This window comes from Vigna unguiculata, chromosome 6, assembly GCF_037176805.1.
Source record: "Vigna unguiculata cultivar grain cowpea cultivar isolate G323 ecotype 2 chromosome 6, ASM3717680v1, whole genome shotgun sequence".
Lineage (NCBI taxonomy): Eukaryota > Viridiplantae > Streptophyta > Magnoliopsida > Fabales > Fabaceae > Vigna > Vigna unguiculata.
Window position 1 is genome coordinate 6,170,057 of NC_140797.1, and position 144,179 is coordinate 6,314,235.

Consider the following 144,179-nt stretch of genomic DNA (forward strand, 5'->3'; position numbering starts at 1 on the left):
AATCAGTGACCACGACGAAAGCGAAAGACTAGGCGACATTGGCTTTACGTTTTCTACAATGCAGTTCGTAGGATGGAAATGAAAAGTGTTTCAGGGTTTTAGTTTGGTCGCAGAGTATAAGCTTTTGTATTTAGTTTTTAGGGTGTCTTAGTTTGTATTTTTAGTTTTGGCGCAGTATATACTTTTCAATAAGATGGAAAAATTATTTTTTGGCATTTTTCAGAGTCTATAAATTTTTAGTTAAAATTAAAATTTCTTAATTTATTTTAAGCAACGTTTTAATATATTAGGCAACATTTTAGATAAATGTGGTATAAATTATCTACATCTTGAAAATAATTACCTTTGATACTCATTAAACTACGCTGATAAAAGTGTTCTTTTTTCCATGTTTAGGCAACACTTTTCTACCTGTAGACAAATTTAATGTTTCTTAAAGTAAAAAATGTTGTAGTAAACCTTCAATAATGTTTTTCTCTAGAAAACTTCTATTCACCGCATGTGATTCTTTTTGGGAGTAAAAGAAGTTTGTGTTTTTGGTGTATTATTGTGTTGATGGACATGTATTGGGTGGTATGGGCACCATGGAAGTGTAAGGGAAGCTATATTTTTTTTCTGCTAGAATTATGATAGGGTTAAAGATATGTGGCATTCTTTCTATGAGTGAATATTCAAATTTGATGGTTTAAGTGATATCTTTTAAGAAGACAAACTTTTGCACTATTCTGCTTGAATTTTGTGAAATAAAGATTGAGGAATGATGCATGAGGGAAGTTGGAATTAAATTGTGAGGCATATAGTTGCATTTAAGCTAGAAATTAATTGGGTTAATTTTGATTTATTTTTGGTGAAAGGTGTATGAAGCGAATATGTTTTTCTAAGGAGTGTAATTGTTTTGGATTCTTTTTGGTGTAGTAAAAGTTCAATAATAATAAAAGTTCATGAGGCCGTGTTAAGGAATGGTTAAGCTTAGTGCTTGACTGCATTGGTGGTGTTGTATTGGTGAAATCGGTGCACGAAATGGAAGTTTGGAAGGTAAGGATTAGAATATTGTGAAATTGTGTGTATGTTGAATGAATTTTAATGTTCCATGATGTTTGTGTGCCTTAAGATGACCAAATAATGTAAATACATTATTTTTCGTATTTCTAGGTGTGTTTGCGCCTCATTGGACACTAAGCAATGGTTCTAGGCATTTTTATGAGAGGTCTAGCGTTGAGTGTTGATTCTGGGTACTGAGCAACCTGCTTTACGAGATGTCTGGCGTTGAGTGCTGGCTTTTGGTGCTAGGCGTTACTTTTTTTCTAGTTTGCGCAGTTTTCTTTAAACTGAGTTTTCCAGTTCGTTAACTATTGGATTTGGCTGAAATTTTGACAATTGGTCCATAACATGTCGTTCCTTAGTTTGAATGGTGTGATCTTAGTTTGAAGGTATGTTGTTGGAGTTATATGTCACACATGATTTCTAGTTTTTCATGGTAGTATTGTGTTGGTATTTTGTTGTGAAAAATTGTGATAGGCTTAGTTTGTAGTCTATTGGATGTTGGGCATGATGAGGATTGTATGTTGTTAATGTGTTATGATACATGTGAGGATGATGCCTTGATGTGCCTGTGTGTTTATTGATCATGCAAGTGGATAATCATGTGATTGTTGATTAATGCCTGATCATGATGAGATAGTGTATACTTAGATATGAATGTTGTGAAAAGTATTTTTACAATTGTACCAAAGGTACACTTGGCTTGGGCTCTTGATAAGAGTAATGGGAAGTTGTACACATCGTCAAGGCTCGATATCAGTTGTGGGAAGTTGCAAACTTCACCAGGGCTCGATAAGATTAATGAGAAGTTGTAAACTTTGCAAGGGCTCAATAAGAGTAATGTAAAGCTGTATACTTCATTTGGGCTCTTGATATGAGTAATGAGAAGTTGTATACTTCATCGGGGCTTGCTATGAGAGTAATGGGAAGGGACATCTTTGGTAAATTGTGTATGAGATTTGGTTGGGTGGTTAATTATGAAAGTTGTATACTTCGTCAGGGCTCTTGATCTGAGTAATGGGAAGAGTTATACTTTGTCGGGGCTCGATGTGAGAGTAATGGGAAGTGACATCTTTGGTAAATTACGTGTGAGTTTTGGTTGAGTCGTTAATCATGTGATCATGTTTTTCGTTTAATATTACTTGGTGGTAATATGTTGTTGGGTACATGTTGTGATTTTTAGAACATGTGGTAGTTGATATCTCGAACGAGTGATGTTATATTATGATGATGTTAGGTGAGTTGTATATTGATATGCATTGTTATGTGGTATGTGACATGGTTAGATCACCATTGCATGTTTGTAGTTGTGATTTCCACCTACGATGATCATATAACTTAGGTTATACGGGAGTAGATGATGACGTAAATACAATTGAAGAAGCTTAGATGTGAGGAGCTCGTGGGAATGCTTTTGGGGACTTTCCTTTAAATTTTTGAAAATTTATTTTAAATAAATGTAATAATTAGTTGTTGCAAGTTTTGAACTTGAAGGATTTTTATTAAGACTTATGTTGATAGTTTAACTCAGTTGGTGGGTTGATCCACGTTTTGTTTTGAGGAATAAAGTTATTTCAGATTAATATTCCGACAAGTATTGTTTTGCACTAAAATTATTTGAAAAATTCCTATTTAATAGGATGGTATCATTGGTTGCGTTTTGAAGTTTGAAAAATTTACACGTGGCATCTCGAAAGGGATGATACAAGTACAAATCACTTAAAAACAAAAAAAAGGCAAATTATTGTTTCTGATATAGCGACGAGTGTAAGACTCGGGAAAATTAAATAATTAAATAAATATTTATTTGATATAAATGCAATTTGTCGCAACCTCCGAAAAAAATTGCGACGAGACGGTGAACATGAAAAAAACATCATTTTAAAATATAAATTTAATAAATGACAGTCGCCACCATAATTTTGGAAAACTATGGAAAACCTAAAAAAAAATGGTTTGCAAAATCGGATCAGGTTTGGGAGTTGGTTACGTGTGGAGAATGTATTAGCACCCCAAACGTCTGTCCTAAGACGGTTCCCTTTAATTAAGTGTGTGAAACCAATGTAGTTTTAAAATATTTGTTTTTTTCAAAAGTGAAACAAAACATCCTAATATGAATGAAGAAAACATTTTTTAAATTTTATATTTGGACACGACAAGGTGTTTGACCTTACTCCTATGTATTCTCATTCAAAATGGGAAATCGGGGTTACATAGATCTTATTTAAAAACAAATTATTATAAACTTCAATTTGATTAATCTTATTTTTTTTAAAATTTTAATGTATAAGTATTATTTATTAAGTGAATTCGAGAAATATTATTAAGCAAGTCCAAGACTAGACATGATGATTAAAATTTATTTAAGAAAAATATTAAATTATTAAGTAAGTCTGAGACTAAACATAATAATAAAAATTTATTTAAGAACAATAATTAATTATCAAGCAAGTCCGAGACTGGACATGATAATCAAACTTTATTTAAATAAATAATTAATTATCAAACAAGTTTAAGACTATACATGATTATCAAACTCGATTTAAGAGAAAAATTTAATTACCAAGCAAATCCGAGACTATAGATGATAATTAAAGTTTATTTAAGAAAAACATTTAATTATCAAGCAAGTCCGAGATTAGACATGACAATTAAAATATATTTTAAAAAAAATGTTTAATAATCAAAATAGGTCTGAGACTAGACATGATAATCAAATTTTATTTAAGAAAAACATTTATTATCAAGTAAGTCCGAGACTAGACATGATAATCAAACTTGATTTAAGAAAATGAGAATTATAATTATCAAATAAGTCCCAGACTTAACATGATAATCAATAATACCTAATATTAAAAATAATTATTTAAAAGAAAAAAAAAGAGTAAGAGGAAAATGAGAAAAATGAGAAGAGGAAAAGAGATGAAGAAGAAAAGGCAAAAGAGGAGATATTAAGAAAAGCCAAAGAAGAGAATGAGAGAAAAAAATTTGAAGAAAGAGAGAAACTAAGACAAGAGTAAGAGTTTGAAAGTCAATCCAAGGTGGTAAAGTTTAAGAGAAATTTAAAAGCAAAATGGGAAATTATGATTAGGGAAGTAGTCTTCCATCCTTCTACACTCCCTTCCATGAAAACCCAATTTCCAAAGGGAGTAATCCCATCTTTAATCTCTTCTTCCTTTTCCATTCCATCTTTTGTCTTGTTTCCCTCTCAACCATTTTGTTATCCATCTCATTCCATTATTTTACACTCCTCAACATATTTTGCTAATACACACTTTAACTTTAAAATTATTTTCAAAAATCACTTAATGTCAAAGTGTAAGACACTCTTTTTGTGAAGTGGTCCGAATATCACAAGTTTTCAAATTTAAAAGCTCATCTTCACACATTTTCTATCAATATCTACTACATGGTCTTTCTGATTTTATTAAAATTATGTTTGAACTATTTCAAATTATATTTTTGATCCTGGTGGAACCAAACTTCAATTGTTGTGGGCCTTGAAGAACCCTTTTGATATGAGGACAAATCTTCTTCAAAAGGGAGGGGATGATAAATCCACACCAAGGCCCAATCCATGACCCACATGCATCTGAAGCCCAAAGCCCACCAAGAGGCCCAATAACAAGAGGATGCATGATTGTAGAATTAGAATAGATTTTATTTTAGGCCACATTTTAGAATAAATGCTAAAGCACTTTGTTGTTTAGCCTTTAAATTGGGCCGAGATTAGCTTGGAGGCAAAGAGTGGAGATCACTTTTCATGGTGGTGCTAAAATTTGGAGCGCATTTTTTAGCTTGGAGGTTTGCTTGGTGCGCATGCTTTCCTTGGAACAAGGCAAAGAGAGTGTGAGTGTCCACATGTCTCTTGATCCCACTATCCTTTGCATCTCACGACCACAAATCCAGCTTCTCCTCTAAGATACATTTTCATTACATTTTATGTTGCATCTTCATTTCATTTGGCCAACCATGATTCCTATAAATGGGGTCATTCTATTCTTGTATTTGGTTACTTTTGAATGGTAATAGCCTTGTTGTTGATGGCACTCCACCCCTATTACCTCAAGAGTCACTTGCTAGACTAGTTTCTACTCTAAATTCCTCTAGCCCCCTTCCCTAGAATGGACCTCTATTCTAGGCTTCATCTCCATTCCATCTTCATTACTTCAAGGGCCTTCAAAGCTTGACTCCACTCATCCATTCTAACTCCATTTTCTCTGCAACCATGGACCTTGTCCTCTCCATTTTCATGTTTGAAGGTTCATCAAGTGGTATCTAGAGCCATACAAACCTTGGTGCATCCATACTTTTAGTTTAGGTAAGGTTCTTGGTCCATACTTGTGTTTGTCTTCAGTTTCCGTGTTGTTCTCTTCTTCTCCATTGTCTTGTTCAAATTTTTCTTGTTTCTATAGATCGTCATTGAGGCTACATGAATCTTGTTGATTCAAATTGTAGTACTCCTTGCTTCAATGGTGTAAATGTGTTTTTAGGATTCCATTTTCTTGTTTCCAACATTTATTCTTTGATTCCTTGTTGTTTTTCTTCATTTTAATTAGTGCATCTTTTATTTTTCAGTTCCTTATGTTGTGTTTTGTCTTAATTCATGTCTAAGCACTGTAATTCGTCTTCATTTTCTTTCATATTGTTGAATTCTGCACTTGCTTGATGAGAACCACGTCCTACATCACACAAAAAGAGCTATGAACTTCAAAGGATGCTTCTAGATGTATAAGGCAATGGTCTCAATATTTTTCTTCCATTTCACCGATTGGATTGTGTTTTTGAGTGTTTAAGATGTGCTTCTATGATTCATACTTGATTTTAGATCATAAAAACAAGTTCATTCATCTTGAATTTTCAAAGAACATCTTGCGATTTCCATGAGCAATTATGCTTCAATCTGTTTTTCAGTTTTCATTGCACACACACCTACTGTTTGAGATTTATCATGACTCACTGCATGGTCCAAATTTTATTATGGATTTTGGCTCATTTAGATAACATCAAGATGAAAAATACAAAAAAAAAAATCATTCAAAAATGTTGAGTACAAAAAAATGAAATATCCGAGAAGTTGAGGCAAATTTTCATGTTTTCTGACGTAGTGGTCTCGAGAATTCTCTGTTTTAGTGTTGTTTGGTGTGTTTTGTGCTGCTTTTAAGTGCTCTTTGTTTTTCTAATTGATTCCTTGATTGTGTACTCTATATTGCTTTGAGTTTGCCTTCATTAGAAGTGAAATTTATTTCCTCAATTTGGCACAAAATTGCAATGAGTATAGTGATTGTTTCTGAGCACTTTTTCTTCTCTGTTTTCAATTTTCTTCTTCTATTCTAGTGTTATTCTAGGTTCCTTTTGTTTGTGCTAGCCTTTATTTCTTGCCTTAATTTTTTGCTTTTCATTTCTTGGCTCTCTTTCTAGTCATGTTTCATTTTAATTCCACATGCTTTAGCTTCTTTAATTAGCTTTTCTTATTTTATTTCCTTGCTTCTTTCAAGCTTGTTAGCCTTGTGTTCATTTTGATATTGTGTAGATTAAGCTCTATGAATGATTTTCATTCTAGTGGTAGCATTTTAAGAGGTGAACTTTAAGGTAGACTTTAGTTTGCTTGATTCTTTAGTGATTCCTCCCTTTTACTTCCAAAATTATGTGAGCTTTGAGCCATATTTCATTGTGAGTATGAGTGCTAACATCTTGGATTGGTATAGTTTTTCTTTGCTATTTTTTTTGGAGCAGGTTTGGTGGTTGTTTTTCCTTAAAACCGAGACTATTTGTTGTTGTTTTTACACCTCAATTTGGTGGCCTAAGGTGCTTTACAAGTGCCTTACTTGGTGGTAATCTTTGTTCAATCAAAAGGAGGCTACAAGCCAAGCTATTAGCTCTCGAGTTTGTGCAAATTGGCAGCACATTGGTAGCACATTTTGGATTTGTATTGCTTGTTGTTTTAGTTTCAATTCCTTCTTCTTTTGGACATCTTATTTGGTACCATTTTGAAGCTTCCTTGTTTGAGAAATTGCATCTTTTGAGCATCAAATTTGAGACATTAAGTGGTTTTGAGGTTGCTTCATTTTGAGTACCAAATTAGAGCACCAAAAATTACTTTAAAGTTCTCAATTGTAACTTGTGGCATACTTAGGTGTCTTGGGGAGCCAAAGGTGTTCAATCCCATATGCTAAGTAGAGCCTTTTTCATACCAATAGTGCAACGTTTTAGTGGTAAGAGTGTTGAAAGTTCTAAGTTCTTTCTCCCCTTGTCTTAGGCCGCATAGTTATATTCATCTTTTCACATTGCATAGTGGCTTGATTTGTGAGACCAAAGTCTCTAAAATTTTGCCAATTTAGGGGTTTGTTTTTAGTGTTAATCTTTTTCCTTTCTTTGAGTCTTGTTTGCATGTTTTGTACTTAGTGCCTCAAGTGATTCTATTTACTTAGCACTTAGACAATTGTGTAATCCGTGAAACCTTTTGCAAGTGTATCTTGGCAAGGACTGACCTTGGTATTTAAGTAGTCTTAAAGATTCACCTCGCCTAACCTGGAGGTCCACTTGTGATTGATTTCCTCTTCCACACTTTTATCCAAGTTCTTAAGTTCATTCAATCACCATGAGTACATATTCTACATATATAGTCCTAGGTTGCATAGGCATAATAGTAATGAGTTGCATCATATCATTCATAGTGACATTCCATTCTTTGGGGAGGATATATGACCAATATCATTCAGAGATTGGATGTGGGATACAGAGAAGTTGGTGCAACCTTTGTTTTATAAATATAGTCAATCTGACATTCTTAGGCATGTTATTTCTAGATTTGTAGGACGTGCACGTGAGTGGTGGCATCAAAGGAAATCTAAAGTGGAGAATGGAAGAGAATCCGACATTAATACTTTTTATGAGTTGAAAGCATGCATGTGGAAAAAATTTATTCCCTCTTCATTTAGGATAACTTAAGAACAAAAGTCTAGGATAAAAAACTTCATTGACATAGGTGACGCATTCATCCAAAATCTTGCCAAGTTTTTTCGTCAAGAAAAAAATTTTAAAAACGCCTAGACTAGCTCTTGAGTAAGGAAAGAGAGATAGCACAACATAAGAGAGAGAAAGAAAAGCTTGAAAAGCTTAGAGCTTTTAAAAGGAAAAAGAAAAGAGAGCAAGAGGAAAATGAGAAAAATGAGAAGACGAAAAAAGATGAAGAAGAAAAGGCAAAAAATGAGATATTAAGAAAAGCCAAAGAAGAGAATGAGAGAAAAGAATTTGAAGAAAGAGAAACTAAGGCAAGAGCAAGAGTTTGAAAGTCAATCCAAGGTGGTAGAGTTTAAGAGAAATTTAAAAGCAAAAAGGGAAATCATGATTAGGGAAGTAGTCTTCCATCCTTCTACACTCCCTTCCATGAAGACCCAATTTCCAAAGGGAGTAATCCCATCTTTAATCTCTTCTTCACACATTTTCTATCAATATCTACTGCATGGTCTTTCTGATTTTATTGAAATTATGTTTGATGACTATTTCAAATATATTTTTGATCTTGGTGGAACCAAACTTCAATTGTTGTGGGCCTTGAAAAACCCTTTTTATCTGAGGACAGATGCTCTTCAATAGGGAAGGGATGATAAATCCACACCAAGGCCCAATCCATGACCCACATGCATCTCAAGCCCAAAGCCCACCAAGAGGCCCAATAACAAAAGGATGCATGATTAAACCATTAGAATAGATTTTATTTTGGGTCACATGTTAGGCCATGTTTTGTAGAATAAATGCTAAAGTACTTTGTTGTTTCGCCTTTAAATTGGGTCGAGATTAGCTTGGAGGCAAAGAGTGGAGATCACTTTTCATGTTGGTGCTAAAATTTGGAGTGCATTTTTGAGCTTGGAGCTTTGCTTGGTGCGCTTGCTTTCCTCGGAACAAGGCAAGTAGAGTGTGAGTGTCCACATGGCTCTTGATCCCACTCTGCTTTGCATCTCACGCCCACAAATAAAGCTTCTCCTCCAAGCTACATTTTCATTACATTTTATGTTGCATCTTCATTTCATATAGGGAGCCATGATTCCTATAAATTGGGTCATTCTACTCCTTTATTTGGTTACTTTTGAATGGTAATAGCCTTGTTGTTGAGAGCACTTCACTCCTATTACCGCAAAAGACACTTGCTAGACTAGTTTCTACTCTAAACTCCTCTAGCCCCCTTCCCTAGAATTGGCCTCTATTGTAGGCTTCATCTCCATTCCATCTTCATTGCTTCAAGGGCCTTCAAAACTTGACTTCACTATTCCATTTCAGCTCCATTTACGCTGCAACCATGGACCTTCTCCTCTCCATTTTCGTGTTTGAAGGTTCATCACAATGATTCAATGACAGCGACAGTTTCTGGTTCGTTCGGATGGCTCTCCCGCGAGGTTGTGCGTTATGGTAGATAAGGAGACTCGAAGGTAGAATAAAATTGGGAAAGAGGACTGTCCCTTCGTTGGGGTTTCCTTCTCGTGAGGATTTCAGAGAGTTGGTGATGATGGAGAGTGTTTTTGTGTTGGTTTTAGAGAATATGGAGGAATCGTGTGAAGAGGAAGAAGGAGACCCATGAAGCGTGGATTGGTATGGGTTATGCCGTGAGAGAGTTTTGAGTATATTTGGGTTTATATGCGTTCTGTTTTTTTTTTTTAGAATGATGAAGCGTCAGGTGTTAGGGAATTAGTTAGGTGTTGTGCGTAGTGTTAGTTAGTTAGTGGTTAGTTAGATTAGTTAGTGTACGTGGGTGAGCGTAGAGTTAGTGAGTGAATGTGGTGCTGGCTTGTGAGGTAATGTGTGAAGAGAGTGCAGTATGTGCAGTGAGGTTGTGAGTTGCTATATAAGAACAAGAGTGTGTGAGAGGTGCATGCATGGGTTAATGTGGTTGTGAAGAGAGTGTAGTGTGTGCAGAGGGTAGGGATGGCAACGGGGCGGGGCGGGGACGGGTTTCACTCTCCCATACCCATTCCCGTAAAAAAAATTCATCCCCATACCCATACCCAAACCCAACAGGTATCAAAGTTTTATCCCATCCCCATCCCCACCGGGTAACAGATATAATCTCGTACCCATACCCGTACCCGTTTCCATACTAACTTCAATATATATTTTATTTAATTTTTATAAAATAATAAAAAATTACGGTAAAGGAAACATAATATTATCAAATATTCAATATTAGAAGGATGGTTGTTTCTTTGATATCAAATACTTTGAAATAAATTATAATTGTTTACATTTTAGATTGGAATACCAAATAAAATTTCATGAGAACTAAAACATTTATTAAATTTGCAAACTGCAAACATTAATGAAACCTAGTTGATAAAATTTAAAAATATTTTTTTAAAAATTTAAAGGAAAACAAATATTCAAATCAAAGTATATTTTAAATGTTTGTTTACTTCAATTTTTTAAATTCTAATTAATCTCTTTTTTATACACTAATAAAAATGATAATATATCACTTAATCAAAATGACGCAAATAACAAATAATAAACATAATAAAACAAATTTAACATGATTATTGTATCTTTTGAACTCCAATATATGTTGGATGGTGATAAAAAAATATTCATGACAATTACATTAAATTTTGATATTGTAGTAAATAAAAGTTATTTATACAATTATAGTGAAAAATTACAGTATGATTGATATAATGAGTTAAAAAATAAAAATAATTAGATAAAATATACTGAAATAGTATTTTACATGATGAAAATAAACAACAAATAAAAATATTAAAAAATTAACGAATGTATGTCTTAGAAACAATTTGAGAAACAATTGAAAAAAATCACACAAAGGAAAACGAATGTATAATTAAGGGTATGATAAGATGAAAAATACCTTAGACATCTAAGAACACTTTTCAAATATCAACATATATACTCAATGGTTGAAAAATAATTGTTTTAGCGAAACAAAAGAGCTTTTCAAATGAAACAAAAATTAATAAAAATAAGTAAAGAATATTTTTTATATTACCTAGTAAATGAAAGATTTAGGCTATTAAACACTTAAATTGAGAGTATTGAACATACTCATGTGAAAAGAAAATATACAATAAATAAAAATATTAAAAAATAATAGAAATATTCAAATATGAGATATAAAAAATTTGTAATTGACATACATCATTTTAACATAATTACATAAATGTTATGATAAGATGAAAAATATATTGGAGATGCGAATGAGTTTCATGACAACCCAAATAATTAGAAGAAATAAAAAATTGAGAAATATATATATATATATATATATATATATATATATATATATATATATATATGGTTACTTAATTAATTGTGAATATGTTAATAATTTAAATGATGACGGAGATATGGCGGGGACGGGTATTATGGTGGGGATATGTACATACCCATAACCATCCCCATACCCAATTGAAAAAGTCGGGAATTTTCCATACCCATACCTAATCAATGCGGGGATTCCCCGTCAAAACGGGGACGAGTTCGAATAATACCCACGGGGACGGGTTTATTTGCCATCTCTAGCAGAGGGTTTGGTGCGGTGATGAGTGAATTTAAGTGAGGTGAGAGAAAAAGTGGGTGAATAGTGAAAGGAGGTGTGTGAGAAAGTGCCTTAGGTGTTCGTTGGGGCATTTTTTTTTTAAATGTTGTTAGTTTTTTTTTTTTCGGAAAAGAGGGGTAGGAATAGAAATGGGGTGTGAGGGAATAAAAAGTTAACATTTTTAACAAAAAATGGGCCAAAAAAAAGGTCCAAAAATATTTTCTTTTCTTAATTCCTCCTTAACTTTCTTTCAAATTTTTAAACATCTTCTTTATATATTTAATTCCACTTATTTTTAACCATTTTTTTATCATTCACTATTTACTATTTTTCTTTAAATTTTTTTGTGAAAACCAATTTATTTGTCCGGACAAAATCGAGTGTTAACACAATTGAAGGGATCTTTATAGTAATTAATGCGGAGAGTTATAACAAGGAACAATACTAGTTCAAGTGGTTGAGAGTACTTGTTTATATCGAAGGAACTTGGGTCCGAGTCTTGTATGTGCTATTAATTTATTAATTTTATTATTTAATTGTTTTCATGCATGCATGATTACAAGATACGAAATCATAAAGCCTTGTGTGAATAAAATGCCAAGAAACATGAATTGGTTTATTGGTTATGCATTTGCTTGGTAATTGTATGGAGGTGAGGCCAAAGTGAGTGCTAAGTGGTAAGAGTCAAAGGGGATCAATTATGTGCAAAGAGCAGTGTTAGGAGTGCAATTGGAGCGAGATTTCCAAGTAAGGGGAGTTGCACCTATGTGTATTTCACAAAGTATGTTTTGTGGTACATTGAATGCATGATAGCCTCTTCCACTTCCGTTTTGTGCTAAAAACCGTGTTTCTAGGTTTCTTCCCAGAAATCGCCTAACGGTGTTCTTGGGCCGCCAGGCGACACAAGCTATTTTGAACTTAGTTTTTGGGTTTTTCCAACAATCGCCTGTCGCCATTAGAGGCTCACTAGGCGGCGCGAGCAACATTGGTAGATTTTTGCGTTTGGTTGAGTTTTGTAGCATGTTTGGGTGTTGTAATCAATTCCTTATCTTAGAATGATCATCTCATGTTATAAATATTTGGAAATGCCTCTGTTGGATCTATATTGGTGAATTGATGATTGGACAAACATGAGGGTTAACTTTGGGGTTTGGGAATGAATTGGAAACGTGATGGCCATGTTGTAATTGTTATGCTATTATGTTTGTTTGTTTAATTGAACATGTAAGAATGGTGGAAATATAATTGAGGTGAATTGTGTGCAAAGGAATAAGGGGCTTATGCATGTGAGGGTTTTGTGGATTTTCTCGCATACGCAGGAAAATCTACGAATTTTTCCAGAAACTGATGCACCGCTTGGCAGTACATGCTCACCGTCAAGCGATAACCATTATCCAACAACCTTGGTTGGTGGGCTATTTTGGGTTTCGGGTTAGGGTTCTGTTATGCGTCACTTGGTTTACGCATGCATTAATATATGGACAAGTGTATTAAATTGTTGGGAATCCAATGCATATGATAAATTTGTGGGATGTGCTAAAATTGCATTGGCATGATTTATTGTAATATTGAAAATTGTGCAGATAAGGGTTACTAAATTATGACTATGTGAAAGTTCCATGCTCAACATGAATTCTGGTTTTGGGAGTAACTCTAATGCATAAAATGTCAAGATAAAATGGGCCTAAGTCAACCATCGAGAGACTAATGCGTTGTGTTGATGTTAAAGCTTGGGTTGACATGAGAGATTGGGTTAAAGGGAATAATTCTAGGAATTGTTTGAGGTACTTCTATGACATTGCATGAGTTCGATGGCATTATTGGTTCCTGGTTTGTGTTCCTAAAAAACATGATTAATATTGTACGGTTTGAGCATTGGCATGCTCTTATTTGTGAATGCATGTGTACATATACATGATAGTTGCATATGAGATTTGGGAGTGCATTGTTAAGTCAAGTTGAGATCATATTTTGAGTTTTGGATGTGTAACTTAACTGTTTGAGGTGTTAAAACCTGCCTTGAGGGTGATAAACTAACAATTGTCACGCCACTAGTATAGCGCCTGGCGACTCATAGTAGACCGTCAAGCGATAAGAAACACCAGGGAGGCCTTGTAGCATGTGGCGCTTGACAGTGAGCTGGGACCATTAGTTGGTTTGCAACATAATTTTGCCTAGCGGCACTTAGGTTGCACTAGGCGGTAGTGCATGGGCAGGGGGCTTTTGTGATGCGTTTTGCATGGTTTATTTTGTTGATCTTGTCTAGATATGGTTGGATAAATTACGAGCAGGAGGGTTCGTAATGGAGTTAGAAACACATGATTAATATAGACAGGGAGCTTCGTATTGGATGTATTCCTGTGTGGGGATACAAGCAGGGAGGTTCGTATGTTCCGTGCTCACACTTGAGGCTGCTATGAGCGGGGAGGTTCAGCAGGTGTTCACACGAGTTGGACTCCGAATGGGGAAGTTTGTAGAGTTGGACTACGCATGAAGAGGTTCGTAGAGTTGGACTATGAGCGGGGAGGTTCGTAGAGTTGGACCACGAGCGAACAGGTTCGTGGAAGCATATGGAATCCCTAAGACCAAGGTTGAGTATGTATTCATCTTATATAGGTTAGGTTGATGATATTGAGAGTTTTACACGACTTGTGGTAATGACTTTGGGTATAAGACATGCTGGGACCCATTTACGAGTGGTGAGTCGTAATGGATGTAAACACGTGGCGATCACGGGTAGTAGTCCGGTGACGTTGGAAATCTTGTGTGAGCATACGAGTGGGAGGCTCGTATTGGTTAGCTCCTCTTGATTGTCACTCACGGGTGGTAGGCCAATGATGTTGGGAATCCTGTGTGAGAATACAGATGCTTATTCGTATGGACTAGCTCCACTTGATTGTCACTTACGGGTGGTAGGCCGGTGATGTTGGGAATCCTGTGTGAGAATACAGATGGTGGTTCGTATTGGTTAGTTCCACTTGGTTGTTACGAATGGTGGTTAGTAACGTGATATTTCCACGCGTGTTAGTCTATGAGTGGTAGGCTCGTAGGGGTTAGACCACGAGTGGTAGGCTCATGGCAACATGTGTCATCTTAAGGTCATTGTCAAAGTGTGTAAAATCTAGATGAACATGGTGGAAAGCCATGATTGCTTGTGCATAAGGGTAAAAGTTCTCATAAGGAGTTTTAGGATAAGTTAAAATGCTTTGGGTGAGGGGTTGACGATAAAATTCTCTATGCAAGTGTAATTATACTGAGCTCACCCTTTTTGCTTGTGTTTAGCGATGATCGTGTAACTTGTTACATGGGAGCAGATAATGTTGCAAGTGACGGTGATGATGCATAGAGCCAGAGAAGGGCTAGCTTGGGAAATGTTTTAAAGACCATTTTATATATTTTGTAATCGGTTTAATTATGGTTTTGGAACTTTGGATTTTGTAATGTTTAAGGTTAAAGTATGAATTTGAATTGCGCACGAATAATAATGTTTTAACTTTCCCGCGCTTTGGGAAGAATATTTAATGCCGATTTATTTAAAATATTATTTTCTTTTATTAAATTAATAATATCTGCCTAGGATGTTACAACGAGCACCATTATAATGCCGTTGGGCGCTAGGTCACTGATTTGGTGTTGTCGGGCGCCACTTTTGGACTGCCAGACACTAGAAGTCAGTGTGTTCCAAGGGTTGGGCATCAAGCACCACCCAACTTTCTAGTATGCGTTCTCTTGGTAAAATGAAGATCCCCACTTCATTAACCATTGGATCGAGCTGAAATTTTGACAACTAATCCTGGACACGTGAATCTTCATTTTGATCGGTACAATATTTGTTTTGAAGTTTGTGGTTACATAAAGGATTTTCACATTTTTTATGTACTTTGTGTATGTATATGTTTGAGATGGAACTACTGATATGTGAATATGAAAATGAGGTAAAGAATGTATATGATAAAGTTATGTTTTGAACCTTTTTAGGGTATTTCCCAGGGAGGAAATCCCATTGGTAATGTGTTTTCATTAGGGTGTGCTTTGACAATTAGGACTGTTCCATTTTGTGAAGCTATCATGAACTTTACTAGCTATTCATACTCACGTAGAGGAGAATGGTTAGGTTGTTAGAGTGGCAGGAGGTTCTTTCACAAGGATGGTTCAATTATTCTTATGACTGTGAAAGAGATTAACCTATGAGTGGCAGCTTGGTTGAGCAGCTCGGTAGAGTAGGTTATATCATCACATGTGCATGACTTCACTAGTCTAACATAAAAGCACATATCTAAATAATATTGAGTCTAGAAGAGTTGGTTCATAATATGACATGTTGTGTGGATTCACTATATATTTTGAATTTGGAAAATTATATGCATATGGAATATTTATAATGCATTTGTATCATTTTATTCAATTAGCTTACCCTGCTTGTGTTCTTGTTTGTCTTTTGTTTTATTATTATTTTTTGCTATGATCACTAATGTGGTGTGAGCAAAGGATGATGCAGGTATTGATGCATCAAGGGATGTGAAGAGGCCTTTAGCTTGAGGGTTGGGTTTAATTGGTTAGTATATATGTACAATTTGATAGAAACCCTCAAGGATTTAACCTTTGCCTTGTGTTTGGATGAATAATTTCAACAATGCAAAGAAATTAAAATTCATTGTATTTGAATTGTTTGCAATTAAATTCCCTTCATTTTCTAAATAACTTGTTTGGATAAAAAAATTAAAATATCTTACATTTCAATTTTCATGTTTGGATAAGGCAATTGAACTTTTTATGAGATAAAATTTCATTTTAATAATATTTATTTTAGGCATAATTATGTCTTGAATCACTAATAAATTTGAAAACTTTCAATTAAGTTTCTAATAAATTTTTTCCTCTGTTGTGTCTTTAAAATTTTAAAAGTTTTCAATGGAGACCTTATAGAGTTAAGTGTGACGGTTAACTTTGTGATGTGACACTTACACTGTTACTCTTCATAAATTTCCTCACATAATATTTTGTTATAAGAGGCTTATGTACATACTCAACCCAAAAATATATTATTATTGCTAGGCCCAAAATGGCCCAATAAGCATGAGATCTAGGTGTGAGATTTATATGAAATATTAACACTCGTAAAATCAGTGAAAGATGAAATATTAACACCCCTATAAATACCCCAAATCACAAAGAGTAATCTAATTTGATACTCATTTTTAACTCTCATACTTGCAAAATACTCCTTATTGACTTAAGTGTTAGAGTACCTACAGGTAGACTTTTCCGTTTTCTGACAAATCAAAGCTTGCACCTGCTCCGGAGATTAGACTAATTTATCTTTTATCAACCAGATAAATTTTCAATAAGAATATTTATAGTTTTTGGTTATCAACTTAACTTTAGAAGATAACAAAAAGATTTAAAAAACTAATTCAAGTTCCAAATAATCTAATAAATAAAGTATAATAAATTTATCATTCAAATTATTTATATACACAAAAATAAAAGTACAATACAATATGTTATATAAGAGTAGATTTTGAATTGAGTCTCAATTCACTTATACTAAACTTATCACGTAACTCTTTAAGGTCCAATTTATGCTTGAGTCATACTACATCATGTAAATATCCTAATCTTTCAAGTTTGATGTTTAGAAATTAAATGAATATATATATATATATATATATATATATATATATATGCTTAAATAGTCATTTGGTCCTATTTTAGGATTTCTTTTCAATTTGGTCCTAAATTTCGCAAATTCCGTTCAATTCGGTCCTTTTCCTTAACTCCGTCAAAACAGTTAACAAAACAGTGTCTAGCGTGGACTCTTACTATGATGTGGTGCACTATTGAATAACGTGGTCGTTATTTTACTGTAGTGCCCTTTTTAATTTTAATTAGATGGGTTTAGGGTTAGAAATTGGTCAAAATTGGGTTTAGGGTTTCATTAAGAATTGAGGATTTTGTTCAATTGAAGATCTGAGGAGATTGTGCATTCGCTTTAGAAAGAGAATAGGGTGGATGACGGGAGAATTGTTAATGTGATGAAGGATTGACCCTAACCAAGGATGGAGGCATATGCTTAAGAAGACTAAGTATGTTTAGAAAGGAAGTTTACTAATCCTTTATCCATGTTTTTTGTTGTCATTATGTTTGAAATTTCCTAAGTTGACTTAGTTGAATCAAGCTTAGTTGACTTGTTGACCTTTGACTAGGTTTCACTTGTTGACTAGAGTTGACTTGACTTAAGCCAACATGCTAATCCCTATTCATGTGTTTTGTAGGTTTAAGTAAGGTTAATTATGGTGGATGATGTAGCACAACCCTAGTGGAGAAGAGGAGATGATATGGAGAAAAGGCAAAACGCATAAAGTAAAAGGCATAAAGCAAGTATACATATGTACCTTTGGTCTCCTTTGTTTTTAGCACACTTGGGCCACTTTTTGGAGACATATGAGACACCTTCATTGTCTCCTTTAGTGCTAGAACAAAATTAGCCTTGCACACACCATATTTAGCTCTTTTGTCTCTCATTTTTGTAACCCTACTTGACCTAGTTTGTACAAGCTAGGGTTAGGTTTTTGTAGAGAAATCCTTAGGTATCTTTTATTTTCATAGAGGCCCCTAAACTCTTCTATATAAGGGGTGCTCCTAGACATGTAAAAGGGTTGAACATTTTGAAGTAAAAACACTCTTGTGTCTCAACCATTTGTGAGAGTTTCCTCCTTAGGGAATGAATACTTTTAAGCCTTATCTTGCATAGCAAGTGGCAGAACACATCCATTCATCTTCAAGGTTGATATGGCTTCTAGCCTAGCCGTGTAGTGGCGTGCTTCTCACATTTTTAGCATTCCTTTCCTTTACATTTTATGCTTTCTTCTTCCTTCAATTATTCTCAATTTTCTATAGTTTATGTTCATTTTATTTCCTTTTTGTTTTGAATAAATCCATCATCTTCTTCTCTTGAGCTATATGAAAGGAACCTTCACATCTAGATAGCATGTTATCTTAATGTCCAGTGGGGATTTCACTTAGCTTTCTTAATCAACTCACACCATATTTAATAATCTTAAAAAGGAACAAGATAATCCTTCATCATTTGGTATCACAGCCTGGTTATCTTGAATATGGTGTTTTTCATGTGCTAACCTTGTCTTGTTGTAGCTATCTTGGAATGGTTCAAATCTACTTCCATGACACACAAAAACAGTGCTGGTAGAAAACATGACGATTTTAAAACATTAAACTGCACCAGCTCAATGGTCCAAAAATTACGTTTTTGGTGTCAAAAGAAATCTCTTTGAGTCTACTTTCTAGAAAAAAGAAAGAACCAATGCATTGGAATTCTGTGGAGAAAGTTATGATCAAATTAGTAACTAAAGGTCAGATTTGCCAAGAATACGTGAATCAACATTTTCAAGTTATGTTGTGGCAGTTTGGCTACGAGTTTTGCACCTCTTTAAGCTCCTAAATGTGGTTGGATAACATGTCTTTGGATACTTAGTTAGTGAGCCTCAAATCCATGAGTTTAAAATGCATGATAGCTACATGTTTGTGTCTTTGTGTATGTCATGTTGAGTCTTTAAATGTGCCTAACTTTTGCTTGAGTCATATGTCATATGTTAACTTGAAGTTTTCTTGTTCTTGTTTTTCCAAGTATTTGAATCTTGCATTCACTTTATGTCTTGCTTTATGTATGCTCCATGAAATTGATTTTGGCCTAAAACTTGAGGAACTAAGTGTCCAAGCCACCTAAAACTCTTTCTCACCATTTTATGAAACTAATTGTGGAAAGAAGAAAATTTTGCACCAATTTTTGCCTAAAAATCGAGAGCAATCGTGCTCCTTGCTTAACTAAAAGTGTGTTTTGCACTAGGTGTTATGCTACTAGTTTTTCATACTTGAGAATTGGGTGATATTGGCTAATTAGTTCCATGCTTTAACTTGGTTATGAACTTTCTTGGTGTATGCATAACTTGAGACTTGGTAGTGCATGTCAAGTATTTTCCATAGAGTCTTTAAACATGTGTTTTTCTTGTTTTTGTCTTGTTAAAGTTTTGTCACATAATTTTCCCATCTTAGAGTTTCGCTTTCCTTGTTTTTGTGCTTTTCTTGCTTGTCACCAGGTGTTCTTTATTTTGTCTTAGTAGTTTTCTTTTCTTGAAACTCTTGGGGTGTTGTGGCCGAGCCACTTGTCTTGCAATTGAATGGTTTTGAACAAGTTTTTAAAAGTGTTTTATTCACTCCTTTGATGGATTTTGAGTGCTACCCTTGCCTTGTTACTTTGGGAGTGTGATCTAAACACTTGGGTTGCATTTTGGGTTAGAATTGGTCTCGATTTTCATGTTGTCAAACCCCTAATCCATTTATTTTGTCTCGGCTTTAAGTGTTTTGTTGTAGGAATCATGGCAAGTTCATCAAATGCACCTACTCCAAACAAAAACAATACATTGATGAGATTGCTTTGGGATTTGAAGTTGTCTAGGAAGGAGTCCTTTGAACAATTGAAAAAAGACAAGGAGCAAAGTGACATAAGAATCCAAGAGCACATTCAAAGGCTTGAAGCTAGAGAGCAAGAAAGAGAGTCTAGGAAAAGAGGGCTTTCTAGGCGCAACCCATCACAAAAGAAGAAAACTCCAAAGATTCCTAAGTTCTATGGTGGAAGTAATAAAAAAATCTTCCTTGAATGGGAAGCTAAAGTTGAGAAAATTTTCAATGAAAATCATGTAAATGATCAAGCACAAGTTGATCTAGTAGTTTTAGGACTTTTGGAGTAATGCCAATACTTGGTGGCATAAAGTTTGTAAGAATTATGACCAAGGGCCACCCACGGCTTCTTGGATGGACATTAAAACTCTTATGCGCGTTATACTTATTCCTCCCTCTTATAGGAAGGAACTTCTTTTGAAGGTCTAAAGGCTTCACCAAGGTCCTATGAGTGTGAGTGAGTACTTTAAGGAATTAGAGTCTCAAATACGTAGGGTTGAAATAAAAGAAACTAACAAAGAGAAAATAAAAAGATTTGTAAGTGGTCTTAAGAGAGACATACAAGACAAAGTATAGTTGTATGAGTACTGTTGGTATCGCGCAGCGGAATGTTTAAGCGTTTGGACAAAAACCAAGAAGGGGTGAATTGGTTTTAAGTAATAAAATTAATATTTTAAAATTTTTCCAAAATTTTTTAAATTAAATATTAATTTCTTTAAACACAATAATAGATGAAATAAAGAGATAGAGAAGAAGATTGAACAAGAGTATTTATACTGGTTCAAATCAAAAGATCCTACGTCCAGTTGTTAATCTCTTCAACTAAAGAGATTAACTAAATCACTAACAAATATCAGATTATAAACAGATAATAAAAGAGTAAGGAAAGAAAACACCTCTCTTAAATAGACAAGAGATGAACACCTTTCTCTGAATCACACAGAGAACCTTGGTCTTAGCTTTCCTAGCAACAACAGCAACACTCAATCTCCTAGAATACCTCTTAGGAAAAGTTATCGCTCTACCCATACTAGGGTTTTTCAAAGCTTCTTTTAAGAAACTTAGATAACTCTCTTTGTAGTCACAACACTAGCACTCTAGCTTCTCAAAAAGGTAAGTTCGAAGTAACTCTGATGTTCCTTAAATAGGGGTTCCAAAAATTAAGTCAAAAACTGAACAGCCGCGGTCAAACTGACAAGGATAATCGATTATCACTAGTGATAATCGATTATTCCAGTGCATTTTCTGAAAACAAAGTTTTGAGCAGATAATCGATTATCAGAGGTGATAATCGATTATTCCAGTGCTTTCCTGAAAAAATTGACTCAGCTCAGGATAATCGATTATTCTAAGTGATAATCGATTATCACATTGATTTTTCGAGAAATATCAGATTTTTGATCTTTGCATGTTGATTCTAACTAATCTAATTACTATTTACAAGATAGCTTTAAACATTAAAATACATGTTCTTCAAATTGACTTCCAGATGACTTTTAGGCTTCTTTTATCATCATCAAAATCTTGCTTCAGCATTAGACTTGTATTTTCTTTTGCCAACAAGTACTCCATTGTTGAAAATGTTTTCACACTTGCCTTTGGGAATGAAATTCAATTGAAAAGAAAAAGAAGGGCAAAGAAGAATTACTCACCCAACCATTACTTAGTCACTCATGGAAGGGAAATGATAAAAAGAAACATGATAAATTCCCTTCTAACTCTCACCAAGAACCACCAAGTAAAAGTAAGTCCCTAAGTGATCACATTAACCATTCCACTTCTCCAAGATCAAGTTCCATTAAATGTTTTAAATGTTTGAGTAATAATCACATTGCTTTAAATTGCCCAACAAAGAGGACCATGATCTTAAAGAAGAGTAATGATGTTGAGAGTGAACACTCATCTCCCTATTCTCTTTCAAAAGAATCTTCTTCCTCTAGTAAAACTAAAATTTGTGAGAAAGATCCTATGTTATTAAAATGCATGATAGATCAAGATCAAAGTGAGCTTGAGCCAACTCAAAGAGAAAACATTTTTCAATCTAGATGCAAAATTAATAAATAGATTTGCTCTTTAATTATTGATGGAGGAAGTAGTACCAATGTAGCTAGCACAAGGTTGGTGGAAAAGTTTAGCTTAGAGACCATTCCTCATGCTAAGCCCTACAAACTTGCTTGGATAAGTAAAGAGGGAGAAATAGATGTTAATAAACAAGTCCTAATTAACTTCTTATAGGAAGCTACAAAGATGAGGTCTCATGTGATGTTGTTCCCATGGAAGTCACACATATCTTACTAGGTAGGCCATGTCAATTTGATAAACAAACTTTACATGAGGGTCATACCAACCAATACATTTTCTTCAAAAATGGGAAAAAGAACACTTTACTACCTCTATCACCTCAAGAAGTTAATAAGGATAGAATATAGTAAGAAAAGATAAAGAAGAAAAAGAAAAGGGGCAAGCTTTCACTAAGGTGTTACTTTCCTACAAAAAAAGTTTTCCAAAGCAAGATGTGTATCACCCTTCTTTCTCTTCCCAAGCCAAAAAAGAAGCCCCAAAGCACAAGCAAAAGAGGAAGAGTGATCTAGAAAAGAGGGATGGCCTAACCAAATCTAGGAGTAATACTCTTAGAAAGGATGGAACAAGAGCTCATAAAAGGGAGGCGCAAATCCTACCCTAAATCAAGTCAAGCTCCATCTACAAAGGCTTAAAGAATTTGTGGACAAATTCTCTCCAAGGAGGGGAGGATGATGAAGGATTGACCCCAACCAAGGAAGGAGGCACATGCTTAAGAAGACTAAGCATGTTTAGAAAGGAAGTTTACTAATCCTTCATCCATGTTTTTTATTATCATTATGTTTGAAATTCCCTAAGTTGACTTAGTTGAATAAAGCTTAGTTGACTTGTTGACCTTTGACTAGGTTTGACTTGTTGACTAGAGTTGACTTGACTTAAGCGAACATGCTAATCCTTATTTATGTGTTTTGTAGATTTAAGTAAGGTTAATTGTGGTGGATGATCTGGCGCAACCCTAGTGGAGAAGAGGACATGATATGGAGCATAGGTGGAGGTGAGAGAAAAGGCAAAAAGCATAAAGTAAAAGGGATAAAGCAAATGTACATGTGTACCTTTGGTCCCCTTTGTTTTTAGCACACTTGGGCCACTTTTTGGAGACATATAAGAATAAAGTTTTAGTTGCATAAATGTTCTGTGGATATTTTGAAGTGTGTTAGTTCAGTTGTAGCTAAGTTGAGCTCGTAGAGGTGTGGAAATAAATCGATTAAAGCTTCATGGCACCTTAAAGATAAATCCAAGAAAAGAAATTATCAAAATTACAAAAATCCAAGCCAAGCACTGCATGAAGAAGGCGAGAAAAGCTTGAAAAAGTAAAGAAGTTTGGCTAAGCCAAGAAAAGAGAAGAGGCAACAAAAAATGGACCTTGTAGTTTTCTCTATCCTTTTCCAAAAAAAGGCTTCGATAATTCATAAATATTTATGATAAAAGATAATTTGGAGAAAATATATCTTTAAATATCTTATTTGATATTTTTAAATAATTATCTTATTTAATTATATCATAAAATATCAAAAGATAAAAATTTCCCATTCTTTTTAAATATGGCAAGATCTTTTTAAATATTTTTAGATCCCCACAACAAACAGATATATCTTGAAGATATTGGATTATTTAAAAGGTAATGGGAGGAGATTGCGAATGATTTGAAAAATTAATGCAAATATTAGTTGGTGATAGTTTATCAAATATCTTTAAGTAATTAATCTATTTAATTATATCATAAATTATCGACCAACTACATTTGTCAAGTAGTTTTAAAATTGGCTATATCTCTCCAAATATTTTTAGATTTTCATAACGACTACAAAGATAAATTATGTTTATGATTATTTTAAAGATATTTGAGAGATTTTAGCAATAAAAAAGCCTAGTCCAAATCCTATATAATTAGACCAAAGGACAAGTGCAAAACTTCGAAGTTTAGGAACCCTTAGGGGCTAATTTCTTTCTATCTTTCCACCCTCTCTTCTTTTATTTTTATTTTGATTCCATAAAGTGCTAAGCTTTGAGAGTTTGTTCTTTTTATTATTGTTATGGTTTTCATTCATCTATGTCTTTTATCTTTCAATCATATAAAAAATAATGATTTTACATGGTAACTAATTAGCGAAGTGTTTAAATCTATATGCATGTTGATCATATGAGTCCATTGGCGGAAGAAGGTTATGACATAGGGGAGCCATGGCTCCCCCAACCATTTTTTTTTCCTTTTTTTTATTTATTTAAAAATAATATTTAATATTATTATTTTATTTATATTAATTGATTTTTATTTTATTTTAAATTTTACATATTTAAAAAAATATATTTATATATTATTATTTTATTTATATATTATTACTTTATTTATATATTATTACTTCATTTAATTTAATTTTATTTGGATTTTTTTTTAAATTTAAAAATCACGTTTTTTTTCTCTATTATAATTTCTTATACTTTTTTATTTGGTTTTTCTCTTCCGTGCTTCCATTTCTTTCTCTCATTTTATTTTTATCTCAATTTTCATCATCATTTCCTTATTATTTTCAAAATTAAATTGCATTACGACAAAATTGAAGAGTTAATGAACATTTTGGACTGAGCAATTTCTTCTTGTGAGTAAGTTCATTTTTTCCCTTCTTTTTTTTAAGCAATTTTGTTTTCCTCTTCTATGTGGCTTTTCTATGCTCTAGGCATATCTCTATCTGTTAGAGATCATAAAATCATGCTTTAATTGTTGATCAAACTCTTCTTTGTGTAGATAGAGCTATTTTAGGCTTTGAAGTTGTGTAAGAGAAGAGCAAGATTAGGAATCTACTCTAAGGTAAGGGAAGCTAATCATTTAGAAGTTATTAGTTTTCTTAAAATATTGAGTCTTGCTTTTAAGATTTAATTTGAGGTATTCATAATTTTATTTTATTTTTTGTAAAAGAATTGACAAATTTATATTAGAAAAAATATGATAAAGAGTAAAAGAATAGATTCTTTTTTCAAGAGGAAGACTTGTGATGAAGATGAAAAAAATGCATCTACATCGTCTAAAATCGAGAAACTTCATGATAATCCAAATATTGAAGAAAACGAAAAACAACTCTCTTTAAGGTTCCTAAAGTTACATATAATGAATTTGAAAATACTTTAGAACGTGATCTGGGGAAGCCTCTTCAAATCTGACAATACCCACCAAATCAAATTGATGAGGTACGAATGGCTTATCTAAAATGGGGTCCATATCAAATGCATCTAGAAAATTATCCGTTGTCTGGAAAGATGATCATCCAAGAAGATTTCAATACACATGGTTTAGCTTATTTGCTTCATGGTTAGAGTATTCACCATTAAAAGATGCTACATATTGCTTACCGTGCTATCTTTTTAGTAAAAAACCAAGCGGACGACCTGACTCAGTTGTTTTCATTGTTACATGTAATTGAGTTTATTTTTATTGAATTCTAATTGGCAATAAGTTGATTGTCGTTAACATGTTTTAACTTTTTGAATGTTTTTTTATAGGTTTTAAAAGTTGGAGGAGCATTTTGACTAAAGATAACTTTTGTTTTTTTTTTTATATATTATTGTTGATGATAAACTTTATATTACTCTTTCATATATATTATTGTTTGGATTATATTGTCATGAGTGCTTATTTTGAATAAAAAATGATGTAAGAAATTAATTTTTTTTAATTAAAAAAATAATTTATATATAACAAATATAATTTGCCCCCCCTAAAATTTTTGATCAAGTTCCACCACTGTATGAGTCCATGGGTTTTTCAATCTAATTTAGACTTTGATTTTATTTAGAAACTTTCATGTGATTAAATGAGTTTTTACCAATGAACAACAACTTTTTTTTTCTAAGTTTTCAAACAATGGATTTCACTTAAGTTTGGGTTTAAGCCATGGTACTCTTGGATTAGCTAAGAGTTTTCGCAATCAATCTTAGTTAGTATAATGTCTTTGATTTCCTAGTTAAGCTCATTTTACTGTGTAGTTACTGCTTAAGCTTGATTATGTTTTTCTGCTACGTTATTTCTAGTTTTATTTTTGTTATGTAGTTCCATAAATCTGTTGTTTTCCATTTCTCAAGCTTATTTAGTTTAAGTTTTCAGTTTATTTTTGTGGTTTACTGTTCTAGTTTAGTTCTCAAGCTAATTGTTTGATACTTTGTTTTGTATCGTCTAATGTAATCATTTTACAACTTCATTTTATAGTTTTCCTTTATTTGCCTCTTCAATTTAAATTTAGTCTTTACTTTTCTCTGTTTTTAAGTTGTTCAAATCTGCCAGCCTTTAAGTACAAAATAATAAATTTTAATCAATGAACTCATTGGATTTGTGTTGCTTGGATTGACCTATGTTGACCTTAGATTTTGTTTGATCAAGTTTGTGCGACCAAACTTGCATTATCAAAATGGCATCGTTGGTGAAGAAGACATGCCATTGAGTCTCTTTGATCGATTTTCTTTCTTTTCTTTGCTTATAATGTCTTTCCCTTTTTATAATCATTTTGCATATGGAAGTTATTCTGAGTTTAATCTTGCTCCACAAATTTTGACAAGCATTGCGATGAAAGGGAGTTGCAGTTTTCTTTGCCATATAATGAACAATCATTCCAACCATATTTTGATGAGCCTTTAGAGCCTTGTGAGGCACAATTTTTCCAACAACAACCCTAATTTTCTGAGCCATATTATAATCACTCTAATGAACCACATTTTGAATAACTTTTTGAACCATATTATAACAATTCTTTTGTCACATTTGCAGTCACAGGTGTAGTACAATGCGGGCCTCTTAGCTGAAGAGATCATAAGACAAATAACTGATAGATTGAGTCAGATGGTTGCACAAGTTGAACAGAATGTGGTGGCCACTGCTCAAGACCTTAAGACCCAAATTGGATAGCTAGCTATTGAGATGAATGAGTTGAAACAACAGGAATATGTGTAGTAGTTTGAAGAAAAGGACCTCCATGTGGAAAGTAAAGAGAAAAGGCATTTGGACCTATTGGAGCAACTTGAAAAACCTACAGAAATCATGCAACATGTCATTGAAGAAGAGGAGGAAGAATTGAAGTTGAAACCACTTCCAGAATTGAAAGAAGAAGAAAAACGACATGAATCTAAAAACAACGTAGGTATGGATTTTGATTTATCTAAGCTTTCAAAAAATTTTACTGCATGTGCTTGTGATTCTAGTTTCTACAACTATTTGTGTCATAAATGATTTTCCAATTTTTTATGCTGGTGATGTTGATGTTCATTATGATTTGAGCAATCTAATTCTGATTTTGTTGTTGCTAATGCTAGTCTTAAGGATTCAATTGTGGTTGTCGATGATCATGATTCTAAAGTTGTTGGTTCTGATTTTAAGGCTTATCTTGATCTAAATGAAACTTTTAATGTTGGTGCTAATTTTGTTCAAGCAATTCACACCAATCTTCATTTATAGCTGCTGATTTGAAGCCACTGTTGCTACTAGAAGCTGTCATAGATTCTACTATAGGGTTAATTGATGTTGCTTCATACGTGAAAACATCTTCACTAGATAAGGTGTTGCTGTAACGGCAATAGAGTGACTGGCAAAATCATCTTAGAAAAAGCATGGACGGATTGAGAAAAACTATTGAGCGTGAGAATGCAACACTTCAGAATCAACTTCCAACCTTTGTTTTCAATTTTAGAAGTAGAATGTTGTTATTTTCTTTAGTTTGTGTGATTTAAAATAGTAAATATAGTATAGTGAATAGCATAGTAGAAAATAGTTGTATTACATAAAAAGGAAAAAATTTGAATTTAGCTTGCTGTTTTAGTGTAGGTTAGTTTAGTTTTATTTCTTTCTTCATTAGTTTTCTAAACAAAGTTTTTTTCAATTCACATTTGTTGTTTTTAGTTTTTTTTTTAATTGATAGTTAGTTGTTTTGCTTTTCTTTTTTTTTGTGTTTCTAGTTTAAGCTACATTACTGTTTGGTATATTTTGTTGTAATTTTTTACCACTATTGATGGCAAACGCCATAACAATGGCCAAATGCATATATGTGGATGGACTTTATCTGTGGAAGGCGAGCTTCATCCATGGAAGGTGGATCCAAGCCTTTTTCTTTTGGGCATGTAGTGTAGGTTTCTAGGCCTAGAGGAGATGAGTCCTAAGGAAACACATAAGTTTAGTGTTTTACCTCAGCTTAGTGCGCAAGGTTGCTCCCAAGCCTCTCATTTGTGCACCACTTGTAGGAGAGATCTTGCCACATGGAAAATATTTCTAGAAGCTTGTGGGCCCCCTTAACAGGGGTGGTCTCCAAATTTCTCTTTCTTCTTTTTTGTGAGACACATGTTATTGCCACTCGACAAGGTACCATTGGCATATGTGTCTTCCTTGGTTTCCATGTTTGAAGAATTAGGATTTTTACTCTCCCTTTTGGAGACACCTCTAGCGTTTCCTTAGTTATAGATAGTGGTGATCCACCCATGTAAAAATCACTTTTGAGATTGGTAAAGTTATGCTGCTAAATTTGAGCCATACTAGTCCATGGTAAGGGATTTCTAGTTGTTTGGAAGGGGAACCCCTGCCATCTTGCTTGTAGACCCAATAAATCTTTCTTTTCACAAAGTGTATCTCGACCCTACGTTGGGTGTCAAAATGTTTAATGACTATTTCACAACAATCATTTCCCAGCAACTGTACTGGTACGTAGTAGTATCAACAAGTGTCGTATCCACAAGGATTTAGCAAGTATATTGGTAGTTTGATTTTTGGGTTTTTGGTTTTTATAAAGAGTGGAAGTAAAAATAGATAGTAGTTCATAGATAGATTGAGTGGAGTAGGGGCTATGAATTGATTTCATCTCATTTTCTTCTACTGCATTACTACCACCTTGTTTACTTATTATGCAAATCATTTAATGTCTTGGGAGTACTCTTTCTATGTACATCTAGGTTCATACTTGATACACTAGAACCTAAGGGCTCCAAACCTAGTGTGATTCCTCAACTCATGGTAGAACGAATCCTTACTTTAATGTGCATGACTCTGTCCTCCAGCATCCCCTCTGACTACTTAAATAAGCATCAATACAAGTATGATGATTTGATTGGACCACAGTTTGAGATCAGTTTCCCAACTCAATCTAAACTAGTTAAATAGATGAGTGATAAGTCATCATTAAGCATAAATCAAATCACAAACAATTGATCGAAAGCAAAGATAAATACCTAAGAAGTAGAAGTGAATAGAATCAGAATTGATCACATCAAACTTGGACACGAGGGAGTTCAACTACTCATAGAATATTACAATGCAATTCTAGCAATATCTACACATAAGGTTTACACTAAGAGCACCTCCCTCGTGCCTCACAAACCCCATTCTATCATAATGCTACATTTTTGGGTCTCCACTCAATGCTTCTAATGAGAACCCAAGGTCTTTATTTATAGAAATTTTTTGACAATGCTCAGTCCAACTTTTGGCACTCAACCATGCACCGCCTTAAGTGTTAAGCATATTTTCTTGTGTCTTAGCCATGCAACGCCTTAAGTGTTGAGCACATTCTCTTGTGGCTTAACCATGCACCACATTATGTAACATCCTGATCGGATATTACTATTTTAAAATAAAATAAACTATAATGATTAACAAAACGCATTTATTATTAATACTCGTTCCCAAAATGTAGAAAATTCAAAAACCGTTATGCACGCGCCATAATTCAAATTACATAAGGTTCAACATCTATTACAAAATTCATGATCTAGTAAAATAACTGTTTATAAAACTATTAAAATTCTCCATAAAAACTTCCCCAGCTAGCCCCTCTCCGGCTCTAAGCATCATCAGTTCCATCTGAAACATCGTCTGCTCTCGCACATCGAATGACACTTGCCACCACAAGCCACAACTTATGGTTCCACCATCTACAAGCCATAACTCATAGAAACACGTGTGGGAATATCATGTTACGGACCACACTTCGTAATGCCAAGTGGAGTTCCCAATAAGAACCACATTCATACTCTCGACACAAGATTAGCACATCATTGGCCACAACCTATGATTGCTCAATCAAGTGGAGACCCTCCGCACGAGCCACAACTCAAGGGATACCATTCTAAGCCACAACTTAAGGAAATTCACGTGTTTACCCTCCATCTCGAGCCACAACTCAAGGGATGTCATTCCGAGCCATAACTCAAGGAATGCTCCAACAAGTCTCTACCTTAAAGTCATCACCCTAGTCGTGTAAAGCTCTCAATCTCATAAAACTTGACCTATACTAGATCAGTACACACTAAACATGCTTTTAGGGATTCTAATGCTTTCACGAACCTATCCGCTCATGGTCCAACTCTACGAACTTGCCCGCTCGTAGTCCAACTCTATGGACCTCCCCGTCCATAGTCCAACAAGCGTGATCCATCTAGCAATGAACCTCCCTACTCGTAGCAACTCTCAAGTGTGAGCACAGAACATACGAACCTCCCCGATCGTATCCTTCCACGAGAGTATCATTAATCTGAACCTCCTCGCTCATATTAATCACACATTCCAACACCAATCACAAACCTACCCGCTCGTGATGGTTAAGCATATCCCAAACCAAAACCAACACAACAAGCCATGCAAAATGCATCATAACGCACCTTGCCACTTGTAGTATCGCCTAACACATCTTAAGTGTCGTTAGGCAAAAGTGCAGATCGCTTGGCGGTTCCACAACACCACCGGGCGCCATGATACACAAGGCTTCCCTGTTTTCTACAATCATTTGGTGGTTCACTCTGCACCGCCAAGCGCTACACTAATAATGTGACACTACTGATTTTAGGTATTCTAATTCAGTTCCTAGCATCCAACCATTAAATTCTTAAACATCAAGAAACTGAAATATGCATTCGTATACTTCATATACTTAAATTTACAACATCGCAGCTCATATGCAACATTCAAGTATAAGCACATCTCCATCCCTTTATAAATTCATTTATGCTCACATCTTAAATCAATGCCAACATTCAATTTGAACCCAAGAGTAAACCATTCTCATATGAAATTATGAAAAAAAATAAGGAAATAGACACATAACTCATTTATTTATACAAAACATAAGTCTTACCTCAATTAGTAGGTACAAGAACCCCCTTTTTACAAATTCCTTCTGTCAACATCAATACTTAGTCATTTAAACTCATATATACTCGAATTGATACAATTGCAAAATTACACCATCAAAGCTATATACTTATTCCGCATGCCCCTGCAATCCCATTACATTTAAAGCATGATTATCATGTTCCTAGACTTGCCTAAAACCCATCATGATCATGCAACACTTGGTCATAATGATATCATCAATAATGGCCTTTTTCACACACTTATAACATCATACATTCAAGCTAATATATATAGATTTATATATTCAACATGGCTCAACAAGTACTACCAAAAACATACTCATCAATCACACACACACACACACACGCACACACACACACACACAACACACACACACACACACACACACACACACACACACATATATATATATATATATATATATATATATATATACACACACACACACACACACACATTCACCAATCAAGGCCATACTAACATTTAAGCACACTTAAGCATCCACTACTAATCATACTCTTAGTGAATTCAAACCAACAATCATGAGTAACATATATCACTAGCTACAAACCACCCATTCACATCTCCACCGTTCAAAGTAAAGAAAAACATGTTTTAGATCACCTGTCAAAATTTTACCCAAATCAAACGGTTAACGAACCGAAATATGCAATTTTACAAAAATTGTGAATACAAGAAAAATTGGTGGCGTCCAACATCTAAAAGTAAAAAACCTAACGTCTAGCGATATAAAACTAGTGCCCGAAGGTCCCTGCTGCGCGAAAATATGAAAAACTATGTTTTTCTTGAAAAGATACCTATTCCTCGCATCCCAAGCATCCAAATACGTGATCCACTCATTCAATTGCTCGAAAATTCAATTAATCATGTGTCTAACATTCATACACACTCTATTAGGCTACATTCATACAATTTTAATCCCAACATTGGCACGAACATCATATTCTTGAAATCATCAATTCATCCAATTGCCTTAATCACGAGTTCACATCACACAATTTATATCTCACATTGTTAACCATGGTCCAAAGAATCTAGCGATCCCTAAAATCTCCAGAAAACCCACGAACATCAAAATAGTGCATCCTAACGCACATCGCCTGGCGGCAGTTCATCACCGCCAGGCAATTCAAAGCAGAAACCCATAAACTGGATAATTTCAACATGCGTCGCCTAATGGCTTTGAAGGCCTGCCAGACGATTTCTAGAATTTTCCAAAAACTTAACGAACTCTAGAAAAAGCGTGCACAATCATTCATAAAATTCACAATTATATAATTCAAACATAAAATGCAACCACAACTCCCCTAACCTGGATTCCCACTCCAAAAGTGCTCTTAGAATCCTTCCTTGCACCATAGTTGATCTCCCCTTTGATCTCCAGTACTCGTTCCAACCTTCTAAGACTCTCCCAAGTTATGTTTTTAGGGTTCTAAAACTCCCGCTTGGTAGCCACACGAAAATGCACCGTAACAAATTATTTCATGCCTCTTTGGTTTCTCTGACGGCTACTAGGGTTTCTAGGTTTTCCCTAACTTTGCAGAACCAAAAAATAATAATAAAACACAAATAAGTCAAGGCTAAATTGTGCTAGCAAAGATTCAAATCCATCACAACTCAATTACCAAACAATTGCACAACCATTCAACCAATTCATGTTTTGTGATAATTCTTAAACATCTAGGATTATATTATCACACGCCATGGTCAAACATATTATTAAAATAATTAAATTAACACGTTGATGGCACACGTTAGGGATTCCTGCCCTCACATTTATTAAATAGATATTTATTTATTTATTTAATTTTCTCGAGTCTTACACCTTAAGTGTTGAGCACGTTCTCTCGTGGCTCAACCATGCATCGCCTCCTTAAGTGTTGAGCACCATTTTGTTGTGGCTTAGCTCCAAAAGTCATATTCTAGATCCTTCCTTGATCGCCTTACTAGAGCTCAATCGTGAATTTTGTGGCTTAGTTACATCAGTTTTAATTTTTCGAGAAATTGCTGCAAAATCATAAAAAATTCATCAATTTCTTATTTTTCTTCTTTTTATTACCTCATTGTGTAATGCTAAGCTAAATTGGGTTGTTTACTTACAAAATATGAGCAATTAAAGCATGATAAATGTCAAATTTATATGGAAATTTTACGTATTCTAGACACTTATCAATGTTCATGTAGAGCCAAATATGTACTTAAAGATCTTCTCCAACTCTCCACGCGTACTCCAAACTCCAACCTCACATCTTTGTGTCGAGATGACCTAGGTTCTCGTCTCTCCAATACCGAATGGGGTGTGTCTGCAGAAGACACTCTAACGCTTTAAGTCATCCAAGTACGTGAGAGAGTATTAAAGGTTGTAATAATGGAACGCAATTAATTTATTTCGTGTATTGTGTTATTTATACAATGTTTATGGGTTATTACTTGGATAGGCTTGATCTACTTGGCTAATTACCTTGATTATAACTTTGCCTAATACTTGGCTGGTATGATGTATGATGTCGCTCTAACTAAATATATTTAGGTTAAGTATATCTCAACTCAGGTAGCCAAAATATGCTTTCGGACGTGTATGCACTAAAAAAATAATTATTTTTAGTGGGGGTTATATTTGGCGTTTCTAGAGGTTTTAACCCCTACTAATGGCTTTACCAAAAATTTGCAATTCCCCTAGAAGAGTTAGCGTTGCTAACAAATTACCGGAGTTTTTAGCAACCCTTGGAAAAACACAACTTACTTAGGGTTTTTGAAACCCCCACTAATGCTTGGGGTTTTTTGAAACCCCCACTAATGCCTGGGGTTTTTTGAAACCCCCGCTATTGTCTGAGGTTTTTTTAAACCCTCACTACTGCCTGAGATTTTTTTAAACCCCCACTATTGCCTTCACGTGAACAGTATTATACTTTTTTAGATTGTCTAAACATTTCATAATAAGATTTTATTAAACCGAACATTATTGTACCAAAGTTTGTTTCATTAATTTCGTAATCTTTATTGTTTCTAATTATTTCAAAAAGTTGAAACATTCACGAAAAAGTACTTTTAAAGAAAAATTACTGAAACATTATTAGATAACCCTCTAAAAATGGTACCAAACACTTCAATGCCATCAAAACACTTACATTTACAAATTAAACATGTTCCAATCAAGATGGAAGACTTAACCCTAATGCAAAACAAGAAAGAAATAAATTGTTTACATTACAACAAAATTATTTATACAAATTAATCCAATTTGGTTCCAATGTTTCTAACCTCTCTTCTACAAGTAAGAAGAATCCATATTTACAAAATAAAGACATGATGCACAGTGATCTTACTTTGACTTTAAATCATTCATGGAAATAGTTCATGCCCCTGCCAACAACAAATTTTCAAGATAACTTACATAAATCATCTAGTAGAATTTCCAATAAACTTGTAATCAATTAGTACACTGTAAATTTAGAAAGCTAAGAAAAAGACTTTAGGAGCCTTTTAGAAATCAACCACCGTAAAAGAGACAATAAAAGTAAGAAAAGGGCATGACTGTTTTCAAAGAACCGTGTAGTTCCTTGAAATGGTTACTTGCTTAGCTACATTTAGAGCAAAACGTAGAATTTTATATAGGGACAAACACCCTTTTCTTTTGTAGATAGCTTGCCAAATCACCCTGGAAAAACAAAGTTGATATAATCAAAGAAAAGTGAGTTATATACAATGATACGAGAAGCTTACTCTCTGAGGATAAAGAGGGAAAAAAGGATAAGCTTATCTTAGCTTGTTACTCAGGCTCAATCATCATAGGTACATTTTGGGTTACAACTCCAACAAATTAGACCAAATTGAGATGCCGTACCCTTTCTAATAATGTGAGCTCATGTTTGAAAGCATTTCTAAGTGAATTATTGATATTGTGAAAAATTAGAGCCAAGATTGAGTAAGAAAGTACAGAAAAAAAATAGTAATTCGGGTCATCTTTGAGACCAAAAATCAAAGTGAAAAGTAGTGACATATGCAGTCAGACAGGATTCGTATAATTGTCCTTGTCAAGTATCTTCAATGCAACCTTTGTGCCATTTAGCTACTGTGAGAAAAGAAGTCCCACATCGATGGGAACTTACTTTGGGGCTTACTTTTAATGTTATAAAAGGAGTCCAGTGTTTCCTTAGGAAATCGTCCCAAAAGTCTCTCCCTTTCTATTCCTTTTACTTTACTTGCTTGAGAGAAGAATTAAGAGAGAATATTAGTTTCTCCTTTAAGAGAGAAGGTTAGTTTCTCCTTTAAGGTTCTCCTTGTATTAGTTTCTCCTATTTCCAAGAGAGGGGTTGTCATTGTTTTCTCCTTGGATTAGAGAGAATGATATGTAATTTTTCCTTTCCTTGAATAAATTATATTTGTTGCCTATTATCTATTTTTGTTCCTTTATTTTCATCTTGTATTTTAGTTGTGAGTACTTGTGCTGGTACTCTGATACCCAACAGCTACTTGATATGTTCCCTGCAAATAAACGGATCAAGCAATAGTGAAGAACTATACAAACAAGTTTAAGACACATCATTGTTTAGCTTTATAAATGTCAGAAGTTCATAGCTCCGTGAACTCGATCACACAACACAAAGCATCATTAGGTACCAACAATTAAAAATGAAAGATCGGGGAAAAAGAATAAAAAATCATATCTCTAAGCTTTTGATCCAAGTCGTGCATAGATTCAAATAAGAAGAACAATATAGCGATAACACCATACCTATAAAAATGAATTTGCAAACCAAAACCACTAAGCTTTTGTTTAGTGGTAACATGAGTCCCAATATTAATAGCAACAACCAGTGATGCTTAAATATAACATGATATTAATCTATAGATAGTCAAAGAAGGGAAAAAAGATTTTGGTTCCAAACCTGGCTAAGAAAACAAATATAACTTGATGTCTGGGTTTTTCTACTTGAGAAATTTTCCAGCCCCTATTATTGATCCTCTAGTTCCTATCCCTACAACCAAAGCATCAATTTTCTCTTTCGAGTCTCTACAGATCTTAGGGTTCATTGTCTCATAATGAATCTACATGCAGAAAATGAAAATGTTTTAGAATATCTTATAATTAACATGACAATTCGCAAACTAAATTTGATATAAACAGATATAATAAAAACCAGCTTTGTATCCCTCTACTACCTCAACCAATTGCAAGGAAATTTACCTAAAGTTAATTATATTTCAGTAAAAAAATTACCTGAATTAGCTAAAATATAAGCAATAAAATAGATATCATATTTAAGGGCATTACCTTGCAAGTAACATGAGCCAAACTCCCAAAAAGACTAGCGACCATTAAGTGTGCTGCTTTTAGGTCTTTACAATTTTGGAATTTTGGGACTACAATGTATTAAAAAATAAATGTTGGCGTAGGAATTAAACTATAAAGATATAAAGTATGCATGAAATCTAATTAAATATTGTTAGCAGTATATATCTCTCAAAGTGGAAACAGACCCATGGTGTGTGTGAGTAAATTCAAAACATATACGAGGCAACAATAATGTAGAAGACCTATATATAGTTAATTATTACTAGTATTATAATAATAATAATAATAATAATTTTATTATTATAATAATAATAATAATTATTATTATTATTATAATGTGGAAGACACAACAATGTGAACAATAAGTTGACACACGATCATCATAAAGAGCTTTTGACCTTAAATTATATTATAAGCACACTTAGCATCGATTGAATGCTTAATTTAAAGACTTACAATTTAATCTAATTTCATGCTACTTGTAATACAAATATAATTGATAAAGCAGCTTCTCAAAACAATTAAAAAATCATTAGGTAAATGTATATTGTACCCATAACCCTCTGTTCATAATTTGAATGGCCATAGATTGATTCATGCACGGGAAAAATTGACTTGTAACTCTTCTAAAATAAATTTGGCTTATGAACAAAACTAAATGTAATGGTTTTCATTTTTCTTCTTTCTTGTAGCAAAGTTGCTTGGTCCAATTTTTATTGACATTCTTTTTGTCTTGTAGAAAAAGAAAATTCAACATATATTTGTGTTAGTATAGAAACCGAACACTGCTAGTAACATAACATGTACTTAAAAAATTCAGAAACTATATTGCTTCCTCTATTTCACAAAAAACAAATATACCTTGATGACAACTCTTTTGACTCATTGCAAACCTCAGTCACAACAACATCTGTGAGAAAAAACCATCCTCAACTCAATCATATTTTATCATATACCAGAAAATAAGAAAAAGTATGACATCAAAATTCTCACCTCTAGTTGTAATTAGAAACAATTAATAGCAAGATAATGCCTAGTCACCTAATTATGCTATTATACAAGTACCCAAACCTGATTGGGAACATGATTAGGAACTTATTCCTGAAACCTATTATGTTGCACCATATAAAATGAATCAAGTGCATATAGCTTTGTCCAAAGGTCCAAAATCAAGTAGCAGGTTTAAGATACCTTCCAGAGTTGAATGTGAATCAAGTGGCAGGTTTAAGATACCTTATAAAGTGCAAACTATAAAATGAAATCAATGCATATAGCTATGCCCAAATTAAATGATCCAAAATTTTCATTTTCATGCTCTAATTCCAAAAACAGAACAAAAAATGCATTTACATAAGAAAGAAGAAGACACAGATGAACCATGAAAGCGCACACAATTAAAATTGAAGCGGCCATGAACATGCGAAGGAGCTCCGAACTAGCGAACTAACCACGAACCACCAAAGCAACAGCGAACCCATGACACAGAGACCAGAGGCACCAAACGTGCAAAGTAGTTGGTCTCAAGGGCATTATAGATCTTGAAGGAAAATGCACCACTTGAGAACAAGTCTCTACAAAAACAAGCACCTCATTGAGAGCTCGAGAGTTGGACAGAGAAGTGATCCAAGACGTGAGAATTTGGGAAAGTGAAAAATAATTTTTAAAAAATCAAAGAAGACAAAGGAAAACCATAACCAATTGGAAGTGCAATTTGAATAACGATATGGAGCTTCAATTTTTTTTTTCGCAGATTGTAAGATAAAGAATTCAAGAGAGATATATTGATATTTTAGGGCACATTTGCGAAATGAAGATTTGAAGAGATAGACCGATATTCTAAGAGGTTAAAATACTTCGTTGGTCTTCGTTTTTGTAACAAAATCTCAACTTGGTCCTCATGTTTTTATTAGTCTCAATTATGTCCTCATTTTTGTAAATTAGTATCAATTAGGTTCTTTCCGTTAATAGAGAACTAATACGGTTAAGTAGGTGCCACGTGTCAGCTCCTCGTTTTTTTTGAATTTTTTGAATTTTTTTGAATTTTTTTTTAAATTTTTTTTAAAAAATATTTATGCCACATGTCAGGTTTGTAGTGTGCCACGTGTCAATTTAATATGGTGACACGTGTCAAATTATTGTATGAATCTCAATTTGGTCCTCATATTTGTTAATTTGATTTGATTTCAATCCCAATTTTATTTTAAAAGTTTAACTTTCATGTGTTCCAAATTTAGAACAAATTTAATTTTTTTATAAATGTAATGATGATACTTTTATTATAAGTGATATTTCTATTACATATTTTTAACAATATTTAATTTATTTAAATTTATATTTTACATTCAACTTTATTTAAATTTTAGTTTAAAATTATAAATATATAGATTAATAAATTTATATTCGAAATATTTGTATAACATTCTATATCAACAATATTTAAGAATTGGCTTAAAAATAACAATTTTATAAATTCAAATGTAAAATTTTAAAATAATTTTATAAAAAATTAAAATAAATATATTTAAAATTTTAATATTAAATAAAATTAATATTATTAAAATATTTAATAAAATATCAATTTTAATAAAAATAATCATAACATTATATAAAAGTAAAATTTGGTCTAAATTTGGTGTGCCTGAAATTGAAAATTTTAAAAAAAATTTGGGACTCAAATCAAATCAAATTAACAAATATGATGACCAAATTGAGATTCATAAATAATTTGACACGTGTCACCATATTAGATTGACACGTGACACACTACAGACGTGACACGTGACATAAATATTTAAAAAAAATAAAAAAAAATAAAAAAAAGAGAAGTTGACACGTGGCACCTACTTAACGGTGGTAGTTCTCTACTAACGAAAAAAACTTAATTGATACTAATTAACAAAAATGAGGATTTAATTAAGACTAATAAAAATACGAAGATCAAATTGAGATTTTGCTACAAAAATAAATACTAACAAAGTATTTTAACCTATTTTAATATAGTAATAGATGAGTTCAAGTGAAATGAGAAAACAGAAAAGATGAAAAATAAGAAAAAAAGAGAAGGTGAAAGATGGAAACCAAAATACGATAAATTTTGAAAATAGAGGGAGTGTGAGAAGGTTGAAAAGCAAAATACGACAAATTTTATTGCGGTTTATTGAACAACCGTTGCCACTTGTCAGGAGTTTCGAAAACCCTCCTGCACTTCTATTTCTCAGTGAAGGTTATTATAACCTCCGCTAAAGAACACGAACGAAAATTAAAATTTTTTAGTGATGGTACCCCATTATTATTATTATTATTATTATTATTATTATTATTATTATTGGTTATTATTAGTTATTATTAGTTATTATTAGTTATTATTATTATTATTATTATTATTATTATTATTATTATTATTATTATTATTATTATTATCGGTTATTGTTCTTGTTGCATGCACAACATAAGTAAAAGACAAATTAACCGAAAGTTGTCTTGAATGTAGTAAAAACGAGTGCAATATTAAATTAACGTAACAGTAGCATAACCGGTAGCATCAATTGAATTCATCAACATGTGAGTAACTGAAATAATTAAGAAAACTTAAATCACCAGGACACAGCTAACCAAATAACAATTACTGCACTAATAAAAAATATAACATTTCATAATAAAAGTTTGATGAGGTAGCATTGCTATTTAACCATTATTACCAATCAAATTAAGTTAGCTATTATTATAATTAAAATAATTAGGACAAATGTTATTTTTAGTTCTTTTTATTTTAATGTTTTAGTATATTAAGTCTTAAAAATATTAGATGTTTTATGTTTTTTTAAAGTTTATTTTAGTTCTTTTTTACAGCAATGTTAATTAAATAGGTTAGATTGATCTGTCTGACAGGTTATTTAACGTTTTTTATTTTTAGAAAGAAAAAAAAACAATTTAGTTTTTTTTTTTTTTATAAAAAACGTTAATCTATATTAGATGGATATATTTATTAACTAATTCATTTCACGTTTTTACTAAAAAGATTAAAAATATTTTTAAGAACATTAATTAAGATATGGGCATGTTTATTCATTTATTAGTCCATATTTTACAAGATAAAAAGATCAGTTATTAACTCTGGGTATATTTCACATAATAAGTCTAATAACGTTTATTATGAATTAATCGTATTATTAATTGGACTTAAGTGTCATTTTATTAGTCTGTTAATTAACGCCACCAACTAATGCCAAACTCTTAAATTATTAATGACTTTGATGAACAATTTTGTAGTCAATAACTCCTAATTTAACTCTATCTGTTACTATTTCAGCATCATATGCAGCTTCAAAAGAAAACATATATTCATAAAATATAAGAGGTTAATTTTAAGAGAAAAATCATCTAAACTGGGATTTAATCTTTTAATGATGGAAGAGAAGAGTGGAAATGATGATTGTTGATATGGAGGGAAAAGAAAGAGGAAACTGCAAGGGTCAAACATTGTCCAACTTTGTCGAACTTTAATTCATATTGATTTTTGTAAAGAGCATTAAGTCAAAAAGAAGGGTCATAATACAATGACTTTAATGAGTATCCAAAGCTTGTGAGGCACAACAGAAACAGAAGCATTTTAATTAACACTGCTGCTCCACCACCCCAGCACTTAAAACATTAAGATCACAACCTAATTACATCCCAAACAATCCAAACCAGATATAAGAATTAGGTGGATGAAAAAAACATTGGCAACAAAATATATATGTATATATGATGATGATCATGCTTATATTTCAAAAGCTTGAGCACTTGATAGAACCCATGGCTATGTCAATCTCAATTAGGTTTTCCTCCTCATTGAACTCTGCCAACAATTCCATGAGGGTCTCATGAGCTGATAATTCCCTCTTCTTCTGTTGCAAAGTGCAGAAGTTGGAGTCTGGTCTCTGATTATGCCCCACAAAGTGTCCACTTGGAAGTGAAATCTCTATGAGGCTGTCTTCATCAGAAATTGTCCCATCTGAGCAATCGGGCGTGTGATCTGCATCACTAACATCATCACTTTCCTTCACATGTCTCACAGTTTCATGGTTGTGCATTCGGGTTGGGACAACATTTTCTCTTCCATGCTTCCACATGAAGACAATAGTTGAGCAAAGCAGTGTTAGAGATGTGAAGATGAGAGACAAGAATATTACTCCAACCAGTCTGTAACTGGAAAAAAGCAGCAAAAGTGCAAGGGGAGCCATCCTCCATGACCGTGTTAGCTTCCTCAATATGCAAAAACATGAAAGCAAATGCATTTCGTATGCTACTTTGCTTTTCCACCACCCCATCAGAGGACAAAAAGCATATAAATCAATCGATGAATGAATAAATAAATAAATAAATAAATAGTTAGTCAAATAATACAAGAGGAATGAAAAACCCTGGCATTTAGTTCAGTGATTCAGATGCCTCTTTCTTGAGATTAAGACTGATAAGTAACAGAAAGAGAAATTCACTTACCCATTCACCAAGGGTTAAAGGTTTTGAAGACGAAGTTTGAGTTGTTCACATCCTAAGCAAAATTAAAAAACAAAAAACAAAAGTATAAAACTAGATTTCAAAAACAGAAGGAAAAGATGAAACTAAACAATTGTTTTTATTATCTTTCACAAGGCCTAGTACTGGCAAGTGGCTTACCTTAATGTAGATTTACAGTTCCCGAGTTCTGCTCAGAATTAAAAAAACCAACAACAGTTAAGTGGCTTACCCTATCACTTATTCTCTTCAATATTTGATCCAATTAGACTCAGAATTTTATTATTTAATCACTGTTTAAAGGCTAGAAATAAGAGAAGCCATGTGCAGATATCTGAGCTCACCACATGGCATTTCCTCTCCAAATCCGATGCCATAATTTTTTATGTAAAGTAAAAAGATGTTCCCTATATAAAAAACAAAATTACCCTAAGGGACTAGGGTTCTTCATCTATCAATAATTCAACCTACAATTTTTGTCCTTACCAAAAAAATTAACTATAAAAGTAACTGTTATTGTATTTGTAAATCTGCTACAATTCAATTTTATTTATTTGTAAGTGAGAATACAAACCAATTGGATTGGGTGAATTGTATTATTCATTAATCTATTTGGGTGTTTCATGCAAAATAGCATTGCTCATAAATTATGTATTAAAAATGTGAATCAAATACTCTATTAATGTATCACAACTTGATTAAACCTGAAATATCAAAAGTCTTCTTCATTAAGATCCATCACAACATGTCTTTAAGGGTTGAGGCACCTCTAAAGTGCCTCTTTATATATATTTATAATATTTGCTGATTAAAAAAGAAAAAAACTATCACAGCATATCTTATAGTAAACAATAAATTGTTACACTTCTAAATTTCATTTTTTATTTTTGGAGCTTTACTTTGAACCTCTCTTTTTCTTCTTAATCTTGACTTAAATTTTCTAGGTCCAGCATGAATAAAATTTGACTATTCTAGAAATTGGAATGTCAACAAGTTTTAAAAGCCTACTACACATTTGGCAGTTGTTTTTCTTAAAAGGATAAATTATAGTCATAAAGTTTTTGGATAAGAAATTGATCAAAACCAAATGTTTCTAATAAGACTCCACCAAGGGAACTGTGGAACGACTTTAGCTACTTTTGCAGAAATAAAAATTGCTGAATTTAAAATGTTGCAATCCTTTTATATATTTTATACATTCTTTTTAAATTGGTTTTAATCAAAGTTCTTTATCAGCATATTATAATGAGATTTGACGTCACTCACCGACACAAACTATGATACTCCATAAGGTTAAGGTTGGTGGATATATTTACTAAATAGTTTATTTTTTCAAAACATAATTATCAAAGTATAATTTTAATTATGGGTTTAAAAAATAATATTCTATAAGGACGGTACTTCAACGACTTAGAAAAAATAATAATTATTTCTAAAATAATGCTAACGTAAAAAATTAATATATTTTAGTCCTCCATAAAAAAAAAATCCCGAAAGATCAATAATATTCTGAGAGATACAACTCTGTTAATTAAGAGATATTTTTCTCTTATATAAAGTCACCGTATAAGATGCACATATATTGTTTAATATCCTTTTCTTTCTTTTATTATTGTAACTATAATTATGATGTGCTTTCTGGGCCTGACAAATAAACTCGCGCTCCATGAGTATTAGTATTGTTCTAATATGTGTTTGTTTTGATAAGAAATTTTCGCATTGATTGAGTATGAGTATGGAGAATATCTGACTTTTTCAATTGGGTATGTAGATAGAGATGATGATATAGATGTACATATTTGTCTCATGAGTGTCCCCATACCTACCATAATACTTATCCCGCCATATCCCTGCATTAGTGTAGAAAGGGTATTTGACGACGGTTATTTTTACTATTTTGTCCCAAATTGAGGCCATATGATGGTCTTTTGGCACCGATTTTTTGAGAACCGAGGCATAAAAGCATTTTTTTTGCTTCGGATGTATGGTGAATCAAGGCATAAAAATTAGCAAGAATTGCAAAAATGTCATTGCGTATTATATGCTACGTTTCTTGGATAACCAAGACATATAAGGCGAGTTAAAAACACAAAACACAAATTTGCAATAGTATTGTCTCTGTTTATTTCTTCTAATTGTTTGGCTTGTCATAAAATTCATTCGTATCTCGAAGATATTTTTCTTCCTAGCACAACATTTATGCAATTATATTCACCTTCAAATGATTTATTTCATTTAAATATTTTTTATTTCTCACATTTAAATATTTCTACTCTCTTTTAAAAATTATAATTCTTTTTTAAAAATTATAATGTTTAACACTATTATACCTACCCAACCTAATAGATGATGCTAAGCTATGGGGCCGAATTAGCCTCATTACAAAAAAAAAAAAAGCAGCAAAATAATCTTAGATATACCTATCAAAGGAAATATTCACATATTAATGGTAGCTATGACAAATCTCGACAGCTTAATTAGGAATTGACATTCCTCAATACCAAATATTAAGGTATTTGCTATATCAAGTAAGGTGTCATTTTATTATTATTATTGCTTATTTGAGGTAAGTTATTATTTTACTGATATTGTTTGATACATTGCTTATTTTACCACATGGATCTGAGGCCCAAAAAGCTCTATAAATACATTTAGTATTGTTCAAGGAATACACACTCATTCACCTATGTTTCCACCCTCAAAAGCACTTCATCAAGGTCTATCAAAGCCATCAAGATCTTGCCACTTATCCAAGGCTCCCCTCAAGTTCTAAGTAAGAACATTTGGGACCCACCATGAGGCCCTAGTAAAACTTTGCCCTTGCCTTACACTTCTATGGTCACTGCTTTGAGCCAAGCTCAACTCTTGCATGAGATAATCCGATGACAACCCACAAGGTCAAACTCAAAATCTGATGCAATGAAAACTAGCAAGAGCACGAACGCCATGACAACGAGATTGTTGCAATGCAGACACAATAACAGGTCGGTCTCAAAATGTTGAACCAAAAGCTAGTTGATCTAAAGGGTGGAAGACCTCCCCTTAATCTCGTCTAGACTGGAGGACCCTTCTACCCATTGTATGCACCTAACACTCGACGTTCAACGATGAATCACCCTCTTGTAGGCGACACAATAGAGGTCGATCTTGGACACCTCGGAGAATACCCTGGGCGAGGGTTCGCACCACTCCTAGACGAGAAGAAGCCCGAAACCCCGACAAGAATCTCCTCGAACTTTCCTTGAAAATGTATAAGCTAACAACAATTGGTATATGATCATCCAAGCCATGTGATATATGTAGGATGAATTGGATGGAGAGGACCATATCTTTGATAAGTGTTTAATTTGAAACATGTAAATTGAGATCATATCTTAGTGCCAAAATAACTTGCAATTTAACATGGAATCATAATATAACTTTTATATTGATTGTCCTGTAGAATCGCTTTTATTAAATAAGAATTTAGCATTTAACTAGCTAGTATGATGGGTCTATCCTCATCAGGGTACGTAACGGGGAAATTGATCGCTAATGAACAGAGGACTTGACATCGGATGTGCTATCCACTAAAAAAATAGGCACAAAACTCTTACTAAAAGAATACATTTATTTTCCGCACATTTCATGGGTCATTGTCTAGTTATTTCTTAATGAGTCAAGGAGAAAGGGAAGAAAGATGTACAAAAATAGCCAGCTTTATATTCATTACATTACGTTTGATTATGTTTGCAGAACTCCTTTTTTCACAAGCATGTCATAGACTCTATCAACCTTGCTTGGCTCTACCTTAAAGAGTTTATGTGCATCAGATTTCTTGGTCACACTTCCCTTCGAAATTTCTAAGGAAATGGTCTGCTTCATGTTGAGATAGTGTGACGGCAGTATTCTGATCTCATTGCAAAGTTTTATTTCCTGCACGTTAATCATTTTCAGAAAATCAATAAGATGGAACACTCCTTTCCGACATAGAATGACAAAGCCATCTACCTCATCCAATAGACTAGAGATGCGATGAGCCTAAGGAGGGTCCGACTGGCCCGTTGTACCCTTTTGGAGGTCTATACTAAGGGTGTTCCTTCCTGCACCTTTTTTTTTTCTTCGTGCACTCCAAAAAAGTTATAATTTCCAAACTACCTCTTATTAAAATTGCAATAAAAGTCACTACTCCTTATTTGTATTATTTTTCGGATTGGAAATTTAAAAAAATTTCCGAATTTGAAAAATGCTTTTTCAGAACACTCAATCGGAAATATATTTTAGTTGAATGTTCCAAAATATATTTTCGAATATGAAAATATCTTTTCGAACACCCAATCCAAATTGTGTTTTAAAATTGTATTATAGAATAGTTATTCCAGAAAAAAATATCTTCCAAAACACTCAATCCAAAATGTAAAATATTTTTCCAAAATGAATATTCTGAAAGATGTTTCTAAATTTGGAAATAATTTCCGGATTGGGTGTTCTGAAATCAAAAACCACACCCCAGCCTCTTCTAGCACCATTTTTCTTCTCCCCCAAAATTCCTTCTCCTCCACCGTTTTCACACGTTTTTCTTTATTTGCATCCCCAATAAAAAATGATGTCCAGGGTTAGATTATTAGTATGTGTCCATCATGACAATGGCATCTATTTGAAGTTTTTCGAATACGCACTTTGTCGCTTGTTGACATGTGTATTGAGGAAAGTGGGATGAGTCCAACAAAAACACCACCCACGAAAAAAATGAAAAAAATGGAAAAGCACGTTCCTCGAAGCTGGACCCTCCAAAAAGTTTTATGTTAACCTATAATTTTGATACCATTTTCATTCTTTATCAGAACTTTCTATACTCCTGATATTTTTCTCCATAATTTCCATCTAACAGATTTTAGAAAGTTCGTAATTTTAGTCAAATTCCTGGAAGATTAAAATTGTAAAATTTATAAAATATGAAAACTAAAATGATGAAAAAATAGAGAACAAAATAACATATAAAAAATTAAAAGGGATCAAAGTTACAGTTCAGTCAAAATTGTAAAAATAAAAGCCATAGAAAGAGAGAATTCTCACCGATTCAGATAGAAATTCAGCTCCTGCAAATCCACTAATATCCCATTCTTCTAGCGACTTTGTGATGGCTTGTATGGCGGAATCAGCAAATAGTGCTGCAGTCCCCTTTTGAAGACCCCGTGGGCTACTGTCAAGTTCTCCTTTGAGATTATTTGGCCTCTGTAATGTGTTGGCACTGGTTCCAATCTGACCACTTTCTTTACAGGAACTTGATTCAGCTTCCTTTGTCCTCTTTTGCTCGATAAAGCGATAACCATCACCAGCAGTTACACAGCCAGCAATTCGAGCTTCCTACATGATATTTCAAATAGAAATGTACAACACTTTTAGTCTTAAACCTAACAGACTTTGCTAAAATTAGTATAATTTGATCATGGCTATAGATAAAGTAAAATGATATCTATGCTTGTAAAAATGCTTTCATTCAAATTCATTTTTGGGATACAGCAATAGAAAAGAAAGTAACTACTATATCTATAGATAAAGGGTGGTGACATCATCATATTGTGTAAAAGAATGTAATACCTGTAAATCTTGTATTCTTCTGACAAGTCTGAGTTCTTCAATAATATTTTTTAGAAAATCCTGATGTTGTTCTTTTGAGTGAAACCGCATGAAGACCTTGTAATGCTGACATATTTGAAGCTCTTCAGGCAAGAGAGATTTCTCAAAAGGATCAGGATAAAGTAACTCCCTTTCAAGTACAAAATGCTTTCTTCGCTTCCGCTCATTTAACCTATACAAAGTATCATATACTTATGCAGGGTTGTTTAAAAACTGCAGTTCAGTTAAACCAAATCAATGTTTTCAGCAATCATATTTTATTAATTCCATATTTAGCATATTACAATTAAAGTGTAACAAAATTATTCCTAAATCATTCGGATCTAATTATATTTGTTGAATCATAGGAATTTGATTATATCCTTGATCTAATTACATTAAGTGTTTTTATTCTATATGAAGAGCTTGTGCTCTCCATGACAATGGAGAGATAAACCCATTTTTGTTAAGGTTAGATGTAACCACTAAACTCTTGTGTAATTGCAAATGTTTTGAATATATATATATATATATATATATATATATATGATGTATTCATAGCAATAAAGATCATTCTATTATAACTTAATATTTTAGATGTGATAACTCAATCTATACTCTCATAGGCTTATACTACCTTAGGATTTTCGTCTCTTTTATTCTTAGATTAGTTTTTGCACATTTTAGGAAATTTAGGACCTAAATTTAAAATAGTGTAAAAGTTGAATTTTGATGCTGAAAATTGCATTCTAGCAGCTCTAACCTTTGCTGACTATATTGCTTATAACATTGTCCACAGATTTTCAATTGAGCTGAGGTTTGTTGTGTTGGATTCTAGACTCAAAGAGCTTTAATTCGAGTAATAGAACATAATTTTTGGAGCTCTGGTCTAGTTGCAGTTCACGTTGGAAGTTGGAGGCAGTTGGAAGGGACAAAGACAACTTAAGCTTTTCTTTGAAAGCTGGTGCAATTAGCAAAGTTGGTGCAATTAGTAAAATTGGGCTACACAAGGGATAACCCAAGGAGGCTGAGCTAGGGCAGTGCACTCATACCAAGTCAGCAGACAAAACAGAATCACAATCCTCAATTTGCAGTAGTAGCATACACTCGCACAAGAAGAAAAAAAAGCTCGTATCAGCACTTTTTGGTACTTATAAAGTCTGCTGTTTTTGTTGGAAGCACCGGTTGTATTGAGGGATAGAGGATAAAGAAAAGAGTTTTTCTAGGGAGTATTGTATTTTCAGAACGTTAGAACGGACAGTGTCGGTGCTGTGTTTTTCAAGAGCTCCATGGTGTTTTTCAAGGGCTATCAATGTACTTAAGTTGATTTTTTTGGTTAGATTGAAGTTTTTTAAGAAAACTCTCATATGTTAATGTTTTTCTTGGTTTAATATTGAATGTATGTTCATTTTAGCTCAATGTTTAACTTGTTACTCTAAGATTATGCAAATTGAAAATCTTCATTAATGTTCTCATTTATGTGATGTTTATTCTTCTAGTGGCTTGTGTTCCATTTCAGCTTGTTACTAATTCTGTCCATATGAAGTCGATGTTGCATCTTTTAGACCCGCTGTCCACTTTGTTTCTTAGATAACCAGAAGAGAAGAGAGAAGAAGAGAAATGAACATAATGATTTTATTGAGAATGAAAAAACTATTTTGTATCGTGTACTCTTAGAGTATTTATAGGTAAGTGGTTCTGTAACCACACCTTTACATCTGTCAACAAATCTAAACATATTACAGTATAAAACATATAGCTGTACAAAATATAGTGTTTTATTCTAATTCTCTAATAGTCCCCCTCAAACTTAAGTTGAAGATTTTTCAACAGAAAAATGCTTCACATTAAGTTTGGTGCGAAGAACAGCAAAGCGTGTAGAAGATAGGGCCTTCGTGAACACATCAGCCCACTGATCAAGAGCTGGAACATGAGAAACAATCAATTGTTGAGCTAGGATCTTCTCTCGGACGAAAAAAAACATCAATCTCCATGTGTTTAATTAGATTGTGAAAAACAGGATTGTTTGCTATAGCCACTACACTATGATTGTCACATAATAGTTGAGCTAGGATCTTCCGCCGTCGTTCGCCGCCGTCACCGTCACTAGAGCTCCAGTTTCGATCGACGACCACACAGTTGTTATCGTCTCAGCCAGGCGACTCATACGCTTTTGGTTTCATGGTAATCAGAGGTCCCACACGTTGCCCAACTGTTTATGCCGTCGTCCGCTACCGCCGTGAGTGGCGGCACGTGCGACATTGTTTCTGACGCCAATCACCATCGCTGCAGTCGCCTTATACTCGGCTTTCCAAATCTGGGCTTCGTGTTTCCATTGGCGCACTTTCAATTTTTAGGGTTTCTCTCTCCTTCATTGCGTCTTCCGCTGCTGCTTCATCCACTTTCGTCGCCTCCATGTTTGATTCGTCCTTTTTTCCTCCAAATGTCAATGTGCACTTGCCCATTGATAAGTTAGATGGCAAGAATTATTCAACTTGGGCGTCCGACGTTAAATTTTGGATGTGCCTTGTTAACCTTCCGTTGTTCCACCTGTCCATGCCAATGATTCCTCTGTTTTGGTATCTCAACGTGATGATCGCCACCGCTCACGGAAGCCAGAAAAAGGCGTCACAAGTGTGACCATTGCGGCAAGTTCAGCCACAAAATCCATCAATGTTATGCCTTACATGATCCTCCTCCTTGACCTGCTGTTGTTGCTCACACTAATCCTCCGTCACAACCATCTACTACAGATCCTCCTTCATTTGTTTCCGCACACGACAAATATGCTATCATCAATGAATTTCTCAAATGGAGTGAGGATCGTAAGCTTTCTAGTTCCACGACTTCTGTTGCCCACACAGGTACATCTTTTGCTAGTCTGACTAAATCTTCGTCTGTTTGTTCTTGGGCGTTCGACTCAGGTGCCACTGATCACATTACTGGTAACAAATCTCTATTTTCCTCTTTGTCCTCTTCGGATAATTTACCCTCTGTTACAATGGCTAATGGGTCTCGTGTTTTAGCTCATGGTGTTGGGACTATCGATCTTTTTCCTTTTTTATCCATTGATAATGTTCTTTATGTCCTTGGGTTTCCTTTTAACTTATTATCTCTTGATTGTGTTATTTCCTTTACTCAATCTTCTGTTTGTTTACAGGATAGGGGTTCGAGAAAGATGATTGGCACTGGATGTGAGTCTCATGGTCTTTATCATCTCCGCCATTCTTCTTCTTCATGCTCAGTTAGGCCATCCTAGTCTTGCCAAGTTGCAACAACTTGTTCCTGGCTTGTCCAAATTGTCCAAGTTAGTGTGTGAGTCGTGTCAGTTAGGCAAGCATAGTCGTAGTTCCTTTTCTCGTAGTGTCGCACACAGTGCTTCGTCACCTTTTGCTTTAGTTCACTCTGACATTTGGGGACCTAGTTGTGTTGCATCTAGTCTAGGTTTTCAATACTTTGTTACTTCTATTGATGATTATTCACGGTGTACTTGGTTATTTTTAATGAAGAGTTGTTCTGAATTACTTCATATCTTTCAATTTTCTTTTAATGAAATTCAAACTCAATTTGGTGTTCCTATTCAAATTTTGCGAAGTGATAATGATCGTGAATATCATTCCAATTTTGTTAAACAATTTATGGCTTCGCGTGACATTTTGCATCAAACTTGTGCATATACACCTCAACAAAATGGGGTGGCTGAACGGAAAAATAGACATCTTATTGAAATCGCTCGCACTCTTTTAATTCATGGTGAGGTTCCTCAGTCTTTTTGGGGAGATGCTATTCTTACTATCTGTTATCTTATTAATAGCATACCTTCTTCAGTTTTAAATAATAAAATATCTCGTTCCACTTAATTTCCTCATGAACCTCTTCATCCCTTATCTCTCAAGGTTTTTGGGTCTACATGTTTTGTGCACAATTTTAATCCTGTGCTTGATAAATTGTCTCCTCGATCACACAAATGTCTTTTTTTAAGGTTTCCGCGATCCATAAAAGGATACAAGTGTTTTTCTCCTTCTCTAACCGCTATATTGTTTGAGCAGATATCACCTTCAATGAGTCTTTTACTGAAAAAGTTCTTCTCATTCCATTGAGTCTCCATCTAATAACGTCAATTTTCATAGTCCTATCAATATTTCTATGATCTGTGATCTTCCAAGTGTGCCTTGTACACTGTCGATTTCTGCTCCACCACTTCTTCAAGTTTATAGTCGCTGTCATCGCCCTCAACAACCAACGAGTGACTTGCCACAAGTGCCAACTACTGTGTCTCCTCCGGATTCGACAACGGAGTCTCCCCTTCCACCGAGCAACCTTCCAATTGCCCTCAGAAAAGGTATTCATTCTACACGTAATCCCTCTCCTCATTATATTGCTTTAAGTTACCATAGATTGTCTTCACCTTCTTATTCCTGTCTTTCGTTTATTTCTTCTATGACCATTCAAAAATTTGTTTGTGATGCCTTAGCCCATCCTGGTTGGCGTCAGGCCATGCTCGATGAACTGAGTGCTCTTCATAATAGTGGAACTTGGGAACTTGTCCCATTACTGTTTGGGAAATTTGATGTTGGTTATAGGTGGGTTTTTGCTATTAAATTTGATTATCTCAAAGCACGTCTTGTGGCCAAAGGTTACATCCAAATATTTGGGTTGGATTATGGTGATACTTTTTCTCTAGTGTCGAAGATGGCTTTTGTTTGTTTACTACGGCTCTTCAAAAGTGGCCTCTTTATCAACTAGATGTTAAAAACGCATTCCTTAATGGCGATTTGCAAAAAGAGATTTATATGGAGCAACCTCTTGGATTTGTTGCTCAGGGGGAGTCTTCTAGGTTGGTATGTCGTCTTCGCAAATCTTTATATGGCCTAAAAGAGTGTCCAAGGGCTTGTGTTGGAAAATTTAGCAATGTTGTTCAACAATTTGATATGATTAGGTGTGAGGTAGATTATTCAGTTTTTTATCTTCACTCAACTGTTGGATGTGTCTACTTAATCGTGTATGTTGATGACATCATTCTTACCGGTAATGATAACCATGGCATCTCTCAAATGAAACATCTTTGTGATTATTTTCAGACCAACGATCTTGGAAAACTTAGATATTTCTTGGGTATTGAGGTGACTTAATCCGACAAAGATGGTATTGTTATTTCTCATAGGAAGTATGCACTGGATATTTTGGAAGCAACTGGGTTGATGAATTCAAAATCTGTTGACATACCCATGAATCGCAATACTAAACTTCTACCAAATCAAGGAAAGCCTATGTCAGATCCCGGACAATATAGAAGATTAGTTGGAAAATTGAATTATCTTACAGTTACTACTCCTGACATTTCCTTTGCAGTCAGTGTGGTAAGCCAATTTCGTAATTCTTCGTGCGAAGATCATTGAAATGCAGTCATTCGTATACTGAAGTACATTAAAGAATCTCCTGGAAAAGGGTTGTTATATGGTTCCAATAATCATACAAGAGTTGTTTGTTATTTAGATGCTGATTGGGCAGGATCTCCTTCTGATAGAAGGTCTACATTCGGATATCGTGTCTCCATTGGAGGTAACTTGATCTATTGGGAAAGCAAGAAATAAAGTGTTGTGGCAAGGTCTAATGCAGAAGCAGAATATAGAGCCATGGCTTCAGCCACTTGTGAACTTGTTTGGCTTAAGGAGTTGCTCAAAATGGTAATCAAATTACACTCATATGTGACAATCAAATTGCTCTTCATATTAGTTCAAATCTTGTCTTTCATGAGAGGACTAAACACATTGAGATTTACTGTCATTTCATTCAAGAAAAGATTATGTCTGGAGACATCAAGACTGAATTTGTTAACTCAAGTTATCAGTTAGCAGATATTTTTACTAAGTCTTTACAAGAACCGAGAATTGATTATATTTGTAACAAACTTAGTACATACGATTTGTATGCACCAGCTTGAGGGGAGTGTTAAGATATCATTAATATCTTATTTTCTATTTCTATTGTGATTCTTCTTCATATGTATTTTGGGCTTAGCCCATATTTTCTTTATTATAAATACAGCCCCTATGTGTATTTTTTACACAAGAGAGATTAATCTCAAACCCTATTTTCTCTATATTATATAAGGACAATGTCTTCCTTCTATCCGTTTGTTCCTTTTCCTTCTAGTCTTCTTAGTCGGGTGTATGGATGTGTTGCATTTGTCCATATTCATAGTCCTAGATCCTAGAGTTTTTAAATATGTTAAATATAGTGAAAAACTATGTATGGGATTATCATGTTAAGAAACGGACTTTAAGTCTAATTTAATCTCATAAAATCAACTTTTAAGGTGAGCTTTGCATCTCTTATATATTGTAAATTAGCTTTATCTCTAGTCAATTTGTGACTTCCAACACACCTCTCACACACTGATGCATATACATCTTAGAATGTAGGACTAAACATTAATAGGTGATCTAATAGCGGCCCGATAATGGGAACAATTGACCCAACAAACATCAAACTTTTCTACAATAGTGAAAACTAGGTACATGGTTGATTCTTCTTGTGTAGCAAAAACACATAGGGTAATATATTTATAATAATGAAAATATGGACTAAGCCCATGTAGACATAATATTGTAACTAACATAAGATATTGTAACTAACAATATCTAACATCTTGAAAATAGAACTTGTTAATTATTATCTTTGCAATCATTTTTGCTAAAAATAAATCAATGCACATTCAGGAAATTTCCTAAGTGAGATGAGATTTCATTCATATTCCTAAAAACGAATAACTAAGCAAGAAATAGATAAAGTAGAAACCAATGAAGATGCAATATTCAACTCATGATTAGGTAATCTTGAGGTAAAGATTAGACACTATTTTGGATGCTAAACAATCTTCAAATTTGCACAAATAGAATTATGTCACGATCCTCTTTATAAACAAATAGTTTTATTCTAATAGAAAAGAAAGTAAAATATAGGAATAATTTAATAATTACATAGAATTGACAATTAGAATTTCTTCCAAGAGAATTTCAAAGACAATGGGACAGTTTAAGAATAATTTAATAAAACCTACATGGTTTTGCTTTATACAAAAAGGTGAGAAGTTTTCTTTCTTTGGAAAAAAAAAAAAACAGTAGGTACTCGGACGTACCTTTTCGAATAGATATGGAGCACGTGAAGTTTCATTTGATGTTCAGCTTCGGTATCAGTGTTCTTAAATTCCATATCAGCCAACACTTGCTCAGCATCATTGTCGTATTCAACATCAAATTCCTCTCTCTTAAAACTGTATCCACTCAACTCTGTGATAGAAAGCATGTCTTCCCCTGATAATTTAGGTTTCTTCTCTCCAATGCTCCGAGACTCTCCTAAATAAAATACTTTCCACATATTAATGAAAAATTATATTTCTTAATTTCCCATCTGAGCAAGAAGCTGACAACACAAACTATTTCTTTGAAACTATGAAACATTTACATATCATATGTCATAAGTACTTGAAGTATGTAGGTTAAGATGTATTCATGGATTACTATTAGTTGGCTTCGTATTGAAAATGCCTATGTCAAAAAGAACATTGGTGAGAGATTAGATCCAAACAGAATTTGGTTAATACAATATCTGTCACAAACAGTTAATTGAGTAACACCAGTAATACGTTATACACAGAATACATAGTCACATGCATATCATTTGTTATGCATTAAATAGTTCTCAATTTACTAGTGATAAAATTGTGATTGTTATTGTATTTTTTGTCATATCATAATTGAATTTGGTATATGTTTGAAATACGGGTGTGTATTGCACATTTACTCTACATGGATTTATTGGAAATAAACATAGATTTGTTTGTAAGAAATCCCAAAATTTAAGGGACTGGGATTAAGAGTTTATTTGGTAGATTTGCTCCAAGATTTAGAGTCTTTATGTTTGGAGATTTATTTCCTTTATTTCAGGAGGATTTCGTTTTTCCTTTGAAAACCAATGTATTGTTTACGTTTTAGACCACGAAAAGTAATTCCATAATTATTGCTTACTGCCTACACAATTTTTCACAAGGAGTGTTAAAAGCGTGATTGTTCTTGTATTGTACAGCTTTCATATACCTAGCCTTAGGGTTAAGCGTTCTAGGATCTAACTTTCCTTTTTGTTGTACTCTTTTATTTTCAACACACAGACAACATACATATATATAAATACAATATACATCAACTGAACAAAACTACTCACTGATTTTTTTATCATATCTAAATTCAAGTACTAGCAATGCAAATTGTATCATTCAATGTGGTTGTCTACGCATGTAACCGGGTGTCAATTATCAAGGTATTTAATCCTCCAAGTCTATACAATAGATAGACCAAGTGGTTAATTAAAGGAGTGAGATGAGCCGCAAGACACTAGAACATACTAGAGATAATCTATTGATGCAACACTAACAAACTCTTCGTAGACAAACCCATACACCTACCTAACCAAACCCCATATTTCGTTGGAGATCCCATATCAACTAGGAATAAAGTCAGATTATAATATATAAGTGAGGACAAATTTCATCTTACAATCCGATTTTGAAGAGTTGAGTTACACATAATCCCACTTACTAAAATGGAAACAGAGTCATTCAAAACTTATGGTAGTCAAATTCTTCAGGGCTGTTATGCAACCATATTGGCCTTGTTAGAATATAATTAGCGGTTATAAATTTCTAGGAAATCAACCGTTAAATAATCTCGTAAATTAAAGTGATTGATTCTATATTATTATGAGCCTTTATTTGATTCTATTCAATAGTATAAATACATATTGTATGGTTTGCATTATTGGCCTTTTTTTTTTTCAGGTCAACAGTACCCGCAGCCACTGTGTGCCCCTTTGCTCTTTCACCGAGCTCTTTTTCCTCTGGTGCCCTGCTGCTGCGATTAAGAACGTCTTCCTTCGGCAACCACCACGCTTTGTTCTTTGTTCCGATCTGCCACTACACGTGCGGCCTCTTCTCGACGTGTCCGTCTCATGTGCATGTCTCTGCTTGTTTTTTTTTCTCACTGTTGTGGCACAACCCACTTGCCGGCACACCCTCTACCTTCTTCCACACACCCAGGTGGCCCGTTTTTAGCCCATTTCAGGTACTTTTCTCATGGCTTTCGAAAGCTCACAATCAAGTACCCCATCTACAGTTACTTTTACCAATGTTCCGATGATTCCATGTGAAAAATTGATCAGGACGAGCAACTATGGCTCTTGGGCTACTGCTGTCCACCTATGGTTTCAAGGTCAAGGTCGTGCCGACCACTTGACCAAACAGGCAAAAGACATTCCAAGTAATTATTGTTAGATTTTCTTTGATATTATTAAGATATTGATAACCACAATATCAAACAATATCTTCTATTTAATCTTTTTATTTTCAGTTACTCTTTTTACTTGTACCTCTCTCTATTATAAATAGATTATCCTATGTGTGGTTTATACACAAGGGAGATTAATCTCAATCCCTAATTTCTTTATTCTCAACATGGTATCTAGAGCTTAAGGTTTTTTTTTTTTTGCTACTGCTGCCTCTGCCTCTGCCGCCACCGCCGCTGCTGCCACCAGAGCCGTCGGCGCCACTGTCGATGCCGCCCGTCGGAGACGTCACCGGAGATGCTGCCAGAGCCGCCGTCGGAGCCGCCACCACCGTCACCGTCGAGTCGTCATCGTCGGAGTGTTAGTTCCGACCGGCGACCATAAAGTTCTAATCGTCCCTCACGCGCCATTCGAAGTCGCGTCTCTTCCAGTTCCTCCATGGCGTCTTCCGCTGCCTCTTTCAGTTCTGAAATCTCTTCTGTTTCATCCGATATACTTGTTATGTTCAACAAATTTCTCAAATGGTATAAGGATCAACAGTTTTCTAGTTCCACTACATCTGTTGCTCACACAGGTACATCTATTGTTGGTCTGACTCAATCTTCTTCTCCTGGTCCTTGGGTTTTTGATTTAGGAGCCACTGATCATATTACTGGTAACAAATCTTTATTCTCTTCTTTATCCTCTACTAATCCTTTACCTTCTGTTACACTGGATGATGGTTCTAAAGTCTCATCTCATGGTGTTGGCACTGTTAAACTTTTTCCTTCTTTAACCATTGATAATGTTCTTTATGTCCCTAGGTCTCCTTTTAACCTCTTGTCCATCAGTCGCCTAACTCGTTCTCTTGATTGTGTTGTTTCTTTTACCAACAATTCTGTCTGTTTACAGGACCGGAGTTCGAAACAGGTGATTGGTACAGGATATGAGTCTCATGGTCTTTATCATCTCCGTCCCTCTACACACGTTGGTGCAGTTATGGAGTCTCCCTCTCTTATTCATGCTCAATTAGGTCATCCAAGCCTTGCCAAGTTACAACAGCTTGTCCCTGCCTTGTCCAAGTTGTCTTGTTTGGATTGTGAGTCGTGTCAATTAGGCAAGCATACTCGTACTTCTTTTCCTCGTAGTGTCACATGTGATGCTTCGTCCCCTTTTGCCTTGGTTCACTCTGACATTTGGGGTCCTAGCCGTGATACTTTAGGTTTTCAATACTTTGTTACTTTCATTGATGATTATTCCAGATGCACTTGGTTATTTTTAATGAAACATCGTTCAGAATTATTTCATATCTTTCAATCTTTTTTTAATGAAATTAAAACTCAGTTCGGTGTTTCTATTAGAGTTTTGCGTAGTGATAATGGTCGTGAATATCTTTCTCATTCTTTCAAACAATTTATGGCTTCTCACGGCATTCTGCATCAATCTTCTTGTGCTTATACCCCTCAACAAAATGGTGTCGCTGAACGTAAAAATAGACATCTTATGGAAACCACTCGCACTCTTTTAATTCATGGCGAGGTTCCTGAACATTTCTGGGGTGATGTCATTCTTACTGCCTGTTATCTCATTAATCGTATGCCTTCTTCGGTTTTAAAGAATAACATACCTCATTCCATTTTATTCCCTCATGAACCTCTTCATCCCTTACCTTTAAGAGTTTTCGAGTCTACATGTTTTCTTCATAATTTTAGTTCTGGTCTTGACAAGCTTTCTCCTAGATCACATAAGTGTGTTTTCTTAGGGTTCACAAGATCACAAAGAGGATACAAATGTTTTTCTCCTTTTCTTAACCGTTATTTTGTGTCTGTAGATGTGACCTTTAATGAGTTCTCCCTTTATTTTAAGAGTCAATCTTCACCTCTGACTCCATCCAATCCTGACAACTCTTCTAATACCTTTAATGTTCCTATTGTTTGTGACCCTCTTACCGTGTCTTCTTCACCCTCGGTTCCTGCTCCACAGGCACCTGCTCCTCCAAAGCCTCTTCAGGTTTATAGTCGCCGTATTCGATCACAACCACCACCATGTGACTCCACTCCAGTGCCAACTACTCTGTCTCCTCCGGCTCTGACACCTAAGTCTGACCTTCCCATTGCCCTCCGAAAAGGTATGCGTTCTACCCGTAATCCCTCTCCCCATTATATTGCTTTGAGTTATCATCGATTGTCATTACTTTTTTATACATGTCTTTCCTCTCTTTCTTCTGTGACCATTCCAAAAACTGTTTGTGACGCTTTAGCCCATCCTGGTTGGCGTCAGGCCATGACAGATGAATTAAGTGCTCTTCATAACAGTAGAACTTGGGAACTGGTCCCGGTGCCATCTGGGAAATCTGTTGTTGGTTGCAAGTGGGTGTTTGCTATCAAAGTTGGACCTGATGGTACTATTGATCGCCTCAAAGCTCGTCTTGTGGCCAAAGGTTATACTCAAATTTTTGGATTAGATTATAAGATACTTTTTCTCCCGTGGCAAAAATGGTTTTTGTTCGTTTATTTATCGCCATGGCTGCTCTTCAACAATGGCCTCTTTATCAACTAGATGTTAAAAATGCTTTCCTCAATGGTGATTTGCAAGAAGAAATCTATATGGAGCAACCTCCTGGATTTGTTGCTCAGGGGGAGTCTTCTGGGATGGTATGTCGTCTTCGCAAATCCTATATGGCCTAAAACAATCTCCTAGGACTTGGTTTGGAAAGTTTAGCAATGTTGTTCAGCAATTTGGTATGACTCGGTTTGAAGCAGATCATTTTGTCTTTTATCAACACTCGAGTGTTGGATGTGTTTACTAGATAGTATATGTTGATGACATCGTTCTTATAGGGAGTAACAACCATGACATATCTCAGTTGAAACAACATATTTGTCACCATTTTCAGACCAAAGATCTTGGCAAACTCAGATATTTATTGGGTATTGAGGTGGCACAGTCTAATGATGGAATTGTTATATCTCAGAGAAAGTATGCCATGGATATTCTGGAGGAATTCCAATGATCTTCGCATGGAGAATTAAGAAATTGGCTTACCACACTGAGTGCAAAGGAAATGTCAGGACGAGTAACAGTAAGATAATTCAATTTCCCAACCAATCTTCTATACTGCTTAGGATCAGATATAGGCTCCCCTTGATTTGGTAGAAGTTTAGTACCATTTTCAGACCAAAGATCTTGGCAAACTCATATTTCTTGGGTATTGAGGTGGCACAGTCTAATGATGGTATTGTTATATCTCAGAGAAAGTATGCCATGGATATTCTGGAGGAAACTGGGTTGATGAGTTCAAAGTCTGTTGATATACCCATGGATCCCAATACTAAACTTCTACCAAATCAGGGGGAGCCTATATTTGATCCTGAGCAATATAGAAGATTAGTTGGGAAATTGAATTATCTTACCGTTACTCGTCCTAACATTTCCTTTGCAGTCAGTGTGGTAAGCCAATTTCTTAATTCCTCATGTGAAGATCATTGGAATGCAGTCATTCATATCTTGACGTATATTAAAAGATCTCCTGGAAAAGGATTGTTATATGGTTCTAATAACCATACAAGAGTTGTTTGCTATTCAGATGCTAATTGGGCAGGATCTCCTTCTGATAGAAGATCTACATCTGGGTATTGTGTCTCCATTGGTGGTAACTTGATCTCGTGGAAAAGTAAGAAACAGAGTGTCGTAGCAAGATCTAGGGCAGAAGTAGAATATAGAGTTATGGCCTCAGCTGCCTGTGAACTTGTTTGGCTCAAGCAATTGCTTCAAGAGTTACAATTTGGAGATGTTATGCAAATGACACTTGTGTGTGACAATCAGGCTGCTCTTCATATTAGCTCTAATTCTGTCTTTCATGAGAGGACCAAACACATTGAGATTGATTGTCATTTCGTTCGGGAAAAGGTTATGTCTGGAGACATCAAGACTGAGTTTGTTAACTCAAGTGATCAGTTAGCAGATATTTTTACTAAATCTTTACGGGGGCCTAGAATTGATTATATTTGTAACAAGCTTGGCACATACGATTTGTATGCTCCAGCTTGAGGGGGAGGTGTTAGATATTCTTTGATATTATTAAGATATTGTTAGATATTGATAACCACAATATAAAACAATATCTTCTATTTAATCTTTTTATTTTCAGTTACTCTTTTTACTTGTACCTCTCTCTATTATAAATAGATTATCCTATGTGTGGTTTATACACAAGGGAGATTAATCTCAATCCCTAATTTCTTTATTCTCAACAATTATCAAGCCCAATGGATACAAATTGATGCATCCTTGTGTAGCATTCTTTGGTTCTGAATACCACGCTTTTACTACCTGTTATGATGTTTGGAACAAAGCCAAGAGAGTATACTCCAATGATGTTCATTGCCTTTACAATGTTGTCTCCAACCTTATCATTGTGAAGCTTGAAAATAATGATATACAGACATATCTTGGTGAGCTCGATCACTTAATTGCTGATTTTGAATTGCTCATGCCTTTCACTAATGATGCAGTCAAACATGCTGAACAACGTGGCAAGTTTTTATGGTTCTTGCACTAGTTGGACTTCCTACTGAGTTTGATTCTATCTTCAATCAAATCTTATCTGGCACGGTTGTTCCATCTTATGACACCGTTAGTGAATAGTTACTTCGCCTCTCAGTTCGTCACATGTTTGGTCATTCTCCCGTACCTCCAACCAATTCCTCTGCTTTTTACTCCCAATCTTCCTACTAGGGTGGGCGAGGACATCCTCACTGCAATTTTTGTCAACGATATGGCCATACTGAGGCAGAATGTCGTACAAAGGCACGACTGTTAGTATTATAGTGCTTGATTTAGTCCCACATCGCTTAAAATTGTGAGATGTGGTTCTCTATTTTACTATATAAGAGACCCTATGTAATGTTTGAGATACACCAGAAATAAAAATACTCCCTAGTGTAGTCGTGGACCTAGGCATACACATTGTAAGCCGAACCACGTTAAATTCTTGTGTCATTTATTTTTCTCTCCTTATTCTTTCCTTTATTGCCTTGTTCCTAACAATTGGTATCAAGAGCCATTTTTTTTAATATGCTTTGTGGTTGCAGCATTGTTTGATCTTCCACATCAGAAAAGATTTGGTTTCTTTTTCTTCTTCGGAATCTTAGTTTAGAGAAGTAGTGGGAGCTTTGGTCAAAAGCAGCATGAGCTTTCGTCAAAAGAAGCAAGAGCAATGTCATTGGAAGAAGGGAAGGTGAGGATTGAGAAGTTTGATGGCAGTGACTTCGGGTTCTGGAAGATGCAGATAGAGGACTACCTGTATCAGAAGAAGTTGTATCTACCCTTAATAGGGCAGAATGGCGTAGCCAAAATGGGATTTGTTAGATCGGCAGACACTCAGTGTGATCCGGTTGACATTAGCCAAAAATGTTGCGTTCAACATCATGAACGAGAACACAACCGTAGATTTGATGAAGGCGTTGTCAAATATGTATGAGAAGTCATCTGCAACCAATAAAGTGTATTTGATTCGCAGACTAGTCAACCTAAGAATGGGTGAAGGTAACTCGATTACTAATCATATTAGTGAATTTAATACAGTTATTGCACGGTTGACATCGGTGCAGATAACATTTGATGATGAGGTGAAAGCATTAATTTTATTATCATCTCTTCCGGAAAGTTGGAGTGCAACTGTTACAGCAGTTAGTAATTCTGCAAGTAATAATAAGTTGAAGCTTGATAACATCCGTGACTTGATCTTAAGCGAAGATGTTCGCAGGAAAAGTTCAAGGGAATCTTTCAATTCTAGTTTTGGTTCAACATTGAGTACTGAAACTAGAGGAAGAAGTAGCTAGAAAGGTCGTAATCAAGGCCGAGGCAGATCAAAGTACAGAAGGAGATCACAACCAAAATTCTGGAATGATATTACTTGTTGAAATTGTTAGAAAAGGGGTTACTTTACAAATCAATGTAGGGCTCCAAGGAAGCACAACAACAAGAAACAAGATGATGATCAATCAGCAAATGCAACAACTGATGAAATTAAAGATTCACTATTAGGTTAAAATACTCCGTTGGTCTTCGTTTTTGTAGCAAAATCTCAATTTGGTCCTCGTATTTTTATTAGTCTCAATTAGGTCCTCATTTTTGTAAATTAGTATCAATTAGGTCCTTTCCGTTAGTAGAGAACTAACACCGTTAAGTAGGTGCCACGTGTCAGCTTCTCATTTTTTTGAATTTTTTGAATTTTTTTTTATTTTTTTTTAATTTTTTTAAAATTTTTTTAAAAATTTTTTAAAAAATATTTATGCCACGTGTCACTTCTGTAATGTGTCACGTGTCAATCTAATATGGTGACACGTGTCAAATTAATGTATGAAACTCAATTTGGTCCTCATATTTGTTAATTTGATTTGATTTCAGTCCCAAATTTTTTTAAAATAATTTTAATTTCATATGCTCCAAATTTAGAACAAATTTTATTTTTTTATAAATGTAATGATGATACTTTTATTACAAGTGATATTTCTATTACATATTTTTAACAACATTTAATTTATTTAAATTTATATTTTACATTAAACTTTATTTAAATTTTATTTTAAAATTATAAATATATAAATTAATAAATTTATATTCGAAATATTTGTATAATATTCAATATCAACAATATTTTAGAGTTGGCTTAAAAATAACAATTTTATAAATTCAAATTTAAAATTTTAAAATAATTTTATAAAAAATTAAAATAAATATATTTAAAATTTTAATATTATATATAATTAATATTATTAAAATATTTAATAAAAATATCAATTTTAATAAAAATAATCATAACATTATATAAAAGTAAAATTTGGTATAAATTTGAATTGCCCGAAATTGAAATTTTTTTAAAAAAGTTGGGACTCAAATCAAATCAATTTAACAAATATGAGGACCAAATTGAGATTCATACATTAATTTGACACGTGTCACCATATTAGATTGACACGTGGCACATTACAGAAGTGACACGTGGCATAAATATTTTTTAAAAAAAAATTTAAAAAATTTAAAAAAAAATTCAAAAAATTCAAAAAAAAAATTCAAAAATTCAAAAAAACGAGGAATTGACACGTGGCACCTACTTAACGGTGTTAGTTCTCTACTAACGGAAATGACATATTAATACTGATTTACAAAAATGAGGACCTAATTGAGACTAATAAAAATATGAGGACCAAATTGAGATTCTGCAACAAAAACGAGGACCAACGGAGTATTTTAACCTGCACTATTATGTAGTTTAGATAGTTCTATTGACTCATGGATTATGGACTCAGATGCGTCAACTGATGTATTTTCTGTGTTTAAAAGGTGGAAAGAAACAAGGATCTCTTTACATGATTGCAGATGAGGATATGATATCAGTTGCAGAAGTTGGCAACAATTCCTCTTTGTGGCATCAGAGGGTTGGGCATATGAGTGAGAAAGGAATGAAGCTCATGGTCTCAAAAGGTAAAATACCTAACTTGAAGCATGTTGACGTTGGACCTTGCGAACATTGTATCTTTGGAAAGCAAAAAAATGTTAGCTTCTCCAAAACAAGTAAGTCGTCTAAAGTTGAAAGACTAGAACTAGTGCATACAGATGTTTGGGGGCCAGCTCTAGTGAAATTGATGCAGACCGCCACCAACAAATAATATACAGATAGAAAAAAACTAGGTAAAGGTGGAATAGATACGGTAATAGTATTATTTATCTCTGAAATCGACAAAAAAGATGTAGTAGAAAGGATATGTCTTTCTAATACCCCAAAGCACAGCTCCTTGCAGAGTAGCATAACAACTACTCGGTCCAACCATAACACCTTTTTTTCCTCCCCCCACTACTCTCGTACCTCCTTAATAAAAGGGATTCTATTCTCTCTCTATAACTAATTCTTTTTGCCAGCTCATTTTTTTCCTTTTCTTTTGTAAACAATCCACTCTTTGGGCTTTGTGGCTGCTTCTTGGACAATCCTTTCTTCCGGCCCAATGCTTACTACTCGATCCCCATCATTGGCCCCTCCATTAATAGTAATCTTGTCCTCAAGATTCAAATGAGGAAATTGGCTACGTATGACCACAACATCTTCCCAAGTGGCTTCTTCAATTGGTTTTGCAGCCCACTGTATCAACCACTGTTTTACTTGTTCACCCTTTTTAACCACTACTCGCGAAGCCAACACTGTGATTGGAACCCATGTGTCAACACAATCTCCTCCCAAGCCTGTAGGTAATTCAGACTGCACTTGGTAGTTTCCTATCGCCTTTTTTAGCAAAGACACATGAAACACAGGGTGAATTCTAGCTGTCTCCGGTAACTTCAAGCGGTAAGCTACAGTTCCCACGCGACCAATAATTTCAAAAGGCCCATAATACCTTGCAGACAATTTGGCATTAATTCTGGATAGGACAATTTTTTGTCTGTGAGGTCTCAATTTCAAAAACACCCAATCTCCTATGTCGAAATTGCGTTCTTTCCTTTTAAGGTCAGCCTGATTTTTCATACGCTCCTGAGCCCTCTGTAAATGGTGTTTGAGCTGTTTCAAAGCCCCATCTCTGTCTAAAATCTCCCGTTGAACAACTTCCACTCGTATTTCCCCTTGAGATCCCCGTATTAACGATGGGGGCTTCCTGCCATACACCACTTCAAAAGGAGTGGTTTGTGTGGACTCATGGAATGTAGTATTGTACCAATACTCCGCCCAAGGTAGCCAATGACACCATTCTTTAGGTTGATCAGTCACAAAACAACGCAGGTATGTCTCGAGGCAGCGATTGATGACTTCCGTTTGACCATCCGATTGTGGGTGATAAGTTGTTCCCATGTTTAGAGTCGTGCCCTGCAACCTGAAAAACTCTTTCCAGAATTGACTCATAAAAATGGGATCTCTGTCGCTCACAATTGAGATAGGAACACCATGTAACCTCACTATTTTTTTCACAAACACCTCAGCCAAAGTTTTTGCAGTATAAGGGTGTTTTAACGGAATAAAATGAGCATATTTAGATAGTCTGTCCACTATGACAAATATAGCTTCATACCCTTTGAATTTTGGCAGCCCCGTGATGAAATCCATCAAAATATCATCCCATACTCGCGCCGGAATGGGTAGTGGTTGCAAGAGCCCTCATGGGGACGTCGCAAGATACTTCTGCCTTTGGCACGTATCACAAGAGCGCACATACTCTTGAACTCTTCTTTTCATGCCTCTCCAGTACAAATTAGCTGCCATCCTTCGTATGTTCTATAATACCCCGAATGTCCGCCTTGAGGGGTTGAATGGTATTCTTCCAATAACTTTGGGATCCAAGCAGAATTTTCGGAAAGCACCAATCTGCCCTTGTAGAAAAGAGCCCCTTGTCTATACTCAAATCTCGCCGCCTCCTTTTCTCCCATATTGATCTGGTCAATAACTTCCTTAAGCTTAATATCATTGTGGACTTCCGAAAGGACAGTATGGCAATCCAACCACATTGGAAAATGTGTTAACACTCGCAATTCTCCCTCGTCTATCTTCCGAGATAAAGCATCCGCCCCTTTGTTTTCACTTCCCGGTTTATAAATAATGTCAAAGTTGTATCCTAACAATTTAGCCATCCAATTTTGTTGACTCCCTGTGATGACCTTTTGCTGCAATAATTGTTTCAAACTTTTATGATCTGTAGTGACCAAAAATTTTCTGCCCAACAAGTAAGGACGCCAATGATTTATAGCCAAAGCAATTGCCATCAACTCTTTCTCATAAGCTGATTTGCTCAGATTTCTTGTTCCCAAAGCCTTGCTGAAAAAAGCTATTGGGTGTTTATTTTGCATGAGTATGGCTCCGATCCCCAACCCCGATGCATCACACTCCACCACGAATTCTTCTGCAAAGTTAGGCAAGGCCAATAGCGGAGCTGAGGTTACCCTCTTCTTGAGTTCTTCAAAAGCCATTTGTGCCTCCGCGGTCCACTTAAAAGCATCCTTTTTTGTAAGGTCTGTTAAAGGTTTCGCCACCTTCCCATAATCTTGAATAAATTTCCTATAATATCCAGTCAGCCCAAGGAACCCCCTAACTCCTTTAACACTCTTAGGAACCGGCCAATCAACAACTCCCTGCACCTTTGCTGGATCGACTGCCACTCCTTCTCCAGAGACAATATGGCCAAGGTATTCCACACATCTTTGAGCAAACCAACATTTTTTCTGATTTGCAAAAAACGTATGTTGCTCCAACACCGACAACACCTCTTGTAAGTGTTTCAAGTGATCAATCCAGTTTGGACTATAGACTAAAATATCGTCAAAAAAGACCAACACATACCGTCTAAGCTTCCCCCGGAACACCTCATTCATCAAAGCCTGAAATGTCGATGGGGCATTCATTAGGCCAAAAGGCATTACAAGATACTCATAATGTCCTTCATGGGTCCGAAAAGCGGTCTTGTGGATATCCTCTTCTCGCATCCGCACTTGATGGTACCCCGATTTCAAGTCTAATTTCGTAAAGAATTTGGCCCCATGGAGCTCATCCAATAATTCTTCTATCACTGGAATTGGGAATTTATCAGGTATAGTTGCTTTATTCAGTGCCCTATAATCAACACACATGCGCCAAGATTGATCCTTCTTGCGAACAAGAATGACCGGGCTGGAAAAAGCACTATTGCTATGCCTTATAACTCCATTATCCAATAAATCCTTGACCTGCCTTTCTATCTCATCCTTCTGGTAGTGTGCATAACGATAAGGACGAACATTCACTGGACCTTGTCCTTGAAACAAGTTTATACAATGTGACTTGGCGCGTATGGGTGGAAGCCCCTTTTTCTCTTGGAACACTTGCACAAATATATCCAAGATGGCATCGATTTCTTCTCGTTGTTGATCATTAAGATGGCTTAATCGATCTTCTTCTTCCTTTGGGCGACGAATATCAAGGCGCATCATGAGCCCATCCACCTGCCTTGAATTGCTACCAACCAAGCCATGCAGTGCTGTTTAAGAGGTCCAATGTTCCCAAATTCCGCGTAGAAGTACTGCAGTACCTTGAACATTTATTTTCATGGTCTGTAGCTTCCAATCCACCACCATTTCTCCTAGAGAAGTCAACCACGCAATCCCCAACACCATATCAATGTCTTGTAGATCAAATGAAAAAGCATCCAAGACACACTGCAACCTACCCAACTCCATCGGGAGATTACGACATATGCCGCTTGTGTCAGCACGATGGTCGTCGCCCATCAAAATGCGCATGCTAGGCGTGGGCTCCTTCTTCCACCCCATTGACTGCACTAATTTTCTTGAGATAAAGTTGTGTGTTGCGCCGCTATCCACCAAAACGCAGACTCAAATCCCGTGAATCCTTCCCTCGAGTTTCATGGTTTGTGGTTGTTCCCCCTGCCGCTGCGAAAGGCATTGTAAACTGAGGGTACTGCATTCACCATCATACGGGTCTGCGGCAGCCTCTTTGCCCTTCTGCAACTCTGGGTCATCCTCACTATCGTCCAACTCATCTGCTAACATAATCTTTAAATGTTTGTCAGGGCAAATATGTTGCGGACTGTACACACCGCCGCACTTAAAACACAAGCTTTTTTGTCTTCGTTCTAACAAGTCCCCATAGGATAAATGCTTGACCCCTCTATCGCATGGGCCATTCTTGGGTCGGTCAAACGTTTCGTTTTTTGAGTTGGGCCCAAGTCCACTTATATCTCCAACGGACCCATAATGCTTGACACCTCTATCACTGGTATGTGAAGGTTTGTTAGGAAATGTGAAATTAGACCTCATAGTGGCGTGGGACCCACCACGTGAGGCAATTCTCCCATGTGTAGGGTTGACATTGTCCTTTCCCTGCAATTCTGCATCCACCGCCCTCGTTACATTCATGAGACGAGCCCTCGACAACGTGCCCAAAGCATGTAAACTGCGTACCTTCCTCCTTATGTCTTCCTTTAATCCATGCAGAAAATAGGCAAAATATTGTTGTTCAGGAATTTTGGGTATTTCAGCTGTCAAAAATTCAAAATCCTGAATATATTGTTCAACGTCATTTGTTTGTCGTAAAGCCGTGACCTGGTCATAAGCATTCCCTTCACCTAATCCGCCATATCTATCCAACAAGGCTTGTTTGAATTGATCCCACGATAAATCTTCTTCCTCATTTATCAATGAATTAAAGAAGTGGATGGTTCCTCTCTCCATACATAGATGCGCCAAATGGAGGCGAACTTCATCGGTAGTCTCTTGCATTTGAAAGTAAACTTCCGCTCTAGTTATACACCCTGCAAGATCCTCTCCCATGAACATGGGAAGTTCCACTTTCTTGACAGATTGTCGAAATTCATCCAGTGAAGCACCCTATAACTTCTTTGGGCCTCGACCACTGCTACCCATTGTGTGCATCGATGATTTGGTTCCACCGTCTGGGGTTTTATCCATCTTCGGGATAAGGTTCCCCGAATTCTCGCTGTCAGTTCGCCATGACCCACCCACATTTTTGGAAAGGATTTCCAACAACCTTGACTGATTGTCAGCATTCTCTACCCGTAAAGTCTCCATTGCCTTGTGATTCTCGAGCGCCTGAAGACGCATAGCATCCATGAAATATTTCAGGTTGGTCATTTCTTTTTCCAACATATCTAAACGTGAATCCATGGCTATTCCCGTTTCCGGTGGCTCCGACGTTGAATCGCTGTCATCTACGGTCTGTTTCTTGCCGGTCTTCTTCCTCGGGGGCATCCACAGGGCAGGTCGGACCACTGATGCAGACCGCCACCAACAAATAATATAAAGATAGAAAAAAACTAGGTAAAGGTGGAATAGATACGGTAATAGTATTATTTATCGCTGAAATCGACAAAAAAGATGTAGTAGAAAGGATACGTCTTTCTAATACCCCAGAGCACAGCTCCTTGCAGAGTAGCATAACAACTACTCGGTCCAACCATAACACCTTTTTTTCCTCCCCCCACTACTCTCGTACCTCCTTAATAAAGGGATTCTATTCTCTCTCTATAACTAATTCTTTTTGCCAGCTCATTTTTTTCCTTTTCTTTTGTAAACAATCCACTCTTTGGGCTTTGTGGCTGCTTCTTGGACAATCCTTTCTTCCGGCCCAATGCTTACTACTTGATCCCCATCAGAAATCCCTTGGAGGTTCACAGTATTACGTAACCTTCATTGATGACTCTACAAGAAAGGTATGGGTTTATTTTCTTAAAAATAAATCTGATGTATTTTCTGTGTTTAAAAGGTGGAAAAAGGAGGTTGAGACTCAAACATGTTTAAAGATTAAAAGTTTGAAGTCTGATAATGGTGGAGAATATGACAGTAGTCAATTCAAAGAGTTTTGTTCAAAGAACGGGATCAGAATGATCAAGACGGTTCCAAGAACACCAGAGCAAAATGGTGTGACAGAAAGAATGAACAGAACCTTAAATGAGAGCAAGATGTATGAGAATCCAGTCAGGATTACCCAAGGTATTTTGGGCAGACGCAATAAGCACAACAGCCTATCTCATAAACAAAGGACCATCAGTTCCTTTAGGCTATTAGTTACCGGAAGAAGTATGGTCTGGAAATGAGGTAAACCTTTCACATTGAAAGTATTTTGTTGTGCTTCATATATTTTGTTGAACTCTAATAGTAGAGATAAATTGGACCTTAAGACAAAGCGATGCTATTTCATTGGTTATGGATCTGACATGTATGGCTACAGGTTTTGGGATGACCAAAATAAGAAAATTATCAGAAGTAGAAATGTTACTGTTAATGAAAACATGTTCTATAAAAACAGGACTGCCGAATTTGCAAATGCAAATAAACAGTTAGAGCAGGTATCATAGAAGAAATTTAAAAATGTGATGTAGTCAACAGAAGGCAGAATACAGATGTAGAGTTTGAGTCTGAGTCTGGGTCAGAACATGAACAAAGAGTAGAGTCAGTAACTCCTGAAATACCGATTAGAAGATATAGCATAATAGTTGTAGCACCAGAAAGGTACTCTCCTTCATTGCATTACTTGTTGTTGACTGATGCTGGTGAGCTAGAGCATTTTGCTGAGGCTATGCAGGGAGATGAATCTATTAAGTGGGAGCTAGCAATAGAAGATGAGATAAAGTCTCTTTAGAAGAATAAGACATGGTCTTTAACCAAGCTTCCAGAAGGAAAGAAGGTTTTGCAAAACAGGTGGGTCTATTGGTAAAAAAAAACTGATGGCAACAAATGATATAAGACTAGACTCGTAGTGAAAGGGTTCCAACAGAGACAAGGAATTGACTTCACAGAAATTTTCTCTCCTGTCGTCAACATGACTACCATCAATATTATCTTGAGTATAGTAGCTATAGAAAATCTTCATATGGAGCAGTTAGATGTGAAAATTACATTCCTACATGGGGATCTTGAGGAAGAAATCTTTATGGCACAACCAAAAGGTTTTGAAGTACAAGGCAAAGAGAATCTTGTATGCAAGCTTCATAAAAGTTTGTATAGATTGAAACAAACACCGAGACAGTGGTACAAGAAGTTTAATGAGTTTACGAGAACTCAGGATTTCACAGAAGTGAAGAAGATCATTGTTGTTACGTGAAGAAATACGTTTACAGTTATATCATTCTTGCCTTGTATGTTGACGACATGTTGATTGTTGGTGCTAATATGATGGAAATTGACAGGTTGAAGACACAATTCTCAGGAAATTTTGAAATGAATGATTTTGGTTCAGCCAAGCAAATTCTTGGTTTGAGAATCTCCAGGGATAGATCCGAAGATATGTCGTCTTCGCAAATATTTATATGCCCTAAAAGAGTGTCCAAGGGCTTGTGTTGGAAAATTTAGCAATGTTGTTCAACAATTTGATATGACTCGGTGTGAGGTAGATTATTCAGTTTTTTATCTTCACTCAAGTGCTGGATGTGTCTGCTTAATAGTGTATGTTGATGACATCATTCTTACCGGTAGTGATAACCATGGCATCTCTCAGATGAAACATCTTTGTGATTATTTTCAGACCAACGATCTTGGAAAACTTAGATATTTCTTGGGTATTGAGGTGGCACAGTCCGACAAAGATGGTATTGTTATATCTCAAAGAAACTATGCCATAGATATTTTGGAGAAAACTGGGTTGGTGAGTTCAAAGTTTGTTGATACACCCATGGATCACAATACTAAACTTCAACCAAATCAGGGGGAGCCTATATTTGATCATGAGCAATATAGAAGATTAGTTGGGAAATTGAATTATCTTACCGTTACTCGTCCTAACATTTCCTTTGCAGTCAGTGTGGTAAGCCAATTTCTTAATTTCTCATGTGAAGATCATTGGAATGCAGTCATTCATATCTTGACGTATATTAAAAGATCTCCTGGAAAAGGATTGTTATATGGTTCTAATAACCATACAAGAGTTGTTTGCTATTCAGATGCTAATTGGGCAGGATCTCCTTCTGATAGAAGATCTACATTTGGGTATTGTGTCTCCATTGGTGGTAACTTGATCTCGTGGAAAAGTAAGAAACAGAGTGTCGTAGCAAGATCTAGGGCAGAAGTAGAATATAGAGTTATGGCCTCAACTGCCTGTGAACTTGTTTGCCTTAGGCAATTGCTTAGAGAGTTACAATTTGGAGATGTTACTCAAATGACACTTGTGTGTGACAATCAGGCTGCTCTTCATATTAGCTCTAATCCTGTCTTTCATGAGAGGACCAAACACATTGAGATTGATTGTCATTTCTTTCAAGAAAAGATTATGTCTGGAGACATCAAGACTGAGTTTGTTAACTCAAGTGATCTGTTAGCAGATATTTTTACTAAGTCTTTACGGGCCTAAAATTGATTATGTTCGTAACAAGCTTGGCACATACGATTTGTATGCTCCAGCTTGAGGGGGAGTGTTAGATATTGTTTGATAATATTAAGATATTGTTAGATATTGTTAATCACAATATCAAACAATATCTTCTATTTACTCTATTTTTTTTTTCAATTGCTCTTTTAATTGTACATCTCTCTATTATAAATAAATTAACCTATGTGTGGTTTATACACAAGGGAGATTAATCTCAAACCCTATTCTCTTTCTTCTCAACATAAGATATTTATATGGAGCAACCTCCTGGATTTGTAGCTCAAGGGGAGTCTTCAGGAATTGTATATCGTGTTCGCAAATATTTATATGGCCTAAAATAGTCTCCTAGGGCCTAATTTGAAAAATTTAACAGCGTTGCTCAACAATTTGGCATGACTTGAAGTGAGGTCGATCATTCAGTTTTCTATCATCACTCAAGTATTGACACACCCATAGATCCTAATACCAGGCTCCTACCAAATCAGGCGGAGCGTATTTCAGATCCTAAGCAATATAGAAGATTGATTGGAAAATTAAATTACCTTATAGTCACTCGTCCTTACATTTCCTTTGCAATAAGTGAGGTGAGCCAATTTCTAAATTCTCAATGTCAAGATCATTGGAATGTAGTCATCTTATATTAAAGTACAATAAATAATCTACTGAAAAAGGTTTGTTATATGGTTTCAATAATCATACAAGAATTGTTTGCTATTCAAATGTTGATAAAAGATCTACTTTCGGGTATTGTGTCTCCATTGGTGGTAACTTGATTTCTTGGAAAAGCAAGAAACAAAGTGTTATGGCGAAATCTATTGCAGAAGCAGAGTATAGAGCTATGGCCTCAGCCACTTATAAACTTGTTTAGCTTAAGCAATTGTTCAGAGAGTTACAACTTCGAGATGTCACTCAAATTACACTTATACGTAATAATCAAGTCGCACTTCATGTCAGTTCTAACCCTATTTTTCATGAGAGGACCAAACACGTTGAGATTAACTGTCATTTCATTCGAGAAAAGATTGTATCTAGAGACATCAAGATTGAGTTTGTTGAATCAAATGATCAGTTAGCAGATATTTTCACTAACTCTTGAAGGGAGCCGAGAATTAATTATATTTGTAACACGCTTTAGTACATATGACTTATATGCACCATCTTAAGGGGGAGTTTTTCCCAATATTTAATAGTGTGAAAAGAAGTGTTAAAAACATATAAACCAGGCTCTTCAGCTAACAACTTTAACTTTCAAGGCCAAAGCAATGTTGTGGGTGTATAAAATTTTACTATCCCATAGTCTAGTGAGGTTAGAACTTGCTGAGAAATTATATCAAACCCCTAATTAGGGATGTGAAATATTTTCATATTGGTTGAGAGTTTGGTAACATCAAATTGGTTCTAGAGTAAATCAACCCTTAAATAATGTACAATTTATTCTAATAACAAAAGCTCCTGATTTTTTTTATCTATATAATTATCACCCAATGCACAAATTATAGTAGAATAATATTTTAAAAAAATTGATCTTTAAATATACTTTTAAAATATGAAGTCCAAACTAGGGATTTGGAGGTAGTCATTCAAAATTTCTAAACTAGCGAATGTTTACATTCAGTCAAGAGCAATAAACATATCAAAAGAAATACTAACTCAACAAAAAATGAAGTGCAGTATTTCACACAGCATCCGAAAACATACCTTCAACCTTGACATCATCATTACTTTGGCTCAAGTAGGAAGAGTTCTTAACTGTACTTGAGCAAGATTTTCCACATGTTGAACCCATATCATGCATATAAATTATACCAATAAAAATTTCAGTACAAAATAATAAAAACAGACTTTTATCACACTATATGATAGTACCTGAGGTTAATCTGGAGATTTCTAGATTATTGATTTCTACCTTCTTTGTTTCTTCATAACTGAGATGTTGCACCAAAGAATTGGCAGATTCATAAATGATTGATTCAAATAATCACATTTAAAAGGGTGAATTGTACCTTACTACATCAGAGAAGGGAGCTTCTTCTTTCAGCATAAGCTCAGCAGTTAGAGAAAATTCTGCAAGAATAACATGTAATGGGTTTTAAAATGTAGAACAATAATAGGGACTTGAGTATTATGGGAGTGCCTATGTCCCACATTAATATGAGATGCTTAGTAGAGGATGTAAGTATCTGCTTCTCTCCCAAAACAACTAGCTTTTAAGGGGTGTATTCCCTTAGTGCTTGGATGTTTATAAAAGAACTTAATGTTTAAAAATGACCAAATACATGTAATAGACATCATCTTGTTAGAGATTCCACATCAACCTAATCAAATTATAATATGTAAGTAAATACAAATCTCACTTTACTAAGTGAGTATTGTGAGTTTGAGTTAAGGTTAATATATACTTTCTAAGATATGTAACACCTCAAAAAATTGGTGTCACATAGTCCTGTTAGCATAACCGGCAGGTCGTCTAACAAGACATGAACACTAAAGTCCTCTACTAGTACCATGGCCTCTACTAGTTCCCTTCTACATAGGACAGCAATGATCTTGTTTACAATCCTCACAAACAAAACTCCCAAATTGAGAATTTCAAGCCCAAAATCTGGATTTTTTGGCAGTCCAATAGCTCAAAGTGCACTCAAAACAAAAAATCTATCACAATGGAAGGAATCATATGGTGATGAACATCGAAAATTACAAACATTTGCAATTAGAGTATTGAGTTTGCCTTGTAGTTCATCCATATGTGAGCATAACTGGAGTGCTTTTGTAAAGGGTAAGAATTCCTATTCATGACAGTGATTTTATAATTATTTTTTAGAGGCTACTATAAGGTGTTAATTAATTTTGTAATTATTTAGATCCACACCAAAAAAAGGAATCGTCTATAGCAAAAGACCATGAATAACGTGGTGTTTGTAATGGCTAATTCAAGATTGACGAAGAAGAAGGATGTTAGGAAAGCACTACAACATGGATGATCTGACTTCTGACGATGAATGGACTATGGAGGAAATTGAAGCAAGTTCAAGTTTAGATGATTCATATGAAGACATCTTAGTTGAAGTTAGAGAAAATGAAGATGCTAGCAAAGGTGGTGTTACCTATGGATGATTTGGAGGTTCCTCCAATTTTACCAACTTCTAGTAATGCATTTAATATCTTAATAGAAACAAACTAATCAAGTTCTGCATGCAAAATCTCAAAACATTATGACTTTTAGTTATCGAGAAACAAACCTTTTTTGGCTTCATGACCCTTAACCATGGCAAACAATTCATCCCTGCTCTTTCCCATAACATGAGACAAATCCTGGGTGCGCATATGAACAATTACATTATGCATTCAAATGATAGTTGCATGAATAATTTCGTGACATAGTTCTCAAGTTGTCTTACCGGGAGAGGAAAACATGGTGAATTCATATATACAACATTATAGTGGTCAATACACTGAGATTTGCTTTTAGTTCCAACATATTCTGCGACTTCATTCCAATTCCCAAATCCATACATCTCAATAGCCTATGAGAAAAATACATTTAGAAACATAATTTTACATAACATGCGATATGTAATAAAAAGACAAAAATCATTTAGGATACAGTTTAACGTTAAGAAAAAGAAACAAGGAGTCTTCCCCGTACTCAAATCTCATACCTCTAGAAGTAAGATCTCTTCATCTGCATTCCAATCTGGACATATAAGTGGAAAAGATAGATTATCCTGTACCGAAAAGAAAATAATGTAAAATTTGACATTGGATGCACATATGTTGTGTTAGAATTATTACTTCTATGTAGTATCATTAAGCCTATGTATAGGGTGTAGAGTGTGGGAAACCTCCTACTGCTGTATCTAGTTCTGCACCTAGGGTCCTAATTGTAGTCTCTTAGTCTTCTATGTTGATGAAGGATTGACCCCAACTAAGGATGGAGGCACATGCTTAAAAAAGACTAAGCATGTTTAGAGAGGAAGTTCACTAATCCTTCATCTCTTTCATTTGTGTTTGTTATTTTTGATTCCCTAAGTTGACTTAGTTGAATCAACTTTAGTTGACTTGTTGACCTTTGACTAGGTTTAACTTGTTGAATATAGTTGACTTTACTTAAGCCAACATGGTAATCTATGTTTATTTGCTTTGTAGGTTAATTAGGAGTAAGAAAGCAATGTTAGGTGGCGCATGGTGAATGGGGAGCATAAATGATGTGGAGGAGAGAGTAAAGCAAAGGCATAAAGCATAAAGTAAAAGGCATAAAACAAGTGTACCTATGTACCTTTGGTCTCCTTTGTTTTTAGCACACTTTGGCCACTTTTTGGAGACATATGAGACACATTCTTTGTCTCCTTTTGTGGTAGAACGAAATTAGCCTTGCACACACAATAGTTAGCTCTTTTGTCTCTCATTTTTTGTAACCTTATTTGATGTAGTTTCTAGAAGCTAGGGTTAGGTTTTTGTAGAGACATCATGAGGTATCTTTTATTTGCTTAGAGACCCCTAAACTCTTCTATATAAGGGGTGCTCCTAGACATGTAAAAGGGTTGTTGAACATTTTGAAGTAAAAAACACTCTTGTGTCTCAACCATTTGTGAGAGTTTCCTCCCTAGGGAGTGAATACTTTTAAGCCTTATCTTGCATAGCAAGTGGCGGCACACATCCACTCATCTTCAAGGTTGCCATGGCTTCTAGCCTAGCCTTGTAGTGGCGTGCTTCTCACATTTTTACCATTTCTTTCCATTCCATTTTATGTTTCCTTCTTCCTTAATTGTTCTAGGTTTTCTATGGTTTATGTGCTTTCCATTTCCTTTTTGTTTTGAAGAAATCCATCATCTTCTTCTCATGAGCTTTGTGAAAGAAACCTTCACATCTAGATAGCATGCTATCTTAATGTCTAGTGGAAATTTTCAAAAAGCTTTCTTAAACAACTTTACCATATTCATAACTCTAAAAAGAAACAAGATAATCCTTCATCATTTGGTATCTAGAGCTTAGGTTATCTTGAATATGGTGTTTTTAATGTACTAACCTTGTCTTGTTGTAGCTATCTTAGTATGGTTCAAATCCACTTCCATGACACATAAAAACAGTGTTGGCAAAAAAAAAGTGACGATTTTAAAACATTAAACTGCACCAACTCAGCGGTCCAAAAATTATGTTTTCGGTGTCCAAAGAAAGCTCTTTGAGTCTAGTTTCCAGAAAAAAAAAAAGAACCAACGCATTTGGAGTTCTGCGGAGAAAGTTATGATCAAATTAGTGAGCAAAGGTCAGATCTACCAAGAATATGTGAATCAGCGTTTTCAGGTTCTATTGTGGCAGTTTGGCTAAGGTTTTTGCACCTCTTTAAGCTCCTAAATGTGGTTGGATAACATGTCTTTGGATGCTTAGTCTTTGAGCCTCAAATCCATGAGTTTAAATGCATGATAGCTACATGTTTGTGTCTTTGTGTATGTCATGTTGAATCTTTAAATGTGCCTAACTTTTGCTTGAGTCATATGTCATATGTTAACTTGAAGTTGTCTTGTTCTTGTGTTTCCAAGTATTTAAATGTTGCTTTCACTTTATGTCTTGCTTGATGTATACTCCATGAAATTGATTTTGGCCTAAATCTTGAGGAACTAAGTGTCCAAGCTACCTAAAACTCTTTCTCACCATTTTATAAAACTAGTTGTAAAAGAAGAAAATTTTGCACCAATTTTTGCCTAAAAAACGAGAGCAACCTTGCTCCTTGGTGAACTAAAAGTGTGTTTTTCACTAGGTGTTACGCTACTAGTTTTCATACTTGAGAATTGGGTGATATTGTCTAATTAGTTTCATACTTTAACTTGGTTATGATCTTTCTTGGTGTATGCATGATTTAAGACCCGAAGATGCTTGTCAAGTACTTTCTTGGTTATGATTTGTTGTAGGAATCATGACAAGTTCATCAAATGCACCTACTCTAAACAAAAACAATACATTGATGAGAGTGTTTCGGGATTTAGAGTTGTCTAGGAAGGAGTCCTTTGAACAATGAGAAAAGAAAAGGAGCAAAGTGACCTAAGAATCCAAGAGCACATTCAAAGGCTTGAAGCTAAAGAGCAAGAAAGAGAGACTAGGAAAAGACGGCATTCTAGGTGCAACCCATCACAAGAGAAGCAAACTCCAAAGATTCCTAAGTTCTATGGTGGAAGTGATCAAAAAATCTTCCTTGATTAGAAAGCTAAGGTTGATCAAATTTTCAATGAAAATCATGTAAAGGATCAAGCACAAGTTGATCTAGTAGTTTTAGGATTTTTGGAGTATGCCAATACTTGGTGGCATAAAGTTTGTAAGAATTATGACCAAGGGCCAACAGCGGCTTCTTGGATGGACATTAAAACTCTTATGCGCGCTAGATTTGTTCCTCCCTCCTATAGGAAGGAACTTCTTTTGAAGCTCTAAAGGCTTCACCAAGGTTCTATGAGTGTGAGTGAGTACTTTAAAGAATTAGAGTCTCAAATGCATAGGGTTGAAATAAAAGAAACTAACAAAGAGAAAATAAAAAGATTTGTGAGTGGTCTTAGGAGAGACATACAAGACCAAGTAGAGTTGTATGAGTACTCCACTCTTGAAAATGTTTTCACACTTGCCCTTAGGATTGAAATTCAATTGAAAAGAAAAAGAAGGGCAAGGAAGAGTTACTCACCCAACCACTACTTTAGTCACTCATGGAAGGGAAAGGATAAAAAGAAACATGATAAGTTCCCTTCTAACTCTCATCAAGAACCACCAAGTAAAAGTAAGTCACAAATCACATTCACCATTCCACTTCTTCAAGATCAAGTTCCATTAAATGTTTTAAATGTTTGGGTTATAATTGTTGGGTTTTTTTAATAAACATAAATATATTAGCCGTTGGGTGGTTAATGTACTAGTCGTTGGATAGTTAATGCACTAGCTGTTGGGTAGTTAATGTACTAGTCGTTTATAGTCGTTGGGAGTACAACGGACGAAAATTGTAAGCCTATAAATTGTATTGTTGATGGCATGAATAAACACAATGCAAAGTGAATAAGTTTTCCATTCTAGAGCCTCTTTCTCCTAACAATAATCACATTGCTTTAAATTGCCCAACCAAGAGGACCGTGATCTTAAAGAAGAGTAATGATGTTGAAAGTGAACACTCATCTCCCCTTTCTCTTTCAAAAGAATCTTCTTCCTCTAGCAAAACTAAAATTTTTTAGAAAGACCCTATGTTATTAAGGTGCATGATATGTCAAGATCAAAGTGAGCTTGAGCCAACTCAAAGAAAAAACATTTTTCAATCTAGATGCAAAATTAACAAACGGGTTTGCTCTCTAATTATTGATGGAGGAAGTAGTACCAATGTAGCTAGCACAAGGTTGGTGGAAAAGCTTAGCTTAGAGACCATTCTTTATGCTAAGCCCTACAAGCTTGCTTGGATAAGTAAAGAGGGAGAGGTCTTGTAAGGAGGGGGAGGTCCCTAAACCTCTCCGGTTTTTGGTTATTGAAATAATACACATGTTATCTCTTCCTTTTCCTTACTGTTTTATTGGATACTATCATCTTCGAATAAATAAAAAACAAAAATAATAGGGTATAATTGATTGTACATTAGCTTAAGTGTCGTGGCTTCTGTTGTGAGTAATAGATTAGTCTCTGCAGACTGTAATTAGTTATGTCAGCAGCAGTTTGTTAACAAAGCAGTCATGTCAGGTATTATAGTTTACTTTTCTGATATAATAACTGTCAACTCTGTTACTAGCAGTTGTAACTGCTTCTAATCTCCGTACCACATGTACCTGTTGAGATATTCAGAAAATCGATGACAGAAGAACTCTTTAGTTCTTAGTTTCTCGAATTTTAGAATTCACAGCCAATATCTTAGTAAAATATGAAGATGCAAATTATGTTACAGTAGTACCATAAATATGGAAAGGAACAATGTGAAGAAGTTTACCATAACCCGATACGGATGATTGCTTTTGTGGGGTGTCACCTCAGCACCAACAGAGAAGCACTCTATGCAGAGGTCAAAATCTTGACAGACAGCACACTTGATGCGAATCCTCCCCGAAATATCTTTGTTACAATAATTACAGTGATAAAGAGATACCTTGCTATTAGTTATACCTTGGCCTACCACATTTAGAAAAAGGTGTTAAAGAATATGCTAATGGACCTTTTGGAAAGAAGGGCACCCATGTGATGTGATCATAACAAAATCACCTGTAGGTAAAGTTTCTGAAGCAGCCCTTTTTCTCTTTAACCTAAGAAAGCAATGAAAAAAACATTACAACAAAAAATATGTAGCACCTAGTAGGAAGCATTCAAGAAGAATTTCAATGTATCCATGGGCATGCCCACAAACAAAAATCTACATTCTAGGACCAAAAATAGTATACATTTATCTTTTAAGTCAGCAAAAAAATAAACTGACAATGTGTAGAACTTCCAGTTTTTTCCTCATTTCCATCAACCTGAAAACAAGCATCTTATTGACAAAAGCTTTTATAGATTCCCTTTCATTCAAAATCTTGACCCTGTGCCCATGTATGTCTCACAGCTGATGCCCAAACATACTACAAATCCATGTTTCCTCAACATTTTAAATTACGATCATAGATACTACTAAATCTCTTCCTTACATTTATGTTTGCCAGTATATTCACTTTGATTAATAAATATAGTGTGTAGTCACTCCAAACTCAAATCTTGATCCCGGTACACCCAAATCCTCTTCATCACCAATTAAACAATACACTGTCTATATTGTTAGAACATGAAATGATACCTCCTACGTCCAGTCAATCAAGTCTGTGAAAAACTCGAAACCCTCGATTAATTTAAGTTGACCATCGAACTTAAAGCTTGACTAATTTCATGGTACCAAATTCCACACATCAAAATTGAAACAAAAGAAAAAAGCACGAGTATAGCATTAAAAAGAGTTGCAAAGCACGTTCCATAACACGACATTGTAAACCCTGTCTTTGTAAATAATTTCCCTTGTCACCAAGCTTGATTAATTTCACAGTGAGGAAGTTGGAAACGCGAAAATGGAAACAAAAGCGTAGTAATCGAAAAAGGAAAGCAACCTGTGGTTAGGATCATCGTCGGCGGGGCCCGACGCCGACGCAGCACGGCAGCGACCCATTTCTTGACGCCACTTACTGCCGCTAAAAGGAATGGTGCTCCGATACGGAAGAAAATAGGTGAAATTTTGAAAAAAAGGTTGAAGGAATAAAAGAAATACAGAATAAATAAATGAAAATAACTTAAAAACCAGAATACGGAGGTCATTTTTTTTTTCTTTTTAATGTTCTTTTCTCTTGTATCTTCTAGGCTTACTTAATAATTTAATCTTCTAATTTATTAGTTTCATTCACTATGGTTTTCTTATTATTATTCGATTCAATTTAATTTTTTAATTTTTTAAAAAATTTAATTTGATCCTCTTATTATTTTTTATTTAATTTAATCCTTCTATTTTTTTTTAAACAATCCAATTTTGTTTTTCTTTATTTCAAACAAAATTAGTAATTAAGCTTTATTACACCTTAGGTGGAGTGATTTAGATATATACGAGACAGATATTTATCCAACGAGTATAGTACATATATTTATCGAACAAGTAAGGTACAGAGAAACTACTAATCGTACCCTACTGGTTTCATTGACATCCTTGATTAAATTATTTGCTTTTGTTAATTTCAAAACTTTTAATCAAGGGATAGTCTGGTGATTCTAGATTATAATTAAACTCTTAAGTCTGAATAGATTATCATGCATCAAATCTTTGGATTGGATTCAAGCAACTTGAACAAGACTCTCGGCGTGTTTGGAAACACTTTGAGAAAATTGATTCTATTTGATGTGGGAAAATCAATTTTTGTTGATGAAGAAGCTAGAAAGAGTTGCTTCTTTGTGAATTTTCTATCTACAAATGATTTTAGAATTTGATTTTGGGTGCCTCTTGTAAGATCTACTTGAAAAATTTAAATAATTATTTAATAAATGTGGGTAATGAAAAACTTTATGACATTTAATGTGAGGAGTTATGATAACTACAATTCCAGAGGATTATTGGGATGTGTGGCGCTTGGTGGTGAGGTTCGTTATGCCAAGCGATGTAACTCAATTTCAGTATCAGTTTTGGAGATGTAAACTTGAAGTTTAAATTATGTTTATTAGGACTCGTTAAAATATGTTTTAATTTTTCCATATTTTGGAAAAATCATTATAATAAATGTAATTTTGATTTTATATCTTATTTTTTTTTATTTTAAATTAGTAATATCCACTCGAGATGTTACGTCTCTAAATAATTTATTAGCATGAATTAATTTTAGAAATTGATTTCGGATGTTTTCGAAGTGAAACCAAACATATTAAAAAATAAAAGAAAACCAAAAGGAATCTTCAAATATCTTGTTGCACAATTAACCTTAGTATTTTTGTTCAAGAAACGAAAACATTTCAAGTTGAAGAACCACTATAATGATGACAAGCTGAGAATTAAAAACCACAAGTAGAGATAACCTAGTCACCTGAACAACCGAAAAGCAAAGTTCAATATCTCTATTAACTAACGAAGTAGAATATGTCTATTTGTTAGTTGCTTGCAAATCTTAAATGAAAACAAAACCAACTAAAAGATTATAGAAATTCGAGAGTAACGTTCTTATACTGTTTGATAGGGTGAGCAATTTTGAAGAGTCCATAAATAATATTTTTTCTAATAAATAGATGTTGGTTCTTCCGAAAAAAACAATAAGCCCGTAATTAGAGATGTGGAAAACTTTCTAAGCCTTCAAAATTCTCTGAAATACTTGATACTTAAAGTTTCTTAATGTCGGCATTAAATTGAATAAATAAATGAATGGCAACAACAACAAAATAATTAAACCAACTCACAATTAAAAAATAGTAAAAACATTGAGCAAATATTTAAAAAACATCATTTGGGTAGCATGACATGGGCTATGGGGTCTCTCGTTGTCTTCCATTTCTTGAACTGTTTAGAAGCAGCTTTCAGTGCTCTTGCCCATCGCTGGATCAAACCAAAAACGCAAATTATTTCCAATAGATAATGACATTCAACATTTTGCCCCATTCATCCCCAAAATTCTCAACAGTTGTATGAAAAAGTGTATGGAAAATAATTTCATAACAGAAGGTTTGTGAATTTTTTCACATGTTTATTCAGAATTTCAGATTTCTCAACATAAAGGATAAAAAAAAATCAATTTCCATAAAACATTACGATGAAATTAAAAATGCCAGAAACCCAGATAAATTATCAGTTCAACTTTTATATACCTTGGACGACTTTTACTCCTTATTTAGCTTGCAACTCATCTAATTTTAGGTGCAACATTAAGTAACAAAACGAGTACAAAAAAACTAAGATAAAGCATGAACAACCAAAGCTTACGAAGCGGAACGGCAGTTTGAAAATTCCATGATTGTTTACAAAGAAAAATACCAATTTCCTCAAACCGAAAGTAAAATGTAACAGAAACAAAAGTCACCTTGTTCATGATGGGGTTGCAAGCACCTTTGAAGGGTGTTGGTGAGAAATCAGAAGACAGCTTCTTGTTCTTGCTCTTGCCATGTTTGTTGATGAAATGAACGTTGAGATTGAACTTTTTCCTAAGCTTTGAACCCATCTTCTTGACACTGCACCTTGCTCCCAAACCCATCTCATAAGAAAGCTTCTTTGGAGTTATGAGATCCAAATTCATTGGACTGCAGGGTGTGGGAAGCAAAGGGGACCATATTGTGCTCTGAGAGTAATCAAAGTCATAGGCAGAGTTATCCGGAAACTTGCACAGAAGCTCAATTGACATCTTTGGCACCAAATACTCCACCACTTTTGTAGTTTTCAACACCACTGCTTGTTCCTCTTCCTCTTCTTCTTGAGCTTTCTCTTTCACCGATCTTCTTCGAGATTCCATTGCAAAACACAAATGGGTATGTGAATTTTCTTTGCGCCCAACACCAATTTGGAAGCTTTCTGAAGTTGGGTAAAGGGAAAAAGGAAGAGAGAGAAACACCCACAACGACACGCAAAGTAACCGTTGTGAATTGTAATGTCTGTCGTGTCCCGAAACAACACTATTCAAGAACATTCACGTGATTTCCATTGTTTTACCCCAGTACTATTGCGTCCTCACGTAACAAAAATAAAAGAATACATAACGCCATAATAAATAAACCACCTATATCTTTTATACCCATAAAAAAATTAAGGATTTGGACGTTTGACTTGGTTTTCGTTTTAAAATTATTAAATTTAAAATGCTAAAATGACCGGATTATATCGAATAAACCACCGTTTTTGTCCTAAACTACTAGTTTTGTTTGTTTAAACTTTTTTCGAAGAAAAATGTTTTATTAATGGTTCTTCCCAGGAGATGGAACCTAGTTGGACGAAACGTTTGGAAATAGTGAAATCTCTTTTTTTTTTTTTTTTTTCAGTTTTTCACTCTTTGGTAATGTGATTAAACTTCAATGTTAAAATTTGAAATAGAATGAAGATTTATTATGCCAATACGGTTGACAAAAGCAGAAGACAAACTTAAAGTTAAAACAATATTTTGATGATGACAAAGAATCTGAAAGTTAATTGGAAGACAATCTAAAAATAAGTGTTTTTATGTTTAAAATTATCTTGTAAATAAGTTAAAGTAACTTTGATAGACTTAGAATCAATAACATACTTTTAAACCTTTGGACTCTCTTATTTTTGTAAAATTCGTTGTGATAATCGATTATCACTTAGGATAATCGATTATTTTAAGTTATGCTAATTTTTTTAAAAAACTCACTGGAATAATCGATTATAACTCCGGATAATCGATTATCTGTTTAAACTTTTGTTTTTATAAAACGCACTAGAATAATCGATTATGATAAGTGATAATCGATTATCCCTAGCAGTTTTAGACTTGGCTTTTTAGCTTCTTCACTCAGATTTCGAATGGCTTTATAGAACCCATTTTTCATTTGTAAAAACTACCTTTTTGAGAGTTAGAGTTCTAGTGCTGTGTTTGTAAAGAGTTCTCTAAGTTTTCTTAAAAGAGCTTTGAAAAGCCTAGTGTGAATGGAGCGATAACTTTTCCTAAGAGGGGTTTCTGGGAGATTGGGTGTGGTTGTTGTTCCTAGGAAAGCTGGTCAAGTTCTCTGTGTGATTCAAAGGAAGTTTACTTTCATCTCTTGTGTCTTCAAGAGAGGTGTTTTCTTTTCCTTATTCTCTTTAATCTGATTGTACTCTGATCTTTATAGTGTTTAAGTTAATCTCTTTGTTTAAAGAAATTACCAACTGGACGTAGGATCTTTTTATCTGAACCAATATAAATATTTGTGTTGAATCCTCTTCCCCATCTCTTTAATTTATCTATTGTTGCATTTAAAGGAACTACCCTTGTGTTTGGATGAGGCATTTCAATAATGCTTAGAAATTGAAATGCTTTGCATTTGAATTGCTTGCAATTAAATTTCCTTCATTTTCTAAATAACTTGTTTGGATAAAGAAATTAAAATACCTTACATTTCAATTTCTTGTTTGGAAAAAACAATTGAATTTCTTGTGAGATAAAATTTAATTTTTACAATATTTATTTTAGGCTTAACTATGTTTTAAGTTCATGATAAATTTGGAAACGGGTTCGACGACCCAAATGGATTGAGCTGACCCACCCGAATACCCAATCGAATTGGTCTGACCCAACGCCCAGGCGGGTCGGGCCGGCCAGAAAACCCAGACAGGTTGGGTCGACCCGATGATCTAGACAAGCCTGACGGCCCATACCTGCCAGTCATGCTTGTCAAGTTCATCAACCTGGCCCGGCACGACCCGACCTAACTCGGCCCGTCTAGGTCATTGGCCCGGCTTGGCCCCAATAGGTCGTCAAATCGACTCAATTGTCGGGCCCGTTTGTGTCATCGGGCACACCCGACAAGTTTATGTCGATGGGCAGACCCAACTTGGCAAGGTCGTTGGACTCGTCTAGGTCGTCGGGGTCGTCGTGCCAGTTGGGCCTGACTAGGTCATCTGGTCAGTTAGGCTTGTTGGATCAACGGGTCAATCAAGTCATTGGGCCTGCCTGACACGTCTGGGTCATCAGGCCCGCCCGACACCTCTAGGTCGTTATGCTTGCCCGACACCTCTAGGTCGTCATGCCTGCCCGACACCTCTAGGTCGTATGGCCCTCCAAACTCATGTGGGTCATCAAACCCACTGACTCGTCTTGGTTGTTAGGTCATTTTCACCTGTCTATGTCTTCGAGCCCACCCGACTCATCTAGGTCGTCAGTCCCATTTGGGTCATCGGACCCGCTGACCCGTTTGTGTCATCGGGCCAACCTGGTTCGTCTAGGTCGTTGGGCCAACTTGACACATCTTATTCGTCAGGCCCGCCCGAACGGTGTGGGTTGTCAAGCTTGACCGACCTGTTTGAGTTGTCAAGCCCGCTTGACCCGTATGTGTCATCAGGTCACCCGGTCTGTCTAGGTCATTGGGCCCGTCTGATCCATCCGGGTTGTTGGGCCTGCTCGACCCGTTTGTGTTGTCAAGTCGATTCGATCCGTCTGGATCGTATGGGAAGCCCAGCCTGTGAGGTTGAGTGAGAAGAATTTCAAATTCTAACTTTTTTGAGGGTATTTGAATTTCTTCTAATTTAGCTAATTGAAATACTTCAAAAGAATGCATGCATTTTAAATGCTTTTTAATTTCTCTATCCAAACAAAGCATTTCATTACAAAGAATTTTAAATTCTTCAAATAAATGAATTACCCTCTTGAATTGCCTCGTCCAAACGCACCCTAAGGGTTTAATTTAAACGGTAAAATTTGAAAAAAATTTAAAAGTATTAATTTTATTAATAAACTAATTCACCCCTCTTTTGGTTTTTGTCCATTAACAAATTATTCCGCTTCTTAATTTCAACAATTTGTATCAGAGCTTACTTTGATAATTTTTCAAAAATTTTCAAAAATGGTTAGACAAAATCAAACTTTTGTTGGGGTGTGTCTATCAATAAACATTTTCTTTCTATTGGTGAAAATTACCCCTTCTCAAAAGTTAGGATGCAAATATTTTTGGAATCTGTTGATAGGGGTATTTGGAATGTTGTTATAAATGGTCCATTTGTTCATATTAATGTTGTTGATGATGTGCAGGAACCAAAGCCATTTTCGTAATGGACTACGAATGAAAATCGACGGGCTCAATATGATGTCAAAGTTAGAAACATAATTTCATTTGCTTTGACCCTTGATGAATTTTACAGGATTTTTGTTTGCACCAGTGCATGTGAGATGTGGGAAATTTGCGAGTGATCATGAAGGAACATACGATGTAAAAAGGGCATGTAAGAACTCCTTGATCCAAGATTACAAAAATGTTTTGTATGCAACAAGGAGAAACCATCTACGATGTGCAAAAGCGATTCACACGCATCGTCAATCATCTCACGGGTTTAGGTAAAACTTTTGACACTGATGAGTTAAATATAAAAATTATAAAATCATTGAACAAGACTTAGCAGCAAAAGGTGACAACCATCACAGAGTCACAAAATCTTGCAACGATGTCCATGACGACTCTATTTGGAAAATTAAGGGAGCACGAGGTTGAAGTGGGTAGCTTAAATGAAGAAGAAGACCTTGAAAGGAAGAAGAACATTGCTTTCAAAACCAAGATCGTCAAAGGCAAAAAGCACAAAGAAGAAGAAGATTCTGATGATGATGATGAGAAATTGAGTCTATTGATCAAGAAATTTACAAAGTTCATGAAGGCCAAAGGTAAAAGTCAATTCAAGAGCAATAAGAAGGAGAATCAAGGATCATCCTCAAATTTCAAATTCTATGGATATGGAGAAACTGGACATGTCAAGGCAGATTTCCCACATTCAAAGAAAAGTAAAGAAAGGAAGGGCAACAAATTTTTCAAGAAAAGGCATACGTACCATGGGAGGATAATACCTCAAGTACATCAAGCTTTAGTGGTTCTGATCAAGAAGAAGCAAAATTTTGCTTGATGGTTGATCATGATCTTTCTAACAGTGAGGCAAGTTCTACTTGCAATGAAAATGATTATGATGCATTTCAACAACTGTTTGTTAAATCTAGTAAATTAGATATTGCTCACAGGAATAAAATCCGATTTTAAAGAGTTACAAAATAAATTTGAAAAATCTCTTAAAGGAGAAGAAATTTAAAAAAATAAAATTTCAATTTTAGAAAACAATGAAATTGAAATTGTTGAATGTGGTTCCTGTAAAAGTTATATGTTTGATATAAATATTTTAGAAAAACAACTTGAAAATACGTTAGAAAATAAAATTTTTGAAAAGCCTACTTTTAAGAAAAAGAATCCAAATAGAAACAGATATGCTCCTAATAATAATAATAATAATAATAATAATAATAATAATGATTATAAAAGAACTCGCAGAGTATGGGTAGAAAAAGGAACTGCTTACTCAATGAATACATGTGTTGCTACTTGTTTTTATTGCATGAAAAAGGGTCATACTTCAAATAAGTGAAATATCAAGCATTTTGGTGTTCCAAATGGAAAGTATATAAAAGGAAAGATACTTGCAATTGGTAATGTTGGTGGACAAGATACCTTGGAGATCAAGGATATGTTATTTGTGGAAGGATTAAAGCACAATACTATGTGATAAAAGACTCAAAGTCATATTTGAGAGTGACTACTGCACCATTCATCAAAAGGACTTTAAGGAAGTCACCTTAAAAGGTATGAGACATAATAAAATTTACTTGATAGATCTTAATAATGCATCATCCAGTAAGATAACTTGTAGACACTAAGCATTAATTAGCTGATATTTTTACCAAACCTTTAGCCAAAGACAAATTTTATGAACTTAGGAGAGATTTGGGAATACTAGAAGTGTCATAAAAGTGCAAAAACTTAAATTTCTCAAATTCCGAAAAATGTGTCAATAATTGATTATCACCAAAGATAATCAATTATCAGCTTTCATAAAAAATTCTAAGTCCTACTAGAATAATCTATTATCAAGTAGGATAATTGATTATCTCGACCTCTGTCCAAAATTACAAAATCTCTCTAGAATAATCGATTATCACTTAAGATAATCGATTATCTGTTTATGATAATATGTGTTTCTCAACAGTTTTGAAACAATAATTGATTATCTCCTTTAGATAGTCGATTATCTCAAGTCGTTAGGCAAAAAATTTTAGAAAACAAGCCATTGTAATGGCTAGATTTGCATTGAAATTTTTAAATATGACCGTTGGAGACTTTTTCCTATAAATCCTGGCCAAATTTTTCACTTACAAACATCAAATTTTGAGAACCCTATTTTTTCTCTCAAAAACCTCCAAACCTCCTTTCTCCAAAACGTTGCTAAGATTAAATGGATGAAGAATCACGAGTAAAATTCCTACCAGTGAAAGAACTACCTCATGTCCAACTCAACCTCCCACACGAAATGCTTCAATTGAGGGGTGGGTTTTTAGATGAAGAGCGAAGATCAAAGTTTATCACTTTCTGGAATGACAAGCCTCTCATCACCCCCAAATTTATTAAATCCCAATGGTTTATCAACTATGGATTTAGAATTCCTGCTCTTCTCACTAAACAAGTAGTGAAGTTTTTTGCAAAAATGTAGGGGCATCTATCCTGATTTAGTTTGAGTTTTCTACTAAAACTATAAATTCAGAGATGGAGTTGGTTTCACAAAGGTAAAGGGAGTGGATATCATTTTGGATGATTATATCTGGGAAAATGTTGCTAAGTTTCCCATTCATTACGACACCTCTCCAATTCTAACTGTAGGAATTGAAGGGTTTAACATAATCTTTGCCTATAGGTCTTTCCACTGGAAACCTAATGAAGAGATAGGCAAAAAATTGTTGACAGGACATCTAAAAGTGGATGAGCGACTTTTGCATTATCTCATTGTCTGGATTTTATGTCCTCGAGGCACAAATCATGCTCAATGTAGTGAAGCTGACCTCATTATAATCTATGCTTTGCTGAATTACATTCTTATCAACTGGCCAAGTGTCATCCTAGACATAATGCTTAGAGCAAAGCGAATCCCTTAGTATCCATTACCATACTCCTTGCTTATCTATCACATCTGTGAGTACAAAGGTGTCAACACATCTAATGAAAAATTTCATCGCACCACTGATGCAAACAAAATTTTAGAAAACTAATTGAAACAAATGAAGTTTATGCCACAATCTGAAAATGAAGATGAAGAAAATCCTCCCACTGATCTTGTCCCTCATGTTAACACCAATATTGGTTCCTCTAGTGGGGCTGGTGGCTTATCCTCTTCTTTAGAGGAAAACATTATAAACATGAACCAAATACTTGAATAATTTTTTCTTCTCTCAATTGCCCAACATGAAGAGATTAATGGCTTAATTAGAGGGCTTGATTTTAGGATCTCAAATCTAGAAAATTGATTTGATGAAGAATTTACTCATGAAAATAATGAAGATGATGACATGAGTACAAAACTTTAGGGGAGTGTACCAATGTTATTTAACTGCTTTAAATATATTAATAAATGTAATTGTTTGATCTTAAATCAAAAAGCTATTTGTTCCTTTATGATTGTCTAATTGAGGGGAGTTTTTCTCATAACAAATTTTTTTTTTCTAATGATCAAAACAAGGGGAGAAAAGTTTAAACACGGTGAAATTTAACCATTATATTTGTAAGACTTCTGATGTAGGACATTACAGATACTTTAAACATATTATTTTGATCATCATCAAAAAGAGGGAGATTGTTCGCAAAAGCATAAGACAAGCTTAAAGTTAAAACATGATTTTGATGATGACAAAGAATATCAAAGCCAATTGGAAGACAATATGAAGACAAGTGTTTTAATGTTTAAAGTTATCTTGTAAATAAGTCAAAGTAGCTTATATAGACTTAAAATCAGCAACATACTCTTAAACCTTTTGGACTCTCTTATTTTTGTAAAATTTGCTGTGATAATCGATTATCACTTTGGATAATCGATTATCCTAAGCTAAGCTAACATTTTTCATAAACCCACTAGAATAATCGATTATCTCCATGGATAATCGATTATCTATTCAAAATTTTGTTTATGTAAAATGCACTAGAATAATCGACTATCATAGAACTCATTTTTGTTTATTATACTTGGCTTTTCAACTTCTTAACTCAGGTTTCAAATGGCTTTAAATAAAACTCATTTTTCATTTGTAAAACTACCTTTTTGAGAGCCAAAGTTCTAGTGCTATGTTTGTGAAGAGTTCTCTGAGTTTTCTTAAAAGATCTTTGAAAAGCGTAGTGTGAGTGGAGCGATAACTTTTTCTAAGAGGGGTTTTTGTGAGATTGGGTGTTGTTGTTGTTGCTAGGAAACCTAGTCAAGTTCTTTGTGTTATTCATAGGAAGTTTACTTTCATCTCTTGTGTCTTCAAGAGAGGTGTTTTCTTTTCCTTATTCTCTTTAATCTAATTGTACTCTGATCTTTATAGTGTTTATGTTAATCTCTTTATTAAAGAGATTAACAATTGGACGTAGGATATTTTGATCTGAATCAATATAAATATCTATGTTGAATCCTCTTCCATATCTCTTTAATTTATCTTTATTTGCGTTTAAAGGATCTAAGGGTTGATTTAAATGGTAAAATTTGGAAAAATTTTAAAAGTTTCAATTTTATTAATAAACCAATTTACCCTCCCTCTTGGTTTTTTTCCATTAACAAATTATTCTGCTGCTTAATTTCAACAAAGACTTTTCTCATTTGATTCTATTCAGGGAAGAGTACGATCTTTTCTAAAAATTTGATTATTCCTGTAACATAAACAAAGAAATCAAGAGAAGAACACAAAAATAAGACAAGGATGGAGATGCCACAATCTAGCAGATTGATGAGTCCATAAAGATTCTCCACAAAGATCTCAAACTTTTATAAGAACTAGGGTTCTACGATAAAAACCAAAAGAATCATCTCTTCAAGAAATATACACATAATGACTATCAAAAGTATTTACATTTGTTTTGGTTGCTTATATATATATAGACCACAAGTTTTTAAGCAACCTAGAAACCCGAAAGAAAATCCAAGAACACTCGAACACAAAAATAACATGTAAAACACAGTCTGCAAAAGCTCGCTATCTCCTTCTACTTGAAACTCGCTATCTCCTTACCTCCATTCCTTCGCTCTCTTGTGCTTCAACATTCTTTCTCTTCTCCTGCACGTCACGGTCGCTCTCCCTTCCTTCGTGTTGGTTCTTGTTTGGTCTTGCCGTCGTTAGCCTCATCGTCGTTGGTCTCTTTATCGTTGGTGTCAACATCGTCGGAAGACTATCGCGCCACACCTGTGTCTTGTCGTCGCTCAATCGCACCACACTTGTCTCTCACCGTTGCAACAATCACACCTCATTATTCTTCCATTTTCTCGCCTCACTCGCGTTCCCCCTAGTAATATCACTATTCTTTTCTTCACAGTAAACGTGTTTGTCGTGTTTGCTTAATTGATGATAGAAATTACACAAAGCAATTGCCACCAATATGCCCATTACGTTGCGTCTTTTGTTTAGCGTTTTACTATTTAGTTGATTTTCAGATTGTAAGAAAGTCAAGAATAATGTTTGTTGTTGATTTTCAATCAGAGGTGTGATTCAATGTTGGAAGTAGAGAAAACAATTTGTTATCATTTTAAGGAGCCAAAATTGGCTTCTAAAAAGGCAATTTGGGTAGAAATGGTTTCTTAAATTTGGGATCAAGTGGTAGTTTAGGAATGGACCTTTTGAAGAAAGACTTTAGTTTTAAGAATTCCTCAGACTCAATGGTAGGAATAGGCTTTTTCACAATAAATGGTTTAGGAATTAGCTTAACAAATGGTTTTGAAACATGTTTAATAACAAGAATTAGCTTAACAAATGGTTTTGGAATAGGTTTAAGAATAAGAATTAGCTTAACAAATAGTTTTGGAACATGTTTAAGAATAGGAATTGTCTTAACAAATGGTTTTGTAATGGGTTTAAGAATAGGAATTGACTTAACAATGGGAATTAGCTTTGGTTGTGGCTTAACAAGTGGAATAGAAATAGGCTTAACAACAAGGATTATCTTTGGTGTTGGCTTAGCTTTGGAAATAGGTTTTGGGAAAAAAACTTCGAATTTTTCTTATTCACTGGGAATTAGCTTAATATCTAGAATTGGTTTTGGTAAAAAAGAATGTCCATCCCTACAAATTGTCTCATAGAGGTTATGTTAAATTGGAATAGAAGATGATGAAATAGGCATCCACCTCTAATTCCAGGGGACCTCATATATGACTATGCACTTGTCTTCCTTGCCATGCTAAATTGAAGATAGCTCGCAAAAAAACCATCAAGGGATTACGTATGTGTAGAAACAGAAAGCGTAGCTAGACGTATTGTAAGTAGCTCAAAATAATTTATATCTGGATGTGTATTAAGATATTTTTTTAATCTTAACTTTAAAATTTTGTGTTGGCAATTTCCATTAGTCTTCCAAAGCATCTTGGATGTATTTGTGGTGTTAGGAAAAATGTAGGCATCCATCAATTGTTTGGTCCTCCATCTGTATGACCTGGGAAATTAAATATAAATAAATATTTAATTATAAATAATTAGGGATGGGAGATACATTTATAGGAATTAAATGGGCTAATCATAACAAGGTACAATGATAGCTCAAGTGGTTGAGCGTGTTGAGTGGTGTTAAGAGGTCTTAGGTTTGAATCTTGCATATGTCATTAGTGTGTTATTGATTTTATTGTATTTTTGCAAGTATGCATAAACATGTGGTGAGCCCTTGTATTGGTTTATGTGCATGAAATAACATGAAACATGTATTGGTTGGATGGTTGTGTATATGCTTAATAGTTGGGTGGATGAGAGTTCGAACCTTGCCTAGTGTTAAATAGTTCTTAATTTCATGTGGCATTATTTTTGTCAAGTTGTGGATAACCTAGAAACCCTAACTGATTTCAAGTAAGCTAGAGAGGTAGAGGTAGTGAAATTAATCGGACAGAAACTCCCAAGTAATGGCAATTAAACTTTATTTTCGTTGTTTTTATTTATTAAATTAATTTTAGGACTGAAAAGTAAGAACAAGAGTGAATTAGGGAGAAGAAGAGGCACTTGTGATACAGTTGAGCGAGGGGATGGTTTTAATGCACAAAACCTGACCTGAGAAGAGTACTGGGCTAAAGAGAGTTTTGTCATTAAAGGCAAAAGGAAGCCACTTACTAATCAAGAAGGATCACTTTAGGAGCACTTTTGGAACAAGAATTCTAGATAAGGGGAGTTGTATCTATTTGTTTAAATTCGTGCTTGATGTATTCCGTAATGAGTTAAAACATGAGTGCCTTTTCTCTTTCCATTTTTCACTATTTCTGCATTTTCTGGGTTTCTGCCTATAATCCTCCTAGCGGCGATGAAGGCCCACCAGGCGACACAAGCTGAATGGGTTAGTTTCTGCGATTTTTTATGGATTCTGTAATAATTTGGGTTCCTGTGAAGTTCTCTATTATTGTTGAATGTATGTTGCAATATGATTACTGATAATTGTTACTGTTAATGATACATTAATGATCGAATGTGTGCATGAACATGAAGGGGTTCATGTGAGGGCTTGGGGGATGAATTTGATACATGAGGGGCAAAGTTCAAGTGTGGTGATTTGCCAATGGCATGATTTATTGATGTGTATGCATGCCAAAAAACGTGATTTGATGTGGTTTTATGCAATTTGGATAACTAGATTGCGTCTTTGGGAAAATTGGGGTTTCTCACAAGTGCACAAAAATCTAGGTTTTTCCCAAAATCTAAAGCACCGTCTAGCGGTACTTAACTTACCGCCAAGCGACAACCCAGTGCACAACTGCACTTTGAGTTGGGTTGTGATGGTTGTGGGCTAGGGATTCTGTTGGGCCATTTGGTTTATGAATATGGACTAGTGATACATTGGATATAATGCTATAGTGGCGAGTAATGCATGAAATAATCTTAAGGTTGATTTGTGGTTAGAAGAATTGTAATACAAAAATAGTGTAGATGAGGTTTAGCTAAATTATGACTTTGCATAAGTTCTCTGTAGAACATGACTTCTGACTTGGAGTTCCTCTTTTGAGTTGCCTAATTTGAGAGTAAGGTGAAATTATATGGCTAAGTGTTGATGTTAATGTTGGGGTTGCATGAGGGTTTGGTTGGAAGGGGTGGTTGTAGCTACTAATTGCGTTAAGCCTTGGATTTTGATTGAGATTATGTACTATTGGTTGTTGTCTTAGCGTCACTATGATTAGGATTAACTTATGGTCGAATTCAAATGTGGGCATGGTTCAAAATGGTGAATGTGTGAGTGCTTATTCATGATTATACATAGGATTTGTGAGGTGTAATATGAACCATGTTGAATTGTGTGATTACCCAATTTGGTGTTTTAATGTGGATTGGTAATGATTAGAGAGTGTTAGAATCTGATGTGAAGTGGTTAAACTAGTAAAATCACGTTATTGGTGTAGCTCCTAGCAGTGAATCGTGGTGCCCAGCGGCATTGTGAAACCTCCATGCTATTTGTAGCACAACATCGCCTGGCGGTGCTTAGGCCATGCCAGGGGATGCTCAAAGGGAAGGTCGCTATTTTTTTGTGTGTTGCGTGTTTCGTGACGATGGTCTTTGGTTTCAGATATGCTTGGATAAATTATGAGCGGGGAGGTTCATAATGGAGTTGGAAACGCATGATGGATACGGATGTGGAGGTTCGTATGTTTCGTGCTCACACTTAAGGCTGTTATGAGCAGAGAGGTTCATAACAGGTGGTGTTCACACATGTTAGACTATGAGCGATGAGGTTCGTTGATTTAGACTACGAGTAGGGAGGTTCGTAGAGTTTGACCACGAGCAGGCAGGTTCATGGAAGCATAGGGAATCCCTAAGACTATGAGTGAGAATGTGTATATAGGTTATGAGACTAGGGTGACATGGTATAATGTTTTTTTAAATGAGAAAAATGGTTAAGTTGATTTGGGTGAGTTGTATTTATCATTATTTATGTGATTCTAGGTAAGGATGACAATGCATAAGGACATAGAGAGGGATAAATATTGGACTTTATTTAAGGAACTTGTTTTGAATAAACTTTGTAATTTTCTTTTAAGTTGTTTTCTTGGATTTCAAGTTTGCAATAAGTTGTTATGAATTATTTTTTTACCACCGTTGAGGATTTTAAATTTCCCACGTTTTTTGGAACAACATTATTGTTTGAATTTTATTTTATTTTAAATTATAATTTCTTTTAGTAAGTAACATCCGCCTAGGATGTTACACCATCAACTCATCATCGTAAAACAAATATCAATGAGGAAGTTATCATGTCTATCAAAGAAGAAAAGAGAGAGCAAATGAGATGGGAGATTAAGATGGAGATAAAGAAGGAGTACTTTGATATGAGGGCACAATTGTTAGCACACATGAGAGCGAAGTTAGTTGCTCCCTCAGCTCAACCTTGTAATCCCCCTTAATAGCCTTCTGTTATTTGTATATGCATAAAGGGGGGTTGTGATGTTCCCCCTGAAGAGGCTTCTTCCACTGTTGAGGCAAACATATGAGTTATTCATTGATGATTCCTTACAGTGCTTGGTGGCTTTATGTAATTTATCTAATTATATTGTTTTTCTTGTATTTTTTTAGCCTAATTATATTGTGTGATTTATTTTACAAATATTATTTGGCTAACTTAGGTAAAATGTGTACATTGGCATCAATCATACACCATGAAACCATTGTGAATGATATAATAAGGGTGGTGGTTGTAGACGTTCGAGATGCTACTGGTCGAGTCCCTGCGCCCACTAAAGAGGTTAAGATAGTGGTGTAGGCCCCTAGATATTTTATCCTTTGTCTAGTTAGATTAGCAAATTTATGATATTATATGAATTTAACTTGTAGTGCTCACGTCAACTGAGGAGTTATGAGTGTGGATATTATACCATGAGGCACATGCATAAATTTATATCTGCAAACATTATTGACTCATGGATATGGTAATATGTATAATTTATATATCACATCTTAAGTATTTATCACTAAAAGATTGTTAACTCAAATTGTTCATAATGTAGATTTTCAATGATGCATCTCTAATTGAGCAAGGAGTTTTGAAGGAAGTTTTTGTGCAATGGACTTTGTAACACCCCAATTTTGGGATGTCACGAAAAGTTAGAAAATTATAGCGTTTAGGGGAAAAGGATTATCATTGAAAATGTACTAATAAAAAAACTTTTAATTTGATTTAAATTACATAGTTCTAAAAAATTAAAATAACAATTGCAAACAAAAGAAAATTACATATATTTTAGTATCTGATTTAAAACAAATAAATAAATTATAAAAACTCTCAAGTTCATCCCAGCCTCTCGTCAATTTACTCCATGCCAAAATTATCTGCCATATCATCTACTCCCGTATAACACACACATTATACATCTTGTGTGTTTAGATTTTTGTGAGTCAAAAATCTTGTGAGTTTTGTTGTTCAAAAGTGTAATCTTGGTTTGTGATTTGTAAAACTTTTGAATATAGTGGAAACTAGGCTCAAGTTGTCCTAGTAAACTGGATGTAGCTCTGTGATTGAGTGAACCAGTATAAAAATAGGTGTGCATTTCTCTTTTCCTCATCCCACTCTCTTTGAAACTCTTTAAAAACTCAAGAAAACCAAGCAATTTGATCTTTGGTATGATTTATTGCATTCTTGTGTAATTTGAGGTTATATACTTGTTAAAAACATTGATTGAAACAAGTCTTGTATGTAAAAGATTGTTGTTTGAGTTGAATTTGCGAATTCTACATTCTGCATAATTCTCTAGTTTTTTAGTCGACTGATTTGTCTTTTTAATCGATTGTTTTATAGCTTCAAGAACAAATTAGTCTGCTGTTTTATATTTTAATCGATTGAAAGTGTACTTGTCTGCTGTATTTACATCCAAACTTTCCAATCTATTAGATTCAATTGAAAAGAGGTTTAAGCTTTCGAAAAAGTTTTATAAAGCCAATTCAACCCCCACCACCTTCTTGGCTAAAATCACCATTTTGAAACTAACAATTGGTATCTAGAGCAAGGTTCTTGAAAGGTATTCAAGTTTAATAAAAAAATCTTTTGAAATGGTTGAAAGTAAGGTGCCTCTATTCATGGACCACCTCTGTTTTGTGGCCTAAACTATCAGTTTTAGAAAATAAGGATGCAAATTTTCATTGAATCTATAAACAAAGGAATTTGGGATGCAATAGTTAATGGACCATATACTCCTAAATGTATTGATGAAAATAAGCAGGTGGACAAGCCATGAAGTGAATGGACTGATGAAGAAAGGAGAAGAGCTCAATATGATTGAAATGCCAAGAAAATCATCACTTCATCTTTGAGTATGGATGAATTTTTTAGGGTCTCCCAATGCAAGAATGCAAAGGAAATGTGGGATGTTCTAGAGGTTACACATGAGGGGAGGAATGAAGTGAAAAGAGCAAGGAAGCATGCCTTGATTCAAGAGTATGAGCTTTTCAAGATGCAAAAAGGAGAGTCCATAACTGAAGTGCAAAAGAGGTTCACTCAGATAGTCAACCATCTCATGGGTCTAGGCAAAGAATTTAACAAAGAGGAGCTAAACATCAAAGTGCTTAAGTGTCTTGATAAAAATTGGCAACCAAAGGTGACTGCCATATCTGAATCCAAGGATTTATCCATCATCACAACAACTGCATTGTTTGGCAAGCTAAGAGAGCATGAGATTGAGATGCAAAGGCTAAGTGAGCTTGAATCCAGTGAGAAAAAGGTAAAATCCATAGCCTTGAAGGCTAGCTCTAAGAAGAGTGATGAAACCGAGGAAGAGGCTACTGAATCAAGTGACAATGAGAACTTGAATCTACTAGTCAAGAGGTTTGGGAAGTATCTCAAGAGGAAATGCAACAAAGGTAATCAAAGAAGGTACATTTCTAAACAAAATGATTCAAGTAATTCCTCTAAATTCTCATGTTATAATTGTGGAAAGCAAGGACATATTAAGATTGAATGTCCTAATGTTAACAAAGAGAAGGAGAAGGTTGATGATAGGAAAAAGGAGAAAAAGGGCAAGGAAAGACGTGCCTACATAGGTTGGGAGGACAATGATGATTCAACAAGCACTTCATCTCAAGAAGGAAGTGAGGAAGCAAACCTATGCCTCATGGCCGGATATGAATCATCCTCATCAAGCCAAGTAAGTTCCTTGTCATCTAAGGATAAAAATGACTATTACCAATTGTTGCATGAATTTGAAGAGTTGCATAGTGAGGCAAACAAAATTGTTGTCATGAAGAATCGTTTAAAAGGATTAAACAGCTGGCTAGAAAATAAAGTTAGCGAACTAGAATTAGAAACAATCGACTTAAAAATTGATTTTGAACATTTGGAAATGATTTATAGTAATTCAGTCGATTGTTATGAAAAATAGTTGGCTATAAAACCTTGTGAAAACTGCACTACTTTGAAAAATCAAGTGAAATATCTTTTGAAAACATGTGCAAAGTTCAAAAAAGGAAAAGCAAACCTGGAAGCTGTTCTTGGCTCTCAAATTGAGTTTTCGGAAAGGTTGGACTTGGTTATACACCTATCCATGAAAAGAAATCCAAGAAGTTCTCTAGTTTCTTTTCCAAGAGTGAGCCAAATGATATGCCCTTCATTTCTTGCAACTACTGTGTGAAGAAAGGTCATGTTCTTAAGAATTGCTATGCTAGAAAGTATGATGTACCTAAGGGATTTATGAAATGGATCCCAAAAAGATCTAGAAAGGCATAACCATGTTGGACCCAAACTATCAAAGGGTACCATGTAATACTATGTTGTTTTGCTGGTCATAAAACAGGAAAAGAAAGATCTATGGTACCTAGATAGTGGCTGCTCAAGGCATATGATAGGAGATAAGACCAAATTTGCAAAGTTGGAATTGAGGGAAAAATGATTTGTAACCTATGGAGACAACAAAAGAATCCTTGGAAATGGAGTCATAGGCAATGAATCTTCTTTCAACATCAAGAATGTGCTGTTGGTAGAAGGGCTGAAACCTAATTTGATAAGTATAAGTCAATTATGTGACAAAGGATTTAAAGTCATGTTTGAACCAAATAATTGCTTTATATATATGATGCATATGGTAGTATTGTTTTGATAGGAAAAAGAGTCTATATCAACTTGATCTACATCATGCATCATTCAACATCTATTGTTTGCTTACAAAAGAGGATGACACTTGGTTATGGCATAGGAGACTTTGTCACATACACATGCAACATTTTAATCGGCTAAATAGAAAACAGTTGGTTGAAGGACTACCAAAACTCAAGTTTGAGAAGGATAGAGTGTGTGAAGCATGTCAAAAAGGAAAATAGACCAAGGTCTCTTTGAAACCCCAAAATGTTGTTTCAACTGAATGACCTTTAGAGATGCTTCACATGGATCTATTTGGTCCATCTCGAACCATGAGCCTTGGTGGCAATCTTTATGCATTAGTCATAGTTGATGACTTCTCTAGGTACACATGGACTTTGTTCTTAGTTGCCAAAAAGGACACTTTTCATGCTTTTAAAAGGCTTGCCAAGATGATAGAAAATGAAAAGAGTTCCAATATAATGTCTATTAGAAGTGATCATGGTGGGGAATTTCAAAATGAAAAGTTTGAACACTTTTGTGAAAAGCATGGCATTAAGCATAATTTTTCTGCACCAGGAACCCCACAACAAAATGGTGTTGTTGAAAGGAAAAATAGTTCACTTGAGAAACTAGCTAGAACTATGTTAAATGAGAATTCACTACCAAAGTATTTTTGGGCTGATGCAGTCAACATTGCTTGCTATGTTTTAAATAGAGTGTTAATTAAGCCAATTTTGAAGAAAACACCCTATGAACTTTTCAAAGGGAGGAGGCCTGTTTTAAGTCACCTAAAAGTATTTGGATGTAAGTGTTTCATCTTAAACAATGGCAAAGAAAGTCTTGGCAAATTTGATTCAAAAGCGGATGAAGGTGTTTTTCTAGGCTATGCTATACAAAGTCATGCATATAGAGTCTATAATAAGAGATTGATGACTGTTGAAGAGTCTATGCATTTTGTATTTGTTGAAACTAACCCAAAATTGCAAGATCATGTGCCTAAGATTGCAGATGAAGAATATTTAGTGCAGGAAAAGCAAACTGCTGCAGAATTGGAATCTGCTGCAGGAAATCAGTCGGCTGAAAAGGAAATTCAGTTGATTGAAAAAGCTGTAGACAACAACTTACACAAGGAGTGGATTGAACCCATGGGATTATCAAAGGACAACATAATTGGTGACATAGAATAGGGAGTATCCACTAGACGCAAGCTTGCATTCTTTCAACATGTTGCATTTGTTTCTCAAATTGAACATAAGAATGTGAATGATGCATTATGTGATAGTAATTGGCTTGTTGCTATGCAAGATGAACTTAATCAATTCACTAGAAATGATATGTGGTCTCGTGTTCCTAAAACTGATGCAATGAATGTGATTGGAACAAAATGGGTGTTTAGGAATAAAATGGATGAAAATGGTAATATTGTTAGGAATAAGGCTAGACTAGTTGCTAAGGGTTATAATCAAGAGAAAGGTATTGATTTTGATGAAACATATGCACTTGTAGCTAGGCTAGAAGTTGTGAGGTTATTGTTAGCATATGGATGCATGTGTAATTTCAAACTTTCTCAAATGGATGTGAAAAGTACATTCTTGAATGGTTTCTTAAATGAAGAAGTGTATGTATCACAACCTCCTAGCTTTGGAGATCACATCTATCCTAATCATGTTTTCAAACTGAAAAAGACTTTATATGGTTTGAAACAAGCACCACGATAGTGGTATGAGAGGTTAAGCAATTTTCTTTTATCTAAAGGATATGCTAGAGGTGTTGTTGATAAAACACTTTTCATTAGAAAGCATGCAAGTGATGTAATACTTGTTCAAGTATATGTAGATGATATAATCTTTGGATCAAATAATAACTCCATGTGTGAAGAGTTTGTTGCAACTATGTAGGGAGAATTTGAGATTTCTATGATGGGTGAGCCAACCTACTTCCTAGGGCTGCAAGTGAAGCAACTCAAGCATAGGACATTTTGAAGCCAGTCAAAATACTATTTTGACCTACTGAAAAATTTCAAAATGGAGGATTGCAAAGAGACTGCCACTCCAATTGCTACAAACTGCCTTATGGATACAGATGAAGCTAGAAACCAAGTTGATTCAAAACAATATAGAGGGTTAATTGGTTCCTTACCATATCTAAACGCTAGTAGGCCGGATATACAATTTGGTGTTTGCTTGCTAGGTTTCAATCCAATCCAAAGGAATCACACTTCAAAGCTGCAAAATGGATTCTCAAGTATCTGAAAGGAACAACTAATGTTGGATTATGGTATCCTAATGAATCTAACATTGTTCTTAGTGGTTTTTCAGATTTTGACTATGCAAGATGCAAATTGGATAGGAAAAGCACAAGTGGTACAACACATATATTTGATTTAAATTGGTCTGGTGTTAATTTTGTGTAATCTAAAATTTTTAGGCAGCTAAAACTGCAAATTTAACACATAGATTTCACTTAAAACTGCCACTGCACCAAAAATCAGTTTTCTGGTACAGTTTTAGTCGACTAACTCTATTTTTATGTGTTAAAATCACTTATCCTGATGTGGATTCACTTGAAAGTATTTTAATTGATTGACCCAGTCAAAGTATGCATCACATGACTGTTTTTGGATTGTAGCAGTAGTATATAACAATTATTACATAAGCTAAAATCAACTTTTCAGATTGTATTTACCATAAAGTGCTTAAATTACATGATTTCCAATGAGCATGCATTAGATGTGAACTGTTTGTGAGTGGATTGTTCATAAAACGTATGGGAAACATATCACTATATCTCTAATACAAATTCCCTCATATTTAATTGGCTGTGATTTCCTGTACTGTATTGAAACCAAAAAATCTGCACAATTTAATTGACTGATTCTTAAAATCAACATGTTGATTCTATAAATACTTGGATAAGCATCATGCATTGGCTTTCTCATTTGCTAGTAAGAGCCAAACCTACATTTCACCCTGCCTGAAGATCACGAACAACCCTCTCAGATGATGAAAGCTCCACCCCACCTACTCCATCCTCTCCAAATGCCATGAATCAAGGAAGGCTTGAGGTATGGTTTGAAGGCCATGAAGAAAGAATTCAAACCTTCTTAATTGAGATCAATAGGAAGCAAATCATCCTTCCTAAGGTGATTCACATGTCATGGCTAATGGTAGAAAACTTTGGCAAGATTGAGCAACATCTCAAAGCTTAAAAATTGAAGACTTTCCTTAAGCTTTCGGGCAAGGTGTATCCAGATTTGGTGAAGGTGTTCTATGCCAACTTCAAATTCAACAATGGCATTCTTAAAACAAGTGTCAAAGGTGTGAAGATGGAAATCACTAGGCAAACATGGAAGGATGTGGCTGGCCTAAGGCAAAGAGGTGTGCAAGTCCGCAAAGGTGAAACTAGTGCAGTGAATGAATTCAACAAAGTGCAATACTGCAACCAATGTGTGCGAAATCAAGGTGGGCAAACTAGATATTTCCATGTGGGAAGCCTTCGTATGGAGGAAAGGTTGCTAACTATAGTGGTGACCAAAATCATCATGCTTAGGGAAATAATCATGCAACCTTGAATGAAGGTGACCTTAAGGTGATGTATTGCATTCAAAATGGTGTGACGGTGGACTGGACGTACACCATCTGTGACCACATGATGAAGGCAAAGAGGCTCACGAATTTCAAGCTTCCATATGCGGTGCTCATCTCCAAGTTCATTGACCATGTTGGTGTGGATATGGAAGGAGAGCTTGAAGAGTCTACTGGACTTCTAAATTATGTTTCAACATTGAATATGCATAAGATGGGATTCACCAAGATTGGCAATACTTAGCTGGTTGAAGGAGATCAAGGTGCTAATATTGAAGTTGGAGCAAATGACCATGAAGTGAGAACTAGTGGAGGAAACCAGGAGGAAGATGAACCACAACAAATGGCAATTGCACTGTATAACCCTCATGATAATACTGGACCTACATACTCCCAATTTGAGAGAATGGTTCTCAATCAGCTTCAAGACCTCAACATGGCACAAAATGCACATCATGCTTATTGCACAACAAGGTTCCAAGACTTGGATGACCAGCTGCATAATGTTCATGACCTTCTCTCTAATGTCTACAACAGAGACAACCTTAGGAATGAGTGAAGGGGATGGCTCATAGGTCATGCATTGCATTTTCGTGCTGCATTTTGTCTGTCTGTCTGTTTCAGTTTTATAATCGGTTATTTTTCTCATTTCAATCGACTGATTATATCAGTTTTAGCTTCATGATGTATCTTTCATTTTTGTTTTCATTCTGGTGTGTTTGTATTCGTATCAGTTGCTCTAATACACCCCTATGTTAATGCTTTAATGAAAATTTTCATCTTTCCAAAATGATCTATGCATTTACTTTCATTTGATATATCCAAAGGGGGAGAAAAATGAGTTAAAATGTGTAAAATTGTGTAAAAATTGGAAAACCTGAAATAAATCTATTGGAATCATATAATACTACAAACTTAATCCAAAATCTGAAGTTAAATCATATTATTAGTGATAGGGAGAGATATGCATATGTGATATGTATGTATGCTTGTGCACTTTTTCTTGGTTGTATGTTTGGAATATTGGTATCTTGCATGCAAAAGCTTTTTTAGGTTTCTCTATGGATCTTAGCTCATCAATTCAACTCGAGGATGTTGGATTCATCAATTCAGAGGGAGATTGTTGGCACAAGCAAGCTTGAAGCAAAGAATTGATAAAGCCATGTGCATGAAGATCTTAGGTGTTTGATGAAGGTTGATGAAGATCCACTTGAAGATTAAGTTTTAGTGTGTTAAATATGTAAATAACATGTTAAATGTAATGTGTTAGGGTTATATCATGTTGGTAGGCTATATGACATAGGTTAGATGTCTTGTGTGCCTTAGTGTGTCTCTTTTAATCTGTTAAAATGAGTTTTAACAAGTTAAAAGGCTTGATGTATATAGTTTCTGGTATGAATGCATTCAGTTAGTTGAATTATTTTTCAATCGACTGATTTCACTTAAGTCAGGTGAAATCAGCTGATTGTACGAAAAATTCAATGGACTGTTTTCACTTAAACTAAACTATATAAGCTGTGTTTTCGCGAGCAGAGATGCGAATATGAGTTTTTGAGCATGAAACTTTGTCATTCATCTCTGGAAAACTCTCTCTGCAATACACAACTACAACTCGTTTTTGAAGATCTTGGTTGATCTTGGAGGCATTTTGGCTTGTGAGTAGCTTGAAGAACACATGTATGGTTGGCTAGGGACAACCACCATCAAGTTTGGATGTTCTTGTGCCTTTGGTTGGTTTACTTGATGTGATTTCAGGTCTATAAGTGTGATTCTTGCAGGGTGTGTGTCTAGATTTTTGTGTGAGTCAAAAATCTTGTGAGTTTTGTTGTTCAAAAGTGTAATATTGGTGTGTGATTTATAAAACTTTTGAATATAGTGGACACCAGGCTCAGGTTGTCCTAGTAAACTGGATTTAGATCTATGATTGAGTGAACCAGTATAAAAATAGCTGTGCATTTCTCTTTCCCTCATCTCACTCTCTTTGAAACTCTTTAAAAACTCAAGAAAACTAAGCAATTTGATCTTTGGTGTGATTTAATGCGTTCTTGTGTAATCTGAGGTTATATACTTGTTAAAAACATTGATCGGAACAAGTCTTGTATGTAAAAGATTGTTGTTTGAGTTGAATTTGTGAATTCTGCATTCTGCATAATTCTTCAGTATTTTAGCCGAATAATTTGTCTTTTTAATCGACTGTTTTATAGCTTCAAGAACAAATTAGTCTGCTGTTTTATATTTTAATCGACTGAAAGTGTACTGGTCTGCTGCATTTACATCCAAACTTTCCAGTCCATTAGATTCAATTGAAAAGAGGTTTAAGCTTTCGAAAAAGTTTTATAAAGCCAATTCAACCCCCCCTTCTTGGCTAAAATCACCATTTCAAAACTAATAAATTCCATCAAGATTCTTTAAGCAAGGTAAAACACTCCTCAACATGCAACACATGAGAATTTCATATTGCCAACAAAGTACTCACTACCACATCATGCATAGGAAAAAAAGTTCCATAACATCTAAACCCATCAACTTATCAAACAATACATTCATACAACGAACCCAACGAGTGGTTTCCAAACCAAAAGAAGTAACAAACAACTAAAGTACCAAGCCACCATTTTACTTGTACAACCATGCAACTAGAATATTACATATAACCAAGCAAAAGGCATACCATTGACATTGAAACTATGGCTATATAACTCGCGTTCAACAAAATAATCATCACATTATATAAGCCAAAAAATAAAGCCAAACAACACTCTCATCTCATCAATGGTCACCAACACATTAAAATATAAGACAATTAATAAAACCAAACAAAAAGTATGAAAAGCTAGTGAAACCAAATGGAATTATATCCAAGAAAGAGGACTTAGCTATTGACCCCAAAGTGGTTGCACCTTAACGTAAAGCGAAAAAGAAGAGAAACCCAAAAACTTAAGGAAGTGAAACACACTATTATGTGAGCCCCTCATGTACTATTGACGAAAACACTTGAAGATATTGAAGACAATATAGTTTACGTTTAAAGATTCTTATTATAATAGACTTAAATTTTTTCTAGTTAAGTGCTTTTTCTAGTTAGGTGCAAAATTATTAGAACAACAGCCAGCTCGCAACTCCTCTGAGAGAAACTCATTTTTTCGCAAAAATCAGTATGGTAATCGATTACCAACTTATAATAATCGATTACCAACTCAAAAAAATTCTATTTTTCAAAACTCACTTAAGATAATTGATTATCACGAATGGTAATTGATTATCACTGGCAGTTATAACTTGGCTCTTGAAAAACGACTTGAAATAATCGATTACCATTTCTGGTAATCGATTACCACTGGCAGTTATAAAAATATTTGTTCAAATTTGTACATGAGATAATCGATTACCAATTTGGGTGATCGATTATCCTTGGCAGTTTTAGCTAAACTCTTCATTTCTAACCCAGCCTGCGAAAACCTCTTTAAATAGAACTCAGTTTCCAAACTTACAACTACCTTTTTAAGATTCAGAGTTCTTGTGCTGTGACTGCAAAGTGTTGCTCTGTGAGATTCTTAAAATATAGCTTTGAAAAGCCTAGTGTGAGTGAGTGATAACTTTTTCTAAGTGATTTCTTAGAAGATTGAGTGTTGCGCTGTTGCTAGGAAAACTGGTAATCCTCTGTGTGATTCAGGGGGAGCTTTTTTGTTCATCTCTTGTGGTTCAAGAGAGGTGTTTTCTAATCCTTACTCTTTTATAATCTATTGTAATCTGATTATTATAGTGATTGAGTTAATCTCTTTGTTTAAGAGATTAACAACTAGACGTAGGGTCTTTTGATCTGAACTAGTATAAATATCAGTGTGCATCTTCCTCCCTTAACCTTTTTATTTATCTGCACTTGCATTTAAAGTAACTGTGATTTTAAGTTAATCATTTAAATTTTGAGAAAAATTTTAAAACCTGTTAAGACTTATAAAAATGGAATTCACCCCCTTATTGGTTTTTGACCAAAGATTAAATATTCCGCTGCGCGATACCAACAATAAATATAAGAACTCCCGAGTTCATCCCAGCCTCTCGCCAATCTACTCCTTGTCAAAAACATCTACATTATCATCGGCTCCCGTATAACACACACGTTATATGATCGTTGCACATAAAACAAACACACTAACAACAAATAGGGGTAAGCTAATCATAAACAATGATATATAAAAGAATTTCGTAAATGAAACATGACAAATAATACTCAACATCTCATTCAAGTAACACTTAAGCATTATGATCATAATCAAACTTTATTTTGAACACACAACCCCCAAAGTCCAAACAACCACATCAAACCAACAAACCATCGCATTCATTTAAAATCTTTAAACATAGTGATCATAATCAAGCTTTGGTTTTCTGCGGCCTTTACCCTACAACAACATCTAGTTTCCTAGAAATAGATGGTTTGATGTGTCCCATTATTGTAGTCAGACTGTCTCCCTTATTCCTTAAGGAATTATGAGTAAAAACGTGGATGCATCGTACACCAGGCACTATACTTGCAACAAGCAGAAATAAGGTGAAACATCTTTCCCCTCTCCATTACTTCACACAGGCGAGAGAGTACAACACTCAAACCAATCCTCTATTACTACTTCACACAGGCGAAAGAGTCATAACTGGGTCTCTAAGTACGAAAAACCTCATACAACACTTAACTCCAACAAGAGTCTTTAAACAAGGCAAAACACTCCCAATATGCAACACATGAAGATTACATATTGTCAACCAAATACACACACTACATCATGCATGGAAAATAAAGTTCCATAACATAAACCCATGAATTTATCAAATAATACATTCATACAATGAACTCAACGAGTGACACTCATTAAACACCAACATAACATCACACGCAAGTAACTATCCTCAAACCACCACTTAAACTCCATACCATGCAACCCATGAAAATTCCAGAAGGACCACCAATCACATACATGAAATATATCATAAACAAACTGAATCAACATATATCAATGGTACCAAAAATCATGGTACTCACACACCATTCATACAAAACATTAAAACATAAACACTTGCATGTATTGCACCACACATAACCGTAGATAAACATAACTACATTTGTTCCTAAGAAAAGAATAACGAAAAATAATCCCTACGAACACATTCTTAAAATCAATCCATACTATAATTGCAAACCTAAAAGAAAGAATAAATGTTATACCTATGGAGAAGAAAAGTAACGTGACTATGCCCCCACGTTAGAAGAACCTAGGTGGCCATTAAATGGCAACGATGGCTTCCAGGACCTCACGTATTCTACCTCTGCGTAGGCTATCCACCATCGTGAACATCTCTCTTCCATCAACTAAAAAGGTACTACATATTAAGAGAGAGAAATCCAAGCTTTTATATATGGTAGAAAGGAAACGTGAATTGAACTTGGTTTACGTGAACTGAACTTGGTTTACGTGAACTAAATCATATACTACACCTGAAACTAATTGTGAAAACCCATGGAGAAGAGTTGAATGTTTAAGCAACAAGTGGGATCCATGGCTAGGAAAAAAATGAAGCAACTTTGCACTATGAAATTGCACGCAAACATAAGATGAAAGAAAACTAAACATAAGTGTGGGTCTGCATCCCAAAGTCAAGGAAAAAGAATTTTCATGTGGGTCCTACCAATCATCTAAAATGAGATATAATGTGTTAAAAGATAAAAGCTACGTGACCAAACCTTTACGTGAAAGTGTAAGCAAGTAAGAAAGAGAAAAGTAACATCTATGTGTGGTGGTTATAAAGAAAGAAAGAGAAAGAAAGCAAATTAAATGTGCATGTGACTAATGCATTTACGTAAAGCTGCACCACTCCTTACACTCTCTCATACTGCACCACTCCTTGCACTTCCTCATGCTTTCGTTTTACCCTTACATTATACACTACCTTAAATTACACCACCAAACCAATGTAAGTTCTGCACCATGAAAGATATAATATGCATGTTTTGGACTTTAAAACAAAACCACAAACCTTAAGCTAGATTGTCTATGCACACATATGCAATCAGCACCTAAAAACATAACTACTGGAACTAAACTTGAAATCGTATAAAGTAGTATAAAAGTGATGAAAGTTACTACAACTCAGTGTAAGTGTAAAGAAGACCTGTGTGAGACCTAAATACCACTTTTCACAACCATAATGTGACCCTCATGCACGTATAAAGTGAATAAATCAACGACTATGCTTATAAATATCTCCCATAAAGCACCCAAACATGAGCCATGATTCATGCGCACATGAAGAAACGACTCTACTGATGTTGATTCAAAACGACTCCATGGATCATGAGATAAAATTTTCGAAAGAGACAAATATGGGAGAGAATAAAGAAACGAAACTCGCCCTAAGAGAACCCACTGCCCCAAAATATTTTAAATCACGAAAACTAAACATTACACCAAGTACTGCACCATGTGAATAAAAAGAAAAGAAAGAGATAAAATAACTAAATGAATGAAGAGAGATAAAGTGTTTTCAATGTTATGCTTCACATCATTTACTAGTTTTCCTTTAAATTTCAACACCATTTTCTTGCTTCTATAGTGTTTCTTGTCATTTTTATTCAGTGATTCTTCTTTATTTTACATTTCCAGCATTCAAGTTGTGTTCTAAGTCTTGTTAATGTTTTTTTTTACATGTTTCTTCAATTTTCCACCGTTTACAATCAATTTATGTACTTGCTTGAGCGAAACCGTGCCAAACTCCACTCAAAAACGCAATGAAGCTTCATGCTATGCGTGTGGATGTTTGAGTTAGCTTTCCTCACTGTTTTAATGCCATTTCACCGATTGGTTTGTGCCTTAGAGTGTCCTAGATGTTCATCTTCATCTATGCTTGATTCTAGATGATAATCAAGCTCCAAATCAAATTGATTTGTCCATTGAACATCTTCCACTTTCACTTTGCACACCTTCTGTTTGAGAAGTGTCACGAGTGACTCCGTGCACCAAATTGTACTTTGATTGTTGCTTCGAAAAGCTAAGTCATATACGAAAATTCTCCAACAAGAATCATTCAATTATGTTGAGAATTGAATTTTAGCCAAATTTTCGAAGTAGAAGCAACTTTCTACGTTTTTCACTGCAAATCTGCTGCTGTTTTCACTTGTGTCCTGACGCACACTTTTCTTGTTTGATGTAACTGGAACGTTTCATAGCACCGAATCACTTTCTGATTTTTGCTTAATTTTCTTAACATCTGGAAGAAAAAATAGCAAAAAGAATCATTCAAATATGTCCAGTACAAAAAATATGATAAATCTTCTAAGTTAAGGCATCTGTCAGCGTTTTCGGGTGCTGTGTTTTTGGGAAAATCACTGTTTAGTGCATTTTTGGTGTGTTTTGCTTCAACATTTCAGTGCTCTTGCTCTATACATTTGCTTGTTTATGTGTGTATTCCATATTGCCATAAATTGCTTTCAATTGGAGTGGATTAGTTCCCTCGTATTAGCACACATGCAATGAATACCATAAGCATTTTATGAGCATTGCAGTTTCTATTTTTAGTTTTTAATTCATTCTAGGTTTCCTTTTGATGTGCTTTCCTTTCTTTCATGCTTTAATTTCTTGATTGTCCTTTTTGCATATTCAATTCAGTCTTGTCAACTCATAGTCAATGTGGTTTAGCCTTCTTAATTATCTTTTCTTGTGTTACACATTTCAATTGGCAAGTAATGTTGGCTTCCATCCTCAAGGTTGTGAATTAAGTGATTTTTATTTTCGAATTGGTTGCTAGTATACGGTAGCATTTTAGGTGGTGGTTGAGAAGTAAAACTCTAGAAAGTGTGCTTGTTTTTCTTCCTCTCACCTTCACCAATTTTTGAAAAGTTTTGAGCCTTCAATTTCTTGCTTGAGTGAGAGCTAACCAATGCTTTTGGCATAGTTTGTTTGCTGTTTTTGTTCATTATTTTGGCCAGGTTTTGTTGCTGTTTGGTGTTGCATTTTGCGTTCACAAAGGGTCCAAATATTCCTCCAATTGGTGTATACTTCAAAGCCATCAACTAAGGCCTCATTTGGCACTACAAGTGCTCTCGGGAGTGCATCAATTTTGCTGTCCAGAATTGTGGGGTTTAAGTTGGCCTCGGGAGTAGCTTCAAACAACAATTTCAAGAATTTTTGTTGGCAATTGTGGCTTGTAATTGTTGCATCTTTTTAGTTTATTAGTTTTTCTACAGTTTGGTCGCTTATTTTGGTCAATTTGGAGCATGCTTTGTGCCTCTTTTTCTACCCAAAATTCACTAAAAGTTTGGTGCTCTCGGGTTGCTCCTCTTTGCCTAATTTTTGTGTACCAATTTTAATTCTTTTAAACTTGTAATTTTGGCCTACTTAGGTGTCTTGGGGAACCACAAGGTGTTCAATCCCATCTCCTAACTAGAACCTTTGTCTTCCATTAGTAATTCACTTTTAATTGTAAGTGTGTTTAAAGTTCTAAGTGCTTTCTCATCTTACATTAGGCCACATAGCTTATATTCAAGTTTTCATGTTGTTTAATGGCTTAAAATTTTGAGACCAAAGTCTCTACATATTTTGGCTAATTAAGGGTCCGTCTTTAGTGCTTTATAGCTTTCTTTGTTCTTTGTTCTTTGTTGTGAACTAGTGATTCTCATCATTTAGCACTTAGCCATTGTGTGAAATTTTTTTTCAAACTTGCACAAGTGTGCCTTGGCTAGGATTGGCCTTGGTTATTAAGTGGTATTTTTAGTCTCACCTTGTCTACTTGGAGGTTCACTTGTGTTCTTCAAACTTTTATTCACACTTTGTCTAAAGTTCTAGATCGTGTCAATCATGAGGACTAGAAGGGCTACACGTGCAAGGGTGCAAACCCAACAAAATTCACCACCACCCACACAACATAACACTAGTGCAAATGATGAGGGAGATGTTTCCACTCGTGTGCTTCACAATCTTACCAAAGAGGTGAGTGACATCAAGGCTCAAATGGCTGCCATGGAAGCCAATTTGCACTTCATATTTGAGCAATTAAGGAATCCTCCACACACTCACCGTGCTTCTCCTAGATCTTCTCACCCCCCATCAAGACATCACCATGATCTTAGTGGCGAGGAGGAGGACTTACAATGCCCCTTTCCAAGGTAATCTCCTCACACTAGGAGACAAAGGCATGTTCCTCCTCACCCCAAAGAAACAAGAATCGACTTGCCTCCCTTTCATGGAAAAGACAATGTTGAGGCATATCTAGATTGGGTGACAAAAGTTGAACAACTGTTTGACAGCCACATGGTTGAGGAAGAGAAACGTGTCTCTCTTGCTGTCCTCAGCTTCCAAGGTCATGCCTTAAATTGGTAGACAACCCTTGTCATCCAAAAGAGAAAAAAAGGCCTTCTCAAGATTGAATATTGGTTTGATCTCAAAGAGGCCCTCCATGCTCGCCATGTTCCTTCATACTACGAAAGAGAGCTTATGGATAAACTCCAAAGGCTCCAACAAAGAACCATGTCTGTGGAGGAATATAGGAAAAAATGGAGTTGTACATCTTGTAGGCTAGGATAGATGAGGAAAAAGATCTAACTATTGCTAGGTTCTTGAGTGGTTTAAACTACAACATAAGAGATAGAGTTGAGTTGCTCCCATATCAAAATTTAAATGAACTTGTTCAAATGTTCATCAATGTTGAGCAACAACTCTTGAGGAAACCTATTCACAAGGATTCTTCAATCTCTTTTTCAAAATCTGATTTTCAAAAGAAAGATTTTTCTCATGCAAAGGAGACTGTTCATAGACACGCAACAAAAGGTCAAGATAAGGGTGAGACCTCCAAGCAAGGTTGTGAGATCAAGTGTTTTAAATGTTTAGGTAGAGGTCATATGGCATCACAATGTCCTACCAAGCGCACTATTGTGCTAAAGGGCCAAGACCTCTACAACAGTCAAGGGGAGTCTTATGAAGAATCTTTCTCCTCTAGTGACTCCTATAGTGACAAGTCATCTAAGGACAAACTTCATTCATATGCTCAAGAAGGGTCTCTCTTAATGATTAGGAGACTTCTCAATAACCAGCCAACCATTCCTCTTAATGATCAAAGAGAAAACATTTTTCATACTCGTTGTAACGTTTTGAACAATACTTGTTCTTTGATCATTGATAGTGGCTCTTGTTGCAACTGTTGTAGCACAAGAATGGTTGAGAAGTTGAACTTGACTTTGTTACCCCATCCCAAACCTTACAAATTTCATTGGCTTAATGAAGATGGGATCTGGAAGTCAAGCATCAAGTGTTGGTTAAGTTCTCTATTGGAAAGTACAAAGACAAAGTTTTATGTGATGTAATTCCAATGGAAGCTTGCCATATTCTCTTAGGTAGGCCGTGGCAATTTGACCGTAAAACCACACACCATGGCCATACCAATGAGATCACCCTCCAACATCATTCTAAAACTTTTGTGTTACATCCCCTCACTCCTACTCAAGTTGCTAGTGACCAAGCTCAAATGAGAGCTAGGAGGGAGGAAGAGAGTTCCACCAACTCTAATAAATTATCCAAGGATTCTAAGACAAAAGTAGAGGAAGTCTCTTCTTCTAAGGATGTTCATCATGAAGTGCTTCTCAATCATAAAACTCTTTTACAAACTCTTCATGTAGAACACCATTCCTACCTTTTGCTTTGTCATGATGTCCTTACATGTCTCCAACATCCTTCACTTAAGGATCTACCTCCTTCTGTCCGTGTTCTGCTCCATGAATTTGCGGATCTTTTCCCTAAGGATGGCCCCCAAGGCCTCCCACCTTTTAGAGGAATAGAGCACAAGATTGATTTTGTCCCAGGGGCTAGTCTACCTAATAGACCAGCCTATAGGACAAATCCAATTAAGACTAAAGAGATAGAGACTCAAGTGACCGAGTTGTTAGAGAAAGGATGGGTCCAAAAGAGTCTTAGTCCTTGTGTTGTGCCCGTGTTATTGGTGCCAAAAAGGGATGGCAAATGGCGCATGTGTTGTGATTGTAGGGCCATCAACAACATTACCATTAAGTATAGGCATCCCATCCCTAGACTAGATGATATGTTGGATGAATTGCATGGAGCCAAATTTTTTTCAAAAATAGACCTCAAGAGTGGTTATCACCAAATTCGTATTGCCAAAGGTGATGAGTGGAAAACAGCTTTCAAACCTAAATTTGGTCTATATGAATGGTTAGTCATGCCTTTTGGCCTAACTAATGCTCCTAGCACATTCATGCGACTAATGAATCATGTCCTACGGGATTGTTTGGGGAAGTTTGTGGTTGTTTATTTTGATGACATTTTAATTTATAGCCATAGCTTCAAAGTTCATCTAGGACACCTTAGGGTATTCCTTTCTCTCCTTAGAGACCATAAACTCTATGCCAACATAGACAAGTGCACTTTCTGTGTAAAGAGTGTCATCTTTCTTGGGTTTGTGGTCAATAAAAGTGGGGTTCATGTTGACCCCGAGAAAATCAAAGCCATCCAAGAATGGCCCGTGCCAAAGAATGTTAGGGACATCCGTAGCTTTCATGGGCTAGCTAGCTTCTATAGACGGTTTGTACCCCACTTCTCCACTATTGCCTCACCCCTCAATGAACTCGTCAAGAAAGACACACCTTTTGTGTGGGGTGATAAGCAACAACACGCCTTTGATGAGATCAAGGCTAAACTCACCCAAGCACCAGTTCTAGCTCTTCCAAACTTTGAGAAAACTTTTGAGCTAGAATGTGATGCTTCTGGGGTTGGAGTAGGTGCGGTTTTATTATAAGAAGGCCATCTAATTGCTTACTTCAGTGAAAAACTCAATGGCCCTTCTCGTAATTATCCCACCTACAACAAAGAGTTGTATGCCCTTGTGCAAGCTCTTCATACTTGGGAACACTATCTTGTGTCTAAAGAGTTTATAATTCACACTGATCATCAAACTCTCAAGTATTTGAAAAGCCAACACAAGCTTAACAAGAGGCATGCAAAGTGGGTTGAATTTCTAGAACAATTCCCTTATATAATCAAATACAAGAAAGGAAAATCCAATGTTGTGGCTGATGCACTTTCTAGAAGATATACTCTTTTAGCCAAACTTGGATCTCAAATTCTTGGATTTGACAATATATGTGCATTATATAGTGAAAATCCCTTCTTTGCTCATATTTATTCTAATTGCTTAACTAAGTCCCAAGGTGACTTCTATATCTCAAATGGATATCTTTTCAAAGAAGTCTGCCTATGCATTCCATGTGGTTCTCATTGTAAACTCTTAATCATTGAGATGCATGAGGGGGGACTTATGGGACATTTTGTGGTCGCCAAAACGTTGGCAATGCTTAAAGAGAAATTCTTTTGGCCCCACATGAAATGGGGTATTCAAAAACATTGCGCTAGTTGTTTGACTTGTTTGCATGCTAAGTCTAGCGCAATGCCTGTTGGGATGTATACTCTTTTGCTTGTGGCTTCCACCCCTTCGGAGGATATTAGCATGGACTTTGTCCCAGGGCTTCCATTGACTTCTAGGGGTGTTGATTCGATTTTTGTGGTTATGGACCGTTTTTCAAAAATGGCACATTTTATTCCATGCCACAAAATAGATGATGCAAGCCACATTGCAAAGTTGTTCTTTAGAGAATTGGTTTATCTTCATGGATTACCCAAGATAATTGTGTCTGATAGGGATACTAAGTTCTTTAGCCATTTTTGGAGGACCTTGTGGTCTAGGCTTGGAACTAAACTTTCTTTTTCTACTTCCTGTCACCTTCAAACTGATGGGCAAATAGAGGTAGTCAATAGATCCCTCTCCACATTGCTTAGGGCGGTGCTTAAGGGGAACCATAAATCTTAGGATGAGTATCTTCCCCACATTGAGTTCGCATACAATAGAGTGGTCCATAGCACCACCAAACTCTCACCTTTTAAGGTTGTTAATGGCTTTAACCCTCTCACTCCTCTAGACTTGTTACCTCTTCCATCTTCTTTTAACTTTGTTCATAAAGAAGGGGTTCTAAGTCTCAATTTATCAAAGATTTTCATGAGAAGGTTAAGAGTCAAACTCAAGCCCAAATGGAAAAGATTGCAAACTCTAAAAACAAGGGTAAGAGAGTTCGGTCATTCAATAAAGGTGACTTAGTTTGGCTTCATCTAAGGAAGGAAAGATTTGCTCACTTAAGAAAATCCAAACTTAGTCTCCGTGGAGATGGTCCATTCCAAATCATAAAGAAGATCAACAATAATGCGTATTAATTGGATCTTCCAGCTGAATATGGTGTGCATCCTACTTTTAATATCACTGACTTAGTTCCTTTTACAGGTACTATAGCTGATGTGGACGACAACCAAGATTTGAGGGCAAATCCTCTTCAAGGGGGAAGTGATGATGTGACCCCAACAAGCCCAACTGCACCTTCAAGCCCCATTTCAAGGGCAAGCCCACTTAAAGGCCCAATTACAAGATCAATTATGAAGAAGATTCAAAAGGGCCTCCAATTAAACGATCACAAATTTAATGGGTTTTCACATTATTTACATGGGCCAAAAATATCACAAAGACTCGAAGAAGTGCATGAAAATCTAGTAATGTAGATTTAAATTGCGTCATTTTTGGGCTTTGCTTTCAATAATCATAAGACATAAGAAACATGTTGATTGAGAGACACACATTGGGCTCGGCCCAATTTTTTCCTATGCTTGATGCAAGGAAGGACAACTCATGGATTCATCATACCTTCATCCAAGGGCTAGGAGACTTGGCTTTCTTTTCAAGCTAGCATCAAAGGTCAAGATGCTTTCCATGTTTTGTTCATATAAACATCATTTCTATAAAATCAGCACATCAATCATTGGTAGAACTCATGCTTATTTATCACCAACCCCAACAGGAACCCTAATTCCCAAATTCTTTCAAGAATTCATGCAATTTCCACCAAATAATAATTGTAAATAATGATTCATCATTGCCAATAGTATACTTACAATAAAACCAAATTTAAACACCACAACACCACTGACAAACCAACCAAAATAAGGAAACTGGGAAACGCAATATACGTCACCTGGCAGGTCAGCCTCAGCCGCCATGCGGTTCATAGGGAAACCTAGAAAACTGGGTTAAATCACATGTGTCGCCTGGCGACAGTTCATGTGCCGCCAGACAGTTTTTGGAAAAATCCAGAAAACGCGAACAATTTCGGGATTTTCACTCAAAGCAAAGATCATTATCATGTTTATTCAACCAAAAAGCATATAATTCACACATAGAAAGTAGGATAGCTCTCATAACCTAGTATTAGTTCTCAAAACAATGCTGAAATCCTTTTGTAATGTTGGCAACGTGAACCCCCCTTAAGCTAGCTCCAACCCACTGCAATGAGTCTCCCAATTCAGCCCACACGTTCAGAGTTCTCCCCCTCCCAATACTCACAGTTGGACAACCTCTAACACACTCTCTCTCCCCCCTAATCCCCACTTAAGTTTTGCCTTAATGAGACTTAATGAAGGTAAAACGAAAATTGGCTTTAAGGTGGGTTTAATTGGCATTCAAGACTCATTAGGAGATGTTTTTCCCAACCCTTTTTAGCTGCCTCCTTTCAGCTAGGGTTTCGGTGTCCCTTCACATCCATGCCAAAGTAGATTTTAGCAAAAAGAAAATTTGCTTAAGCTAAGGTTTGAACACATAACCCTCTAATGTCCAAGCAAGTGCATAACAAATTCAACCAATACATGTTTCATGTTAATTTCTATAGATTTAGAAATTAATACTCTCTTATCATGCTCCAATATTTATAAACGAAAATAATATGATTAAATAATACACAATTGGCACACATAGGATGTAAGACCCGAGAAAATGAAATAGTTAATTAAATAATTATTTAATAAATGCGGGTAATAGAAGCCTTTAAGGCATTTAATGCAGAGTACTATGACGTGGAAAAGTACTAGCTCAAATGGTTGAGAGTACTTGATTGTGTGAAAGGACTTGGGTTCGAGTCCTATGCATGCCAATTGTGCGATATTTTAATTTATGCATTTTTATGTGATATACTTGAATGCTTGACGTGACAATAAAATCCTAAAATGGTAGGAATTATCACAAATATGAATTGGTTGTTTTGGTTATGCATTTGACTTGGTAATTGATGGGTTGTGGGTTCAAACCTTGTTGAATTAACTCTCTTTTTGCCAAATTTTCTTTTGGCATGAATATGAAGGGTTTAGGAAACCTAGCAGCCAATAAAGAGGTAACTTAAGGGTTGGAAAACACTTGGTTAATAACCATTGATTAGCCTTAATCTCCATTTTTTTAATTAAAATTCGTTTTAGGGTGTAAAGGGTAATTAAGGGAGAGTTAATTTAGAGAGAGGGAGAGGAATTACAGAGAGAGAGACCTGAAATAGTGGTGTGAACGTTGGGCAGTGAGGTTCTGGCAATTGGCACGCATTGTAGAGAGGAATTGGAGTGGAAAACCAGTCTTTGGAGAGTAAACAAAGAACAAGAGCGTTTTGGGTTTTGGGACACGTTCAATTCGAATTTGGAGCGAGGATTCGAGATAAGGGGAGTTGTTTTCATTTGTTTTCATTCATGATTAACGCATTATGAATTGCATGAAATGAACCATATGAAACATGTGCTGAATTATACTCTTTTCGCGAAAATTCTGGGTTTTCGCCCAAAAATCGCCTGGCGAGCATGAAGGTGCCGCCAAGCGGCACATCAGTTTAACCCAAATTTTGGGTTCTGCCATGAGGCGCCTGGCTGTGAGTTGTAATCCGCCAGGTAGAGCACGAGGTTTGACGTTGTTTTGGTGAATTTCTGAGATACGTTGATGTTCCATTTCGTTTTGGTTTTAGTTGTTTGATTTAATTATGATATGATATTGTTGTATGGTCTGAATATGGTTAACAATGAAGAAGGGAACATGAGGAATTCATGTTAAGAATGAATAATTTCCCTAACGAGTAAAATTAACGATCTTTGAGCGGTGATTGGAATAGCTGAACTGTGAAAGTATTGCATGGATAATTTTTTGGTGGTAGTGTTCGAGATAAACAGGTCCAGGGGAACGGGAAGGGGGTTACGCGAGTGTAGAAAATCTGGGTTTTACCCATATTCTGGTGTGCCGCCTGGCGGCATCTCATTGGTCGCCAGGCGATAGTGGCGTTGCGGGTCTGATCTGGTGGGTTTGGTTAATTGGACTTGAGGAAAACTGACGGGAGGATAAGTGGTGAATGAAATTGTCATGAATAAGAAGCTATTGATAAAGGAAGGAGTGTAGTGGGATAGAGACAATATGATAGTCACAAGGATGTAATTAGGATGATTGAAGTCAAGAAACTAATGGACTCTAGGAATGGATTATTAATCTGCATAACAGAACAATGAGAAAGAAGTAGTATTGGTGCATTCTGTGAAATTGTGGGTTGGGGTCAAATCAATTGATAAAGACTGGATGTTAAATGATGTATGAAATTGGTTAAGCATAGGAGTTGGAATTGTATAGAAGTATGTGACTGTGGAGTTAACTAATTAAGTTGATATGCGTTATGTAGCCTAAGGTGGTGAAGGAATTAGATTGCTCATAATTGAGTAAGTACAGTGGAGGGGGGATTAGGCAATTTTCTTAAGTTTGGTTGAACAACTATGAGTGAAGGGAGATTTTTGTGAATCAAGTGGTAAGAATAAAGGAATCTATGATTGAGATATAGGAAACTAAATTGATGGTGGGATGATTAGATAGCTAGCGGGTCTTGAAAACAAATGTGAAAAGTACCATAAAGTAATCGGAATGGTGGAACCAACTAAATTGGAGTGCCAAAACCAGTAGCAAAGTGTCTCTGGTATGGCGCCTGGCGGGCTGCTGTTAACTGCCAGACGATGGCAACAGCGTGAGAGGCCATGTACTGCATAGGCGCATGGCGGCAAGGTGTGTTTCGCCAAGCGGAGTCTGGAAAATAGGGACTCTGGAAGGTGGGGACGTTCCGCCAGGCGGTCTGGGTGATGCGTAGAGCAGGACTACGAGTGGGCTGGTTCGTGTAAACATCATATTCACGAGTCCAAGGCTAACCATTTGTGTGATTTGAAGGCTGAAAAGCCTTGGGGTTAAGGTTTGGCTAAGAAATAAGTAGGTTGAATTAGATGGGTGTATGATTTATCTTATGTTAATATATATATATATATATATATATATATATATATATATATATATATACATATATACATATATGTATATATGTTATTTTTATTTATGACCGTGTGATTCGTTACACGGGAGCAGATGTGGATACAAGTGGTGATGCTGAGGATGCTCAGGCGACGGAGTGAGGGCTAGCTTGGGGATTAGAACTAGGAGTTTTTCACTTTGTATTTATGATGTTTTCATTTATGATTATGGATTTTGGAAATTGTAACGTCATTATTATTACTATCTTATAATTTTGGCGCGTGTGTAAATATTTTAAAATTTTCCCGCGTTTGGGAATAATAATATCTTGACTTTTTAAATATTTTTCTTGAATTATTTATTTATTTAAGTAATATTCCTTAGGGATGTTACATAGGACTCGAACCCAAGTCCTTTCAACATCAGTAAGTACTCTTAATCACTTAAGCTAATACTTTTCCACGTTATGAAAGTTAGCATTTAATGTCATAAATGCTCTCACTACCCGCATTCATTTAATAATTATTTATTTAATTATTTAATTTTCGTGAGTCTTACATTCCCTCCACCTTATAAAATTTTCGTTCTCAAAAATTTAAACTTACCAAAGAATAGGTGCGGGTAAGACTGCCTCATTAAGTCCTCCATCTCCCAGGTCATCTCCTGTGTTGCTTCATCCTAGAGAACTTTCACCGTCCTTATCTCCTTCCCTCTCAACTGTTTGACTTGTGAGTCCAAGATCCGTACTGGTCCGGCATCCATCGTCAGATCATCCCGAACTTGGATATCGTCCGCTTCTAATACGTGTGAAGGGTCTGCAATGTACTTCCTTAATTGTGACATGTGGAAGACATTTTGCAAGTTCGCCAAGTGCGGCGGTAATGCAATCTCATACGCCACTAGGCCTATCCTCCGAGTGATCTGATACGGCCTAATGAACCTTGGAGTCAACTTCTTTGACTTGAGAACCCTTCAAACACCATGGGTTGGAGTCACTCTGAGAAACACGTGGTCTCTAGCCTCAAACTCTAATGGTCATCTTCTTTTATCAACATAAGACTTTTGTCTACTCTGGGTAGCTCGCATCCTATCCTGGATCATCTTCACTTTATTGCCTATTCCAACTTCTTTTGACTTTGTTCATAAAGAAGGGCTTTCTAAGTTTCAATTTATCAAAGATTTTCATGAGAAGGTTAAAAGTTAAATTCATGCCAAATGGAAAAGATTGCAAACTCTAAAAACAAGGGTCAAAGAGTTCGGTCATTCAATGTAGGTGACTTAGTTTGGCTTCATCTAAGGAAGGAAAGATTTCCTCACTTAAGAAAATCCAAACTTAGTCTCCGTGGTGATGGTCCATTCCAAATCATAAAGAAGATCAACAATAATGCTTATCAATTGGATCTTCTAGCTGAATATGGGATGCATCCTACTTTTAATATCACTAACTTCGTTTCTTTTACAGGTACTGTAGCTGATTAGGATGGCAACCAATATTTGAGGGCAAATCCTCTTCAAGGGGGAGGGGATGATGTGACCCCAACAAGCCCAAATGCACCTTCAAGCTCCATTTCAAGTGCAAGCCCACTTAAAGGGCCAATTACAAGATCAATGATGAAGAAGATTCAAAAGGGCCTCCCATTAGATGATCACAAATTCAATGGGTTTCTCACATTATTTACATGGTCCAAAGAGATCACAAAGACTTGAAGTGCATGTAAATCTAGTAGTGTAGATTTAAATTGGGCCATTGTTTGGGCTTTGCTTTCAATAATGCATAAGACATAAAAACATGTTGATTGTGAGATACCCATTGGGCTCGACCCAATTTTTGCTATGCTTGGTCGAGAGCATCACATGGTGTGAGGGAGGAGAGCTTATGGATTCATCACACCTTCATCCAAGGGCAAGGAGACTTGGCTCTCTTTTCTAGCTAGGATCTCACGGCCAAGATCAAACCTTCTTCTCCAACCTAGCATCAAAGGCCAAGATGCTTTCTCCTTCTTATCCAAGGGTCGAGATTCCTCATGTGTAATGGCTTGAGTATAAAAGCCAGAATTTTTCAGCATTGTATTCACTCTTGAATTTTATGCAATAGATTCTAATTGAGTTGAGATCACTCCTCCTTCTATTGCCTTTTAGAGTCACTCTTTCTAGAGATTTCCTTTCTCTACCTCTAGCCACCTTCCTTAGGCTAGCATTGGTTAGGAAATCTTATCACCTCTTTCACCTACCATAGCTTGCAAGTGCCTTCAAAACTTGCCACCACTCATTTATCCAATTTCCGCTGCACCATTGAGTTCGACGTGCACCTTTGGAGCTCCACCAATGGTAGTCATGAGTTGCATCAAACCATTCATAGTGACATTCCATTCTTTAGGGAGGATATATGACCAATATCATTCAGAGATTGGATGTGGGATACAAAGAAGTTGGAAAAAGAGAAAGGGGAGAAGGAAAGAAGAGATAGAGAGGAAGAGGAAAGGAAAGAATCTGAAAGGGCATTGGGAGAAAAGAGAGAAAAAGTAAAGCTTGAGAAGAAAGAGAAAGAGGAAAAATAAATCCTACTCAAGAAGGGAGTGTTACTAAAGGCACCTCCCACCCTCACAATTCTCATTGAATCAGGAATTTTAAAGGGAATGCTCAAATCTGTTAACTCTTCTCATTTAATCAAACATTCTCATTTTTTCAACCCAAACTTTACTTTTGCTGAGTTTTTCAAGCCAATTTTCCTTCCTATTGTTTAAAACTCCTTAAAAGATTTTACAAAATCATACTTTGAGTTAATGTTGCCTACTAGGTTTGAGACAACTCAAAGTACATAAAATTATTTTTGTGAAGTAGGTCTTGTTCATCTTCAAGTAACTTTCAACAACAAGACCTTCTTTTGTCCTCTACTTTAGATATAATCTTGCTTATCAATTAGATCTTCCTTATGAGTATGGTGTTTATTCCACTTTCAATATATCTCATTTAATTCCTTTTATAGGATCCATGGATGATGAACACCAAGATTTGAGGGAAAATCCTCTTCAAGGGGGAGTGGATGATGTGATCCCAACAAGCCTATGCCCAAATGCATCAACAAGCCCATTGATAAAGTCAATCATGGGCTTTTCACTTTATTCACATGTGCCAAAGAAATATACAAAATATGAATTGATGCATGGAAGGTTGTAGTTTAGATTTAAATTGGGTCATTGTTTAGGCTTTCCTTTAAATAAATAAACTAGAACACTTGTGTTCTGACGCCACATATCCGTGGAGTAAATGGCTACCTTTAGCTGAATTGTGGTATAATACAAACAATCATTCCTATATAAACATTACCCCATACAAAATAGTGTTTGGGAAGCCACCCCCTTATTGGCCTTCCATACTTACTAGGTGAATCCAATATAGACTTGGTGTACCGCAGCTTGGTCAAAAGAGAAGAAATGCTCAAAATTCTCAAATTTCATCTTCAAAGAGCTTAACACCGAATGAAACATAGCGTAGACAAACATCGATCAGATCGAACATTTACTGTAGGGGACCTTGTCTATGTTGAACTCCACCCTTATAGACAAATCTTTGTCGCTCAACGTCCTAATATGAAAATTTCTCCAAAGTTTTATGGACCTTTTCAAGTGACGAACACAGTAGGGACAATTGCCTACAAGTTAGCCCTTCCAACAACATCTCGCATACACAATGTTTTTCATGTTTCCCCATTAAAGAAACATGTGGGAGCAATAGTTACTGCCACATCTCTTTCCAACGAGGTGCAAGACACAACTTTCGATAAGGAACCTGAAACAATTCTTGATAGAATCATTATCAAACAGAGGGGTTTGCCAGTGACGAAAATCCTGGTCAAATGGAAACATCAATTGCCTAAAGATGTCACTTGGGAGTTTTTTATGATATTAAGCAACGCTATCCCTCATTCAAACCTTGAGGAAAAGGTTTATTTCATGGAGGGGACATTATTATAACTCTGTTAGTTTTCGTTTGTTATACCAGTTGTCAATTCCTATAAATAGGAACTATAACACATAGAACATACAATTTATAATCTTTTCTTCTTTTTCGTAACTACTCCTTTCTCTCATTCTGTGTTACTCTCTTCTTCCTCCTTTGTATTTTCTCTCCTCTTCTCTCTTGTGCACATACCTCTCTGTTTCAACCTTATCAGAATGCCAGTACGAAGTGAATCACACCATCCATGGCAGACTTTGTACTCCTCCAGAAGCGTGAACAAACTACAGAAGACGCGATGTAGAGACCCACCATCGTTCAACACCACTACAATTCCTTACGCCACATAAAAGCTCAACGTTCTCCACCAGAATGCGCACAAACCTTTATAACATCCCTAAGGAATATTACAAATTTAAATAAAAAAAGAAAGAAAATAAAATAAAATATATTATTATTCCCAAAACGCGGGAAAATTTAAAAGAACGAGCACCATAAAATACCACCATTCAAAGCTTGTGTTCCTGCATCAATTTGTGACTAAACATGCACGTTGCCACTACCACCACGCCAGAAATGAAAACGCAGCACCTACAACAAATCCATCACGATGTCAACCACACGCAACACTCACGCACCTACGATAGCAACCTACAACACTATCATCGAGCCAACATGAATACAACAAAGATGAGACAACCACCACACGTACACTACAGCGGATTCCCTAATTTGGGATTGAGAAAAATTTTGTCACGTGGCAATCTCTCAATGGATAGTCAACGAGTCAATGTTGGTCAAACATTGCAAGTTTTGTCAAAAAGAGGGCTAAAATGCAATTATTCATCTTTTGGATTTCTCTGAAAATTTAGACTGCAGGATGGCATGGGCTGAATTGGAATTTTGGGCAAAATTCACTTGTTGATTAATAATCTGAAAATATAAATAGAGGATAATTACCAAATATTCTTAAAATTACTCAAATCTTTTGGATTATTTAAAAGAGATTTCTAGATAATTAATTAGATAATATCAGCCTGAGATGGAGGACCAGAGAAGATGCACAACACCTCCATTCAAATTGCACAAATCAGAAACACGAAACCTCTACTACAGCATTGTGAACCACAATGGCAGCACTCGCCAAAGATAAAGCTTCCTTGTGCACGTAGAAACATGTTACACCATCACAAACAACTTAACAGAAACCCTCGTCAGAGAATAATAACTACAGCAGAACACGAAACGATCTTCTCCGTTGGATTCACCACAAAGCAGCAACATAACATGTTCTAAAGGAAGCCATCCAAGCTTCACGTTTCAGCACACCACTGCGGCAGAAACCCTACTTTAGGAGAGAGAAAGGGATTCCACGTGTCAGACCCTCATTGCATCAATTGGTCAAAGTTAGTCAAATTTAGTCAACTAGTCAAACAATAGGAGGTAAAGTGCAAATATTGATATATTTGGATTTTCCTGCAAATTTGGACTACAAAGTTGCAGAGGGTTGATTTAGAAAATTAATGCAAATATTGGTTAGTAATAATTTATCAGATATCTTTAAGTAATTAATTTATTTAATTATATCATAAATTTTCAACCAACTATATTTGTCAAATAGTTTATATCTCTCCAAATATTTTTAAATATTCATAATCACTATAAAGATAAATAATATTTATCTTTATCTTTATTTTAAAATATATTTGAGAGATTTTAGCAACATAAAAGCCAAATTCAAGTCCTATATAAAAAGACAAAGGGGAAGCAGAAAAAGGAAGTTCGGAGCATCGGAGTTTAGGAACCCTTTAGGGGGGCCTAATTTCTTCCTCTCTCTCTGCACTTTTTATTTTATTTTGATGTTATATTGATTTCATGGAGGACTAAGCTTCTTGGGTTGGTTCGACTGTAATTTCATTATGAATTCTGAGGTTAGAATGAAATAATTTGTTTGCTCTTTTTATTATTGTTGTGGTTTTCATTCTTCTATGTCTTTTATATTTGAATCACGTAAAAAGTAATGATTTTACATGCTAGATAATAAGCGAAGTGTTTAAATTTATATGCATGTTGATCATATAAGTGCAAGGGATTTTAAATTTAATCGAGACTTTTATATTTGATTTTATTTAGAAACTTTCATGTGATTAAATGTGTTTTTACCAATAATTGAGACTTTACTTTGGTTAAAGGTATTTACTCTAACTAAAATTAGTAAAGACTTTACTTTGATTAAGTAAGCTTTTTATTTGGTGAGCAGATAAAAGAATAGACATGATTAGGCATAGTAAAATTTGATTGAGACTGTACTTTGGTTGAATTTACTGTGAGTAATCTAAAAGTTCTAACTTTTAATTAAGATTGTACTTTGGTTAAAAGTGAGAATACCAACAAATTAATTGAGACTTTACATTGATTAATTTGCAAATCTAAAACAATAATTAATTGAGCAATAATCTCTAGATAACTGATGATGAATCTATTTTGAAAAAGCAGTGGAATTAATCTATTTTCTTCTACTATTTTTTTTCCAATATAATTTATTTGACTAAAACTTTTTTATAGTTTTATAAAAACTAATTTGTTAGAAATCAATTCCATATTCGTTGGGAGGCAACTTAGGGTTGACTTTACCTTTTCTATTTTGTTGGCTACTATCTTAGCAATACTGGCATTGCCATAGTTTAGTAGTATTAATTTGATCACGTCAATGACATCGTTATCACAAAGACATGACAATTTTTTTATGATGTGCTTGAATATTAACTTGTGTTAGTAATTTTGTCATTTACAAGTTAAAAACCTAGTGCTTATAAACTTCCACTCAAGAAAATGCAGAGACTTAATTGCCTTGAGCTACATTCCCTGTGACCGAATTTTAGTAAATAACACATACAATATATTGGTGTTCATTATAGGTTATAATCAATGGGTGCACATTACGGCCTTGTGCATGTATCTTGTTTCATGAGTGTCACTTAGAGACTTGCCCATGTCTCACAATGGCGGCCCCACCATCACACTCACTAGGTAAACCCTCAAAGGGTGGTTTGTGACTCACACCCCTACAATAATTTTCATTGGGTTTATTAAGAGATATTTTATAAAATAATGAACATACCTCAACCATTGGGTTTATTAAGAGGTATTTTATAAAATAAGCATAATAATGTACATTCCTCAACCTTATTATTGTCACAATTTATAGTACACCTCGCCATAGGAATGAGACATAAAATTTAATCAAATTATTTGGTGTACTTTAGTCAACAACAACTTCGTTGTTACCCATTGAACTCCATTCCATCGGATCGCCATTCATGTGGAGATGAGTGTCCATTGTTACAACTAATTTATGGGCTATAATCTCATTCCCCTCGACGACTCAAATACTTGTTGTTGATGCATCAACCCTTTGATAAGCAGATATGCAATATTTCTTTCTAATCTGACAAATTCAAAAGAGACAATACCATGAGTAATTAAGTTTCTAATATATTTGTCTCTCATTCTCATATGTCAAATTTTCATTGACATTTTTATTAGAAACTTTAAGTATAACAATTTGATTGTCGGGATGCATTGAAAATAGGAATAATTTATGTTTGCATAGTAGATCATGACAACAACTTTTTAACATATTTACATGATAGTGCACCTCCATCCAAGGTCAAAACATAACCATAACCAGTAGGTGATCTTGTGTAACTAGAATCCATATCCAATTTAAATTAATATATATCATTCAATAATCTCAAGAAATTGGACATATTGTCATAACTAGAAAAAATACAAATAATATTACACTAGATGGCAAAACAGTTCCCGAGGTATCACAAAAAAATTTAGATAATTTATCATTTGAAGGAAACATCTCTAGAAATTTATTAGTATAAATAACCAAAGATTTTTTCCATTAAAAGGTATATTAACCTTTACAAGACACCTCCACACTTTGAAATATTTTAAATGTCGTTCATTTTTTCTTTCATAACTCATAAAAAGTTTATCACAACCTTTTGTGTTCAAAATATGGTAGGTTGAATATAAAGTTTCACACTATATAATTTTATAGGCAAAGACAAGCTAGAACTTGAAACACAACATTTATTATATCAAATAAAAGAATTTTTTTTTTATTTCGCTGCACCATTAGATTAACATCATATGAAGATATTACTTAATGAATAATACATTGAGTTTCACACAAAAAAACTCATTTATACATACATGTATCATAACTTCTAGATATATTGAATTTTATTTCATTAAAGAGAGCATTCTCTTTGTTCTTGGCTTAGGCTTCCGGTTCTTATCAAAGATTAACATCTTTGTGGCGAATCTTCACTTGACTTATCAATCTGCTAGATTGTGGCGTCCTCCATCTCTGTCTTATTCTGCGTTCATCTATGATTTATTCGTGTCGTGCCTCTTGAGGATTCAAATTCAGAAACGATCATACTCTTTCCTGGATAGGATCGTATCACCAAAATTTCTCAACTTCTTAACAATTGTAATAATAGCATGTCATATATCAATAATTTTAAATTTATAATTTGATAAATATTATATTTATTATCAATCACCTTTTTTTTCATATAAATATCAAGCTAATTTTAGTTCAAGTGTTTTTCATAACACAATAGTAGTTTTAGTAAGACAAATTATTTCATAATTATTTTCATTCAAAATACTTAAAATATATACATGATATAGAACATCTTTATCAATGGTAAGAATAGACAATATTAAAGCATAAATTAATATAACAACAAAAACATTAGCTATAGATATCACAACAAATTATTCAATGAGTAGGATTTCCTGATGTGACCCCAACAGGCCCAACATCAAGTCAAGGTACACCTTCAAGTCCAAGCCCATCAAGAGGCCCAATAACAAGGGGCATGCTCAAAAAGATCCAATTGGACTTCATCCAAGATGGCCCAAATCCACATGGACTTCTCACACTCTTCACATGGACCAAAGAAGATGTAAAGATTTGAAAAGGTGTATCAAAGAGCAGTAGATTAGCAATAAGTTGTTCACTGGTTGTTGCAACCTAGTTACCACTTATTGGATGTTCTCCCCACTTTTGTTGAGGAGTGTCTCCATGTGCTTTTTGATAGAGGTAATGGCACGTGGATCCAACATTTCTAGGTGTGAATATCTTGAAGTCTGCATATGGCTTTGAGTCAATACCATGTACTTCGGTGGGGAGGAGTTTTACTCAACCTTATGGTTTTCGCCAAATGTTTTTACCAAAAAATTGGTGGGCAAACTCTAAGGTAGATGAACGATCTCCAACGTCTGAACCTTTGAGAGAAAGAGATGATAACTTGATCTTGTTGGTAAAAGCGGAGGAAAAGTCCACCTACAAAGGATGCATTAGTAGACCTTTTGATTCCATAGAGAATATATTAATGGGTTCTGTTAATATCCTTACAGATAACAAATGATAAACAATTATAAAAGCATATCTTTCCCATCACTATGCCAAAATAAGCAATAGACAACGGTATTTACATAGCGCTTATTTAATTAAGCGCTATAAATTAAAAATAAAATCAAAAGACAACGCTTTGTAAAATAAGCGCTATAAAATATATACACATAGATAACGCTTCATAAAAAAGATGCTATCTATGATTGATTTATATTTTAAAAAAATAGAATAGATAAGTAAATAGCGTTTTTATATTTAAGCGCCATGTACTGTATCATCATAGACAGCGTTTTAGAAAATAAGCATTGTCCATGGTTAATTAAAAAAATTCTAAAACGCACACATTGCCTTCTCCTATGAAAAAATCATTCTCAACTGTCACAAAATTCATTCTCAACCTCACTCCTACTCACATCCTGTTATCAGCATCGTTCGCGTCATTACCAGCATCCCTTATTTTGAACCTTCCACCTTAACCTAAACCTTCCATCACTATATTCCAACACACCAACGACGAAGAAGATGCAGACAAGCATGGCCAAAAGAGTCTCAGGGATCTATTTTTTAGTGTTGATAGCGCAAATGTGCAAACACTAACAGGTTGTGTTGTGTTGTCGGCGTCACTTGGTTGTTGAGGTTGTTCTATTGTGTTTCCACAAAAGTAATTCTCACTCCATTAGGTTAGATTAGTTGCCCTTCCTCTTCCCTTTTATTTCACTTTCACTCTTTGTTCTGTTCATCCAACTTTTTGTTGCGCACATTTTCTCATCTTCTTTCAACCCATTATTTTTTTCAACAAAAAAATAGATAGAAATTCCACCGTTCTCTTCTCTTCTCTCTCCTCGCCTACGCCGTTTCCTTTCTATTTCTTCTCATCACAACCTCTCTGACTTTGATCACTACTCTTTCCCCAATTTTAAGAAATGCATAAATCCTTCTCTTGTTTGTGTACCCTTTCTATTCTTTCTCTTTACTACTTAACGATGTGCATTTGATACAGGAGATTGTGATGGCATTGGAATTTCATGCCGAGTTCGAAGACGCTTCTCAAATGCGTGACTTACCCTAATCTTGAAGTATGTTTTTACTGTCTATATAAAAAGTTTGTACATGTTTATAATATTTAGATTGGTTGAACATGATAAGATTGGTGCATAAACACTAGCAGTAGTATTAAAGCTGTAATTTACTATCACCATTAATGGTATTAAGATCTTGAAATGTAATTTAGTATGTCATTACCTCTCTTTTTACATCGCACATTTGTTTTATTTTTGTTCCTAAAGCTCTTAGGTTCGTTTTAAATTGTCATTTGGTCTTTAGTCCTAGCATTGAATAAGATTTCAAGAAAATGCTGAATGAAAATGACAGAGTTCAAGGTGCTTGTTCTGAAAGAAATTCGTACAGCAATTGATGGAACAAAAAAGGTTAAATTGATCTTTCTCTTTTTTATTTTCATATATTTCACCATTCAATTAATCTAGATAGAAAATTTTATGAAACCTGAAAGCTATTATTTTTTATGGTTGTAGCTTCATAATTAGTTGCACGACTTGCTTATATTTAATTGTTTCTGGAGAGTATTCTTATTAACTTTAAACTCACAAGATAATGCATATTTTATTCATATTGGACGATAGGTTGGTCATAGAAACAATTTTCATACCTTGAGACAAAGGTAGGACTACTGTACGCGTTTCAAGTTCAATTAGATGTGCAACAAATTGTCAATTTTCCCATACTGGAAGGTTAGTGTTATTTTACCTTGAAGATGGAATTTTGATGGTTGTGTTTTACTTTTTATGCATTATTATTCATGTAGAATGGGTGTTTGCAGACATCTTACTATTGTAGAAATTGTCATTGCCATGTTGACAAGTCGATATAAGGATAGCTATGTCATTGGAGCAGATAAGGTTAAATTTGTTTATATTTTCATTCAATCATGATATTCATAAATTATAAAATTGTTGATGTGGTTTAATTACATGTTTGCTTTCTGTAATTATAAAATCTTGATTTTTTTAAGTTTCAATATTCAAAATTCTCGTTTTTGTTTAGACACGTGTAACTTTTAGAATTAGACTATTCTTCTTAACGTATGTTGGATATTGATTTTTGATTCTGTTATAATATATTTCTTTGTAAGGAAGTTACTTTTGTGATATCTTATTGTAGGATATTGACTTTTGGTTCTAATATAATATATTTCAAGGTGTATTTCCATTTGATAGATAGTAACTCTTTTATTGGTGGCTTAAAATCTTTTATCCAATTTGGATAGGAAATACGTGTAATAAGAAACCTAATTTAATAGAAATTTAAAAAGCTTGGGATATTAGCGTAATTGATAGTGTGTGCGTCAATTAGTAGGTATACCCACTAGCATAAGCCATAAAAATCTGATAAAAAGTACTACGCTAATTTTCATGAAAAATATGAAAAAAATAAATGAAAAATAAAACATGAAAAACATGAAAGAACTTTTAACTATTGAAAGAACTTGGTTGGATTAATTTGAATATGGTGGAACAAGGGTCGTGGAGTAGTTATTCTCGTGTTGTCATGGATAATTAATTTGTACACTGTTGCAAATGGTTGATATGCATGAGATGGTGGCTGGGAAAATGTTGATAGGTACCATGAGCTAGGAAAGCATGTTTTGGGAAAAAGTTGGGATTGTGGATTGTGGTGCCTCAACAACTGATATGAGATTATTGTGGACATTGTGTACATAGTCACTGGAGGAAAATCACTACAGAAAAGTCATGACCTTGTGTGCAAAAATAATTGCCATAACATGAGGACCACTTACTTCATCATCATCTTTGATTCTCTTCATTTTGTTCTCTTTCACATTTCCTACTTCAATGGTATCTCTTTGGCTGCATTAGTCATGTCTCTCAAGTAATCATGCATTTTCTTTTTCATGCCAATTAGTCATAAACTTAAGTCAATAAATCAACTCAACCAACCCTCTCATTAATTTTTTTTTCTTTTTCATGTCTTTTTCAGTAATACATCCAAAAGCCTTGTTGCCTATGTTGGAGACAATGTTGTGGAGACTCAAGCAATCATCTCTTCCTCCCAAGAGAAGTCCTCAAAGCGTCCCATGTGACAAGGGTGGTGGGGTCCTAGGATGTCCCATGGGTTGAGTTCAGTGAACAACAAGTCCATGTTGTTGAGGAGCCAAACTCAAGATTTTGATCACAACCAATGGTTGTTTGAGACCAAAGGGACTTATGGCAGAGTGAATGCTTTTTGGCAGGGAGATCAGAACACTTTTGAAGGAGTTAGCATAGCAGATTTCATGGACAAACCTTGGAAACCACTAATTAGGAAGATTAGAATCCCAAAGGCTATACTTAGCCCTTACAAGTGTATGTATATACATGAATCATTATCAGTTTTCATAGTACCAGCAGACTGTGTCTTTATATTTGTTGACTACTTGGGCCATTTTGGGTTAGAAGCTTGATATATATAGGCTGCCAAGCTCTTTTTTTTATAAGTGTTCATTTAAAGTAGTTTGTTTACTATTTTTAATTTTTATTTTATAAGTGTTTACTATCTATAAAAGAAAATAGTTGCCTAGAAAATAATGCATGCATTTTTTTTTTAAATCACATTGGGTAAGTTTTTATTGATTGTTATAGTTATCATAAATGTTTTCGTAAATGATAATACTAAAATAAACAGAATGAACAAAAAATTAAATAAATTATAAAAAAAAATCAAACCAATACTCATTGCTTGTTTGAAAAAAAATGATGAAAAATAAATAAAAAATATAGACTACGCTTATTTTTCCAAGTGCTATCTATAAGTACATCGATAGACAACACTGTCTTTAGGAAGTGCTATCTTTTCAATAATACATAGATAGCGCTTGTTGAGCCAAACGTTGTCTATAAGATGTCATTAGATAGCGCTTTTTTACAAACGCTATCTATTAATAGATACCGCTCCAATAGATAGCGCTTAAAAAACGCTATCTATTAGAAAAAAAACGCTGTCTATTGACAATTTTGGCATAGTGCATATTTCACGGATTGTTGTAATTATTATGGGCCTTCTACTATTGTTCCTCTTAATGGTACTGAATTAGCTTTTAGATTGATAATTAAAAAAACTATCATAAAATGTACACAATAATATTTGTGTAAATAAAATATATTATTTTTATGCCCGTTGTTATAAATTCAGCGTAAAAAGAGATTTTTTACATCAGTTTACATTAAGATATGTCTTTTTACATTCACATATAATAAACCAATCTAAAAAATCTTGTTATCAAATGGACACGATATTTTAATAAAGATGAATTTTTCTATATTAATTGTTTAAGGTGCCATATATAAAATCACTTTTTTTATATCGGCTGTATATATATTTTTACTTAGATTGATCATACTTTGTTTTTTCATTCTATTTTCTTTATATATATTTCTTTTTTTATTAAAATTATTAATAAGTAAAAGTATTAATATTATGGTTCACAATCTAAAGTATGTACTCTGATTGTCATGTTATAAAAATTCATATTTAATAAGTGAATAATGACAATTCTAATACTGGAGGTGGGACTAATCTTTGATCCAACAGACCAAAAATAATATGTGACCGAAAAAATAAAAATAAAAAGAAATTTCACTTCAAATTCTGTACGAGAATTGTTTTTTTGTTCACTATGGGTGATTTTGAAAGTTTCACAAAAGGGGCATGCATAAAACCCATGAAAATATTAGGAAAAAAAACGATAGTTATAACATTAATAATAGCAGAAGGAAAGACATCCTAGGTAGTTCCAATAAAGCATGGGACCATGGAATTAATTATTATTACATCAAAAACTTATGTCGGGATGAGGGAATATTGGAAATGTCTCCAAACATGTGTCACCTAAGTCAACATGAAGTTGCATTTGTCATAGCCTGTGCAAAAACATGTGTTTCATGAAACAAAATAAACACAAGTTAGTGTAATTATACTTAGCACTAACACACAAAATTTAATTTAAGTTATACGATTTCCTAAACACACGTTAGTGTAATTAATTTTGGTTTTTATATTCTATTTTAACTTAATAATTAAGTTTCTATTTTAAGAAAAAAAAATACTTAATTGAGATTTTATTTTTGTAAAAGAAAAAAAAAAGACACGAACAGTCTCTCTTATTAAATTAATATTAACATCATTTCTGGAAATGTTATTTGTCAAGACTTGAGTCTCTCATATGCAAAATCTGGATATGTCATGCATAGAAAGTCTAGGTCTTTTTCTACTTAGAATATGTCTCTAGTCAAAATTAAAAGGGTTCTAAAGCAAAAAATATTCAGATTTTAACATGTGATACATCTAAATTTTAACATTTCAAACTTTCAAATATTGTTAACATCAATTTACATAAATTATCACATTAAATCGTTTTACGAAAACATGAACTCAATTAAATAAAAAACAAATATAAAGACTAAAAATAATAAAAGATCTATGATGTGAAATAGAAAAGAAATGATAAAAACTTCATTTATTTTTAGTTTTATTCTGTGATAAGGAGACATTGAATTAAAAAGTTAGTGGTTGGTATAATAAACAGAAATTAAAATAATTTAATAAAATAATGAAATATAGGAATCGTTTAAAACCAAGTTATATTATCTTAAAATTTTAAAAATAATAAGTAATCAAATATTTTTTTTAAAAAAAAAAACAACTATTATTATATAAAATAGCGAATATCATATTTAACAATACAAATCTTTTACCAAAAAAATCGAATTATAAGCTAACTTATATGACAAATTTATTCACTTTCCAAATTTATTAGTTTAAAAATTATTCAAAGTTTATGGGTAAAATATGATTTTATCACTTTAAGATATGAAAAATTTTGGTTTTATTTTCTCAAAAAAACAATTGTCAATATTTTATTCCCAAATTTTAATGCTGTTTTTAGCTTTATAAGTTATTTATAAGCATTTCTACCCGAGATAATATAAAGAAAAACTGAAAAGATTTTTTTTTCAAAAGATACTTTTAACTAATGTTTAAGTTAGAAAAAATAATTCAGTGAATTTATACATAGAAATTTATATAAACCCAAATAACTTTTCTTAATGGATTATACTGGTTAAACCCTATTAATATTTCTTATTGTTGCATAATTACTTACTTGGATCAACAGTGACGAGCATGGCAGTTCCACCAAAGTCACAAGTGCCTCCACCAATCTTAGTGTTCTGCCAGTAACTATTGAAGGCAAAGGAAGCATGAGACAGTAGAGTGTTGGGCTGGAAGCAGAGCCCATTGGGCTGAATTGATTTGCAATCTGCTCCAGACCCACAGGCATAGTCCATGGCCTCCTGAATGATCGGGTCTGGAACTGTGGGCTTTGCCACACACCAAAGGGCGTACTGTGGGGGCCTTTTGCGGTGCGCGGAGGGTGAAGGTGGCGGTGGGAATACCACAGGTGGCAGGTACACCAGTGGTGATGGGCTTAGACTTGGAACACTCTTTGGTGGACCTAGTGGGCTTGGAGAATGCTTTGGTGGGCTTGAAGAAATATAAGGAGGTGGTGGTGAAGTAACAATGCTTCTTGGGCTTGGGGGCCCATGAGATGCTTGGCTTGGAAGAGGTGAAAATGCTGGGTGACTAGGGTTGCCAATGCCACCTATGCTTGGAGGGGCCAATGATGGAGCAATGGAAGTTGATGGTGCTAGTGAATTGTAAGGTGGCAAGGGCAGGGAAGAAGGAAACCCATGTGAATTAAAATCTGAGAACCCAAATGAGTCAAATGGTGAATACTTGTTCAAACGTTTTAGGGATTTTACTTTCAGCTTCTTGGAGGATTTAATGAGGGTGTATTTATGGATTCTGTGACCCGTTATACCTCTTCCATGATACATAGCATCTGAAACACAAGAAAAAGAAAAAATTAGGGTCACTACAGTGACCAAAAATGAAGAAAACTATGATGTGGACTTTACCACACATAGGCAAAAGAGTGGAAGCTAGCATTGAGAAGCAAAGAATTGAAATGGTGAGTCTAAGAATTGAATCCATTGTGGAAGAATTGGTATCGGAAGAGAGTGGAGAGGAATTGGCACATGCATTGCAATATAAGGAGCCCTAGTAAAGTGAGAAGGCTTCGAAGATGAACAAAAGTTATGATTCTGTGGTTCACTTTAGTTTCGTTGGTGTCACTTTGTGAGATGTGGATGAGCACAATAGCAATGCCTGGATTTTGATATTAGAGTGAGATTTTGTTGTGTAGAATATATGCTTACTTGGACATGAGCCTTGGTCTTGCTTGTTTGCCACTCAAAGAACCAGATGAGATTTTGGGTCATTTTATACATGTGTATGTAAAATTGGGTGATTAAGCTTCTTCCATTCAGATGCCAAAAAGCATTTTGATGCAAAATATCATGATGGCTATTTTTTTTTTCTTTGGTGATTTATTTTCTAATGATCCTTTTATAATTTTTTTTATTTAATTTAGTTATTCAATTTTTTTAAAAATGTTTAATTTGGTTTTTATTTATTTTTTATTTAATTTAGTCTTTTTTTTTAAATAATCTAATTTTGTTCTTTTCGATTTATTACCAAATTAATAATTAAACACAATTACAACTTATATATACATGTTAAAATATTTTTCTTATAATTTATACATCAAATCACTTTACCTAAATATTCAAATTATTTAATTTTTTACATCCTATCTAAATATTCAAATTTTTTACACAACTGGAGGTTTAAATTGAACCTAAAAATAATAAAAAGACTAAAATGAACCAAAATAATAAATTAGAAAACTGAATCAATAATTAATTTTTTTTTCTAATCACTTTGACAAAAGTATCAGTTGAAAACTCAACTAAAATCAGTGTTAATTAGTACAATTAGTTTAAATATTTTTTATGCTAGTGTGAACATTTTTATATGTAAAGAAATATATTTTTATAAAAATAGAATATAAACAATTTTGTAACAACACTAAAACAAGCTCATTTTTATTAGCTAGTTATTTGTAATCTATGCTATTATATAAAAGAATTTTATTCTTTTTATAGACTTTATTTATAATTTTATTCCTTTATGTGTTTATTTTAAATTAGAATAATTATTTTATTAATTTTTTTTATTTTTTATTATCATAAAAAAATAATGAACATGTAAGATTTTTCGAAACCTACAAATTGGTCAATAAAATATATGTGAAAATAATTTCAAAAGATATGACATACAAATTGTATTATACTTAGGCGGTCAGGATCGACATGGTTAATTATCCGGTCCGAACCGCCTGTGGCTAGTCCTATCTTAAAAAGAATAGACGGTTAGTTAACTGAACAAGACAACAACACACATAACGATTAAGGCCACTACTCCAAAGAATAACACATAAGTAAAAAATGTCAACCTCAAACTTAGGAAATTATAGTGGGGCTTCTATTGTCAAATCACAAGTATGAGACTTGGGCCTGGCCTAGGCCCATTCAAAGACTGAACATTAGCCCAACGCAATAATAAAGGGTCCAGCCCATTAGAAAGGAAAAACATAATTAATGGCTCTATAAATACATGTGGACCCCAACAATTAAAGGTACACTTTCATTAATTCACTAATCTGTGATTTGACTTTTGAGAGTCTTTACTGACTTGATCGTCGGAGTTCTTTCCGCAGATAACCCCTTAAGGGTCCAAACCGTCAACATTAGAAGAAGACACATCCAAACCGAGGAGTAACTAGTCTGAGAAGTCATTGATTGGGGTAAGATATGATTTGTGTTACCTGATATTATGTTATTGTTTTCGTAGGAACAATTGGCGCCCATCGTGGGGCACGAGTTAGTATCTTACCACAACAATCCGAGAACTTGCAAATATGGTTTCCACACGTAGCAAAGATGGAATTATGAACGAACCTGAGGCAGGACCAAGCATGCCTACAACTAACAACTTGAATTTGGCTGCTATCTTGGAAGGGCAGGCCAAGATGCAACAAGAGCTCGTTGATCTTAAGAAGTATAGTGCTGACGAAATGGAAGCACTAAGGTAGGAGAACTCCAGGCTGAGAAGGAAGATTGAACCTCATCTCACCCAAAAGGGGAAGGGTAGGGAGGTACCAGAGGACCTCAAAACCCCAAAACCCTAGTGCACCAACCCAGCGAGGAGGAAAGTGAATATAACCCTACCCTACACACTTTCACCACCACTCAAGAAAAACCCACCATATCCGCCCACTGGGTGAACACCCAACACGCGCCCACCCTCCCGGCACACCCCATAACTACCCATCATGCCACTACCCTTCCCACCACCCATATCCCTCCCCATCATTACGCCACAACATTCCCCACCATATCTAACACCCTATACCACCACACCAACCCAAACGCTGTCATCCCTTTGTTGATGTCATCACCACCACCCCTCTTCCCAAATAGTGGGAACCCTTCACGCTGGAACACTATGCCGAGGACACAGACCCTGATGAACACCTCAAAGTGTATGTTACCCACGTTGCTCTATACACATATGAGGATGTTGTTTTCTACAAGGCGTTCCCTACCTCCCTAAAAGGACCAGCCTTGGAATGGTTCACCTCTTTGCCGCCATACTCCATCGATTGTTTCGACACCCTCTCCAATCTCTTCACCACCCACTTCGCACGAAGTCGCCCTCACAAAGCCACGCCACTATCCCTCCTCAGCGTCAAACAGAAAAAAGACGAGACGCTAAGGGCCTTCATAGACTGCTTCGACAAAGCTGCCCTCCAAATGGCAAACTTAACCCAAGAAATGATCTTGCAATGTTTGACCCTCACACTAAAACCTGGCCCATTCGTCGACAACATCTATCTTAAACCATCGGCCTCTATGCACGAGCTCAAGCTGTGTGCTACAAATTACATTCGTATGGAGGAAATGAAAGCCTTGCACATCAGATTCTGTACCGACTACATGCCTTCAGCTCTTAAGATCGACAAACCACCATCACAATTAGATTCGAGGCCTAGAGAGCCTAAACCACCCCGATTTTTTAGATATGCCCCGCTAAGCATTCCTCGATCTCGCCTCCTAGACGAAGCCCTACAAGCGGACCTTATCCCTTTACCCCGCAAAACCCTCAACCCACCCAACGTCGACATGACCAAATACTGCAAGTATCATCGAAATAATGGCCACACTACAAATGAGTGTAAAGCGTTATAGGATAAGATTGAAGAATTGATACGCGTTGGCCACCTGAGACAATTCGTCAAAAAGGACAAATAATACAACTCTAGGTAATTCGACAACCGCATCCCCACACGCGATCACCATAGCAATACCCGCCAACAAGATAATATTCGTAGAGACCAACCCCAGCCCACACCGACATCAACCACACAGATCCGCCCCAGCTATGCGGCACCATAAACACCTTTGCAGCATCTAGTCTATCAACCACATCACCTGCTCACACCATAGACGGAGAATGCCGCCCATAACTTTCACTAACACCGATTTTCATGGCGTCGACCAACAACAGGACAACCCCATGGTCATCATCATAGAGCTCGAGAACTTCGAGGTCAAGAAAGTCATTATAGACCAATGGAGCTTAGTAGACATCCTGTACTGGACGACCTACCAAAAACTCCAACTACCCATCACAAATATGGTACCGTACGACGAGCCTATATATGGATTTTTCGGGGAAAAATTATCCACGTGTGGGTATATCGATCTTCATGTCGTGTTTCGCGAAGGATACCAAACAGAAACCATCCCCGTTTGTTTCTTGGTTGTTGAGGCACCCACATCCTACAACGTCCTTCTAGGACAATCTTCCCTTAACACCCTGGCAGCCATAGTCTCCACACCCTACTTAGCGATGGAGTTCTCGTTCTCCTTCGACGACATCATCACCATCCATGGTGATCAAAGACTCGCGCACGAATGCTACATTGCGAGTTTGAGACCCCAGGAGCCCGCTCTTGCAATCCACAATATTGAACGACAACCTAGTTCTGGCCTAACTCTATCCGGTGAAGACCTAGATCCCATAATAGGGTGCGATTCGCGCATCGAGCCAGTAGAAGATACAAAAGCCTTGGAGATAACACATGGAAGAATTCTTAAACTAGGCGTGGGCTTGCAACGGGATGACCATGACATAATCGCACCAATGCTAAAAGATAACACTGACTTGTTTGCCTGGTCAGCTGCAGACTTGTCCTGCGTTGATCCTCAAGTTCCCGTTCAGAAACTGTCCATACACAAGGAAGCTAGGTACGTCTCCCAAAAGAAGAGAAAGTTGGGAGATAAACGACGACTAGCAGTAAAAGTAGAAGTGGAAAAGTTACTAGATGTTGGATTCATCGCTGAAGCCCACTACATGACCTGACTGGCCAATGTTGTCCTTGTCAAGAAAGCTAGTGGCAAATGGTGGATATGTGTTGACTATACGGACCTAAATAAGGCATGCCCCAAAGACTTATATCCTCTACCTAGCATTGATAGGTTAGTAGATAGCGCAGCCGGAAACAAAGTGCTCAACTTCCTAGACGCCTACTCCGGATACAATCAAATACCTATGGCTCCATCTGACATGATCAAAACTGCCTTCATAACTGAAGATGGCAATTACTTCTACTGAGTCATGCCCTTTGGACTAAAAAATGCAGGCGCTACCTATCAGAGGTTAATGGATAAAGTGTTTAGCCACCTGATGGACAAGTGTGTCAAAGTGTACGTAGATGACATGGTTGTCAAATCCCTCAATCACCTTGAACATTCAAAGGATCTGTCTGAAGTATTTTCCGCACTACAAAAGTATAATCTCAGACTTAACCCGGAAAAATGTGTTTTCGACATAGATAACAGAAAAATTTTAGGCTTCATGCTAACACAACGAGGAAACGAGGCAAACTCTGAGAAATGCAAGGCCATAATTGAAATGCGCAGCCCAACCAATGTCAAAGTAGTACAACGCTTAGTGGGTCGCCTCATCACCATATCCAGATTCTTACCAAAGTTAGCGGATCAAACCCGACCCATCATCCAACTCCTCAAAAATTTCGCACAGTTCTCTTGGAGCGAAGATTGTGAGCGCATTTTCCAGAACCTTAAAACTACCCTGACATCCCCTCCGATCCTCCGCAAACCAGACATATGCCTCCCTTTACTAATATACATCACAACCACTAACTATACAGTTAGTGCCGCCTTGGTCCAGGAGTCAGTCGATGTTCAGTATCCAGTGTACTTTGTTAGTTAATCTTTACAAGACCCGAAAACCAGATATCAAATGGTGGAAAAACTAGCCTTATCGTCCTTACTTCCAAAACCACTAGATTGTCGTCAAAACAGACTACCTCTTCCAAAAGATCCTCTAGAAACCCGATCTAGTGGGACAAATGTCATCTTGGGTCGTAGAACTATTTGAATTCAACATCCGCTATGAACCACACGGCCCAATCAAAGCCCAATGCCTACTCGACTTCAACAACGATCTTCAACACACCCCAAAAGAGGAAAAATGGATACTATATGTTGATGTTTCGTCCAACCCAAAAGGAGTCGGCGCTGACATCGTCCTAGAAGGCCCAAACCATATACTCTTCAAAAATCGTTACACTTCGCCTTCAAAACCTCCAAAAATTAGGCCGAATATGAAGTCATCCTAGTCGGACTATCCTTAGCACGAGAAGTCGAAGTATGCGCATTGACATGTAAAACGGACTCCAAATTAACAGTTGGCCACCTCAATGATCAGTTTCATATTAAAGATGCAACTATGCTCCAATACTACCACCTGGTCCGCAACATCATGAAATCTGGCTTCGACGAAGTAAAGATACAACATATAACAAGAGGAGATAATACGCGAGCAGACGCCTTGTCCAAACTGGCAAGTACAAAACATAAAGGATGACACAAGTCTCTACTACAACAGACACTAGCGGCACCTTCAACAACAA

General features: G+C 35.1%; 6 protein-coding genes, 2 long non-coding RNA genes and 1 pseudogene across 10 annotated transcripts in view; 3 read left to right on the plus strand and 6 right to left on the minus strand.

The window, feature by feature from the left end:
* LOC114187213 (uncharacterized) overlaps nt 1–135 on the minus strand; it is a 1,550-nt gene extending 1,415 nt beyond the window's left edge. Inside the window, exon 1 of the long non-coding RNA XR_003605210.2 lies at nt 1–135. This exon is cut by the window's left edge and continues 135 nt beyond it. This is a non-coding gene — a long non-coding RNA (uncharacterized LOC114187213).
* Nucleotides 136–41,050: 40,915 nt separating this feature from the next.
* LOC114188809 (uncharacterized) lies at nt 41,051–42,047 on the minus strand. Its single transcript, XM_028077453.2, has one exon. The coding sequence runs from the start codon at nt 41,883–41,885 to the stop codon at nt 41,343–41,345; it is 543 nt and encodes a 180-aa protein (XP_027933254.2). The 5' UTR covers nt 41,886–42,047; the 3' UTR covers nt 41,051–41,342.
* A 3,617-nt stretch (nt 42,048–45,664) lies between these two features.
* Nucleotides 45,665–82,075, minus strand: ADA2A (ADA2 2A). 3 transcript variants are annotated; one of them, XM_028076293.2, is made up of 13 exons: nt 81,922–82,075; nt 81,053–81,093; nt 80,784–80,962; nt 76,504–76,569; nt 76,243–76,368; nt 76,084–76,156; nt 74,848–74,908; nt 74,711–74,769; nt 74,543–74,593; nt 54,812–55,028; nt 47,653–47,863; nt 47,128–47,418; nt 45,665–45,987 (listed from the first exon to the last, which is right to left on the minus strand). In XM_028076293.2, the coding sequence occupies exons 1-13, from the start codon at nt 81,978–81,980 to the stop codon at nt 45,796–45,798; spliced, it is 1,626 nt and encodes a 541-aa protein (XP_027932094.1). In that variant the 5' UTR covers nt 81,981–82,075; the 3' UTR covers nt 45,665–45,795. The 3 variants fall into 3 exon arrangements, with proteins under 3 accessions (XP_027932094.1, XP_085531284.1, XP_085531283.1); XM_085675158.1 differs by having other exon boundaries at nt 74,543–74,615; nt 74,709–74,769; XM_085675157.1 differs by having other exon boundaries at nt 74,543–74,624; nt 74,709–74,769.
* Nucleotides 82,076–83,608: 1,533 nt separating this feature from the next.
* LOC114187467 (uncharacterized) lies at nt 83,609–84,951 on the minus strand. The gene is made up of 2 exons (XM_028075728.2): nt 84,358–84,951; nt 83,609–83,876 (listed from the first exon to the last, which is right to left on the minus strand). The coding sequence occupies exons 1-2, from the start codon at nt 84,781–84,783 to the stop codon at nt 83,784–83,786; spliced, it is 519 nt and encodes a 172-aa protein (XP_027931529.1). The 5' UTR covers nt 84,784–84,951; the 3' UTR covers nt 83,609–83,783.
* Nucleotides 84,952–93,547: 8,596 nt separating this feature from the next.
* Nucleotides 93,548–104,086, minus strand: LOC114188315 (uncharacterized; annotated as a pseudogene).
* A 27,932-nt stretch (nt 104,087–132,018) lies between these two features.
* On the plus strand, nt 132,019–134,695 carry LOC146885441 (uncharacterized). Its single transcript, XR_014995523.1, has 3 exons — nt 132,019–132,279; nt 132,844–132,951; nt 134,219–134,695. It is a non-coding gene; the product is annotated as an uncharacterized LOC146885441 (long non-coding RNA).
* A 1,250-nt stretch (nt 134,696–135,945) lies between these two features.
* On the minus strand, nt 135,946–138,394 carry LOC114187520 (uncharacterized). Its single transcript, XM_028075787.2, has 3 exons — nt 138,193–138,394; nt 137,379–138,116; nt 135,946–136,137 (listed from the first exon to the last, which is right to left on the minus strand). The coding sequence occupies exons 1-3, from the start codon at nt 138,266–138,268 to the stop codon at nt 136,106–136,108; spliced, it is 846 nt and encodes a 281-aa protein (XP_027931588.1). The 5' UTR covers nt 138,269–138,394; the 3' UTR covers nt 135,946–136,105.
* Nucleotides 138,395–140,096: 1,702 nt separating this feature from the next.
* LOC114188317 (uncharacterized) lies at nt 140,097–141,426 on the plus strand. Its single transcript, XM_028076913.1, has 2 exons — nt 140,097–140,222; nt 140,659–141,426. Exons 1-2 carry the CDS (start codon nt 140,097–140,099, stop codon nt 141,424–141,426), a joined length of 894 nt encoding a protein of 297 aa, XP_027932714.1.
* Nucleotides 141,427–141,691: 265 nt separating this feature from the next.
* On the plus strand, nt 141,692–142,603 carry LOC146885442 (uncharacterized). The gene has a single exon (XM_085674932.1). It carries the CDS (start codon nt 141,692–141,694, stop codon nt 142,601–142,603), a length of 912 nt encoding a protein of 303 aa, XP_085531058.1.
* The last annotated feature ends 1,576 nt before the right edge of the window (nt 142,604–144,179 follow it).

What these genes read in the sequence shown, in the direction of transcription:
- LOC114187520 (XM_028075787.2), bottom strand. Translation starts at nt 138,268, where the DNA reads ATGGATTCAATTCTTAGACTCACCATTTCAATTCTTTGCTTCTCAATG. An exon ending in CACTCTTTTGCCTATGTGTG is followed by an intron (nt 138,117 to 138,192) that starts GTAAAGTCCACA and finishes CTTGTGTTTCAG; the next exon opens with ATGCTATGTATCATGGAAGA. An exon ending in GCTCGTCACTGTTGATCCAA is followed by an intron (nt 136,138 to 137,378) that starts GTAAGTAATTAT and finishes GTTTTTGCACAG; the next exon opens with GCTATGACAAATGCAACTTC.
- LOC114188317 (XM_028076913.1), top strand. Translation starts at nt 140,097, where the DNA reads ATGGTTTCCACACGTAGCAAAGATGGAATTATGAACGAACCTGAGGCA. An exon ending in CCAAGATGCAACAAGAGCTC is followed by an intron (nt 140,223 to 140,658) that starts GTTGATCTTAAG and finishes CTTCCCAAATAG; the next exon opens with TGGGAACCCTTCACGCTGGA.
- LOC146885442 (XM_085674932.1), top strand. Translation starts at nt 141,692, where the DNA reads ATGCCGCCCATAACTTTCACTAACACCGATTTTCATGGCGTCGACCAA.
- LOC114188809 (XM_028077453.2), bottom strand. Translation starts at nt 41,885, where the DNA reads ATGGGGTGGTGGAAAAGCAAAGTAGCATACGAAATGCATTTGCTTTCA.
- LOC114187467 (XM_028075728.2), bottom strand. Translation starts at nt 84,783, where the DNA reads ATGGAATCTCGAAGAAGATCGGTGAAAGAGAAAGCTCAAGAAGAAGAG. An exon ending in GCAACCCCATCATGAACAAG is followed by an intron (nt 83,877 to 84,357) that starts GTGACTTTTGTT and finishes GGTTTGATCCAG; the next exon opens with CGATGGGCAAGAGCACTGAA.
- ADA2A (XM_085675157.1), bottom strand. Translation starts at nt 81,980, where the DNA reads ATGGGTCGCTGCCGTGCTGCGTCGGCGTCGGGCCCCGCCGACGATGAT. An exon ending in GACGATGATCCTAACCACAG is followed by an intron (nt 81,094 to 81,921) that starts GTTGCTTTCCTT and finishes TTGCTTTCTTAG; the next exon opens with GTTAAAGAGAAAAAGGGCTG. An exon ending in GGGTCATGAAGCCAAAAAAG is followed by an intron (nt 74,909 to 76,083) that starts GTTTGTTTCTCG and finishes TTATTCTTGCAG; the next exon opens with AATTTTCTCTAACTGCTGAG.